The 143,601-nt window shown below is 34.9% G+C and overlaps 12 protein-coding genes and 5 long non-coding RNA genes across 20 annotated transcripts; 10 read left to right on the top strand and 7 right to left on the bottom strand.

Moving 5' to 3' along the window:
- Nucleotides 1-15,219: 15,219 nt before the first annotated feature.
- Nucleotides 15,220-19,298, top strand: LOC112710101 (ribulose-phosphate 3-epimerase, chloroplastic). Its single transcript, XM_025762201.2, has 9 exons — nucleotides 15,220-15,623; nucleotides 16,220-16,334; nucleotides 16,574-16,714; nucleotides 16,796-16,909; nucleotides 17,671-17,749; nucleotides 18,226-18,335; nucleotides 18,451-18,507; nucleotides 18,771-18,840; nucleotides 18,943-19,298. Exons 1-9 carry the CDS (start codon nucleotides 15,520-15,522, stop codon nucleotides 18,990-18,992), a joined length of 840 nt encoding a protein of 279 aa, XP_025617986.1. The 5' UTR covers nucleotides 15,220-15,519; the 3' UTR covers nucleotides 18,993-19,298.
- Nucleotides 19,299-19,387: 89 nt separating this feature from the next.
- On the bottom strand, nucleotides 19,388-22,646 carry LOC112710109 (NEP1-interacting protein-like 2). 2 transcript variants are annotated; one of them, XM_025762217.3, is made up of 6 exons: nucleotides 22,441-22,646; nucleotides 22,091-22,329; nucleotides 21,336-21,514; nucleotides 21,038-21,121; nucleotides 19,984-20,148; nucleotides 19,388-19,802 (listed from the first exon to the last, which is right to left on the bottom strand). In XM_025762217.3, exons 2-6 carry the CDS (start codon nucleotides 22,167-22,169, stop codon nucleotides 19,680-19,682), a joined length of 630 nt encoding a protein of 209 aa, XP_025618002.1. In that variant the 5' UTR covers nucleotides 22,170-22,329; nucleotides 22,441-22,646; the 3' UTR covers nucleotides 19,388-19,679. The 2 variants fall into 2 exon arrangements, with proteins under 2 accessions (XP_025618002.1, XP_025618007.1); XM_025762222.3 differs by having other exon boundaries at nucleotides 22,091-22,324; nucleotides 22,441-22,537.
- An 11,529-nt stretch (nucleotides 22,647-34,175) lies between these two features.
- On the bottom strand, nucleotides 34,176-35,435 carry LOC140184042 (uncharacterized). Its single transcript, XR_011880686.1, has 2 exons — nucleotides 35,122-35,435; nucleotides 34,176-34,472 (listed from the first exon to the last, which is right to left on the bottom strand). It is a non-coding gene; the product is annotated as an uncharacterized lncRNA (long non-coding RNA).
- A 3,448-nt stretch (nucleotides 35,436-38,883) lies between these two features.
- On the top strand, nucleotides 38,884-40,536 carry LOC112710093 (pentatricopeptide repeat-containing protein At5g66520). The gene has a single exon (XM_025762195.2). It carries the CDS (start codon nucleotides 38,884-38,886, stop codon nucleotides 40,534-40,536), a length of 1,653 nt encoding a protein of 550 aa, XP_025617980.1.
- Nucleotides 40,537-43,722: 3,186 nt separating this feature from the next.
- Nucleotides 43,723-46,969, top strand: LOC112710084 (protein NEN1). The gene is made up of 6 exons (XM_025762184.3): nucleotides 43,723-44,132; nucleotides 44,608-44,765; nucleotides 44,861-44,907; nucleotides 45,013-45,076; nucleotides 45,383-46,104; nucleotides 46,551-46,969. Exons 1-6 carry the CDS (start codon nucleotides 43,853-43,855, stop codon nucleotides 46,783-46,785), a joined length of 1,506 nt encoding a protein of 501 aa, XP_025617969.1. The 5' UTR covers nucleotides 43,723-43,852; the 3' UTR covers nucleotides 46,786-46,969.
- Nucleotides 46,970-56,860: 9,891 nt separating this feature from the next.
- On the top strand, nucleotides 56,861-62,063 carry LOC112710078 (two-component response regulator-like APRR1). Its single transcript, XM_025762177.3, has 7 exons — nucleotides 56,861-57,980; nucleotides 58,714-58,875; nucleotides 58,988-59,121; nucleotides 59,409-59,573; nucleotides 60,017-60,104; nucleotides 60,385-60,426; nucleotides 60,570-62,063. The coding sequence occupies exons 1-7, from the start codon at nucleotides 57,800-57,802 to the stop codon at nucleotides 61,523-61,525; spliced, it is 1,728 nt and encodes a 575-aa protein (XP_025617962.1). The 5' UTR covers nucleotides 56,861-57,799; the 3' UTR covers nucleotides 61,526-62,063.
- A 6,482-nt stretch (nucleotides 62,064-68,545) lies between these two features.
- On the bottom strand, nucleotides 68,546-69,821 carry LOC140184039 (uncharacterized). Its single transcript, XR_011880685.1, has 3 exons — nucleotides 69,487-69,821; nucleotides 69,029-69,139; nucleotides 68,546-68,953 (listed from the first exon to the last, which is right to left on the bottom strand). It is a non-coding gene; the product is annotated as an uncharacterized lncRNA (long non-coding RNA).
- A 659-nt stretch (nucleotides 69,822-70,480) lies between these two features.
- Nucleotides 70,481-73,959, bottom strand: LOC140178079 (uncharacterized). Its single transcript, XR_011870263.1, has 5 exons — nucleotides 73,429-73,959; nucleotides 72,040-72,269; nucleotides 70,951-71,234; nucleotides 70,715-70,786; nucleotides 70,481-70,603 (listed from the first exon to the last, which is right to left on the bottom strand). It is a non-coding gene; the product is annotated as an uncharacterized lncRNA (long non-coding RNA).
- A 100-nt stretch (nucleotides 73,960-74,059) lies between these two features.
- LOC112710067 (protein FRIGIDA-ESSENTIAL 1) lies at nucleotides 74,060-78,571 on the top strand. Its single transcript, XM_025762165.3, has 6 exons — nucleotides 74,060-74,686; nucleotides 75,799-76,609; nucleotides 76,684-76,889; nucleotides 76,973-77,004; nucleotides 77,090-78,220; nucleotides 78,365-78,571. Exons 1-6 carry the CDS (start codon nucleotides 74,296-74,298, stop codon nucleotides 78,392-78,394), a joined length of 2,601 nt encoding a protein of 866 aa, XP_025617950.1. The 5' UTR covers nucleotides 74,060-74,295; the 3' UTR covers nucleotides 78,395-78,571.
- A 4,137-nt stretch (nucleotides 78,572-82,708) lies between these two features.
- Nucleotides 82,709-84,291, bottom strand: LOC112710059 (uncharacterized). Its single transcript, XM_025762154.3, has one exon. The coding sequence runs from the start codon at nucleotides 83,420-83,422 to the stop codon at nucleotides 82,889-82,891; it is 534 nt and encodes a 177-aa protein (XP_025617939.1). The 5' UTR covers nucleotides 83,423-84,291; the 3' UTR covers nucleotides 82,709-82,888.
- An 8,246-nt stretch (nucleotides 84,292-92,537) lies between these two features.
- On the top strand, nucleotides 92,538-98,017 carry LOC112710030 (pentatricopeptide repeat-containing protein At5g61370, mitochondrial). 3 transcript variants are annotated; one of them, XM_025762133.3, is made up of 3 exons: nucleotides 92,538-93,016; nucleotides 94,707-95,173; nucleotides 95,821-98,017. In XM_025762133.3, the coding sequence occupies exon 3, from the start codon at nucleotides 96,292-96,294 to the stop codon at nucleotides 97,750-97,752; it is 1,461 nt and encodes a 486-aa protein (XP_025617918.1). In that variant the 5' UTR covers nucleotides 92,538-93,016; nucleotides 94,707-95,173; nucleotides 95,821-96,291; the 3' UTR covers nucleotides 97,753-98,017. The 3 variants fall into 3 exon arrangements, with proteins under 3 accessions (XP_025617918.1, XP_025617909.1, XP_025617928.1); XM_025762124.2 differs by having other exon boundaries at nucleotides 92,556-93,016; nucleotides 94,738-95,173; XM_025762143.2 differs by having other exon boundaries at nucleotides 92,556-93,016; nucleotides 94,621-95,173.
- Nucleotides 98,018-98,145: 128 nt separating this feature from the next.
- Nucleotides 98,146-104,049, top strand: LOC140175332 (uncharacterized). The gene is made up of 4 exons (XM_072203093.1): nucleotides 98,146-98,699; nucleotides 102,083-102,132; nucleotides 102,602-102,777; nucleotides 103,591-104,049. Exons 1-4 carry the CDS (start codon nucleotides 98,527-98,529, stop codon nucleotides 103,672-103,674), a joined length of 483 nt encoding a protein of 160 aa, XP_072059194.1. The 5' UTR covers nucleotides 98,146-98,526; the 3' UTR covers nucleotides 103,675-104,049.
- On the top strand, nucleotides 99,983-101,162 carry LOC140175333 (uncharacterized). Its single transcript, XR_011865890.1, has 3 exons — nucleotides 99,983-100,131; nucleotides 100,217-100,437; nucleotides 100,521-101,162. It is a non-coding gene; the product is annotated as an uncharacterized lncRNA (long non-coding RNA).
- Nucleotides 104,050-104,745: 696 nt separating the features above from the next.
- LOC112710023 (probable xyloglucan 6-xylosyltransferase 3) lies at nucleotides 104,746-106,969 on the top strand. The gene has a single exon (XM_025762092.3). It carries the CDS (start codon nucleotides 105,343-105,345, stop codon nucleotides 106,684-106,686), a length of 1,344 nt encoding a protein of 447 aa, XP_025617877.1. The 5' UTR covers nucleotides 104,746-105,342; the 3' UTR covers nucleotides 106,687-106,969.
- A 718-nt stretch (nucleotides 106,970-107,687) lies between these two features.
- On the bottom strand, nucleotides 107,688-110,018 carry LOC112710014 (uncharacterized). The gene is made up of 2 exons (XM_025762082.3): nucleotides 109,122-110,018; nucleotides 107,688-108,306 (listed from the first exon to the last, which is right to left on the bottom strand). The coding sequence occupies exons 1-2, from the start codon at nucleotides 109,644-109,646 to the stop codon at nucleotides 108,217-108,219; spliced, it is 615 nt and encodes a 204-aa protein (XP_025617867.1). The 5' UTR covers nucleotides 109,647-110,018; the 3' UTR covers nucleotides 107,688-108,216.
- Nucleotides 110,019-112,017: 1,999 nt separating this feature from the next.
- On the bottom strand, nucleotides 112,018-114,066 carry LOC112710009 (uncharacterized). The gene is made up of 2 exons (XR_003156612.3): nucleotides 113,746-114,066; nucleotides 112,018-112,197 (listed from the first exon to the last, which is right to left on the bottom strand). It is a non-coding gene; the product is annotated as an uncharacterized lncRNA (long non-coding RNA).
- A 2,830-nt stretch (nucleotides 114,067-116,896) lies between these two features.
- LOC112710006 (probable receptor-like protein kinase At5g61350) lies at nucleotides 116,897-119,440 on the top strand. The gene has a single exon (XM_025762062.2). The coding sequence runs from the start codon at nucleotides 117,020-117,022 to the stop codon at nucleotides 119,324-119,326; it is 2,307 nt and encodes a 768-aa protein (XP_025617847.2). The 5' UTR covers nucleotides 116,897-117,019; the 3' UTR covers nucleotides 119,327-119,440.
- Nucleotides 119,441-143,601: the final 24,161 nt, after the last annotated feature.

Here is a 143,601-nt window from a genome sequence, read left to right as displayed (position 1 = left end):
AATATATCCCGTGTGAAGTCGGTCTCACATATTGCATTCAGTTTTAGTAAGGTTATAATAAGCCAGATGTTAGGATACCTCTAAGGTACCTCTGTTGTTTGTAATGACCTTAGTTTTAGGCCTATGTATGGTGCATGTCTCATTAATCTTTAATTTATGTCGTTAGTGATTAATCACATGGTCTAAGCACCCTTATTAGTAGTACAAGGTATATATTAAAGCTAATTATGCAGTGGTATGTTAATGCATTTTTCCTACGACACATCTACTACAATATCATGTAATGTAATGCTTTGGTTGCTATGAACTAATATAGATTAATGTTGTTACATTTGCCTTAAATTCATTACTCAGCATTATCACTTAAAGTCACTCACTTTATACTTGAATCATAACATAAATATGGGTTAAAAAAATGAATGCTTTAGTCAATGTCATAGATTATTTGTTGAAGTCAATTTGAGGCAAAATGTAGCATAATAAAGGAAGCTTCATGTCATAGAATTTGCCACTCTTTGAAAAGGCTCATGGAAACTTGATTTCTCCTTATATGCCACTCACCATAAATTCTGAAACAAAATTAATTTAATGGGAGGTTTATTCAGAATATGGCTCTGTAATAAGTGGCAAAAATAGAATGCAAAGAAAATACTGAAACTATTAAACAAGACATGCCTGTAAAAAAATTATTAAATTAGTTTCAGATTTTGTGGTTGCTACAGTTTACTAGCAAACAATATATTATTTGTATATGAGCCCATGAATGACTACTTTTTCACCACATGCATAAATGGAGTTTACATTTTGGTTGGACTAATATTCCTTTAATTTTGATAACATGCTTTCATTAGTTTACTATTTATCCAGCTCCCTTTGTAAGAAAATAAAGTTAACAATATATAATTATACATGAATTGGTTTAAACTATGAAAGGTTTTAGTATTTATTCAAAGAATCTTCTCAATTTTTTTTATTAATGGACTACTGATTGGTTTAAGTATCAATGTGACAAAGAGTGAATTAACCATGTCTTTGGAAGTAGCTTACATGCATTCAGTATTAATTTACTTTGTTGCAATTACATTTTTTTGTTTGATTAATATGAGCAATTCTTGGTTTAATTAATATGAGATTGCAAAATAGTTTAAAAAAGAATTTGGTCTTAGTATATTGACCATGTTTTTTTTCTTTTGAATATGATTTTTCTCATGTATCTACATAAATGGATAAGTAATAGTTGTTGAAGTTCATATATATGAAGACATTTGTACAAACAAAAATATAAGCAATATATTTTTCACAAATAAGAACTAACCTAAAACAAAAATGCTAAAAATAAAGTAAATTAAGAAATGTCAAATTTTTTATTGTAAAATAAGATTAAGTCTTGACCACCATTGTTTAGGATTATATTTAAGTAAATATTTTTTTATATTGTCAACAAGATTATAAATTTTGTGAGACAATTTACTTACTGCTATGTGAGTGTCATATTATGACAATTCATATGTTATATTTTTTTAAGAATAAAAATTATTAATGTCATCTCTTATGATTGATATGCAACTCTTTTAATAAAAAGATTTAGTTTTTAATGTTGTTTTTAACTTATTGATAGTTGAATATGTGTTTAATATCATCGAATTTATAATTTAAAAAATCACCTAAATATATAAATTTAATTGAATAAATATATAAATTTTTTATACTATTAATACCTGAAAATTAAATTCTATTTTTTATTCTTCCATTGATTCGAAAAGTAAATTATTCAATTATATTTTTTGGTTAATTTATACTATTAAACCCTCTAATTATTTGGTATGATATAATAGCTTACATGTATTCAGTATTAGTTTTCATGCTACTAAAATTTTGTTGCATCCTCAGCTGATTTACAAAAAGGTTCCAAATATATCTACATATGAAGGCAAACATAAGTCATTCCAAACTAAGGTTACATTGAACTTTAAATCATAGTCCTTAAAAGAAAATTCTTTTGTCGCATGACTTAAGCATAATATAGAGGATAAGATTCAACTGCGAGCATAGTTAATTTCTAAAGTCTGTATATGGATAATCTAATTAAACATACAAAATGTTACACTCCAACTTGGACCTTTCATTTTTTACAGTGCAAAGTCATGTCATTTTAACCTTTCACTCAGTATCTATTAAATTATACATGCCAAGAGCTACACCAAAAGAATTGACTGTTTTTAGTCTCAGCATTGTACGTACTGAAAGACATATGCCACTGCTTCTCTGTAGCAGTGAAAAATGCAGCTTCGTGCCAATTAAGTACAGCTAGCATCATAAACCATTCATTTCCTATATTTCTCCCTAAGAAGCCACGCATGTAGCCTCCTCATCAAAGCAACCAAACTATGGGATCACGCCTGAACTTCATCTGAACCGCAATGGTGAAGATTCCAATTGCATTTTCATTCTTAAATGTAAAATAGCATAAATCTCACTAATTCTCAATAAACACCAAACATATCCTCAACTACTTCCGAACCATTTTTTTTCCTGAGCATTCAGACCTCGAGCATTGCAATACTTACATGAGCAAGATAGAGCAAAATCTTTCCAATGCTAAAAAAGCTAGGTGGAACGAATTCGAAAAGCTATCTGAAAAAAAGAAAGCTAATAGATTCCTACCACAAAGATGCTTCTAAAGTATATGTTTAGATTAGATGAAACAATTTTACTGTTGTTTATATGCTTTGTTCGTACATTACCAAGCTTTATCTCATATGTGATAACACGTTGTAGAAAATAATGAAGTAAGTAACACGGGACCTTCTGCAGTAGCAACATCTATCCACAATGCATCAATCTTGTGAGTGTGTAGCTCAACAATGCTAACATAGAACCCCCTGAAGCAGCTGTTGTTACCTTTACTACAAGGTATGTCATGTTCACGGTTTATATGTGCCGGAAAAATAATTAATGGAAAACAATAACTAATGTTGTCTTCAGCTACACTGTACACATATTTCAATTGCTTATTATTTTTTCAGATAAATCTTCTAATTATGTTGTAAAGTTAACTTTCTTGCTTTAACGATTAGGAACCCCAACTAATTAGAGAAGCCTATCATGTTGAATTGTCACAAAATGGCATCTTTGAGTTATGACCACTCCATTATATTATTCTTAATTATATTTGTTAGCTAATGAAGGTTACCCAAAACATGCATGTTTCAAACTTTAACTATAACCCGATTGATCCAATTTTTCTAAACCTATCAATTAGTGCCACCTTCAAAAATAAGCTGACATCATAATTGGCCACTTTAAGAATTTTGGACACCACTGACCAAACACTTAGTAGAGTTTTTGAACATCCCTGAAAACTTCTCGGGTTCAGATTCCTCCATCACAAGGAGAACACCTCAACGTTTGGAGACTTACAAATTTTATGCATGTTGTTAATGTTTAACAAAGAAGTCAATTGTAACTAAAATATATACACTATTTATTTTTAGGTGCAGAAAACACGATGCAATTAACTTCGTATCTAAGTCATCATTACTGCTATGCTCAAAAGCCTTCAAGAAGTGTGGGCACAGGCCGGCACATTCTAACTCCATCTTCACATGACCTCACCAATGCAAAATCATTCTTGCTACCAACAAATTCTCCTCTACTTACACGCAAAGGTACAAATCTCCTTCCATTCTTTTTCATAATTCTTCAAGATAGATTATCCCTGGTGACGTCAATGTATTTTTTGAATGGTATCAAAGAACAAAATGATGAAGCCACAATATTTCCTTTTTAGATCCAACAATGTTCCAGAAGATTTTTTCAAATGAAAGTCAAAGTGGTGTCATTTTTTTCAGGTCTTGCAAAGGTCTAGCATTGACATGCGAGGTGCTCAATGCATCATTAGATGGCAAAACCAACTTAGAACCAACCACCCTACATACCTCCATCTTATTTCAATGCAACCCAGCGAAGGTTACATTTAATTTTTTTTTTAAAGGCTGCTTCTTCATGTATACAAATATATAAAAGTTTCACTTGGCAAAGTATTTGAAACAATGATTAATAACAAATCAAAAGCATGTACAACTTTTTCGCATGAAGAACACAATTGTTTCTGTAGTGCATTTTTCCAATCCAGATGAAGCCAGTGGAGATGATGCACATGAATTTCATACTAGCACAGTTACCAGTTCCCGTTTAGGCAACCAACAAAATCCTGGAGAATTTCCTCCTAGTAACAAACTTAGAGCATCTATTCCGAATATTGAGATATGAGCCAACAAAATATTCATTCATTATAACATAATTGATTGAATCTTTTGAATTTAGCAGACTTGGAATACACAATGGCCACATACAGTCAAACCTAATACCGAATGAAACATTGCACATGAATACAGTTGACGTCTCCAATACAGGTTTGTGCTTTAGGAGTAAATTTTTGCCACGCCCACCTTTCGGTGATGAACCTATCTACCGTAAAAGATTTTAGAATCTAACTTTCAAGCTTTAACATGAAAAAATGTCTCAATATAACCATTTAACTTATGAAATTATCAATTTCATTCATTGACATATAAGATTAAAATAGGTAAAACTTGCTATTGAGTCCATTTACATGGTTCAATTCTCATATTCACCAGTTTATGAAAAGAAGTTATATTATCTTTATTTTACATTCCATTTATTTAACAACCACCCATCATTTACTTTAGGTTATAGAAACTAAAAATTAATTATCCATATAGTCAGGAACGGATTCAGAAATTTTTTGAAGAGGGGGCCGAAAATAAAATATCTATATAATTAAATATTGTATTATATAATTGATGATATTATTTTATTATTATTATTTTTAATAAAAATTATTAATAAGTACTATATTAAAATAGAAAGTTCTACTCAAAAATAATAATGTTATATTTGATATCATTTATAATAACTAAAATTCTAATTTTTATCTTTTATTATTATAAATAATATAATATGAATAATATAGACCAGTTATTCTGATATTTTTTATATATGCATTTAAAATAAATTAGGGAACAAAATATGTAAAATATTTATACTAATATATAATTTATTTAATATGTTATTATTTTAATATCATGAGAAGAAATAAATAATTGTTAAAATAATTTAATTTTTATGTATATACTTTTTTACTATTTAATTAGAATTTGTTATAAAAATTAAAGTATTTTTTATATGATAATAGATTTAAAAGTTAAGGAAATATTAAAAAGATAAAAGGAACAATAGAAAAAGAATTCATTAAAATAATTGGTTAATGAAAAAAATAAAGAATAGAAGGAACAATGAAAAAAGAATTATGGATCAAAAAGATTGTTCTAAAAAAATATAATACACTATTAATATTCAAAATGTAACAATTGGGATTTGAACCCAAGTCATGGGACAAAAATATTTTAATTAGCTACTAGATTAACAATTCAATTTTAAAGTTAAATGTATCATCATATAATATATAGAAGTTTTAAAATCATTGAAGGATGATCTTTGTTCCACCATCATCTAGTGAGCTATATTATTTAAGATTGTTGTTAAATATTGTAAAGAGACCAACAAGCTATGCAGACATTTAGACTTACAATGGTGTTATTTACTCATCATTTCGAGATACATGCTATGTACGCGGCTTGCTTTATGACGACAAAGAATACATTGATGCTATTGAGAAAGCAAGTCATTGGAGCTCGGGCCATTATTTGCGAAGGTTTTTTGCAACTCTATTGTGGTCTAACTCAATGGTATGCCTCAAAGCTGTTTGGGAAAAAACAGCCATGCTATTGAGCGATAAAATTTTGCATGATCATAGAGCCATGTTTGGCCTACATGGTAAGCAAACAATTGCAATAAATAACATTTTAATTAAATTTAAAATCTTTAAAATGTTGCTTACATATTTTTGTTGTCTTTGTTTTATCTACCATCAATTTTCGTGTACAATAGTAAATGATATTTTTACCTTCTCAACATTTCAGATCTAGCTTTGAGTGACGAAGAATTAAAGAATCTAACGTTGATTGAGATCGAGCAAATATTGAACAGTAATGGAAAAGGCTTGCAAGATTACCCAACCATGCCATTTTCATTGGGAGATACTGACCATCTCAGAACACAAAATAAAATGATCTTTGATGAGTTAAATTATGATCGTGTCATTAGAAAAGCAACACAACGAGTGCTTCTCCAAATTAATTATAGAGCAAAGAAGGGTTTATGATAAGATCATCAATGCTTCCAAAAGTCAACATGGAGTGTATTCTTTTTGTATGGCCACGGAGGTACATGAAAGACTTTCCTTTGGAAAACTTTAGTTTCGGTACTAAGATCAAAGAAAAAAATAGTCTTAACTATTGCATCTAGCGGCATTGCCTCTCTATTGCTACCTGGAGGTCGGACTGCACATTCTAGGTTTGCCATATCATTAACTCCAGATGGGTTCTCAACTTGCAACATCAAGCAAGAAAATCCATTAGCAGAATTAATTGTAACAGCTAAGATCATAATTTGGGACGAAACTCCTATGATGAGCAAATTTTGCTTCGAGGCATTGGATAAGACAATAAGAGATTTGATGAGGTTCAAAGATTATCAGAATAAAAAATTTTCTTCTGGGGGGAAAAACAATTACTTTCGGCAGAAATTTTAGACAAATCTTACCAGTGATCCCGAAAGGAACAAGACAAGACATCGTAAATGCGTCTTTAAACTCATCATATCTATGGTAACATTGTGAAATATTAAAACTCACTGTAAACATGCAACTGCAATGTATAACTACAGATACTTCGGCAGAAGATTTAAATCAATTTCTGAATGGATTCTTCAGATCGGCAACGAAACATCTGAAGGAACATGTGATGGATGCAACATGATTAACATACCTCCTGAATTGCTTATCACTAATTATAATGATCTTATACAGGCAATGATTAAAGCAATCTATTCTAATTATATTGCTGACATGGCTAACGAAAGCCACTTGAAAGGTCGAGCTATTTTAGCTTCTATAATTTATGTTGTAAATGAGGTAAATGATTACACGACTATAATGAACAACAATCAGTACAAGACCTATATTAGTTCCAATAAGTCTCTGTCCGAAGGAGGTAGCACTGAAATTGATGGCATCCACACACCATAATTTTTAGCAACACTTAAGTGCTCAGAGCTTCTAAATCATGATGATAGAAACAAGAGACTGAGAGAATAATATGAAAAGTGTATTATTGAGTTGTGATCAAAGGTACAATATATAAGAGGTATTTATAGGTGCTAAATGAATCAAAGTAATAAAGACATAGAATCCTACAATTAATGTACAGATATACTATATAAATATAGACGATACTAATTGATCTAAATTGATTCTAATAATTCAATAACATCCCCCCTCAAACTCAAGTGGGAGCTAAGGATACCAACTTGAGTTTGGATAATAAAGTCTGGAAACGAGTCGGGTGATGAGCCTTCGTGAAGATATCAGCAGTCTGATCTAGTGTTCCAACAGCAATGAGACGAATAGCATCAATAAGGATACGTTGCCGAACAAAGTGACAATCAATCTCAATGTGTTTGGTGCGTTCATGAAACACATCATTATGGGCAATCTGAATAGCACTGCGGTTATCACAAAAAACATCAGTAGGGGACGACTGAGGAGCACCCAAATCTTCGAGAAGCCAACGAACCGAGACAACTTCAGCAGTGGTGTCAGCGAGGGCACGGTACTCAGCTTCTGTGCTTGAGCGAGCAGTGAACGTTTGCTTCTTAGCACGCCAAGAAATGAGAGCATTGCCAAGAAATAAACAGTAACCAGTAGTAGAACGACGATCAGTGGGATCACCAGCCCAATCAGCATCGGAGTAAGCTTGAAGAGACAAAGAGAAATGGGCAGAAAAATAAAAGCCATGAAATAGAGTGCCTTTGATGTAGCGAAGAATGCGTAGAACTGCCGCATAGTGAGTAGTACGAGGAGCTGACAAGAACTGGCTAAGTACATGAACCGGATAGGCGATGTCTGGTCGGGTGACAGTCAAGTAGACGAGACCGCCAACTAACTGTCGATAGAGAGTCGGATTATCCAAAACAGTGCCATCCATAGGGGTAAATCGAACATTAGGCTCAAGAGGAGTAGACTCAGTGCGACTATCTGTAATCCCAGCGCGAGCAAGAAGATCTGAAGCATACTTAGCCTGAGAGAGATAGATGCCATCATCGGTGGAGATGACCTCGAGACCAAGAAAATAGCTGAGAGAACCAAGATCTTTCATCTCAAAGGTACGGTGAAGTGAGGCCTTGAGATCAGAAATACCATCAACATCATCTCCAGTAATGATCATGTCATCAACATACAAAAGTAGAAGAACAACTCCACGTTTGCTTTTACGAATGAAGAGCGCATTCTCATGAGGGCTAGAAGTAAAACCAAGACCGCATATGATAGTGCTGAACTTGTCAAACCATTCACGAGGAGCTTGCTTAAGTCCATAAAGTGCCTTGCGAAGGAGACAAACCTTATTAGAAGGACAAGGATATCCCGGAGGTGGTTTCATATAGACTTTCTTTTTCAAATCCCCATTAAGAAATGCATTCTTCACATCCATCTGACTGAGAGACCATTTTTTAACCGCGGCAATGGCAAGAAGAGCTCTAACAGACGTAAGACGAGCGACAGGGGCAAAAGTCTCTTCATAATCAATACCATACTCTTGCATACAACCTTGAGCAACCAAGCGGGCCTTATAATGGTCAATAGAGCCATCAGAGCGAGTCTTGATCTTGTATACCCATCTACTGCCCACAACATCCTGATCAGAAGGAGGATCAACCAGATCCCAAGTGTGTGCTTTTTCAAGTGCCTGTAATTCTTCTTGCATTGCTTGTTGCCAATTTGGGTTTGAGGAGGCTTCTCTGAATGTCTTAGGTTCATGTTGATGAAGAATAGTAGAAAAGCAATGGTAATCAAGAAGATGAGGAGGTGGATTCCTTACCCTAGAAGAACGAGCGGGAGGAGGAGGCATGACGGTAGGAGCAGGATCATCGTCCGGTCTGAAATCATCGGGAGATGGAGAAGGCGGAGGAACAGGAGGCTGTGGAGGGTCACTCGAGATAGAACCTGTAGAATCATCACTAGGAAAAAGATCAACATTGGGGTTAGTAAACAAAGGTGACTGAGTAGTAGGAATCGACTCAAAGGATGAGAATCGAGAAAACATGTGGTGCTCCCAGAAGACAACATGACGAGATTTACGAATATGTTTAGAGAGAGGATGCCAACAACGATAACCCTTGTGTTCAGTGCCATAACCAAGAAAACAACATATACGAGCCCGAGGTTCAAGTTTACTATGTTCATGAGGCTGAAGAAGGACAAAACATACACAACCGAAAACTCGAAAAGAACTATAATCTGGGGAGGTATGATAAAGACGCTCAAAGGGAGTAACATTACCAAGAACAGAAGAAGAGAGTCTATTGATAATATGAACAGTAGTAAGAACAGCTTCACCCCAAGTACGCTCAGGACACGAAGAAGAAAGAAGCATTGCACGGACGGAGTCAAGAATGTGACGGTGTTTGCGTTCAACTCTACCATTTTGTTGAGATGTACCAGGACAAGAAAACTCAAACAAAGTACCCTATTCTGCAAGAAAGGCTAAGAATTTGGAATCACGATATTCCATAGCATTATCACGTTGGAAAACCTTAATGACCTTGGAAAACTGAGTTTTAATCATAGTAGCAAAGTTGATATAGATCTGAGGTAACTCATGGAGATTAGTCATCAAATAAACCCAAGTAAAACGGGAATAATCATCAATGAAAATGACAAAGTATCGAGCTCCGCCCATAGAGGCAGTGGGAGCGGGGCCCCAAACATCAGAGTGGATGAGATCAAAAGGAGAGCAAGCAAGAGATGAATTATTGTGAAAAGATAAAGCAGGTTGTTTGGCAGTTTGACAAGAAATGCAATCAAAAGATTCATTTGAAACCTGACCTAAAACACCCTGAGAGACAAGAGGACACAGTTTTCCTAGGGAGGTGTGGGCAAGACGTTGATGCCATAAGTGGAGGGTAGAGGGAGAAGAAGCAGCACAGAGATTTAGTATAGGAGGAATATGAAGATTCTCGAGTTCAAACAACCTTCCGACCTTACGTCCAGTCCTGATGATTTGTCCCATCCGAGGATCCTGTACACGACAACCAGAAACAGAAAAAGTGACTTCAAAACCCAGATCAACAAGTTGACCAACAGAAATAAGATTGAAGTTTAATTTGGGAATATAATAAGTATCAGGAAGATTAAGAGTCGACTGGGATATAGAACCCTTGTGTGTTGCATGCAATAGGGAGCCATTTGCAGTATTGACAGACGGTCCATTTGTAGTGGTAGACATGGACGAGAAAATATTACGCAACGGAGACATGTGATTAAAACAACCTGAGTTAAAGTACCATTTAGAATTACCTGGAGAGGTGGAAAAAGCAGCAGGAGTATTACCAGAAACAGAGAGAAGACGCTGAAGAAGAGATGCAATATCAGAAAGAGAGACAGGAGACGAGTTGAGTGGACTAGGACATGGTGGGCGAGTAGGACAGGCAGCAATTAAATGTCCCGAGAGCTTGCAGTAACGGCAGAACAACTGTGAACAATGGTAGCTAAGATGACCTTTCTGGTGGCATGTGCGACATTCAACAGAAGGACAGTCGGGGAAGAGATGCCCAGAACGGTTACAGTTTCGACAGAATTTACCCTTTCTGTCGGTGGTAGCAAAAACATCTGACTTTTCCATGATAGCAGTCACAAAGATCAAAGAGAGGAGAGAAAACGGCAATTTCAGAGCAGAAAATGAGAAATCGGAGTGCAGAATTGGAAAGAGCTCACCAAAAAATCTTAGGGAGGGACCCACTTGTCCGCCACGTCAACAGTGACGTTAGTGCCACATTAGAGGAGTGAAGACACATGGCAGCACCGGAGAGGAGTAGGAGAGACACGCTGGCAGGAGCTGGACGCGGGTCAAAGTCGGGTCGGTCCAGGTTGCGCACGGTCGGGCCGGGACGCGCGGATCAAACAAGAAGCTTCGGGCGGCACGTGGCAGCGGGAGGAACGTCCGATCAGCGCTGAGATCTAACGGTTGCTGAAGCTTCTGGAGGAGGAACAATGGAGGTGGACAGCAAACTTCCAGCGGCGAGTGGCGGCGCGTCCGAGGGCTTCTGGCAGCGATCTTGGCGGCGTTGGAAAGCTGACGGAGAGAAGAACACGATGATGCCGGAGGTGACGAACCAAAACGTCGGAAACAGATAGAAATTTGCGAGCAAAGAGGCACGGGTGGAATCTGGAAGGAAGATCAACATGGTCGTGGCAGCGTCTTTCGGCGGCGCGTGGAGGCGCGTCTGGCGGCGGATGGTGGCGGTTTTCGTTGCGTTGGAATCACGGCGACAAGACGAATAAGATGGTTACGGGGGTGACGAACCAAAGCGTCGAAAAGAGAACGAAAAAAGACGCCAAAGAACATTGCCGAAAAAGGAAAAACAAAGGGGCTATGAACTAATATTCATTAAAAAAAAAAAAACCCAAACTCTTGATACCATGATAGAAACAAGAGACTGAGAGAATAATATGAAAAGTGTATTATTGAGTTGTGATCAAAGGTATAATATATAAGAGGTATTTATAGGTGCTAAATGAATAAAAGTAATAAAGACATAGAATCCTACAATTAATGTACAAATATACTATATAAATATAGACGATACTAATTGATCTAAATTGATTCTAATAATTCCCTAACACATGAATTGAAGCTAAAGGTCGGTTGTTCTGTTATGCTTATCAGAAACATTGATCACTCATAAGGGCTTTGCAATGGTACCAGGTTGATAATTACGAGACTTGGGGATAAAGTTATTGAGGCAAAGTTATTGAATTCTAGCCACTGTCTCAATAAAGTCCTCATTCTTAGAATGACACTCACATCGTCAAATGTAAGGATACCATTTAGATTTCAAAGGAGACAATTTCCTATTATGTTATCTTATACAATGACAATAAATAAAAGTCAAAGACAATCGTTAGACTATGTCGGATTGCTACTGAAAAAACTAGTGTTTACACAAGGCCAACTTTGTTGCCATCTCAAGAGTCACAAATAAAAAAAATTTAAAAAATTTAATTACTCATGATGAAAACACTAACAACACAGAAAATATTGTTTATCCCGAAGTCTTCAGAAATATATCATAATAGATTCAACTTGAGGTATCTTTTCTTTATCATCTCATTTGTATATACATCCATAGTCCCTTATACAAATCTATTCTTTTTCCTCATCTAATATTGCTCCAACTTTAATTTATTGTTGACCATGATAATACGTTTGATCAATATTTTTTTCTTTTCAGAATTTATATAATAACCTATAATTTTCTTATATTATTCTCAATCTTACTGATCCAGCAACAACATCCATATCTTGAATATTAAATACTATCAATCTTGCCATATAACATATCCTATCGTCACAAAGGATTAAGGCTTTCATGGTTTATTTTAGTTATGTCATTTTAACTACTTTTTTTGTACTTCTATTACATCAAACCTATATTTTTTTGTAGTTTTTACACCGTTAAAAATTTATTTTATTTCTTGTTATTATTTCTTTTGATAAACTCATTCTAAATGTTCATATTTAATACAAATAAAATCTTAATAAATCAAAATGATAAAAATATATACCAATTATTTTTACCTAATATTCAATTCATCATATCCTCAGTTACGACAAAAAACATCACATAAACTTCATTAGTTTTTCTTTTTCCTTTATGGAAACTCTTTCCATTTTTTTCAAAATTTAAATAAATTTGTTTACACCATACATAATCTCTTTTATTTTCTATACTAAATAAAATACAAAATATGAACATACATTCATGTCATTATAGTTTGCATCTATATTGTTTGCGCACAATGTGAATCTCTTGTTAGATTTTACTATAGAAAATATAGAGTTAACTAGTATTTGTTTAAATGTTAGACAAAAAAAAGTATTGGTAACTTAATAATTTTTTAAAAAATTAATATTTAAATTAGCCTTTAACTATTTTTAAATTAGATATTTCAGTTTTTAATAAATTTTTATTATTTTAAATTTTTTTTAAAGTTATTTTACTATTTTAAAAGAAATTAATATTTTTTAAAATTTAATTATCATATAGGATAATTTATTAAAATTTTATTTATTGAATACATATATTAAAAACTTTGTTAGAAAGTCACGAAATAACAAATCTATTAAAAATTAATTAGATATTTACTTTTTAAGAAAAAATTGACGATTAATATTCGGGCTTACAATACAATCAACCAATTCAACTTCACTGTCATAATTTTGGCAAATTGGATAGAAAATCTTCCGCTTAAAATAAATTTAAACGGCTGACATTACTCTTATTTATTTACCAAAAATATACTTAAAACCATAAGTTCCAACTTTATTAATCATAAGTTCTTATTTATTTGAATAAACAATATTACATGGTTAGTAAATATTATTATTTTGACTATTATTTGGCTAACTAGGAGCAGAGTTATATTAACTTTTAGAGAGAGAAAAAAAATTATCGTTAACAAAAAAAAAAAAAAATTGAAAGGGACTAAATTAAAATTTATAAAAAAAACTTGATAATTGAGAGAAGGCATTGCCCTTCTTGTCTTGTATAGGCTCTGCTTCTTCTGAAATCAGGAATAATTTATGCTCATAATTATAAAAATTTACATATAATTTATATTTATATTTACTAAAATTTACATACATAAATTAATATTATATTTATATTTATTAAAATTTATATGCATAAATTAATAAAATTTATTTATTAAAATAATTTAATATTTATACTGATAAAATATAAATAAAAATATTAAAAATTATTGGTCACCAAAAATGTCTGATTCTGAATATTTAGTGATGGAACAACAAAGAAACAAACAAGGTACAGGATTAAGGCATCGCAATCATTAAGAAGTAGTTCAAGGAACACGGTACACGGATGTCTGATACCAAAGTTGAACTCCAGGAGAAGAAAAAAAAGAAGCTCCATGCTAATAATAATATTCGGTAGCTAAATGTTATCGACAAAGAAGGTCCTCTTATTCGCAATCTTGTAAGTAAAATTTAATGAATAATTTATAACAATATCTGTAGTTTGTTGTTAATTTATGAGTTAACATGTAATAATTACAGTGTTGTTAATTTATATTCTAAAAAAACTCAAAATTTAGTTCATCTAGTTGTAAATTATTTTAATATAATATAAAAATTTAACGGTATGAAATATTTTTTAATTAGTCATTAAATAGAAATAATAATTAAATTAATATCTTATTTTCATCCCATAAACAAATTAATCTATCCAGAAAATGACTAAATTGATTAAGATACTTTTTGTACTAACTTGATTTATGCTTTAAAATTGAAAAATTAACTTGATTAATTTTTTAAAAACTTATTTAATTATCGTGTGTAAACCAGAAGATCGATTTATTTTTTTAAAGTTATCTCCCAAACTCTCACTAAAAGGATTAAAAAATTAAATAATAAAATTTTTAATTAATCGAGATTATTTTTCGTTTTTAAGTTTGATGATCTATCAATATAAAACAATTTTGTTTATCTTTTTAAATATATAACATTATTAACAAAAATAAATTTTTATATTATTCGTAAAAATAGTTAAGAACAAATATAGTTAAATAATTATATAAAATATTTTAACTATATTAGGTGTATATTAAAACCTGTCTCTAAAATAACTATTAATATAAAATATAAATATATATATATATAATATATATTTATACATAAATATATAGTGATAAATTTTAATAAAGAAAAGTAAAAACAAATAATAAAAATATCAAATAATATGAATAATAGATATATTAAATGTTCAATTCACTAGGTATACGAATAATTACTCTAATATTAAAATTTAGATGAATAATTAAATATAATGTATTTTTATTTTATTGAACTAATTTTAAAATTCATTATTCATGTTATTCACAAAAATATTATCTATCAAGCAAAATTTTTTTAATAATTAATTTTAATGTATAAATAATATTTGTAAAAATATTTATACTTCCAATACATTTCAAGATAAGAATTGGTGTAAAATAAGGTTGGAAAGAAGTCAATTAAAATAAAATAAACGACGGGTAGGCATGAAAAACCTAAAATGCCCCTTGTGTGTATGCTGCTAGTCTCTGTCCTCTCTTCCCTTCGTTTTGAGGTCAGGAACGACGCGATGGTATGTGAGGAGCAGAGCGCCAACCATTTCCGATAAGCAAATCCCCACCAACACACCACGTGTCATCCACACGATTTTCCCACTATATATATTCTTTTATTTTTTGGGGATATTTTTCATACCATACTTCACACACCAGAGACTGAAACATCCCAAGAGGTTCAAACTTCGAAGATGGCTGCTACCTCCTTGTGTTCATCAACCCTCCAATCCCAAATCAATGGAATCAATCTTTCTAACACCTCTCTTTCCCAACCACCTTCCCTCACTTTCTCTAGGTATATTCCTTCCTTTTTCTTCGCTTTTAAGCAAGATAAAGTCACGAGTTTTTATTTTATTTTATTTTATTATTTTCACTGAATTCTGTGTTCATTGGAAGCAAATCTATTGAAATCTGGAATTTTTTTTTTTTTTGAATTTTGCTGTGGAAATCTGAAAGTCTTTATTATGATTGAAATCAGTTCAATTCTGTAACACCTTTAGGGTGTCTATCGTGATACCTTGCTCTGGATGAGAATGTTACCATCATGCAAGTGTTGTCCCATTCTTATGCTGGTTTTTGTTAGATCTTATATGTAATCAACTCTAGGCATTTGAAAGGGAAGCAAGAACTAACAACCTTTTATGCTGTTTTAGAAGTCAGATAATTGATGATTCGTTAATTTGCAACCTTGCTATTAGATTTGACACTGGCCTATTGCCAATGCATGAGGTTTGATAGTCTTATTCACAATAACAGGATAAAGAAATTGCTACCTTCTGATGAAACTATTTCCCCTAAAGTCAATATATTTATGCAGTGTGTAGTGCTTCTTGAAGGGATAATGTGCTCTGCTTTAATCCTGATTTGTTAATTGCTGTCTTGTGAGTTCAGGAGGAGATTTTCAACCATAGTGAAGGCTTCATCTCGTGTGGACAAGTTTTCAAAGAGTGACATCATTGTTTCTCCGTCAATTCTTTCTGCCAACTTTTCGAAATTGGGAGAGCAGGTTCTATAATACGCGTTATATTCTGTATTCAATATCCAATATTTTGGTTTGGCTACTAAACAAGAAGATTATCAGTCAAAAGACAACAGTTTCTTACAATGTTTAATATATTAATCATAATCCATTTACCAAGTTTGCGAATATTAGTAGCTATGTCTTTTAGTTAGCAAGTCACTCTTACCATGTTTTCTGATTTTCAGCAGTTATGATTCTTGAAGTTTGTTCCTTAACATGTCTAGGTGAAAGCAGTGGAGTTAGCTGGTTGTGATTGGATTCATGTTGATGTAATGGATGGTCGTTTTGTTCCAAACATTACAATTGGACCTCTTGTGGTTGATGCATTACGCCCAGTGACTGATCTTCCTCTGGATGTGCACCTGGTACTCATCTTTATACATATTTTGCATTTAGATGACTTAACGTTGTATGTACTTTTTCTGACTATTGTTAAAGCACTGCAGATGATTGTAGAACCTGAACAGCGGGTGCCAGATTTTATCAAGGCAGGAGCTGACATAGTCAGTATCCACTGTGAGCAATCTTCCACCATTCATTTGCATCGGACAGTTAATCAAGTAAGGTTTCCTCTTGATCTGTATACTTCTTAACTAATATTGTTTCAACTGAAAGTTGATACAAAGGGGATTAACTTGATTAGAACTTAACCAATATAATTAACCTGTAGAGATAATGCCATGTCTACTTACATTAGTACATATATTTCTATTCTATTATATGGATGGAAAGAGTTCACAAAAGCCTCAAGGAAATTTGTGAAGGAGGATTAAACCTTAGAATGAGCTCAGCATTTCCTAAAACAAAAGTGGAGTAAATCCTAAAACTCAGCATTTCCTAAAATGTTTTAATATTTCAATGAACACCCAATGGTAAAATTACTTCACATCTCTCTTTTTTATCCATTTCTTTGTTTGTGTGGGTAAGTAATCAACTATTATTTAGGTTATGGTAAAATGCAGTAGAAGCCATTGGTCTCTTTTTGTATATGGCCAGACTTATATGAAGCTATCTACTTATTTCTGATGAGGTATGCTTAGCCTCTTAATATCAATTAAGTATCTAAATTAATTTTCGAGTTAAGCTGCCTTGTTTTTTCTCAGGATTGTTCCTTTTCCAGAAGCTATATATGCTCTGTAGCATGAAATTTGAGGCCTCACTGTTGAGTTTATGATTTTAAAGAGTATTGGTTTCTTGGTTTCAGGCTATGAACAACATATATGAGATGGGGAAAAATGTTTTTAAGACAGAACTAGAAAGTTTTCCACTCCCCTCTTAGCTTTTCAGTTCAAATATATATGATTACACTCTTTTGATATAGGTGAAAAGCCTGGGAGCTAAAGCTGGAGTTGTCCTAAACCCTGCTACCCCACTAAGTGCAATAGAATATGTTCTCGATGGTGAGCACTTGATTCCCCATGTTTCCCCCCTATATTTTAGCTACATAATAAGAACATTCATAATTATTAGTTCTCAGTATGCTATATGTGGCTTGTTAAAGCCTAGCCCACTGGCCAATACCAACCTTCATAATAGGCTTGGTATAGAACAAAATGTTGCTGAAGCTTATCAGTAAATTGGAGTTCTAATTGTAGTGAGCATATTATTCTGCTATATGTGTACTGTGTAGTTCTCTTGGCCAAAAGGGTACATTTTGAGCAGTTCTGTAGATATAACAGGAAACTCAGTTTATTTTCTTATTAATTTTAACTACTCATGAAAAATACATGGACATTTTGTTTCCTAATTAAAGGAAGTAACAAAAAGCGAAAAAAAAAAACTTCTTTCACAACATATTGAACTTCTGCATTCCATTTTTTAATTTGTTTTGGTAGTTAAAGATAGAAAAATTGATATTTTACTATCGTATTGGCAGTGGTTGATTTGGTCCTAATTATGTCCGTGAACCCTGGCTTTGGTGGCCAGAGTTTTATCGAGAGCCAAGTAAAGAAAATTGCTGATTTGAGAAGATTGTGTGTGGAGAAGGTACATGATGCAATCATTTCATCGTGTGTTTGTGTATTATTTTGTTCTTTCCTTTCAACTTTCTGTGTCTTACATAAACTCTAAATGCATTTTTTCTACCTCTCGTTCTTACCAGGGTGTAAATCCGTGGATTGAAGTGGATGGTGGTGTTGGTCCTGCAAATGCTTACAAGGTGCCTTATAAATAATATCTTCCATCCATCTATAATTTAGACTGATCTGTAACAAGTCTTGTTTATGGTGAATTGGGGAATTATTGCTTATTTCAAGTGTAATTAGTCATGAAAAACGCAACATTTCCATAGTGTATTTTACTATAAAGAAATGAGGGAAGCACATACTTGTTTATTCATCAAATTCAGATGCTCTACAGGGTATAGAAACCAGAGATCCTTTTAAATTGCAAGATCCAACTGAGTTTAATCTTGCTTGGCAGGTGATTGAAGCTGGAGCTAATGCTCTCGTTGCTGGTTCTGCTGTGTTTGGAGCTAAAGATTATGCTGAAGGTAAACAATTAAATAATAATTTCTGATATATGGTTTGGCTTATGTTGCTATGCTTGGAAAATGTGATTTTTGAATACTTTGCTTGATTGCAATCCCTTGCAGCTATAAGAGGTATCAAAACCAGCAAAAGACCTGAACCAGTTGCTGTGTGAAGTCTTCCATGGTGTCCTATTCATTTTATGCATCAATGCTGCTAGCTGTTTGCCCTGTATAGATCTCTTCAATTAAGTTTTGCCTTCGGTGGTTGAAGATCAAAATTTACTGCCAGCATAAGAAATAATCAAGTAAAATAGTGGCGGGCATTGTTTGGGAGATAGTTTCATTGTGAAAAATCATTGTATAATAATAATGTTACACACTTATACTCAGTGATTCAAATTACTGCTTGTATTTGACAGATACATATTCAACACAAGACTTATGGTCTGAGTGAAAAGATGTCGACCTTTATTACCACAGATTGATTTTTCTGAGTTTGTAGTTTTGTACTTTGCAGACAATGTTCATGATTATTTAATGTGGAACTTCTCCACATCCATGTTTAGTCTAGGTTCCAATATTTTCTTATTTACATTAAACTATATATTGAATTGCATTACACAATGATACATACAAACTGGGAGAGGGCAACTGTACAATAGCCCCTTTTCAAATAACAAAAACGGATTTGTATCTTCTCTGAATATGTTCACATGTCTATCATTTGATGGTGTATCATTTTAACCTTGTTTTTTCTAGAGCAATGGAATCAATGATAGAGATGAGCATATAAACAAGGTTATGTTCTGTTCAAATTCTCAAAAGATTTAACCCCTAAACGGCCAAGGAGCAAAGTATGACTACACAGTTCGTCTGCAAACAGGACAAGAGTGATTCTTGACTAGCCATCTGTCCACACATGTCAAGTGAAATGTATGACGACAACGTGGTAAGCTTCTTGCAGTTTCTCCTACAACAATGTCCTGTAAATTTCACCTCTCATTGTTAGGGTCACTACGCTACCAACATCATCTAAAGTTCATATGGAGATAATGAAGGACTGTAACATGTACTACTCCAATCAAATGCTTCTTTGTGGCTATACAAGAATTCATGAAGAAAAGGGATCAGGATATTTAAACATCGGCTCAGAAAGAACATCACCTGTAAACATATTGCACAGCAGGTATCCTCTGCTTTCATGTCCTTCAAGATGACATGTTGTGGTAACTTGTTCAATGAATCCTTTGTCATTCCTCTGGATGCTACTACATTATTAACATCGTGAATCTCATCGTAGCCTCTATTACCATGGGCAACCTGTTCAAACTATAGAAAATAACCATACATTAGAAACTAGCTATGCTCATACAGACTACTAATCAATGAAAGTTTGTAAGCAGTAAACATGTGGAAGTAGTATAGCATACAGAATCAACACACAGAATTTTGAAAGTTTATTGTACTCATGCGTAAGTAAATAAAAATATAAAATGATCAATATGAGTTCTACAGAATAATCATGATAAAAAACTACTGGTAGCATGGGAGACCAAGGATTGGTCTTGATGTCCAACAGTTTCATATTTTACTTCTAAAGTCTCAACTTCAATTGGGAATCATATGATTGGCCGAATCAACTGTGTTCAACTAATGAAAAATCATCCAATGAGAACAATATTATATTTGGATTGGAATGAACAAACTGAATATCCCAGGAAAAGTTGTTGAAAGTGAAATTTCTAGTCCAAAGTCTCCTACCACTTCTAAAATGTCTTATGTCAGATAAATGAAAGCAAAATCCTTGTATGGATAATTCGATTAACCAGGGTACCAGACCATGTTTGATTATGCCTCTTACAAATGTTTCCAATTGTCGAAACAAGCTTATCGGATGTCAAATTGTTTTGCTTCTGTCATACTATATGTTGTAACTGTCTGGATAAATAATCAAATATATCTTCACGTTCCATAAATTCAGATCTGCGTTGTTACTTTCTTACAAATTACATGGTGAAACTTTCTCTGTTTTGTTAGTTTTGGATTCATATATGATATGTGACGTGCTATTAGTTTAAAATGTGAAAATCCAATTGAAGGTTGTGCACATTCACATTAAAATAGCTAAGAGTCATCGCTTTTAGAACGCAAATATGAGGAGATGGACACAGATGACAGACAATGGGGAAGGAGGAGGAAACAGAAATAAAGAAATTACCTGCAAATTGTAAGCAGTTAAAATGTCAGGTGAAATTGATTCCTCTATAAGCCTAGCACGTACAAGTTCCTCTATGAAATCTGCCTGCATTTTTTAAGAAAATGAATTAAACAAAGCATACTATTATAAATATCAGATGCTACTTAACAGCCAAGCACAACCAAGCAAAAAAAGCATCTATATCCCATACAAAGACATTTGAAACTAAAAGGTAGCCATGTTTTCCCCCATAGTTTTGCCAAGTTACAAACATATATCACTTCAAACCAAGGAAAATTTGAGAGGAATGAGTACCAACCATAGATGACGTGCCCCGTGAGCCAGTTTGCTCCATGCACCAATATGCACGGGAAGCTTCCAAGATTTCCACCGAGAGTATAGCCCCAGCAACAGCGCCCAATGAAGCTCCCCGCAGCAAACCACTGTGAGTTGCCTTAGCAGCTAAAGCACCAGCTATAGCTCCGGTAAGGGCTCCAGCTGCAAGTCAGAAACACAAGACATGACACCAATATAGAAACAAACCTCACACCCAGATGAGAACACTTAAAAAGAGTGGCTACTTGCTATAAGGTAAAAACAGTAAAAACCCCTAGACGCTCAAATTCACAAACTTTACCATACAAAAGCATCTACACCAACAATCGTCAAACTAATCTGAATTCAGAAATTACACTGCCAATCTGCCATCAATTCATTAATTCATAAAATCCCCCAAAACAAATTGACTTTTGCACACAATTTATTCCTTTCCTATTCGAGCTTCCATAAGACAAAAGAGAGGTTGGGGGAAAAATTCTGATTCTTTTCCAAAATCAAAAGCAAATCCTATAAAAATCTCCTAATTTTTGGTCAAACAAAACCCGGAAAAAGGGTTTAACCTTAAACCCCCCCCCCCCTTTTTTTTCCTCTCTTTTTCTTCTTCTTTCAATTTTATTCAAGCCCCACCATGCAAAAACAAAACTTTTTGGGGCACGTAAACCAGCTTTAATCAATCATTTATCAGCAAATGAAATTAAGAAAAACAACCATGTATACATTGCTGTTGATCATTACCTACGGCAAAACACAGCGTGAGAGCTCCAGAAATGGCGCATAATAAGAATTTGGAGAGGGAGCAAAACACGAGACCCATGAGTTCGAGCGAGCGTGTGTGAGAATCGCCAAAACTAGAAGCTTTTTATTGATGTTAGGCCATAGCAATAGCAGCGAACCCCTCCACCTTCTTCTTCTTCTTCTATATCTGTGACGGAGGGGGATAAGGAAGGAGCCTTGAGTTTGGGGCAAAGGCTGCGCTGTCAGCAACAACAGATTGAGAAAAAGAGGGTTGGTGGGTCATTTCGGATGACAGAAAAGTTTTCAACTTTGCTGACTCGGTACACAAATTTAGGACACAAACCCCTTACCTTACGTGGGTTTCGAATTGGATAACCTTATTTTCTGTTACAAGCAACACCTCATCTCAGAATAACAAATTCATTTTCCAAAACCAGGCTTTAATCAAAGACAAAAGTAAAAATGGGATGTATTCTGGTTGAGAAAGTCAACCCGTTCATACGAAGATGACCAATTTGATTTAGGGTAAATAATTGAGGAATTATTAGATACTCTCAAAAGTCAAAACATCACTTGGACGTATATATTTACCCCGTTTAGACTTTTTTTTTTTTTTTTGGTAGAACTCTGTTTAGACTTTAGACCCCCTTAATATTGAGACCTACTATTTTTAAGTTGCTTAGGTTAATTTAAGTGGTGGACTTGATATTAAGTGTCAAATTTAAGTAGCATCTGTTTAGGTGGTGCTATAAAGCTATTCAATAATTAACATTTAATTAGTAGTTATGCATATAAAAGGTTTTATTTTACTTTATTTTTTAGGTGGTGGAGATTGGAGAGATCATAATTTATTAGTTTTTGTTTATTTGACGGTAATTAATTGAATACTGCAGTATATGATATTAGATATATAATTATTTTTATGAAGTTAAGTTTTTAAAAAAATAATTTTATTATATAATATCAAAATTCGTAAGAATTAAATTAATTTAAGTTTTTAAGAATCAAGCTAGACTAAGATACAACAAAACAACAGCGTGTCTGCATTGTCCATATTAATGATAAATTGAAAATGTCGTGTTCTATGTACAAGTAGTCTACAACTATTAATGAGAAGCGTTTAGAAAGAAGATAACAAATTAAGGCGCACACGGTTTTGCTGATTTTCCTTGTAAGGTTGTCCATTATTATTGGCTACGTGCTTCAAACCAAATGCTTGAGGACTTGAGGAGTATGTGACAAATGTACATACCAATGATACCATCAAGCCTAACAATGACAAACCTTTTTGGTTTTTTATTAGAAAAAATCTCTTGGCTTTTTTTTATTTTACGAGTGAACTATCATTTTTATCCATAAAAATTCATAATGCTGATAAATCTATTCACGAATAAATAAAATTATCATTTTTATCTATAAAAAATGGATTTTTGCTAACAAAACTACCTTAATTCTAAAAAATTATTTAAAATTTCTAAAATACCCTCTAATATAACTTAACTCTAATTTTTCTTTTAACTTCACACATCACTCACATCTAAATTCTTTCTCACCACCACTCTCATCCCCAACCACCATCATTATTATCTTCATCACCATCAAAACCATCCCTTTCTTCCTTTACGCTGCCCTATACAACAGCAAACTCAACGACACTTCTCGTCGTTCATCTTCATGCTGCGACTGCGCTGTTTGCCTCTTCGAATTCGAAGACAATGATTACGTTCGAACCTTGCCTCTTTGCTCACAAATCTTTCAGGTTGATTGCATCGATACTTGGTTTCGTTCTCACGCAAACTACCCTCTCTGCCACGCTGGGGTTCTCTTTGCTGCTTCGCTATTTACTCCTATGTTCGCCGCCAGGATCCGACCAAGTCTTGACGCCAACAAATATGGCTCGGAATCAGCAGGGAAAGTGTAAGGGATCGGACTCCCGCTGCAAGGAGAAGAATTCGATTTGATCGAAGGAGAGTGGAGTGCGGTAGATTTCGATGGATTTTCATAGGAATAGAAAACCTAGAATGAATGAGAAGAGAACTGTGAGGCTGAGGATGAGGCGCTTGAAGTTGAGTTTGGTTGTTCGCATGGTTTTATGGTTGGGAGTAGATCCTACATATGAGACTGTGAAATTTCTTCTTTTGCGCCATTGTTACACCAATTGAAGCTGTGAATTCTAACTCTGGTTTATGGGTTTTGCGAATTCAAATTCTGGCATGTGCTTAAGTTGGTTGAACTAGGTGTTTTGTGATGGGGTGAAGTTTTGAGCTAATAGATGAAGGTTAGGATCCAGTCCAAAAGTAATAGAAATAGTGATAGTGGTGGTGGTGATAGTGATGGTGGTAGTCAGGGATAAAAATAGTAATAGAGTTTGAAATTGGAGAAGTGGTGGTATGAAGTAAAAAGAAAAGTTAAAGTTAAGTTGTATTAGAAAGTATTTTGTGAATTTTAAATAATTTTTTAGAATTTAAATAATTTTATTAACAAATGTCTATCTTTTATAATTAGAAATGGTAATTTTACTTATTAGTAAATAAATTATTAGTTTTTTTTTCATAAACAAAGAGGCTCAACACAAAAGTGGAGTGAACTAGTTTGTAACCAAAGAGCAAAACAAACAAAAAAACAACACCTAATTTAAACACCTAAAACAAATATATCCCAATGTCATCTCCGGCATTGCCATCAACAACTAAAGAGATCATGGCTTCCCCACTCCTTGAAGTTGGCAATAGTCAAATTGATGATTTCCTCAACACTTTTAGCTGTGTTCTGGAACAACCTCCTATTCCTTTCCAACCAGATGTTCCAAATTACCGCAAGAAAAATGATGAACCACTTCTTACCCTCCTCCTTCCTAGAAGTTACACCTGTCCAGCTTAGAAAGTGTTCTTTCACTGTACCCGGAATAGACCATTATCTTCCAAAATCGGATACCCAAGCGCACCACACCTGCCAAGTAAAGTCGCACCCAAGAAACAAGTGGTGAACAGATTCAACATCCTTATTACACAAGAGACAGATATTGTCATTCAAACTTATAATTCCGAGGTGACCTAGTCTTTCCTTTGTATTCACCCTGTCTATCAAAATAAACCACGCAAACAGTTCAACTCTTGGAGGGACTAACCCTCGCCAAACAGTCTTAGTGAAGCTATAACTGGTTACATTATCTGGAATTGTTTCAGCCTGCAAAGCCTGCACAAAATTGTTAGTAGAAAAAAACACCTTGTTTGTCAAACTTTCAGACCACTTTATTCTCTCTGTCAAGAGCTAGTTTAACCGGCCTTAGAGTGTCATGTAGCTGGTTTACAAGTTCCAACTCCCATTGCAAAAGCTCACGCCTCCACTGGAAGTTCCAAATCCACTCTAACCCATCCCAAAATCCACACACCCCTATGGCTGATCCTTTTTTAATTGAAACCGAGAAAAGTCTTGAAAACCTATCCTTCAGAGAGCCACCACTTAACCAAATATCTTCCCAAAAGTGAGTCCTTCTTCCATCACCAACCTCCATGGACAAGCCAGTTATCATCTTGTCTCTTATATGTTGCTCCTTTATTTGTAGCTGACATATATCCTTCCACGGACTCCCTCTAGTAGGTAATGTCTGGGACGATAATAGTGCATTAGGAGAGAGATTGTTACAGGAGCACACCACCCTCTTCCACAACGGACACTCCTCCTTTGAAAACATCCACAACCACTTAAACAATAGTGCTGTGTTACGAACCATCGCATCTCCAACACTTAACCCGCCCATCTTTTTTGGGGCTTGGACCACTTCCCAGCTTACCAAAGCCATACCATTCCTGCCATCCTCCTTACTCCAAAAGAACTTTCTCTGTAATGAGATCAGCTTCTCCGCAACCGCTTTCGGCATCTTATATAAGCTTAGGTAATATACTAGCAAGCTGTTTATTACAGCCTTGATGAGCACCAACTTTTCAGCTTTGTTCAGCACCTTAGATTTTCACAGGCTGAGCTTCTCCTCTACTTTATCGATAATTGGCTTCCAAGTCTTAACCAACCTCGGGTTAACTCCTGAGGGACACCAAGGTATCTAACGGAAGAGAAGCTTCCTTGCATCCTAGCAAGCTGCACATACTTCGAACCCACTGCTGTTCACAGTTGATTAGGATCAAACTGGACTTGTCGAAATTGATACTTAAGCACGACATCAGCTCAAAACAATGTAGAAGCCTCTTGTAATTCTTAATGGTCTCCTCCTCCGGTGGGCAGAACAACACAGTGTCGTCAGCAAATTGAAGATGTGACAATTCAATGTTGTCTCTCCCAACAAGTAACGGGGTTATCCGGCCATTTCTCACTGTCTCTTCGATTATTCTATGTAAGACGTCAACGACAAGCACAAATAAGAATGGAGATAGAGGGTCACCTTGTCTCAGACCTCTTTCCATCTTGAACGGCTTGGTTGGTGAACCATTTATCAACACCGACATAGAGGTTGAGCTTACACACTCCATAACCCATTCCCTCCACCTTCGGCCAAAACCCATCTTCTGCAGAACAATGTCTATAAAACTCCACTTGACTCTATCATATGCCTTTTGAAAGCCAGTTTAATTATTGCCGCTTCCTTTTTCCTCATTTTGAGCCAATGTACAGTTTCACATGCAATAAGTGCCCCGTCATGTATCTTCCTGCCCTTGACGAACGCACTCTAAGTCTCACCAACTAGACCTGGCATAACTGATCTCATCCTCCTAACCAATACCTTGGAAATCACCTTATACACATAGCACACCATGCTAATTGGTCGAAGGTATTTAATCTCCTTGGCCTCAATGAATTTTGGTGTCAAAGCAACCCAGGTTATATTAGTATCGGCCGGTAACCTAGAAGTCTGAAAGAACCCCACCACAGCTGCTGTGAACTCAGTCCCAATCTCATCCCAGCATTTCTTGATAAAATTGAAGTTGTATCCATCACTTTCTGATGCTCTAGAAGATTCACAGTCCCACACTGCATCTCTAATCTCCTCAGCCGAAGGTAACATCTCTAAAGCTGCAGCATCCTCTTCAGATATCATACCCACCAGGCCGTCCCTAAAACCCACCATAGGAGACTCTTCCTGGTGATATAAATTCTTGTAGAACTCTCTGATAGCAATTTTTATCCTTGCTTGATTTCTTACCAACCTTCCATTGATTACCAGCGCATCAACCCTGTTATTCCTCCTTCTTGTTGAAGCTATGTTATGGAAATACCTGGCGTTTTTGTCCATGTCCTTTGCGAGCCGGGATCGCGACATCTATTTCCAGTAAACTTCTTTCCTCACATACCACTTCTCACAACAAGTCACTAGCGCCTTTCTTCTTGCCTCCACTATTCCATCATATACCCCACTGCTTACCATGTCATTTATCTTCTTGATCTCTTCCTCAAATTTCATAATCTTGTTATCCATGTTCCCAAAATTGTCTCTATGCCATCTCCCCAATGGAACCGTCAAGGCCTTTAATTTGTCTATGAACTGTACCTCCCCTAGCCCCCTCCATTCCTGTCTTACCATTCTCAGGAATCCTTTGTGTGTAAATCATGAGTCTAGGCTTCTGAACGGTCTAGGTCCATCTCTTAGCCTTGATTCTTCCACTATCATTGGGCAGTGATCTAACAAGCCCCTTGGTCCTCCTCTTAAGCGAATCTTTGGGAACTCTTCAACCCATTCCAGGCTAACCAGAACTCTATCAATCCGACTGCAGGATTGGCCTTTGAACCATGTAAACTTACAGTCATTAAGCGGTAAGTCCAACAAGTGCATATCTTGTATCCAATCCTTAAAGTCCTCAGCAGACGCTGTCAAGCTAGTAGTACCTTTTCTTTTCTCAACGTTTATAATCTCATTAAAATCTCCCATGAAGCAGCAAGGCACCTGGCACAACCCAGTATTATAGCTCAACTCTTCCCAAACCACAAGTTTCTCCTCTCTCGTATGAGCACCATAAACCAAGAACAAAGCACAGTTAAAATTATTCTTTGATATAATCCCTTCTACACACAGCCATCTCTCCCCTTTATAACAATTATTCATCTTAAAAGCATTTTCATCCCACATTAAAAGTAGCCCACTCAATGCACCATCAGCCTCTACATATGCCACCCAACACTATCATACCCCCACAAACTGATCACATCAAACTTCGTTACTATAGGTCTTTTAGTTTCAATCAGACCTAGCATGTTCAGCCTAAATTTTTTCTTTAAATCCGTTATCATTCTCACTTTACCATCCCCCCTCAACCCCCTGACATTCCAAGAACTAAATATCATCTTAAAAGATTGTTACACACCTTGTTTTTATTCTTAGGTCTACAGCGCCTTGATTTTGCCTTTTGTTTCGCAATTCTTTTTTTCTGAGCAATTTCCTCGCCTTGATATCATATTCTTCGTTGTATAGCATAGCACCAGATTCTACTGCTACCTTCCATGTTCTCCTGTTTTCCACCATCTACTCCTCCAATGTTGAGCTTTGATTATCACCAATATCCGCATCATTCTCAGTTCCATCCTCTCCCCTTTGGGTGGGCAACTTCAAAACCGTCCCTAGCCTGCACCAATACCTTCTGGCCTTCATTCGGCTCACAACGTCTATTCATATCATCAACTACAACTCCTGTGTTATTGGTCCGGATTCTATTTATAGTTTTCCTTTCATTTTTGTTCTCCCCATCTGTGCCAATTTCGTCATCAATATCCCCAAAATTTCCATCATCACTCACCTCCCCCATACCGCCATTTTTTCCTCGGCCAGCACCTTCATCACCCTTGTCTCTAGCCGCCTGCCCCTCTACGCTATCGTCCCCCTAGATAGGTCCAAATCTTCCAGCCTACAACGCCCCTGGTATTGGATCTTGTTGTTCATATCCGAGATCATCTTCATCGCCGTTTCGACCATTCCACATCTTCTTGGTCTCAGCCCCATCGTTCACCAGTACAAGATGGTTCTCACACAAAGGTCTTTGACGGTTACAGCGCCGACGAATTCCATCTCCTTGTGATCGTCCGATCTGAGTCCAGCCAGCACCGACAGACTTGGTTCTGATTCCCTCGACTAAGCCGTTATGTCTGTGTTGGCTTCCAGCAGCAGGGACGCATTGCAGCTGATCTGGATCCGTCACCGCCTGATCGGGCCCACCCGAATTGCTTGAGGTAGCGCCTAACCCATTTGGAGTAGCTGGAGCATTTGGGCTATACTCATTCCACAGCCCATGTTATTGCAGATCCTTTTTTTGGGCTTATTTTTGCATCTGTTATATTGTTTTATTGTCCCCCTTATGGCACTCCTTTGTGGTTGTCCACTATTCAAATTGCCAAAATTCCAGGATAGCATTTTGTCTGAGTCTTCTTTATTGTTCATAAGAGCATCCCCCACAAAATCAACACTCCTTTTAAAAGCCTCATTACTTGTACCGTATGTTACCAATTTAAGACGATCCTCTTTTGAATTTTCAAAATTTTCAAAATTCCACTCGTTTAAAATACTCGATAAATTCACTATTCTACCCTTGGCTTCTTCACCCTCCCCCATCACCGCCATAATCAGTTCAGCTGCCTGGTCTACCTCAACCGGTGGCTTTGTGCGCCTCACCTATTTGTCAGCCACATCTGTATAGTTACCTACAGTATTTTCCTTCTGTTCCTCACAACTTATGTCACAGACTGCAGCATTGTCCAGCTTACACCCTATACCATACTTCTCGCTTCCCAGCTCCTTTACCAATACATCAAATCCACTGATGCCTATTGTAATATGTACCCATTCGTTAATCACATCCATTACACAGGTATCGATTTGCACTCGTCCAACACTGAAGAATTTGCACGATTCCGTCAACGAGTTGCACCCAACTACATCACCCCACTGGCCTCCTATGGTTTTAAAAGTTTCCACTGACCAGGCATGCAGCGGAACTCCAAAGCATTCTAGCCATACTCTTCTAGTTTCACTTTGTTCCGACTCCTCCCAACGCCAAACACTATGAAATACTTGTAGAAGACTATTCATCTTAAAAGTGTATGCCTCTTCTGCGCTCAACACACTATTAGAGGTCAGTAAGGCTTTGTAGGCGCCCATTTCTCGTACTTCGGTGACTTGGGGAATGTTCTTTGCAGCCTGCTCTTTCAGCGAGTTGAAGTTAATGGCCGTTGCTGTTCCACCCACAAGGCTTCTTTGTAGCCATTCCAGGTTTTCTTTAGCCACAGTAACTTCCATTTTTTTTGTCCATCCATTTCCTTGTGAATCAATTAGTTTTGTTTCCTTACATGGTACTAATGTTTTCTTCTGGTCCTCGATCTGAATCACTTCGCGTTGCGGCTGGCAATGAATAAGGGTTTGATCATCTTCTCTTCTCTGAGTTCTCTTCGTGTCATTATTATCTGGTATTCTCCTGTACTTTGCTTCCCCTACAGAAACAATCTTACCTCTCAATCTCATTCGATTCATCTCCTTTATAGCCTTTAAGACTCCTCTTTTCGTGGGGTACCGTATAAACGCAAAGATGTATATATGATCACTTTTTTGTTTTCGTGATAAATATATATCGTTTATGCGTCCCGTCCAGTTGAATAGCTGAAATAACTCTCTCCTCGACATGTCTTCGGAAAGGTTGTCCACGAAGATTGAGAAAGACTCATCCTCAAGTCTTCGATACGCTTCTCGGTTCCAAACTCTTAGATCTTTGTCGTGTTCCCTATACTTAGTCCTCCCTGTGTTTCCCACCCACATTCTCTCTCATCTCTCTTTCTAACTATTTGTTCTTATTAGTATTTTAAATTTTTATAGATAGAGATAATAGTTTTTTTTTAATTATGTGACATAATATGATATGTTATGATATTGACATCAATTTAAACAAATTATTAGCTAGGTGTTTCGCGAGAAAAAAGTAAAACAAAGAGCTACACCTATTCACATCTTTTGACATCATAGTAATTATCATTGTGATTATTTCTCTATTAATGATCACTTTCATTATGGTATTTATTTATCAATTCAATAATTGAGACGTTGAGTAGATCATAGTATCGCTTTATTCGTACTTTTGGATAAAGATTTTATGATTATAATATTCATCCTAAATATGAGACACATTTACTTAATTTTCTTGTCATAAACACTAAATATGGTTGGAATAGCAACTCATCCATCAAGCTCAGCGTCCACGTTCTGTCCAAAGGTGAAGCAATAATTGTGGCTTTCCTTTCAAGTAATTTTGTTTAAATGCTTAAATTCTTGATTGTTAGTAGTTGGTGTGTATTGAACGATGATGTATCATCTTATTATATCGTTAGTAGTTCGAATGTTATTGAATGATGATGTATCACTTTGTTATACTGTAAAAATAACAATTTGTTGTTTTTTCGCTTTTATTGCCATATTGTGATTTTTTATTTTTATTTTGGGTGGAATTGAGCATTAAAAGCCACTTGTTTATGATTTCCTTTTTTCCCTCTTTCTTCTCTTTATTGTATTATTTTTATAATATGTGTTCCTCTTCTCAAGAACAGACGGAAATTTTTTCAGAATAAAATAAATTAATTTATTATTTCTCAAAACAAAATAATTTAATATTATATATAAAAATATGGGTTTTTCTTTCTTTCTTTTTTCCGTAGTAGCGGCAAAATTGATGGTACCTCACAAGAATATAATATAAATAAGAGGTGGATATTCCAATATCAATATTTAGTTTAATTATTTTATTGGTTTAATTTTGTTAAATTTTAATTAAATTTTTATATATTTTTTATTTGGTCTCTATATCATATCAGATTTTGTAATTAAGTTTTATTATGACAAAAATGCTAAAATTAACAGAATATTCTGTTAAATAAAACGAATATGCCTAACATTTGATTTAATATTTTGTATAATTTAACAGAATATTCTGTTAATTTTAATATTTTTGTCACGGTAAAAATTTAGTTACAAAATCTGATATAGTATAGTGACTTAATTAAAAAATATATATATAGGACCTAATTGAAAATTCAGTAAATTTATAAGAACCGATAAATTAATTAAACCTTAACATTTTTATGTGAATATATTTTTATAGAAATATCATGAAGATGTTATCATGAGAGTATCTCTCTAATAGAAAATACTCTATTTGATATAGATTCTTGTATTCATGACCTAAAATTAAAGTATCTAGTTCAATTTTAGTGTGGTTGTCTTAGTAAATACCATAATTCATCGTACTTTTCATACTTTCATATCATTTAACTTTTTACCATTTAACTAAAAATTATCAACCTTAATTCTAAAAAAAGTATTTTAGTTTTTGTTTAAATTAATCCTAAAAAGGTATTTCAATTCTTTCAAAATTAACAAAAAAAAAATGTTTCGATCATTCTATAAAGAAATTCAAATGCTTGACTTGTAATACAATTAAACCACCTTAATCCAGATATCACGTTTAAATGTAAGTTAAAAAGTATATTAGTCTTCTTAAAAATAAATTGAATTTAGTAATTAAACCCTAAAAGATTTTTAGTTGATCTAAAATTAATTATAAAAAGGTAGTCTATTCTTACAATTTCACTAAAAGGATATTTTATTTTTTTTAATCAAATATTTAACTGTATTAGAATCAAACAAAATAATTAAGCCTGTAGGCTTATTTTAGTATTTTTGCAACATTAACTAAAAGGGGAATTTTTACTGAAAATAAAATGGCTACTATAGCACTTCTACGAAATTAATTCAAAATTTGTATGTTCATCTTTAGCATTTTAAGTAAACCTGCCTAGTGTAAATTAGTGGTATATATGGTAACATATTTACAAAGAAAAAAAATTAAAGTAATACACTAAATTATTCTCTAAGAATTTCTTAATCATACATTTTAATTCTTAATAAATTTAAATCATCAAATAAGTTCTCGAACTTTTATTTTGTTAGGTTAGAAAAATCAGTCCTTATATCATATTATTTGTTTTATATGAAGATATTGATGTGAGAACTTTAAATATTTTAGAGACTCATATATTTTTATTAAATAATAATAGAAATTAATTTATCTAAAATTTAATGTAAAAATTAATGTGTGTAATGAAATAAAAGGTCAAAAATTAATTTAGTGATTAAATTTTATTAAGAATTAAATTGTATGCTAAAATTTTTTAGATTTTGATTTGACGTATTACTCAAAAACAAAAACTTTCATGAGACATTGTCATTGGCATATTAATAATGAGCATTGTAATATGACCAATAAAAAATCTCACTTTTTTTTGTTAACACTTGGTCAATATTCAATATTCTATATTTTAAGTATTAAATTTTAAGTAATTTGGATTAGTCTGGTAAGTTTATTAGTCTATTTATGTAAGCGTTAGAAGTTTAAATTTTTTTTATTTGTACATACAATAATTATTGACCAATAATAAATATTTAAATAAAATTTTGATCTACGATAAAATAATCTTTAAAGGACTGAGTGTTACTCTATGAAACAAAAACAAAAAAAAAAACAAAATACTAAATTATAAATCCTAAATACTATCCCTTAATAGGATCAGTATAAAAATATGTTTAATAAAAATCAGGTGTTTACTAATATTAATAAAAAATATTTTCCTAACGTGCATTGCTAGAATATTCTAGATAACTAGCTTTGGTTATGGCGCTGAATATTCCTAAAAGGATCAAAAAAGGGATGTTTAATGAACTCTGATCTTTGTTCAAGATACAACTTATAATCGGAAGACTATTGATCATTGTCCTAGGTTATATTCGAAGGCTTTAAGAATTTGGGAAGACTTGGATATAATCTGTTAGTTTTTCTTGGACAGTAGTTTGGATTTTATAATTGGACATTCAAGTAATTTAAGGATAATGAATTTCTTTTTACAGTTGGTGTTTGGTGGGTTTATCCTAGTAATTTCTTTTAATGAAATAACTTTATTCTAGGATGAGTTAGATACAATTGTTTAGGTTAGAGTTATCCACAAAAAAAGGTCTTTGAATTATTTTAGCGTTGACATAAATAACTCCTACTTTTGTTAATAACAAAAATACCCTTAATAATATTGAAAATGTGTCTAAAATACCTATCCGTAAAAAAAGACATATTTCGTTAATAGAATTAGTTGATGTGGCAAATGAAACTCAATTATAAACCTTAATTCTAATTGAATCCCAATTAAAAATCCTAATTCTCAAATCACTATTTTCTCAGCTTCCAATGCTCTACCATTGTGGCACCATAGCCACCATTATTACAAGGGCTTGTCTTTTTCTCGTTCCAACGCCATTATCATCTTCTTCTTCTCCTTCCAAATTTGCATCATCATCCTCTCCTTCTCTTGACGCCATTGTCCTCCTTTTCTCATCCCCATGCCAAAGTCAATGTCGCTGCCAAGACTACCAAAAATTAGAAACTACAATACAACAACCACAACAAATAACCATCCACAAAAAATTAAAAACACAGCAAGAATTAAAGAGAAAAAGAACTATCAGAATTAGAACGTGAGCATGATAGATCAAGAACATGATAGTCAAAAGAATAAAAAAACCATGACGTTCAGAACTAGAAGGCGAGCACGATGGCTGGAGGCGAGCACGAGGTGAAGATGATGACAATGAGAAAAGGAAGATGATAGGAGGGCGATGACAATGACAAAGCTTTAGTAGACTGTTGAATCATGGCTTCAAGCTCATGGAGAGGGAGAATGGCAGAATGAATGGTTGGAATAGGAAAATACCAGAGAAGACAAGGACAGCAGCTGGTTGAGAGAAGATGGGGATGGTGGCAGTGGAACTAGTAGAGCAGAGAATTAGGACATTAGGATTTCAAATTAGAAAAATTGAAAAAATTGAGAATTAAAAATTTTTTTTGTTGACGGGACATTCATAAAATGATGCCACATGAGCATTTTTGTTTTTCACCTCAAAAATTACAATACAACAACCATAACACATAAACCAACAACTACCACAACACAACAACAATCAACAAAAATCTAAAAACACAACATGAATCAAAGAAGAAAAGGATTACCAGAACTGGAATGTGAGCATGACGGATCTAGAACGCAATAATCAAAAGAATAAAAAACCAAAACGACTAGAACTGGAAAGTGAGCATGATAGCTGAAGACAAGCACAAGGTGAAGACAACGGCAACGAGAAAAGGAAGAAGATGGGAAGGCAACAACGACGACAAAGCTTTGATAGATTGGGTGAAATCATGGCTTCAAGCTCATGCAGAGGAAGAATGGCAGAATGGACAGTTGGAAGAGGGAAAATACCAGAGAAGACAAGGACAACAATTGGCTGAGAAAAGATGAGAATGGTGGTGGTAGAACTAGTAGAACAAAGATTTGGAAAATTAGGATTTCAAATTAGAAAAATTGTAAAAATTGAGAATTAAGATTTTTTTAACGGGACATTCATAAAAATGGATGTCAAAATTAGCATTTTTGTTTGCCACCTCAGAAACTACAATACAACAACCACAATATAGAAATAAGCAATTACCACAATGTAACAACAATCAACAAAAAGCTAAAAATACAACATGAATTAAAGAGAAAAAGGACTACTAAAACTGGAATGCGAGCACGATGAATCTCGAACGCGACAATTAAAGGAATAAAAAACCACAACGACCATAACTGGAAGGTAAGCACGACAGCTAAAGGCGAGCACTAGGTGAAGACGACGGCAACGAGAAAAGGAAGATGATAGAAAGGCAACAACGACGACAGAGTTTCGGTAGACTGGGTGAAATCATAGCTTCAAGCTCATGGAGAGGAAGAATGGCGAAATAGACAGTTGGGAGAGAAAAAAACCGAAAAAGACAAGGACAACAACTGGCTGAGAGAAGATGGGAATGGTGGCGGTGGAACTAGTAGAGTAGAGAGTTGGAAAATTAGGATTTCTTTAACGAGATTCATAAAATGAATGCCACATTAGCATTTTTGTTTGCCACCTCATCCAATTCCGTTAACAGAATACGTCTCTCTTTGTGGATGGATATTTTTGACATGTTTTTTATATTATTAAGGGTATTTTTGTCATTAATAAAAGTGGAAGTTATGTATGTCAGCGCCAAAATATTTTTGGGAGTAATTACCCAAATAAGCGCCTGAAGATTTCAAAAGCGGACATTTAAGTTTCCAAAAAAAATTAATACATACATCAATTTCCAATGTTTGTCTCCGTCAGCCAAATCAGTCCTTCACATGATTTCTCCGTTTGAGGCCGTTGAAAAATTCTGAGATAACATGTTTAGTATTCAACGTGTTTGGTAACGTGTACATATATCTCTGATAGGAAAATTGGTCCTCATCCTTGTCCACAACATGACGTTGTTTTGGGTATAGAGCAAAACGTAACGTTGAAGTGGGAGAGTAACAGTCATGTTTCTTCCACCCTCATGGAATTGGTCCTTTCCTTGAAGCCCTTCTTCTCCACTATCCTCCATTGCCGCCACACCTGCCTCCTTTGCATCTTCTCGTAGGACCCATCCATTGCTTCTTCCTTTCTCTTCAACCCAAAGAACCACGCATGGTGTCCTCTTCCACCAATGACCTGCAACCCTTAGCTTTGTGGTATTTACAACTTCATCATAGTCCCTCTCGGCCACCACCTCTACGTTGTCGGCGGATTCCTCTTTGACATGCCTCTTTCCCTATCAACCTCCCTTCCCCTTCTCCGCGACTTCATGTGGCGTCCACTCCCCCATGTTCTCTTCATTTGACAATTTCGTCTGCGTCGTGGTTCCGTGCTATGGATAGATTCTTATCGTCACGCTCTCTTGAAATTGCGAGGCACTGAAATGTATGTTATTTTGCGGTGTGTGTTTTGCAGTGCAGAGCACAATGCAATATTTATAGAGTCTCCGGTTTTGTATGTATGTTCCTTGGCAGTTACTAAAGATGCTGAATGAACATTCTTTCTGTTTGTTTTTTTTTAGGAAAATTGTCACAATAGAGTAATTTAGGGTTATATAATTGTATTTGTCTTGATTATAAGTATTTATTTTGAGACCACTACAACTAGATTTACTATGTCTTTAACCTTGGCGATTCGATAAAGAAGAGCTTTCTTTGCTTGTCACCATTGCAGCTGAACTAGAGTTTACAATAGAGTTTATGATAAATTAAAGTTTACAAACCTAGCTTCAGAGATAAAGAATTTGAACTATAATTGCAACATAACATTTGGGAGAGACACCAAATCGACAACATATTTCACTATTGTTTAGGGATTATTTTGTCATTCTTGTACATGTGGATACTTAACTGCCATGTATGTAAGTTAATGTGCTAACTCAATAGTTTTTGACTTTCGTTAGTGAGTCACGTCAGAAACTCGACTAATTTGGCTGATGGAAACAAACGGTAAAAATTGATGTATATATTAATTTTTCTTGAAAATTAAAGGACTGATTGGTTTTGATATTTTTATTTTTATTTTCATTTTTGATGAAAAAGAAAATAAGGTATGAAAATATGAATGAATAAATATTTTAAAAATATTTTCAACAAAAAACTTTTTCTAAAAAAATAGAACAAAGTAAAAACGCTATTTCCATGTTTTCAATATTTTTAGTTTTAATTTTTAAAAATATTTTCAACCCAAAACAGGGTATTTTTGGTTTTGGGATTAACGTTCAAATCTCTTTTATTGCTTTCTATACATTTTCGTCAGTGTATTTTGACTATTTTCACGCTAGTTCTTTTTTGCCCTTCTCTACTATCACAGAACGTCAACTCCTCCCTTCTTTATACGGTTCGTTATCAGCATCAGGGTATATTTATATATACATCTCTTGAAAAAGTTTTTTTAATTTTTTAAATTTTATTTGACCCTTTTTGATATTTTATTTTAAACTTAATTTTTGTATCGTTGGTCTATATAGACGAGATAATTAAGAAAAAAATGAAGCTCTAATTAAAATTAAATTTATATTTGTTGAGCTTTTTTATTTTATATAATAGGTATTCTCTCTCAATTAACATATATTTGTTAAATTTCTTTATTTTTAACATTCATTTTTTACAGAAACAAGACTATCTTGTTTAAAAAACAATTTGGTTATAAAAATAATTTTTTAAATCGATAATCAATTATAAAAATTTTGATAATAAAAATTAAAAAAATACAAATATTTATTTATTCATTATTTTATTAATAAATTATTTGTTAAAAATATGTTTACATCAATGAATTTTAATATTAATTAATTGATTCGTTTGGTATAAAACTAATTTTGGTTACGATTTTTTGTTTCAATTGATGTTTTTATTGTTATATAATGTCACAAAAAATATAAAATCCAACTCTATATATATACATGAGATATCAATTTTTTCTAAAATAACATAATAAGATAGTAATTTATTTTATATTAATACCGTATAAAAATTAATTGTTAATTTAATAAAAAAATAAAATAATTAAAATCATACATTTAATAAAAGTATAAAATTTCCGTAATTTGAAAAATATTAAAAATATATTTTAAAAATAAACCAACCAAATATATTTTTATTATTTTTAATACTTAAAAATAATTTTTTTTACAAATAAATCGCATTTTTTAAAATATAAAAAATTAAAAATAAAAATAATTTTTTAAAAATAGAAATAAAAAACAAAACAGAAAATACTTTCGTAAACCAATATATGAGTATGTAAAAGTAAAATATCCACTTTTAAAACCTATTTCATGTTCCCCTTTAATCTCAAAATAAAAATGGCACGCTAATACACGTCCTTGTTGGGGGGTAGAAAGCATGAGCGAATCAAAAGGATGGGTTCCCTTCCCGCCAGTGGAAGCAGCAGTAGAAGCTTTCAGCAGCGTGTGTTCTCCCTTTTGCAACGATGCAACAGCCTCAACATTCTCCTCCAAATCCACACCCAACTAATCCTCAACTCCCTCTCTTACAAGAACAACTTCATCTTCAAGCTCCTCTCTTTATACGTCTCCTACGGCCACCTCCACCATGCCCACACCCTCTTCTCCACTCTCCACAAACCCACCACCCCCCTCTGGAACCAGATCATCAGGGCCCATGCCCGAACCCCAGCAGCTCCTTTCAAATCTGTGGAGTGCTACAATCGCATGGTGGCTTCTGGGTCGGAGCCTGATGGGTTCACGTACTCGTTCCTTCTGAGCGCGTGCGCACGTGGTGGGTTGGTTTGGGAAGGGGAACAGGTGCATTGCAAGGTTTTGGTCAAAGGGTATTGCTACAATTTGTTTGTGGAGACAAGTTTGGTGAATTTCTATGCGGTGTGCGGTGGTGTTGGGAAAGCACGTTACGTGTTTGATGAAATGAATCAGAGAAGTGTTGCTAGCTGGAACTCTATGCTTGCTGGGTATGTTAGGTGTGGTGATTTTGATGGGGCCAGAAGGGTTTTCGATGAGATGCCTTGTAGGAATGTTGTGTCTTGGACCACCATGGTTGCCGGATGCGCTCGTGGCGGCAAGTGCAAGCAGGCTTTGTCGTTGTTTGGTGAGATGAGTAGGGCGGGTGTGGAATTGGACCAGGTGGCGCTGGTGGCTGCCTTGACAGCATGCGCTGAGTTGGGGGATCTAAAGTTGGGAAGATGGATACATTGGTATGTTGAACAGAGATTTGTTGTGAGGAACAATGAGCAGCCTTCATTGCGTTTGAGCAATGCACTCATTCATATGTATGCCAGTTGTGGAATCATTGATGATGCTTACAGAGTGTTTATGAATATGCCGCGGAAAAGCACTGTGTCTTGGACTAGCATCATCATGGCTTTTGCGAAACAAGGCCTTGGAAAGGAAGCGCTTGATCTTTTTAAGGCTATGCTTAGTGATAGTGTGGGTGTAAATGAAATAAGACCAGATGAAGTAACCTTCATTGGAGTGCTTTGTGCTTGCAGCCATGCTGGGTTTGTAGACGAAGGACGCCAGATTTTTGCATCTATGAAACATACTTGGGGAATCCACCCAAGGATTGAGCACTATGGATGCATGGTTGATCTCTTGAGCCGTGCTGGCTTCTTAGATGAAGCACAGGGACTTATCAAAATCATGCCTTTAAAACCAAATGATGTGCTATGGGGTGCCCTTCTTGGGGGTTGTCGAATACACAAGAACTCAGAACTAGCATCGGGAGTGGCAAACAAGGTAGTAGCCGAGCTCAACGTCAACCAAGCCGCAGGCTATCTTGTCCTCTTGTCAAACATATATGCTTTTGCCAAAAGGTGGCAGGATGTAGTTGCTGTGAGACAAAAAATGATTGAGATGGGTGTTAAAAAGCCTCCGGGCAGAAGTGTTGTGCAAATTAATGGAGTTCTGCATAACTTTATGGCTGGTGACGTGACGCATAAGCATTCGTATTATATCTATGAAACCCTCCATGGGATCACCAAACAAGCCAATTGGGAAGACTATGAACCAGACATAACAGAGGTCTTAGTTGATGCTTAGGGGAAAAACCGCAACTTTTGAGCTAGCTTTATAGTTCTCCTTGATCATGATATCTCTACAGAAGGAAGATGCTCATTTTCTGATTTTCAAAGTGGTTGGTAATTGTTGCTACTTGCTAGTTGCTAGTGATGGTACTACTTTCATACTGTGAGTCGATCCCATCGGTTTGATTAAACACACATTTTGAAGAAAATTTTGCAGGCATCACAGAAACATATACATTTCATGAAGATTGAACACCTGTAACATTCACTTTACTCTTAACGTGTAAACTGAAACAGTTATTGTAAATTTGTAATTGTTCCATTCTTAATAGGTTAGCCATTCTTTCAGCTCAACGTTATTTTCCTTTGTGAGTATGCTTGATGTTGGTTTTGGCGAAACAAAGCCTATATCAGTTCGAAGAGAGGCTTATTGGATTCTCTTTGAGCTCTATCTTCAGGTACTTTTACTTGTGATGTTGATCTTTTGCTGCTGATTTGGAGGTCCATAACTGAACTTCTAGGGACTGGGATAGAAAGTTCGGTTAGAAGGAAACATGATACGAGAAGCATTGTATAAGGTGGTTGGAAAATGATGACATGACAATGATTTGAGTTGTTGATTTATTAAATGGTCAACACTTATAAAAATATGAAATTATAACGTCTATGCAATGATGCCATTCAAATAATTCAAAAATACTATTTGTATACTAAAATTAACCACTAAAATCAGTTACTAATGTATTTGTGTATAAATATGTGATTTAGTTTATTTTTAATTTTATTTTTAATATACATTTATATTTCAACATATATTTTATACCAGTAGCTAATTTTAGTGTACACGTAACAAAATTACAAATTATTATATTATTCTGCAACAAATGCGTTTTGGCACCTGTTTACATATATTTTTCTTTTTAACTATTTTTTAAGAAAAATATTATGTAATCAATTATTACAGAAGTTAACATTTAATGATTATTTATGTTAAAATTTATTAAACGAGGCACCTTCTCCTGTTGGCACAGTACACTGAACTACTTCTCCCCACTGTCCTCCGATTGCTTTAAACGTTACCGGAGACCATACTTGTAGAGGGACTCCTTAACACTCCAGCCACACCCTTCGAGTCTGACATCTCTCCTCCTCCCACCTCCAGATCCTATGGAATAGGTGCAGCAAATTATTGAGGCCGAATGTAAACGCTTCATCAGCATGTTTCACAGTATCAAAAACTAGCAGCACTTTAGACCTCCCGATCTCTCAAACGTCGACAATGTGAGGCAGATTCTTCCTGACCGTATCCTTTAGCGAATGCAGGTCCAGTGGTTGCAAGGTTTTCCCAACTAAACTCCTCACCAACCAATCCATATTCTCTTCCACGATGGCCACATCGATCCTTTTCATACCTCCATTTCCCTGTTTGATTTCCGTTTGGTCAGTCACCGGATGTCCGTCTACGATTGTGTCAGTTCTCACATCTTTCCCCCGATGATAATCCTCTGCTCCACGGACATACTGACCTCTCCGATCCACTTGCACCGGTCTTTCCTTTGTCTGTAATTGCCTTCGAAACTTCGCTTCCCCGACGGTAATCACCTTCCCACGTAATCTCCATTGGTTCATCTCTGCGATAGTCTTTAGGGCGCCACCTTTTGTCGTTTACCGGACAAAGGCAAATAGATAAGTTCGTTCGCTCTTCCGTTTTCGTTATTTTAGTATTATTGTTTTTTAAACGAATTTTTTGTCTTCTTGATATGCAAAACGGATATGATATAATTCTGTCTATTTTTAGTATTATTTTGATTCTTTCTTATGTTTTTAGTGAGTCAATCCTCAATAACTAGTAATTTTAATTCGACAATAGATTACATTCTGACACCAAACCAAACGTACTGATGTGTGGCATACTCTAGTACCAATTTGGATACCTCTCTTTTCTCATTTATTTTTTGAAAAAATATTATGTAATCAATCATACAGAAATTAACATCCAATGATTAATTATATTGAGATTTGTTAATAATTCTAATATTTTATATCATATCTCTTTAGTAATTATGATGATTTATTCTTATATATGGATCAATAATTCTAATATTTTATTTTATATCCTTTTAAAAATTATCACAAATTTTCTTTTATATTTCTATGAATGTTATATATAGTATTTCATTTTATCATTCATGAACTTAAATTTTAGAGCCAAGTATGCTGACGTGGTGCATTTTAAGGTCAGTGTACATGTTGATACTATTTTCGAAAAGTATTATGTATTAAACAATTAGATTTACTAACATTTAATAATTACTTATGTGAGATTTATCAATAATTATAATATTTTATATAATATCTTTTTAATACTTATGCTGATTTTTTTAATATCTCTATGAATATTATATATTTTTTAAATAATTCTTAATTTTTTTATATAATATTTTGAATGTAATATATTTTTTATTTTTGTCTATTAAATTTATCTAAACAATTAAAGAATTATTAGTTAACATTTTTAATGATATATTATTATTTTTTACTACTCAAATCATCATCATCATCATCATCATCATCATCATCATCATTATTATAACATTTAGTAAATACATTTAAAATATGTTTTAAAATATTTTTGTTCATTTTTTCTTAAAGAGGATCAATGTTCTAGGGTTCTACTATTCAGAAAATAAGTGTTGAAACTTGAAAGGTTCTTATCCAAAAAGATTAACCTCACCACTAGTATATACTATATACACGTAAAAGATACCTTAAAAGAACAACAATGTATATCCTAATCCCAAACCATAAACCATAACTATTTAAAGTTTAAACACATTGGAAACCCACACGGCTTAAAGTTAGTTATTGGAAGCAATCAAAATTCAAAGGTTACAACTTACATGAAGCATATTCCAAACTCAGTAATCTCCATCAAGTTTTCCAGTTCATTCATTTCTTTTCATTCAGGTTAGCTAGCTAACTAGGCATTAGAGGCAAGATAAGAGAGTAAGAGACATTAAGCATATTCCAACATTGCACCCAGTCATACAATTTATACCCTCACGTGTGGGTTTCTACTTTCTCAATTACTTGCATGGGCCTCCAACTTTTTTCAAAAAAAAGCCCACTAAAGGAAACCTAACTCATGAAGCAATCTCAAAAAAATATAAATAAATACCACAAGACAAAACGGCAACACCCTCGTCGTTGGTTCACTATATAAACAATCACAATTGGCGCGTTTTGAATGTTCAAGTTTACATCAATCAACTCAATTAAAAATCCATTCTGTTCTTCTCAATTGGATACAGTGATTATCGTTTTCTGTTGAAATGGGTCCGAACGAAGACCGATCCGAAATAGTGTTCTTCGACGTCGAAACCACCGTTCCGACCCGACCCGGTCAGGGTTTTGCGATTCTTGAGTTCGGAGCCATTCTTGTGTGCCCGAGAACGTTGACGGAGCTCCGAAACTACTCCACACTGGTTCGACCCGCCGACCTCTCACTCATTTCGCCCTTGTCGGAGCGCTGCAACGGTATCACCGCTGACGCCGTCGCCGCCGCACCTACCTTCGCCGACATCGCCGACGCGGTTTACGACCTCCTCCATGGTTGGTTTCCTCTGACTCTTTTGCTCCGCTGTCACGAAAGCTCTGCTGCTGTGTTTTCGTTTTCAAATTCAATTTGAATTTTCCAGAAATGGTTTCTTTTTTGAAATTGAGCACCTTCGGTGACAACTCTTGTAGGTTTGAAGTTTTGAGTTATGGCACAGTAATTATATGAAGCCATTTCGTGTCCTTTTTGCATGTTATTAGCTCATTGAGCTTGAATTATGAATAATGCATAGTTCTACTGGTGAATTTGTTATAGATACTCTCATGCTTGCATGCTATTAGCTAGTTCAGCTTGAATTCTAAATAATGCATAATTTTACTGGTGAATTGGTTATAGATACTCTTATGATATGGCTTGAACCATCTCTTTTGAGAGCTTATGTAGTTAGGTTGAAGTGAATTCATGATTTAACCTAAATTTTGGTTTTGAATGATGGTTATGTATGTGTCGCTTGTGCTGAGTTGTGTGTAGGTCGGATTTGGGCGGGTCACAATATCTTAAGATTCGACTGTGCTCGGATCAGAGAGGCATTTGCCGCTATCAATCAGCAAGCACCAGAGCCAAAGGGTGCTATTGACTCTCTGGTTGTGTTAACACAAAAATTTGGAAGAAGGGCTGGTAATATGAAGGTATGATTTCATTAATTTGACATGTGTGGTTCTTTTTCAGTTTCACAATTTCATGTTTGGCCATCAGCTTATAAAAATTCGTTTATTTGCTGCAGATGGCTTCTCTTGCTACATATTTCGGGCTTGGACAGCAAACACATAGGTAGCTAATGAATGTACCTAACGCAAGGAGTTATTTGTCATTCATTCTCTATAGCATCATATAGACAGTTTCTTTTTGCTAATATTTTCTGCAACATATTACCAGGAGCTTAGATGATGTTCGGATGAATCTTGAAGTACTTAAATACTGCTCAACAGTTCTATTCTTGGTAAATTTCTTAATTTTGAAGCTTTTGTTATGATTTATTGCTGGAATTGGAACAACTCTGCAATTGATGTATCGCCTATTGTTATTATTGTTGTTGTTATTTTTTTTTTTTAATTATACATGACAAACCTTAACACTTGGGCTTCCTTTTAAATAATTAAACTGCAGTTTGTGGGAAGAATAATCCAACATTTCTTGCTGTTTCAACTCTATAGTTACATGCATGATTTCTAAACTTTCTCCCTTATTTTACAAATTAACTGAGAAATTTATCATAGAGATAACGATAATCTCTTTGTCTATACAGGAGTCTAGTCTCCCAGATATATTGACTGCAAACAGTTGGATTTCACCCAATGCTATTACCAGAAGTCGTAGTAACGGGAAATCTCCCTTAGATGGAAGCTCAACAAATATGAATAAGGATTTTGTAATGTCATCATCTGCCACTGAAACCAAAGAAGAAAATCATCCAATACTTTCTCTTACAAGGGGCAATGCAAACGGATCTGTCTTAGATACTGCACAGTCCAATATAGATAAACAAGACTCTTTCGACCTACGTACTCTTGGTGATGAAATACAAAAATCCATTCAATCTGATGTTGCCATGGATGAAAAACCCACACAAGAGTCAACTGAGATGTCTTCCTCATCTTTTGTGTCTCCAGCATCCAGCAGCTACGTTGTTCTAGAACCGGATGAAATATGTATTCCTTCTATTGATGCATCTCTTGTTCCATCTCTCTTTGGCAGTCAGAATATAGAATTACAGCACAGTGGTTTCCCCTTTCAGCTTCATTGCACTAGTCTGAAAGTTCGATTTGGAATAAGCACAAAGTTTTACGATAATGCTGGTCGGCCGCGGTTAAATTTTGTAGTTGACGCATCACCGAGTTTATGTAAAGTTCTTGATGCATGTGACAGTGTTGTACAAAAGTTATCCGTGGATTCTGGAAGCAGCTCTGATTGGAGGCCAGTTGTTATTAGAAAAGAAGGCTTCTTCAACTATCCGACTGCCAGATTGCAGTAAGTTCTTGGCCTATATCATAAGCATGCATATTCTTTTTTCTTTTTCTTTCTTTTTTAAGAAAAAGTTTGAACCCCCAGTATTTTAGCTTATCAAAGCCAAATCTGATTTGAGCTGAATTAGCAATGAAAATGATAGCCTTATTTCAGCATGCAAAGTTTTTCTGGAAACTGGCAATTAAATTTTACATGACCACCAAATATTTATTGGGATTTGAAGCAACTAAAGACGATTTTCCATTATTCCGAACTTGTTTCTAGTTATATTTAAATCATAAGAAATTACAGTATATCAATGTGCGCTTTCTATTGTTTGTGTGCTTAACATCATGAAGGTAGGGATGACTTAAAGAATATCATTAACTGAATTGAAGTGAATTCAATTTTTTTCTGCTATTGTGATCCTATTGAGAATTTCACTGATTTTTGCAACACTTACATTGCAGTATACCTACAGCAGTATGTGGAGACGTTGCCTTCTATGCCACTGAGATATATCAGAGAGAATCATCTGGCACTGTGCAAAGACTCCTCTTCAGCAAGTTTGACGCCGAAGAACTGGGTTCGTTGTTCACGCCTGGGACATTTGTGGACGCATTCTTCTCCCTAGATCCGTATGACTATCAGCAGAATGCAGGGATCAAACTAGTTGCCAAAAAGTTGATTATCGATTGCAAGTAAAAGGAATATCCGAAGATGGGATTTTACATTTAATTTTAGGTTAGGTGCTACATTATGGCACTGATTAAAATTTGTTATCAACAGAATTTGCTACAATCAGATTTGTTTATTAAGTATAGAGTACTGATGTTAATTTAGTTCAATTTCATGATTCATAGTTCAACTAATGTTCATACTTTCAAAATTCTTCTGTTTACTCATGGTCATGGGTTCGTCCTCAACTAGTCAACTCAACTCTATCTTCACCTTCTACAATAAACTTGTGGAAAAAAATGTAGATGAGAGATGAAAGTAGCATTATTAATTTCAAGGACCAATAAGAGTCAATATTAAAAGTGAAAAATCAACACTCACTCTTGCGACAGTAATGAAGTAAGTAACAATTGAGAAAGAACCGTGTTCTTTTAAAAAAGGTTAAATATATTTTTTCTCTATAAAATTTTTTAAAAACTTTTTAAAATAACTCAACATCTAATTTATTTTAATTTTGTCTTTAGTATTTTAAATATGTTTTAATTATATTCTTGAGGGATAACACTATTTTCGGAGATATTAATATAGTAATTGTATGCTGATGTGTCATTAACCGTTTAACATGTAGGGTTGTAGTATAATTAAAACATCATGATAAAATTGAAACTATACGATAAAGATAAAATTAAAATAAAGTATAAATGTTAAGGATAAAAATAGTATTTACTATTTTTGTATTTTTTTTTCTAAATAAAAATCATATCAATAACCCCCTTAACATATCACTTTTATTAAGACTCGGTTTAATATCATAATATTTTTTATTTAGAAATAAAAATTATGGTAAATGTGACACATACTTCTTAAAAGATTATCTAAAAATATTTTTTGAAATGTATCATTTTTATCATATAAAAATAATTTAGATACTTTTGAAAATATTTTTACCATAATTTGTTAAGTAGGAGAAGAGAATATAAGGTATTGATTAGTTGTGATGGTATATGGTGAATGAAATATTGAAATTGCTTATATAAAAGAACTTTTTTTAGACATAGCTGTCCCCATGCATCCATGTTAAATGTTTTCATATCTCGATTACAGATTACTACTATGCTTGAGATAATTGTATTTTGTACATTGAGCAGTCGAGATACATATTTTTTGTGAGTATTTCACATTCCCATTGTAATCGATCAGACCAAAATTTTTTCTTACACATCGCGGACCTAAGTAACCGACATGTGTGTATATTTTAATTACACGCATAATAATCAATATGTGATTCACTATTTAAATACGTAAATTGTTTTAGAATTACTCTATTTCTATAATAGTTTATGAAATTTATGTAATTATCTAAAATAGTCATCAGATACAAATCTTTTTATAGTAGTCTCTCCGATAAAACTCCGGATATCCTAATGATTTCTATATCATTTCAAATTTTAAGTTATCGAAGTGCTGATATGACCATTTTTTACCACGTAAGACAATTCTAACAGCTAAGTAAAGTAAATTCATTCTAATTTAAACTCAGTTTAGTTCCTCTCAATTTATAACTCTAATTTCATTGTACAGAACACTTCTTCCGAGTTCTTCTTCATCATCTCTATGATACCTGAATCCTTAACTCTCCTTTTCCTCGTGTGCCTAGCACAAATGGCTAGATATGCACAAGCCGCCAAGATAATGGCTGCTCCAACTGTTACAGCAATGATCAACGTTCTCTTTCTTGAACTTTTATGGTTGTTTACTGCCTTTTCTGATAACATTTAAAAAGTAGATTCATTAAGCAAGTTATAATAACATACGTCCTAGTTTCTAAGCAAGAACAAGAAGAAAACATACTTAGTTCTGAATGGGGGAGACGATGAAGAGATCAATTCCTTCGCTTAAAAATTGTTGCAAGTCAATCAAATATGTGATCCAATAAAAGCAGCCAAATCCAGCATCAAATGCATATGCTAAACAGGAGCAATTCTTCAAGCACTGAGGTCCACATTGTTCTTCCTCCACATCCAACCTCTATGCGAAATACGAAACCGTCATAGTTACAAGTTTCAAGAAACCATCATCTTCTTGGACTTGGCATGCTACTACTTCACTTCCATTCTTCCTCATTCTCTCACACTTGAGTGGTTCCTTCTTCACACAATCACTGGTCCAGTTTTGCCTCTTCCACTCCTCCAAATTTCTAGGCTCATATTTACTCAAACAACCGCAAATGGGTGAATTTTGTGTATACTTTATGTATTTTCATAAATTTTATATTTATTTAATTTAAATAAAAAAATCAATAATAAATATATGGTAAATTTTACTCTATTTTTTTTATAATAACATGTAAATTATTCTTTATGATATGTCATTTTTTAATTGATTGTTATATTAACTATAGTTAAACTATTTTAAAATTAAATTATATCCCAAAATAGGTAATTATATAATTTACTAAAATACTAAAATTGAATCTTTTCTTCTTCTTCCAAATCATGCTTCCAGTGGCTTTTCTCTTTTCTTTTTTCTTGGACCCTTTATCAGAATGCTTGTTGGCCCCAGCATCACTTGCCATGTCATTGGACTCATTCAACCTTCCTGAATTATACCTTTTGCTTCATTCGTTACTTGTAGATCATCAGACATCTTAGAGCCAAAAAACTCTGAAACACCTATTGCCTCCAACTCTTTCACCACACGATCACATATGTCCTATAGAAAGGAAAAAATGGCACCAGGAAACCAATGAGAAAAATAGCAGCAGATAATGATCTTTTATTCAACAGTAACTTTTTGTTACTTATATCAAACACCATACTTTCATAAAGCTGATGCGGGGTTGAGGTAGCTGCGGTGGTTGGTGTGGCTGCGGGGATGCAGGCTGCGAGCGGCAGGCTGGGTTAATGGATGGGTAAAGCTTGAGTTGATTTTTTCTTTCAATTTTAGAGAGGAATGGGAATTGATGTGCATTGGGTTTCAGAACAATAATAAAAAACATAAATTTACCTTTTAATATTTACAGAATTATATAATCATCCATTTTATAAAACTATTTAATTACAAAATAATCCTATTTTAATTAAAATATTAATTCTTAGTGGGTTAAATTAACTAAAACTAAAACTAAATATCCAATTAAAATGTGCCCGTCCAAACATATTTATATATCAAAAATTCAATATTAATTATGTTAGAATATATTAGGATATTTGTATATTAATTATGTTAATATTCTTTGATGTTATTTGATTTTTTTCCTCATCATACATAAATAAGTAGTACCTTATATTATATTTTACACATCTAATACACAAATTTGTTGATCATATCCAAATAAATAGTACCTTAGCTTATATTATTATATTTTATACATCATATATAAACTTGTTCATGTATTCGAAGATTTTATCATGTATAACATTGTCTCTCTTTTTTTTAATTAGAAGTTGAATTTTATATGGATCGAATCTTATATGTTAACATTAATATACACATAACACAAGTCAAATATAATTAAATTTAAATTATTGTTTATGTGTGTTTGGTTACTCATTGGGACATATGGTACATGGCTAGGTGTGAGCAACGGTGGGGTATTAAGAATTTGGACCTAACTGCGAGCTTGGCGAGGGAGAGAGAAGTCACGATCATCCGTAGGTTGGCGGGTGGGACCTCCTGTAAAAACACTAATGCTAAAGTAAGTGTCCGTATAAAGAAGCGGCTAATTATGGTGAAAAGATGATGTACTTTAGGGGAGGGGTAGGTCTTTCTCCTTTTATACCTTGTACTCGGGTGGACCTTTTCGCTGGGGCCCAATCGCCTGGAAACTTCAGCCAGCTGTCTAGGTCTTTCCTAGGAGGTGGTGTGACGCATGGGTCACTTTGGCTCGTATGGGTCGAGGACCCGTCGGGTTTGTAGTCTGCCGAATGGACCTCCGATCCTTATTGAGTTAGGGCAGAAGAGTGCCCCCAACGTGGCAAGCTGTGAGGATCGCGATTAGCGTGTTCATCTTACTCGTATCTCCTCATGCAGCTGTCTTTCCCTACTCGTGACTCTGTTTGCAGGATTCACGCCTCTAGTGCGCGTGAGCTGCCTCCAATGCGTTACTTGGGGGTGTTGTTTTGGTTTTCGTGTCCAGAGCATTTAATGCCTTTTATGAGTGATTTGAAAGCAAGCGGAAAAGTCCATTTTACCCCTGTCCTTTCGCGCTTCTTCCTCAACAGTTACCATCCTACCACTCATATCTCCCTTTCAATTTTCACTCCCCTTTCGCCATTTCTTCTTCCTCATGCACTACAATTTGCTGCGTTTGTCTCTATACTGTTCGGAATCTTGTGCTACTACAATTTTTTATTTTAACCTCTTTTACCTCAGATATTGGTAAGATAAGCATTCTTTTATGTTTATTTTTCCACTTTGATGCTTCTTTTTGCCTTTCTATTGTATCTTGCCATTGCTGCTACATTTTACTACTGCTTTTGCCTACATGAAACTAGTGCCTGTTATATAGCCCTTAGGAGTGTGTCATAGGTGTCTCTTTTTGGATTTAGGCCTGAAAATAGTGCAATATAGGATAGTGATAAGGTAAGAGAACTTAGTGTTAGTTTTGGCTTAACTCGAGCTTCTGACTTTTCGAGATTTTAACATAAGTGGTGCCCCACTGTAGATATGGTGCAGCAACCTCCTGTGAATCGTTACGTCTAGTGTACCATCGACGTCACGAGCACGTTCTCTGGGGTGACTGTGGAGGATTTACAAGAGCTTCGCAACTCGGGGGCGTTATGTCGGGGTGGTTCCGAGGAAGCCAACTATAATGTTTTCGTGCCAGGCCCCCAAAAACGTGTTTGTCAACTCAACCTCGAGGCTCTCCGGGTTCCCAACTAGATGTGGGTGTACAAAGCCATGTTCACAGTTCTGAGAGTTCGTCTTCCTTATTCTCCGTTTGTCATGGGCCTCTTAAACCAGTGTGACATTACTCCCTAGCAACTTCATCCGAACAGTTGAGCAGCCACCCAGTACTTCGAGATTGTTTACGATACCTAGATCCCCCGGCCTCCGTCGAAATTTTTCTCTTCTTATTCTTACTTACAAATCCCTCCCGAGAAGGTAAGCATAAAAAGGGGTACATTTCCTTTCGATTTGTGCAAAACCGGTAAATCTTCGATCTCTTCGAGGATTCGTTCCATGATTTTTTAAAGAAACTTTCTTCAAAGTAAGGCCAGCTTGAGATTGTCACGCTTTTTGGCTTACCCTTTGGTGCATACCGACTGATGAGCAGATAATTTATATGCTTTTTGGCGTTATTTTTAGGTTATTTTTAGTGTGTTTTAGTTACTTTTTAGTATATTTTTATTAGTTTTTATGCAAAAATCACATTTCTGGACTTTACTATGAGTTTGTGTGCTTTTCTGTGATTTTAGGTATTTTCTGGTCGAAATTGAGGGACCTGAGCAAAACTCTTATTCAAAGGCTGAGAAAGCACTGCAGATGCTGTTGGATTCTGACCTCCCTGCACTCGAAGTGGATTTTTTGGAGCTACAGAAGCCCAATTGGCTCGATCTCAATTGCGTTGGAAAGTAGACATCTTGGGCTTTCCAGTAATGTATAATAGTCTATGCTTTGCTCGAGATTTGATGGCCGAAACTGGCGTCTAAACGCCCACCAAAGATCATTTTCTGGCGTAAAATGCCGGAACTGGCACTAGAACTGGAATTAAATGCCTAAACTGGCATCCAAGCTGGCGTTTAACTCCAAGGACGGCCTACGTATGTGAAAGCTTCAAAGCTCAGCCCAAACACACACCAAGTGGGCCTCGGAAGTGGATTTCTGCACTATCTACTTATTTTCTGTAAACCTAGTTTACTAGCTTAGTATAAATAGCAATTTCTACTATTGTATTCGAAGTCTTTGGCCTTTCGGAGTTATTCGAACCCTTTTTGGAGGCTGGTCATTCGGCCATGCCTAGACTATTTTGTTCTTATGTATTTTCCAACAGCGGAGTTTCTACACCTCATAGATTAAGGTGAGGAGCTCTGCTGTTCCTCATGAATTAATGCAAGTACTATTGTTTTTCTTTCAATTCACGCCTACTTCTTCTCCAAGATATACTCTCGTACTTAATTCAGTTAAGTCAAAATGAATGGGGTGACCTGTGACAATCATCCACTATCTTCGTTACTCGCTTAACCAAGATCCGCGTGCCTGACAACCACAAAGCGGTCTACATGATGTTCAACGTAGTCATTGGACGACAGCTGGAGTATATTCTCTTGGGTCTCTGATCCACGGATTCGCATCGCCTCTTCTGACAACAGAGCATCCGAATTCGTGATTAGAACCTTCGTGGTATAGGCTAGAACCAATAGACAGCATTGTTGAGATCTGAAAAGTCTAAACCTTGTCTGTGGTATTCCGAGTAGGATCTGGAAAGGGATGACTGTGACAAGCTTCAAACTCACGACTGTTGGGTGCAATGACAGTGTGAAAAAGGATCAAGGGATCCTATTCCGACACAAGTGAGAACCGACAGATGATTAGCCCTGCGGTAGCTGTGCCTGGTATTTTTCATCCGAGACAAGAGATCCGACAGTTGATTAGCCGTACAGAAACCGTACCTGGACCATTTTCACTGAGAGGATGGACGGTAGCCATTGACAACGGTGATCAACCAACATACACCTTGCCATGGAAGGAAGCCATGCGTGTTTGGAGAAGAAGACAATATGAAAGCAGAGATTTTGAAGACAGAACATCTTTGAAACCTCAACCTGTTCTCCATTACTGAATAACAAGTATCATTCATTTCATGCTCTTTTACTTTTTACAAATGAAATCATTTTTATCACCAATTTCCTTACTAAGAGTTACAGGATAACCATAACTTGCTTCAAGCCGGCAATCTCCGTGGGATCGACCCTTACTCGCGTCAGGAATTATTACTTGGACGACCCAGTGCACTTGGTGGTTAGTTGTGCGGAGTTGCAAAGGTGTGATTGCAATTCCGTGCACCAAGTTTTTGGCGCCGTTGCCGGGGATTGTTCAAGTTTGAACAACTGACGGTTCATCTTGTTACTTAGATTAGGAAAAATTTATCTTTTGGTTTAGAGTAACTAAATTTGAGTCTTTTATTTTCTTTTCAAAAATCTTATTTTTCTTTATTAATCTTTAATTTTTCTTTGAGTTTTTTATTATTGTTTTTGTTAAAATTTTAAAATCCTTGCTTTCTTTTTCTAGATTTTTTTCGAAAATTCTTAATAAATAGATAAAAAACCAATAAACTAATAATTGAGTCTTCTGTTTGAGTTTAGTTTCATTTTTTAAGTTTGGTGTTAATTGTATGTTTTTATTTTCTTTCAATTTTTCGAATTGTATGCTCTTTTTATTCTTCATATTTTTGAGTTTTATGTTCCTTGTTCGTTCTTGATCTTCAAGTTATTCTTGTTTATTTTCCTTGTTTGATATTTAGTTTTTCTTATTTTGTGTCTTTCTTTGTTTTTCTTGTGCATTTTCGAATTATTAGTGTCCAAAGTATAAAAATTTTTAAGTTTGGTGTCCTTTGTGTTTTTTTTTCTTAAAGATTTCCAAAAATTAGTTCTTGGTGTTCATCTTGACATTCAAGGTGTTTTTGGTTGTTTTCTTTGTTTTGATCCAAAATTGTTAAGTCTTGTGTCTTTTTATTATTTTTCTCTTTCCTCATTAAATTCAAAAAAAATATATCTTTTTCTTTATTTACTCATCATTTTCGAATTCCTTAAATTGACTTATTAAAAAAAATTTAAAATTTGGTAGTTTCTTGTTAGTCAAGTCAAAATTTCAATTTCAAAAATTTATCTTTTTAAATTTTTTTTCAAAACAAATTCTTTTTCAATTTTCTTTTTATATTTTTCGAAAATCTTTTATAAAATTTTTCAAAATTTTTTTCTTTTTTTATATATAATTTTCGAATTACTAGTCCTATTTTATTATTTTGATTGAAAAATTTTAAGTTTGGTGTTTTCTTGTTAAGAAAGTTTCAATCTTTAAAATTTTAAAATCATATCTTTTTCAAATCTTTTCTTTTATCTATTTTCTTACAAGTATCTTTAATTTTAACTGTAACGACCCAATTCCCAATAAGTCATGATCATACCAGAAATCAAGTGTCACCAACTTGTTCACATGAAACTTTTACTATTTATTATTAAGCCTATAATCGGGTTAGCGTACTATCGAGTTTTTGGAAAGACTATTATAAGAAAACTTGCGAGGACAGCTAATTAAACATACACAAGCCGGCATTATATATAATCATAACACATAGCATAGACCATACATACGCATACAGGTATTGTCGTGTGTATATATATATATATATATATATATCCTGAGTTAGCATACAATCCTTCAGAAAATCGGGGACCGGAGTTATATTTTACGAGATGGACCCTCCCTATATATACGAGGATATTGTACAGCATATGTTTTATGTAGTAGCTGCGGAGATTAGGACTCGTATGTACATTCTGCGCGATCATCCCTTCCATCACCCGATTGACACTCCACAGTTTAACCCCGACATGCCCCATGAGTTTCTACTGCAGTGGCTCCACCCAGATGCTCCATTTCACCCGTTTTATGATGGACCAGTGCCTCACCAGCATCCCGATTAGCCTGCGGATCAGGCGGACCCTGAGCCTGAGCCCATGGAGGAGCATTTTCCAGAGCCTGTATCGGAGGAGGACATTCCAGTGGAGCAGATCTCAGTATCTTCATCTGAGCCATCTTCTGAGGAGCCGTTCACCGCCTCCCATTCGATGTCTTGAGTCGTTTGTTTGAGTGATTTAAAGTTTAAAAGGTAAGGATAAAAGATATACAAAAATGGAGAATTAATGAAGAAATAAAAATTAGAGGATTTTTAAGTTGTGCATACGCATCATTTACAATTCACGCGTACACATGGTAGATACGTACGCATGTCCCCGATCTCGTGTGTCACTTAAAATGACACGTAACTCGCGATTTCGAATCAATTTTGAATCTAATCTAACTCATTTTGTGAAACATTTGAAGCATGGATCATAAAAAGATCAACCAAGTTATAATGATATGAAACACTTATTAACTTAAATGCTAGAACATCTTTTACGAATCCACTTTCATCTATTCTTTTGCAAATTCACTCCTCGCCTATTTTTAGTTTGATTGTAGTTGAAATAATTGAAAAACTTGTGACAAATAACTTTTAAATTAAGTTATAACTTAGAGTATCACTTGCACTTCGACTATAAATTCTATAAGAAAAACTTCGAATAACGAACATATTTTCAATGAGCTAAACATCGAAAAAAATATTCAGATAAATGTTTTGACATTCAAATATTTGGTAACGCAAAATAAAAGTAACATTTAATATTGATAAAAAACATTAGTAGTGTTTAGTAAAATAATATTATATGATATATAAAATCAATTAATAATTAATTACCTAATAAGAATATAAATTTAGTGTTTATAAAAGTTTGTGATTATATTATTATAAAAAAGTTTAATTATTTTTATGACTAATTATCTTATTAAAAATATAAAATAAATATATATAATACATACAAATATATATTGATTAAATTCCTTTTAATGTTCATTGACGAGTAAAAACTTTTCATGAAACCTATTTTTAATAAATAAATTCGTATTAATTTGATTGATTCAATAATTGCTTTAATCTTTTTACCTTTACTTTATATGTACAAGTTAACGAAAACTCAGAAATTATTTTTAATATGGAAAGAGAGATAGTATTTTAGTTGAATATTGATATTTAAAGTATATTATAGTATTGTGTAAATTATTCAATATGCCCTCATATAAAAAATTGATACCTCATATTTTAGTTCAATATGCTCTTCACGTGGTGACCAATATGTTACTACGTGTCCAACATACTCCCCACGTATTGGTCAGTCATATGTCTAACACGCTCCTTACGTGTTGCAACACGCCCTCCATGTGTTGATTTCTCTTCTACAAAATCTACCCATATGTGATTATACTAAATAATCCTATTTCCTAAAAAAATACCAAAATTTTTTCCATAAAAAAAAATCAACCACAAAAACTAATCACTAACGAAAAACCCAATTTGTTTTATAAAAAATTGTGATGAGATACATGAATAGAAAAAAGAAAAAAGAAAGGCATTTGTCAAGTGGCAATAACATGTGTCAAAGCATGGCTTGGTAATTGGTTGGAACTGCACAAGGAAGGACTCTTGATTTTGATGGCCAAAAGTATTTTGGGTTTGAAAATAGAGCATCCTGCATCAATTTTGAGTGATAGACAGAGAGAGAGAGATTGGGATATTTTGGTGGTTTCAGAGAGAAAGATCTTTTAGGGGTGACGTGGCCATCTCTCTATCTCTACCAAACTATCCACACCCACTCATATCTTTCCCTTTTTCTCATTTTTCCTTTCACTTTTTCTCTCCCACTCTTTCCACGTCACCCACCTCCCTTTTCCCACTTATCATATGCCCCCGGCGCACTTTAGCCTACACCAGCGTCCTCTGACCCCATTGCAGTTTTTGGTTGTTTCTTTTCTTTTTCTTCCTCAACCTGAGATAGCAATCACACACAAACACAACAAAAGCGTCTTTTACGATTTAGGATTCTCATTTTTCCAATTTCATTTTTAATCCGACTTTTTAATCTTCAATAAAAACGTTGAAAGCCTTTGTTGGATAGTTCTGCTAACGTGCGCCCTGTTCTTCTGTCCATCCAATTTCCGTACCACGTCGGCTCGATCTCCACCGTCCGATCAGTGTCCGGTGTATTATAGAATTTCCCATCTGGTGAATAGGGGTTAACCTCGATAAACCTAAAGGAAAAAATGGATAAGATTTTGCTGTAGTATATGATGGATTTTGGTTTTGAATTTGATCCATTGATTGTGACTGTCATAATTTGGGTTTTCGGAAGAAGGGTTTCTGTGGAGGTTCTTTAGTGTTCAAATTTCTCAACTTTAGCATAAAGTTTTTCTCTTTTTCGTGTTTCTTTTTTCCCGTGAGATGGAGAGGGAGGAGCTGAATTTGAACAAAGAGAGTAATAACAACGGTGTTGGAGGTAATAACAGTAAGAGTGGCGGTGATGGCTTCATTGACAGAAGCAAAGTTAGGATTTTGTTGTGTGATAACGATTCCAAGAGTTCCGAAGAGGTTTTTACTCTTCTAATTCGATGCTCTTATCAAGGTACGAATTATGTGTTTTTCTCCCTTTTCTATGTATGGAGTGAATTGTTTGTATCTGCTTTGTGATTACTAGAACTTGGTTTGCTCATGTTATTGTTCTTAGATTCTATTTTATTTGCTAGAGAGGTGTTTTTGTGGATCCTTACATGCTTACAAACTTGAGTTTGATGGGGTTTAGATGAGAGATAATTAACCCTGGTTTTGTAGGTTGGCAACAACATGAGGGGACAATTTACAGTTGTTACTTTAGATGCAAACTTAGATTCTGATCTCATTGTTATTGAGTTACTTCTATGGTTCTGAGTAACAATATCTATTCAACTTAAAAAGTTGTCATGCTTTTGTTCTTATATTTGGGTTCCATTTGATGCCAAGAGGAGTTTCAGCTGCCATAAGATGCACATAATCAAACCTCTATGAGGGAGTTGCTTGTTGCAACTGTTACAAACATGACATACAGTGTAGATTTTCCTTGGGTGATTTTGGTTTTGACTTTTGAGGTCCAAATTTCTCTTTTAAGACTCAGATCTCAAATGTATTGAAGTGTGCAAGACTCTCCACTCCTAAGTTCACCCACCTTCTTCCTTGTTAACTTCTATAAGTGTGATGGTCTTGTTGCTTTTTTTTTTATTCTTGGTGTGGGGTTACAGTTTTGATTATATGATTTAAAGCTTTGGCAGTTCTTGACTTGCTATTTTGAGATATTTTAACACAAGAACTTTGGCGCTCCACAGTTGTTTCTGTAAAGTCAGCAAGGCAAGTAATTGACGCACTGAATGCAGAGCGACAATATATAGACATCATACTAGCTGAAGTCGACCTTCCAATAAAAAAGGGCATGAAGATGCTTAAGTACATAGCACGCGACAAAGAATTGCGCCGAATTCCTGTTATAAGTAAGTTTGGTTCTTCATTTTCCATTTTCCTAAGGAACCTGTAAAACTCTTTATTTTAGAAAAATTTTGTTCTGTTCCTCATTGTTGTGTTGGAATTTCTTTTTTGGTTAAGTGATGTCTGCACAAGATGAGGTATCCATTGTTGTTAAGTGCTTGAAACTTGGAGCAGCAGACTATCTAGTTAAGCCTTTACGCACTAATGAACTATTAAATTTGTGGACGCACATGTGGAGAAGGAGACGCATGGTATGTATCGCCCAACTTCATATTTATGAATGTTGGGGTAGCCTCTCCCTTTGATTTAACAGGAGATATTATATGCAAATACTTTACATATAATAACAATAAATTGATAGATATTGATAAGCTAGACATCTCCCCTTCAAATTAGCCTGATGTTTTGCTGTTCATGTGCATGAGCATCTCTATCTTGCATATGGCACTTTTCTCAAAATTTTCAATTCACAGCTAACAGCTTAGATCTTGTCGAAGTCACCTTGAAATCATTTTTTTTTTAATGTCTATGGTGGCAGCTTGGACTTGTAGAGAACAACATCTTGAATTATGACTTCGACCTGGTAGTGTCTGACCCGAGCGATGCAAATACAAACAGTACCACCTTATTTTCTGATGACACAGATGATAAGTCCAAAAGAAGCAGTAATCCAGAGGCAGGAATATCTATCCAACAACAAGAGGTAAATGTCAGAAAAGCAGTCATAAGTAATAAATGAGTAAAGGAAGTAGTGGGGGTTCACCATAGTGAAGGAGTTCAATCAACATTTAGCTTTCTTTGCAAACTATTCTACCCATCAAAGCATATAATCTGATATTTGAATGCATCTTATTATTCATATCGACTAGAAATGTTTTCAAACTACTTGTTAAAAACAAAGTTTCCCCTTAACTCCCCTCTCTTTTCTTATGCACCGCACTTTTATCAGTAAATATTAACCAAAATATTTTTCATTTGATGATATAGAGGAAGTTTCAATTTTTTTTCTTTCAATTATACTGTGTGCGCTCTTAACTGTTGTGCCAGCTAAAGGTGTTTGAAAATCAAGATATGAGTTTACCATATTTATGCTAGCAACTGCAGGTCAGAGGGTTATAATTTATGTCTATCATTTATACTTTTCAGGCTACTGTTGCCATGGATATTGTTGTTGAGGAGCATCCTAATTCTTTGGTGTCGCCTGATGTGCCTGGAATTAGTGATCGCCGAACAGGTATGCTTCTTTTTTCTTCAACTGCTATTTCCCTAGACTGTATCTGAATTTATATCCTAAATAATTTTGCATAGTATCAATAATGAGGTAATAAAATTACTCGATGGAATGAGGAAGTGGTTACTTCGTATAGGACAACTTGTTTGAATGCCATAATATGGCACAATTAGTCTATATTATCTTTCTTTCTCTTCTTTTTTTGGTCTATTTATGTTGTTCAATTTCAAGAAAATTGAGGAAGACAAATGGCAATACTTCATTATTACTTGTTATTGCACAGGTGCTCAGGGGCAGCATCAATCATACAACAATATTACTGAGGGTAGGTTATGCTCTCCACATTTTCTTTTCCATTACGAAAATGACGTCAGTCTAAAAGGAATGTTTGAGTTCCTGATGTTGCCTATGTGAGTACACTCGATTTCTTTTTTATTCTTTTCTATTTGCTCTACCAAAAATTTGTAGGTTATTTTTCATCTGCTCCAAAGAAGAGTGAACTAAGGATAGGAGAATCATCAGCCTTCTTCACTTATGTCAAAGCAGCAACAACAATAAGGAGCAACATTGAAGAGATTGTTCATCTTGACAAGAATGCTACTAAACAAGTGAGAATGGAAGACATGGATCAAGCATGTGCTCAAGAGAAGGGTAACCTTCAAAGACATGAGAATGGAGAGACACTTGAAAGCCATTCACAAGAGGACTTACCCAGCAGCAATAGTATACCTGATTCTTTTTCTATTGAGAGATCTTGCACTCCTCCTGCATCAATGGAAGTTTCACAGCAAAAGCATCACAAGGAAGAGCATCGTCAGGGTGTGGTGCATCCAAGAAATGGAAGCCATGGTTCCGAGCCTGATGCATCTAGCATGAATGCTCACCATGCTTATCCATATTATATGTCAGGAGTTGTTAATCATGTTATGATGCCATCATCAGCACAACTGTATCAAAAGAATATGCAGGAGCTACAGAATCATACTAGTTCGTCTATGATTGCACAATACAATCATCTTCCCCACTGCCCTCCTCATCCAAACGGGATGACGTCCTTTCCATATTATCCAATGGGTATATGCTTACAGCCTGGTCAGATTCCTGCGAATCATTCATGGCAACAATTAGGAGGTTCGAGTTCATCAGAGGTGAAATTAAGCAAAGTTGATAGAAGAGAAGCGGCGTTAATGAAGTTTAGACAGAAAAGGAAAGAACGTTGTTTTGATAAGAAAATTAGGTATGTCAATAGGAAACGACTGGCTGAAAGGCGGCCCCGTGTTAGGGGACAATTTGTCAGAAAGTTGAATGGTGTCAATGTGGATCTCAATGGACACCCTGCCTCCACTGATTATGATGACGAAGATGACGATGAGGAGGAAGAAGACAACCATGTAGCAAATGATTCCTCTCCTGAGGATGCATGAGAATGTTGAGAAGCTTCTTCGACCACAGGGTGAAGGGGCCACAATTCCATCTTGAGTTCAAATGGTCCGATTCGAGGACCAGCTGCTGTTCCTTGCTTTGGTGGTAAACTTATTGCATCAGCATTAATTTGGTGAGATGTGCTGTTGATACATCAGGGATGCTGATCCAATTATAATGCACAGTTGCACATCACATGCCCTTGCTCAGTTTTTCTCAGAATATCACTTCCTCGAATGATCAATCTTACTGAGCCCTTCTCAAAGGTATATTGGTGGTTCTGTTCAATGCAGTTAAAAGCATCGGTGGTGTAATTGAAACTGTTTGAAGCAGGTTGTGGTTGCTTATGTTTATGGAGAAAAATGTTGGACAGCTTAATGTTTGCGCACTCCATAATCCATAGTGTTGTATTGTCTAAAGATTCTACTGTCAAACCAAATTCAGGACCACTAAAAGCATTTATCCTCCCTAATTTTCTTATGTACACTATTGGGTCACACTTATTTGAACGAGGGATAATATTTATATAATTTTCTAACATATTGGTCTCTGTCTGAAGTTGAGTACACAAGAATAGAATTAGTTTTGGTGAGTACAAATGTGACTGTGGAAGCATCTTTTCACGATAACTAATATCTCATCTATTAATCACAAATTTGATGTAAAAAGTGGTCACTTGTCTAGTGTATGTAAAAAGATAAAGGAAATGGATTGAATAAGAGAGGTAAATAAATGGTATCCTCATATATATGAATATAAAGAAAGAAGGAAATCTGTCTGTATTTTCGTGAGATAAAATTTGTCGGAAATATCCGTTTGTAATAAGTATTTTTCTAGGAGTGTTTCTTACATCTTCAGTCCTATTGATAGGGATGGCAAAAACCCTCAGCAGGGAGGGTATCTGCGGGGATTTACCCGCCGAGGGGCGTATATGGGGAGAGTTTTCTACTCGCGGGGACGGGGGGCGGGGCCCCGTATAATAAATGGGGCGGGGGCGGGTGGAAACAATGAGGGGAGGTGGAAACCTAGTCATTGTTACCTTCAGTCCTTCACAATTCTCAAACCCTAAATCCCTCATCAGTTCTAAACTCTAAAGCCCCAAACCCCATCTTCTTGCAGACTCACCCTGTCCTCTTCCTCTTAGGGCGGGTGAACCACCCACGGACGGCCACCTCCCAGGCTCCCACCTCCTCAGTCCTTTACCGCTATCTCCCACTCTCTCATCCCCTTAGTCCGTCTTACTCACCGCTACCTCTCAGTCTCTCACACATTGTGGATCTCAATCATGTCGCTGCCACGTCACGCACACCGACACACTGCAACAGGGAGTCCGTCGTCTTTGCCGTCGTTGCTTCTTCCCACGAAGGCATGTTGTAACACCCTACTATACAGAGCTTTACACCTAGGATGTAAAATAGAGGTGGCGAGACGCTATGACCTCTAAAAATAAATTATAAATACATATACATATGATTGTAGAAAGAATGTAATATACGAGGAGCCTTGAAGAATTGGTAAAACAAAATCACAAAATTAAAAGCGCAACGCTCAAGAATAAGGATTACTTGCGTACGAAGAAAACTAAGGTTCACTAACATATATACATAGGAAAACAAGAGTAGAGGGTCAAGAGTACAGAATACCAAGCTCCTAACTCAGCCTGCGAAGCTAAGGCTGGCTGATATATTATATATAGACACACACACACACACACAAAACCAGAGCCCAAAATACACAAAAGAGGTCCTAGTTCTCCATACACCTCTAAGAAGTACAAAAGTAAAACAAGCTGCTAGGAGAGTTATATACATATTGTCATATATAAAAGTACACAAAACAGAGTCCCAAAGTGATCCCTTCGCTATAGAACTCCTGACGCCTAGCGAGGTGCCTCTCGACCTGCATCTGAAAAATAACAATATCGTATGGAATGAGAACCAGGGGTTCTCAGCATGGTAAAGGTGCTGCATACATAAGATATAAGGTCTCGGAAAAGCCAGAGGCAATTCTAGAACTTCGACATTCAAATTATAATGCTTAGAGAACTAAAATAGAAACCATAAAATCTGAGTGGTTCTCTAAGGTTCTTATACTTAGCCGAATTCTAACTAAAACCCTCAATTACTTCCCTTTCCTCCACCATCTTCCAAACACAATAGATCCACATAAACAACCAAAGAAAACAAAGCAAACACAAATAGAATACAGATACAGCAGGTAGCAAATATAGTAGGTAAGCAATGTAATCACATAGGCAAGCCCAATTAATACACCAACAAACAAAACACACATATGCATATGATGAATGTCTCACGTGTTAGTTACTTTGCCATAACCCAACACACCTGGTAGCTAACCCGGATATCATCTCTCTGACATACATCCACACTCTTGGGATATAGTGCCCATCACACTCATGGGATATAGTGCCCGTCACATTTTCAGGGACAAAGTGTTCCCACACTTTTGGGATATAATGCCCGCCACGCTCTCGGGATATAGTGCCCCTCACACTCATGGGATATAATACCCGACACACTTCCCAGGGTAAAGTGCTCCCACACTCTTGGGATATAGCGCCCACCACACTCTCGGGATATAGTGCCCGTCACACTCATGGGATATAGTACCCGACACACCTTACAACAAAGAGAAACTCATACATTCTCATCATCAACAAATATCAATCAGGCCTCAATTATCACATTCATTCATAATCATTCGTAATCATTTCACAACCATTTATCATAGCTATGGCATCACACATACTTCATGTATTCACATTTTTCATATATAAATCATCACTTTCCAATCTTACTTCACCCCCAAGATACCTCATTTCCCCTAACTTTATCTCATTACTACACCTATTACTAAGATCTAGGGTTGAAAGAGTGGAAATAGAGGTTTAGAGGCTTAAAATAATGTTTAAAACACTAAAATCCCATTTGCTGAAAACAGGGGTCACACGTACGCGTGGACCACGCGTACGCGTGGGAGTGCATTACTGAAATGTCACGCGTATACGTGGGCGTACATTTTTCCTTCCTCGGGTACGCGAGATGCCCAACCCGAATAGGTTGGTCATGTCAGGTACAGTGGTCGCGTACGCAAGCTATGCAGAATAGCAAAAATGTTGAATGTTGCAGAATTTTCAGTTTTGCACTCCGAACTTTCGACGCACATAATTTTTTTGTTTTAAAACATTTTTCATCCGTTCTTCAAACGGCATAAATTTCATGGACCCAATTTTTATATGAAATAAGTTTGAAACAATTTGGGGGTCTGGAAGCCGAGTTATAGCTCGTCAAAATTCGGCAAAAAATCATATTTTCACAAAATCTTCCAAACCTCTATTTTCACAAAACACAACTCATTGCTCACATGAATACAACTAAACCCTACACCAAAACATGCCAAGAAGAGCCACCACAACCCACATTCTACCACAACCGACCTCACCTCAATGTAAATTACTTCAATCCAAGATTTTCAATTATACCAATATAATTACCAATCATTCAACACTAATATATATCCTTAATCATCATTGCCATTTATCATCAACCAAAACATCATTCATCAATCCTTTTTCATCAACAAAACCCACATCCACAATCATGAATCATTAATCCCTTCAAACATCATCAAATATCCACTTAATGTCCATTAAAATTACTAAACATGTTCCAAAGTCATGATTCAACTTATCCATGGTCATCTAGTTTAAGTTTTCACAAAACATTATATATTAAATACAAGAAACCAAAACTATACCTTGGCCGATTTCTCTCCTAGGCCAAAAACACCCAAATTGACGAGGTCACAAGCCTCCAATACCAAAACCTTATCACCTAAGCCTCAAACAGGCTTCCAATCTCTTCAAATGAGTTCCAATATCACATATACACTACCTAACATATATTATCACATTTATATACCAAATATCAATACCCAACACATATACTCAAGGGATTTACTAGGTTTTGGGGGATTTCTTACCTTCACTGTGTCTCAAGCTAACAAAAACCCACTAATTTCTCAAGCTAATCGGATCTTATAACATCAAAATTCAAAGATCTCAATACCTCACAACATGAAAAATTTCAAAATTATGGGAGGTGAAATTGGAATTAAAAATGTGGTTTTCTTACCTAATGGAGTATTGGGCTTTGTAGAGCTCGACGTGGTGGACGTGTAGCCGCAAACAGTACAACGATCGGAGCTCCAGATTGGAAGATATAGCAATTTAAATGAGGAACAAGGGTTTGGAATCAATCTTCTTCTTCCCCTTTTCATGCTCAGCGTGTTTCTCTTTGAGTAGGAGGAGAATGAGCTGAAGCTCATGTGTTTTAATGAGTTAAGTTGGGCTTTGGTTCCAATACGGATCCGGTTTGCCCGGTTCGGTCCGTTCGGCCCAATTTTGGGCAAATTTTTTTGAAATTAGTGTTAAAATTCTTATTTTAATTAGCTTTACCTCATTAAACTATAAAATTTTATTTTCTAATTTCTTAGATTAATAATTAATTTATTGGCTAGTCATTTACTAATTTCTCAGATTTTACATGTGTTCATCTGCATCATTTGGTTGCATCCTCTCGTCGTTGTCCATGTCATCTGGTCGCGTCATCTGGATGCCTCTTCGTGTCTTCTCGTGGTCGCCGGCCGTCGCCTCTTCTCCGTTGGGTAAGTCACAAAACTCTGAAATCTTCATTGTTTGCTTTGATTTTAAAGGATTTATTATATTTTTTGTGAGTTAGGTTAAGTATAATTTATATTTTTGAAGGAGATGTTACACAATTCATAATATTGAAGGAGATGTTGATGTAAGTAAACTATTAAATTATATATAACACTATGTTTCGATATTGTTGACTTATTGAGTTATTATATGATTTTAACTTTAAATTGTTTCTTTTCGATGTAGGATTCAAGTAAGTTGGAATCTACCATCACTACCATTACGGGATTAAAGGAGGATTGAGAATTATGTTTTTACAATGTGATGAACTTTGTTTGGTTATTTATGTAATATTTGGTTGTTTATAGATATATTTGGATGTTTATGTTTGTTGTTATTGCTATTTAAGTGTTTAAAGACAATGAAAATTATGTTTGTAATGACAATTGAGGATTTTCTTTAGTTTTTTCTTTTTTTTCAATTTTTATTAGTTTTTATAAAAATCTGCGAATATCCACGGAGACCTAGGTCTCCGGCGGATACAGGGTCTCGTTACCCGTCGTGGAACGAGGCGGGAACGAGGACAGATATTGGGGCCGGAGGACATGTTCCCACCCCATGAGGACTTGTTGCCATCCCTACCTATTGATTGAATACTATTGAAATACTATTATTAATATTATTAAATACTATAATACAATGATAAAACTATTAGATAAAATATAAGTATGAATATTATTAATATTTTCATAATTAAAAAGGACATTTAATTTTATAATTTTAATCTTCATGAATCATAACAACATGTATTTTTAATAATATTATTACAACTAAAAGATATTTAAAGAAAATATAAATTATTGAAAAAAGGAAGTGATATATAGGTGACAAATATACTATATAACTTATTACACAAAAAAGTAGAAAAATTAATGAATACAATCACACAATGAACTACTACATATGTTTGGCAAATTTAAAAAATAAAAATAAAAACTATGCTCATCAACCAAATTTCAGTTGTGCAAAAAATTAGTAAGAATGAAGACGGAGGAGGAGGAAGAGAAAGTGATGCGTTTATATGAGGAGAAAGAAAATGTGTGAAGTAAATATTAATTTATATAATAAATATAAGAATGAGGGATGAATATGAAAGGAGAAGAGAAAAAATTAGATTTTAATCAAATTTATACCTATTAAAAAGAATTAACATTAACATTAAAAGCAATATATAACCTACATAAAAATAAAGTATAAGAGAATATGAAAAGTTAAGGTTAAAAAAAATTTTATAATAAGAATCCTATGATATAATATAAAGATAAATGATAGAAAATAGAAACTTAAGAGGCTAAGAATGAATCTTGAGCTACTTAAGCTAATATGACATCATGTTAGAAACCTAAAAAACTAATAATGAATCTTGAAAGCTAATTTTCATTTTTTTTAAGAAAAAAGAATAAAATACAATAAGACTACAAAAATAAAAATTAATTTATATACATATATTTATATTGTTCCTTGGTATTTGTGACCATTATAGTTGTCGTTGTAATATCTTATTACATAATATATAATTATATTATTTTTAATTATATTTAAAGTAAATTGATTATTCTAACTTTTGTCTGACATGACATCATGTTAGAAATCTAAGAAGTTATGAATGAATATGAAAGCTGCCTTTCATATTTTTTTAAAAAAAATAAGAATAAACACAATAAGACTACAAAAATAAAAAATATGTATTTAAATACACATATATTTATATTGTTATTTATTATTTGTGTCCATTATAGTTACCGTTGTAATTTCTTATTACATAATATATAATTATGTTATTTTTAATTATAGTTAGAATATGTTAATTATTCTTTTTTTTTTGTAAAATCTTAAAAGAATTGGTACATATAATTTTGATTTCTTGTAACATTTGATAATTTTAGTAAAATCTTAAGAATTGGTTTTTTTTTTATTGTAATATGACCTTAAGATCAATGTAGGATATGATAATTGTACATTGAATTTTTTAAGGTGTAACATTTCAAAAATTTAATGGGAGTTTAAGGTGAAATTATTACATTGATTTACATTGAATTTTATTTCTTGTAACGTTTTATAATTTTAATGGGAGGTTTCATGATGATTTTCATAGTTTCTTTTTGTTTTTTTTATTGTAGTTGAAGAAAAAAAAAAGTAAAAGTCTAAGAATGAATCTAGAGCCACCAAATCCTAAGCGGCATCATGATAGAAACTATGGAGGTTAAAAATGCATCTAGAGACTATATTATATTCTGTTTTAATATATTGTTAATAGATATTGAAGGATATTGGTGTTTAGATCATTTTAAAGATTGTGTTGCATCATTTACATCCATGCTGTCCAAATCAAGCAGAAATGCTTAAACAACGCAAGTAATTAAGCATGTCTATGCGACGTACAATAGAGAAAAAATGAGGAAGGTGGAATCAGACCTAGCGAAACTTACCAATAATTTATCGCAACAGTAAGGGGTCATCATGAATTAAGTTTTATTAAAAAAGATGTGAGAAATTATATCACGATAGAAGTGTAGCCTCTTCTTGAGATTTTTCTTGAATAGCTTGTGGTTCATCCTCTTGAGAAAGTGTAGCCTTCTCACGTGATTGAGTAAAGCCAAAGCTAAATGATGGTGTAGAAAAATCATTCTTCAATGCAACGTTGGCAATCACCATTATTGCATTAGTTACTATTTGAGGAAGAGAATGACTGCATGGTGACATATAAAATATCTTAAGATTACACAAAAAATATTAAAAAAGAATTTTAAGAAAAAGAACTTACACATTAGTAAGAACTACTTCTTCATGGGATTCTTATTGTGGTTGTTGAAGTTCTTCTTCAATTAATTCCTTTGTTGAAGGCTTTGCAGTAGCTTGTTAAGGTTGTGGGGAACTTCAGGATTACAGAAAAAAAATTAATTAATACAATTAAATTAAGTGCACTTCAATTCACATAAAATACACAGAAATACAAACCAAAATATACCAAAATTTAAAAAGATATGCAACTCAATAAAATAAGTATAAAATGACAGCAAAAGTATTACAACAAATTTTTATAGGCTAGTTACAACAAATGCATTAATAAGGTCCCTCAAATTGGACAAAATTAATATTATTTTGCTTAGTTACAACAAAAAGAAGACAACAATACCAAACACACCTCAAATAACAAGAAATACATTGAAATACAAACCAAATACACTGAAACTTTTAGAAAGGAATTTAAGTAATACTTACGCATTAATAATTTCTTCTTTTATATCTTCCTCTCCAGGTGATGTTGCAACAGTTTGTTGAGTTTAAAAAGGGCTTGAAGTAGGAGCAAATACTTGAAGTGGAACTCTAAGAAAAAGAAAAATAAAAAAGTTAATATGGCATAAACATTCCGGAGCAAATGGTTAATTCAATGAAATAGAATATTTAAAGTGAGTTGAACAACTCAAATGTCCAGTGGTTTTGATTGAGATAGAGTTTATTTTTGAATTACAATTATTTGTCTTTTAGGATTATCATTTATTATTCCTTCCTGAACATGAACTAGTTTATTTAATGATTCTTCTTGTTTCATGAACTGAAATACACCAAAATCACATCACAACTACACCACAAGCATTTAATAAAAACACAACTTCGGTTGTACGAGAATTTACATAGTTGTAGTTTTTTTTTTCTTGCATAAAATTTTAAAAGAATTTTTTTTCCTAAAAAAATATATGAAATCAGAAGCGGAATATGATAGCACAAGAATAAAAAAAACGATTTTGCTAAGTAGATAATGATTTTTATAAACAATGTGAACAATGGGTTCTAGAATTGACCCACTAAAGTAAAAAAAATACTCCACCCCCAAATTACCTCCTAAACCTTAACATTAGGATAACCATCCGCACACCTAGTGAATTAAACATCCAATCATTGTTAACTGTACATGAGTAAATCAAATCAAAAGAAATAACCATCTAATTAAAAGTAATCAACATAATCATCTGCATACCTATTGAATTGAACATCCGACATATTCATTGTTCATATTGTTTAGTATTCTCATTGTCTCTTTATACTTTTCCTAAAAGAAATGGTAAGAAAAAAGAATTACATTTTACCAATTGGTTGATTTACACTGCTTAAATTACTTGCCTGTGTTAAAAACACAACATCATTTTCACTTGCCAAATTTACATATGGCATTCTAAGGACAAAATAAACATTATTCAGTAAAATTAGAATAATTACATCAAGTTTAAGGAAAATTTAACAAAGAAATAACTTCAGACAATGAATCTTACGTTGGTGAAGGATCATAGTAAGCTTTTGTGGAGTGAAGTCAAGTTTCTAAAATACTAGTAGTTTTTTGCTGCATTTTGAAAAAGCAAATAATCATCAGGAAAAAACACACAGTAAAATTGTCAAAATACATCGAAAATTGACAAGCATAGCATTTACAATGATAGTTTCTGAATCTTACTCATTATCAGATTCAGTTTCTTTTTGTGACAATGAGTCCTCAACAACTTGTTTTCTTTTTCTAGATTCAGTTCTGGAAAAGCGAACAATCTTTAAGCAAATGAACACAATAAATTTTGCAAAATACACTGGCAAAAAAAAAACTTACTAAATTTGCAAAATAAATTGAAAAAAACACTTGCTAAATTTTGACAAAAAAATAAAGATAGAATTACAATGATAGTTTTAGAATCTTACTCATTTTCAGATTTGGAAATAGATTTTACCAGCTAAGTCAAGCCAAGAGCAACTGCTATATTTTCTTGGGTGGTGTTGATTATACCATACGGTGTGTCCAATCTATTATTGGACAGATCAAATAAATATGCCAATTGTTTTAATGGCTTATGTGGCACATTTATGGCAGGAATATGCATCAAACCACTAAATCCCAGTTCTCGAACAATTGCTTCCTTGTCCTCGTTCATGTTTTGGAATTTATCATGGAGTGATCTTGTGGAACATCTTAAATCATGATTTTTCTGTAAATAAATGAGAATCATGTAAATAAATTATACTTATACAAAATAGATTGAGTTGTTCAAATATATATATTCTTACATTATATTTTAGTGCTACATTTGGTGCCATTTTTTCTATAAGGAATAAAAAAAAAAGGTTAATACACCGAAAGGCAAACTAAATACATCAAAACACAAACCAAACACACTATTATTATTTTTTTATGATATCATACAATGTGAGATCAAAAAGACATGCAATTGAATCAAACATGCATAAAATGATACTAGAAGTACTAGAATAAAATTCTATGGTTTGTTATAAGAAATTGATGAACAAAATTCTTGATAATGGACAAAAATAGTTACAAATTACTCAAAGATGTACATAATAACATCAGAAGTACAAGAACACTATTTTGTTGTCTAGTTACAGTATAAAGAGTACAACAGTACTAAGTACACTTTAATTCTGATGTACATAGAAAGACAAGCTAAGTACACTTAAGGACAAACAAAATACACCAAAACACAAACATGAATATAATGATATTAGAAGCACTACAGACAAACTCATTTCGAAACATGCAAAACTCAAACATGTACCACATTTAAATCCCTCAAACACATGTAAATATAGGTTAAACTATACAACAAACACTACGTAACATTTTTACACCGACCTAACACAGTTATTACCAAATGAAGCGTATAATGAGAACAGTAATGCAATAACACAAAAAAAACTGCAATATAACTATGTAGCGTTTTGCAATCAGAATGAAAAAGAGAAAAGTAAGAAAATTGCAAGATTAGTGAATATTACCTTCAATAATCTTTCGTCTTTTTTTCAGTGTTTGTTGGTGAAGATTTCGATTTCAGCTTTGAAACTTCTTTGACTTTTCACAATGATTTTGAGAGATTTTGATCGTTGTTTGAATTTTGAGCTTTGGTCCAGGGAGAAGAACTATTTTTATAATGACGTCCGCACCAAGGTTGTCAAAATCGCAAGTCTAGGTAAGCTCGTGGAGCTTACCTAGACTCGTACGAGTTTACCTGTTATTAATTTTTTGTAAAAAATATATATATCGGGTATAATATATATTTACTCAATATATGCATTCAAACTTAACAATTTCAACATCAAAATACATAATAAATTAACATAATACTACAATTATAACAAGTACTCTAGAACAAACATTCAAATTCTTCACAAGTATGCATCTAGTTCAACATAAAACATACAGTCACACAATCAAAGCTTCATATAAGATAACAAAAAAAAAAAAACAACAAAGCAACAACTAAATATTCTAATAGACTAAAAGTCAAACTGAAATCCTCCAATATCTTCATCTTTCATGGCATCAATATCATCATCTTCACCATCTTCATCATAAACATAATTTCTTTCAAGTTCAGGTTTGACACGGCCAACAGAATCATCATGATTCACATGTCCCTGAACCAACATTCTCAAACATTTTATATATTTGTCCCTAAATCAACAAATTAATAAAGTACAAACTAAATAATTAAGCAAAATTATTCACTTATCCTTGTTAACAAAGTTAATAAATTCATATTTCAGACATTCAGACATTCAGATTCAATAACAATTAACTAATACTAACAAGTAAGAAGTAACAACTACACATTCAGATTTAAGATATAAAAACTACTTTACAAGTGAGCTGTAGTTATGAACTTATAAGTTAAAGTTGACAGAGTGCACAATATAAAGAAAATAAAAACTTTAATTGCATATCATTGTGCTGAGCAATAGAAAATGACAGAATGAAAATAACACCTAAACACCAAGACTAAAAACTACAAGATACCACAATGCATAATACACTCCTAGAAAATTAAAGCAGTAAATACTAGCACCTGACAATTTTTTCCCATGGCTAGAGAAGGTAAAGCTTAATTATTTGGCATCAAATAGAAGAACAAAGAAATACAAATAAGTAACAAGATCTGCTCTTGAATACAGGAAAGAAAGCTATAGAAGAAATTCAGATTCAATAACAACAAATTCATATGTCAGAATTTCAGACATTCAGATTCAATAACAGCTAACTAACACTAACAAATAAGACGTAACAACTACAAATTACAAAATGCAGCAATTCAAAACAGATTAAACTCACACTAACAAGTAACAACTACCAAATGCATCAATTTAGAAACTAATTTTTTTTAAACATACTTGAAGGCTGAATCTGAATGGCTGAATGGAGTAGGCTCAGCTGACACTGATGTTGCTGTGCTGTGCTGTGCAGACAAGCGACGGGCTGCCACCTGACAGAACGAACGGCTGAAGCGTGATGTCCAGCAAAGGACACGACGAGCGACGACAGCATGGCGGACGACAGAGGCTCCACGAGTCCATATTCTTCGATGCAGATTAGGGAGTGAGACAGTGTCGAGCCGAATGAGAGAGTGAGAGTGAGAGAATGGTGGTTTCGAGAATGGCGAACAATGGACGGCAGTGAGTGATGGACAACGAAATGCGAAGGCGAAGAGGGTTTAGAGAAGAGAGTGAATGTGAGCAAAGTGAGGGATTTAGCCGTTTAGGATTACGTTGCTGCCTTTCTTCCCTTTTTTTTGGCCTAAAACGGTGCCGTTTTGGCGAAAAAGGCTAACCAAAGCAAATTTGCTGACTCGTGAATAAATTTACGAGTTTGACCGAGTTTATTCGAATCTACCCAAAAACGAGTTTATGTCAAAATTAACTCGATTTTACTACCTAAATTCGTATGAGTTAACGACTTGCGAGTTTGACAATAATGATTTGGACTATTTGATAGTCTTAAAAGTGCGTATTTACACACATTTTAATTTGAGAATTATTTTTGTTGGACTTGAGCCAATTTATTTAGATTTTTTTGCCAAAAAAAAAGCTGATATACGTAGTAGGTCCGTGCTATAATGGCGTTTAAGAAGTAGTGTGTGCATCTTAATTCGTAACGACATTTGCATGCCATATCTTTTGTCGTTTCTAATTGTTGCTCTGATTCTGATTCTGATTACTTATCCAACTTCATCAAATAATTGACGCATCTTTTCCGTTCCAATGTCTCCCCCATCCGTCGATCAAGGTAACGCCGATCCAGAGGAAGAAGAAGAAGAAGAAGTAGAAGAAGAAGTAGAAGAGGAGGTAGAGGAGGAAGAAGAAGAAGAGGAAGATGTACAGGAAGAGGAAGAGGAAGAGGAGGAAGAAGAGGTAGAGGTAGAGGTAGAGGAAGAGGTAGAAGAAGAGGTAGAAGAAGGAGAAGAAGAGGAGGAGGTAGAGGAAGAAGAAGAGGAGCCAGAGGAGGTAGGGGAAGAAGAAGAAGAAGAAGAAGAAGAGGAGGAGGAGGAGGAGGAGGAGGAGGAGGAAGAGGAGGAAGAAGAAGAAGAAACCGACGGTGATGATAAAGGCTACGCCTCAGATTCTGTATCCGATGCCGACAACGATCGCATAGGTTTTTCCCAATTCAACATTAGTTCTCAATTTTATGCTGAATACTTTTGATGCAATGGTGCTGCTTTACATGATCATGCCCTATAATATTTCTGTTGATTTATGTCTGTTTCTATATCAAGTGTGATGTTGATTTTACTTGTTTTATTTGGTTTCTCTGTGTGTTTATGTGTTGGGGGAGGGGTTGTTCTGGATAAGATTTCTTGTGGATGCTCCTCAGGCTTGGTGGTTGTTTTGTTAGGCTAGGCTCAAGGTCTTATTATTCTGGTCCTTCAGAATAAGGTCCAGTCTCCATTCACCATGATCATTCTCCTTCATACTGTTGTATTGCAAAAATAAAATTAAAAAAGTTGTCTGGCTAAAAAGATTTTTCAATTCCAGTGATGAAAACCCAGCATATGATCACTGAACCTTGTTGTACACAACCCAGTGCAAACAGCCTGAAGCTGAATATGCCCTCCCCAGTCCAGGGAGGGTATCTTATATGGGCCTTTATGTGGTGGTGGTTTTGATCATTAATGCTGTGGCCTGCAAGGTTGATTGTGGCTGGCATTCCAATTGTAAGTGTATCTTTATTATGTTACTCCATTGGTTTGAACGAATCCTTTTGAGCTAGTTATTGGGCCGGATTGATTTCATTATAAGGAAATTTGTGTTTGATAATGGAGAGGAAAAGGAAACAATGGGTCCTAGAGGAAATTTACGCTAATTAGGGCTGAGAAGTATACCTTGCCGGTTTGAGCTGAAGCACATTTTTTCGAGGCGAATTCGTGCGCAGATAGAGTTGGATCCAAACCAATATTTTTGATTGGCTTGTGCAATATTCAATAAATATATGGAAGTATTAAACATAACATAATTCTGTGAAGGGTGCTGCTATTCTCTATGAGAATTCTGTGATGACACATCTTTGGCACAAATCTTCTTGTCGAATATCATTGTTGGTGCTTTTATCTGATAGCTGTTTTATACCTTAGTACAGACTTTCATAGTTTGTGTTGAGGCTGATAACATAATTTGGTCTATTGTCTGATGAAATATTTAATTTGGAGAAATGATTCTCCAGTTTTGAAAGAAATAATTTTTGGATTAAGTTTTTATTTTCTTTTGTAGATTCATGCCAACAAATGGAATCTGAAGTACAAGAGAGGAACTTGAGGCCAACTTATACTATGGCGGAAAACCCTATAGTAATGTCTTCTCCTAGTATGCCATCCAATGAAGAGAATCATGCCATTCTCAAAGCATCTAGTCCTTCATCTGAGGAACTAAGTTTTAAAAAGGAAGACGTTCACGCAACACGCGAAATTTCAAGTCATCCCAAATCAGTAAATGATTTTGCTTCCGCTAAAGATGGCAAAAGTCAAGTTTTAGACTCCAGCCAACAGATGAAATCTGAGGGACTAGGGGGGGACTTGAGGCCAGCTTCTACCGTGGCAGAAAACCCTGTAATAAAGCCTTCTCCTAGTCTGTGTTCCAAAGAAGAGAATTGTGTCATTCTCAAAGCATGTGTTGTTTCTGCTCCTTCATCTGACACGCTAGCTTTGAAAAAGGAACAAGTTTTCCCAACTCCAAAAATTTCAAATTCTTGTCATCCCAAATCAGTTAAAGACTTGGCCCCAGCAGATGATGGCAAAAGTCAAGTTTTAGATGTTGATGGTGCAAATACTGGAATTGTTCAACTAACATACAATGTTGGAGGGTGCAATGAACCAAGTAACGATAGCAAAGCTGATTTAGGTGGTGTTAAGGATATGGATTCTGGGGCCACCAAGTTGTCTAGTAACATTGGAAAAGACATCGCTATTGGCCTTCCTCAAACGGATGCCTTTGTTGGGAGTGCCAATGGCAGTCAGAATTCCTTGAAAAGAAATGTACCATTGGAAGTAGAATCAAAGGATGATGTAAAACAAATCAAATCAAGGTCTGTTAGCAATGCCTTTTAATTAGTAGAATTTTAACCATCAGGTTTTTCTAATTAACTGCTTTTGATGGTAGGACTATAGTTCCGTCTTCGAATACTGAGATGAAGGATGGAAACAAACACCAGGGAATTATATGTGCCTTTTTTGCTAAAGGGTGGTGCATCAGAGGTAATTCCTGTAGCTTTCTTCATATAAAAGATTCTGCAAAGGATACTGGCCAGGAGACTCAGGGGGACTTGGATAAAGCAAAGCAGAAGAGAGAACTGGAATTAGAAGAAGGTATGTGATATCACCTGTATATTCAAGTTGTTCATTAACTCTACATTCTAAACATATTTCAAATAGAAAATATTTTCTTGCAGGTACCAGGGACAATATCAAAAGAACCAGGACGGTTAGTACTCCAGTACCACTTACTGCTTCGCTGTAAGGTATATATTTGCATCTTCTGAATCCCTTTGAGTATAACGTGTATGCAGAATGACCAAGAAGAAATCTCAGACTGGCATCCTTGTCAAGAAAAAAATAAGTACCAGTTGAGGGACATCTTGTTTCCAGAGAGTAGATTTACAAGCAAATATTTCAACACAAATCTCTCATCCTGTTCAAATCATGCAGAGGGATTGAGTATAGCTCAAAACCATCATATGTACAATGGATATACTTCTGCAGTTTTGAGTCGTTCACCTAAGTTGAGCTTTGTTACTCAGAAACTTTTGAATAGTGACAAGGAATATAATGCCTCTAGATCTGCTTTCTCTGGCTCAGAGCGGGAGGAGTTGCCGTCGGTTGGTTCATCTAGGATTCCAATACACTCTGCCGCATATATATCAAAAATATGTTCTTATGATTGGGAACCTTCTGTGCCATTTCGACCATCATTTTTCATTACGTCAATGAATGTATCATCTCTGGGAGACCTGTATGACCCTCTTCGAGATAGCATTGAGATACCAAATATAGGAGATGGGTCTTTGAAAGCTTCCCTCTTAATTCATGGATCATCCATCCAGGCTTCATCACAGGTGCTGAAATATGGCGATTCAGCTGTAGTTGGGAAACATATGTCTGATTTTAATGATGAGAAAAGTTCTGTATCTTCTCATAATAGATTTGGTGAGAACCAACCAAACAAAAATTTGGTTCCTCATGAAAAAGATTGTCATGCAACTGAAATGGAAATAACATCAGGGACTTGTATGAACTACCCCAATGGTAAAATCGGCATGGGGAAAGATGTTACAAAATCAGAGAGAGAATGGACTGAACATGATGCCAAACATCATGGTGAAGGATCAGCGCACAAGAAGAGAGTAGATAGGGATAAGAAAATTAATGATACAGATGCCGATTTGCAGACTGACTGCAGTGTGCAGAAGGATTCCAAAGCAATGAGACACTTTCGTGCAGCTCTTGTTGACTTGGTGAAAGAGTTGTTAAAACCATCTTGGCACGAGGGCCGTCTTAGTAAGGATGCACATATCTTGATAGTTAAAAGATCAGTTGACAAGATACTCAGCACCTTAGAGCCTCAGCAAATTCCAACCACTATAGATGCTACTAAGCAATATGTTTCTTTGTATCGAGGAAAAATTGCAAAGATGGTCAATGTAAGTGTCCTTTTCTATGACATTGTTTATGATTCATCTTTGTTGTTGTTGTTGTTGTCGTTGTTGTTTATGATTCAACTTTGGAATTACTTTGACATTTTTTTGTGATGTCTTCCATTTGATAGAAGTATCTTTTATTTGCAGGGATATATCAACAAATTTGGCAAGTCTTGATATGCTAGGCCCAAACACCTTTGTTGTACAGTTTCTTATCAGTTTGGCTGATACTAATTCAAAACTTCTGCTTGAGGCTATCTGTTTCATAGTAAAGGTTGATTTGGAATGTTTTGAATTTTCTAAGATGTTTGTTTGAAATATATATCATGCTTTTCTTGCTTGTTGCATTCTGAAGTAGACTTGTTTGTTTCATATGTTAGAATTTCATGGTTTATAAGGATGCCTCATTTTCATTAGATGATATATTAAAACATTTTCGTACTTATTGTTAGAATCTGCAGATAATACAAAATCTGTTGGGAAATGATAGTTAATTGTGATATTTTGTAATTTTTTATGTTTGCTTCTTCTAGTCTATATAAATTAGACCTTGCTGTGTAGCTGAGTCACCCGGAATTCATAAAACATTTCTTTCCTCTTCTAGAGTCTAGAGAGAAATAGAATTTGGTCCGTGCAGTCAGGATGGACAGTTTGATTGCCAGATCATCTTCTGCTGCACTGTTTTGCTGCTGTAGTTTGACACCTCCTTGTGGTTGTATCCAGCAATTGAATGCAACGTCAACTCTTGTCAAGCATAGCACTACCCCACAGACCGCGACACCATGCACCACCTCATCTCCACATTTAGTTCATTGTTTGCCAAGCGTCTCCCCTTCTGCCAACATGTGTGGGTTTGTTTGCTGGTGTTTTCCACCATCGATTATGTCAGTGTCACCTTGGTGTTAGCATTTTGGATTTCGTTCTCTTTCCCCAGAAGATCATTTTTTATCAAACACATTTCTTGAATTTCCTTTTTTACCCCTATTTTATCTTTGTGTTCCTCCCAAATGTCTGTTGCAATCACCAAGACAGACTCCAAAGCTAATCCTACTGCCTCCATCAGTTAGCCATTGTCCCTTCTGCCATTGACAAGCTAGATGACAACAATTACAAAACTTGGTATGGGACATTAAACTTTGGCTCTCACTATGCTTAATGACATTGCTGAAATCAGGTATCGTTAGTGGGTTAAGGTTGATTCTCAGCTCTATAATATGATCAAAACCTCTATCAACACCCTTGAAAAAAAAATTTCCATGCATGTCACTTCTGAAGCCATTTGGACACAAGCTAAGGCTCTACCAATGACACCCAACACTTACATGAGGTTTTTTAGAACTTCATGAACATCATTGGTCGTTAACAACTCATTCCCATGTCTGCTTACTTGGGTAAGATTCATGGTGCTTTCCATGATTTCAACAAGTTACTACCTCCTGCTGTAACCCCAATAAAAAAGTTGGAGTAGTGGAGCACATTCTTTATGCTTCTGGATCTGTATGGTTTGCTTGTTGAGTATTTTTCGCCCATCATTTAATTTTGTGGTCCCCTACAGTTTTGTCATTTTTGCTTTGATTTCTGTCAAGCATCCTCGAGTTTGCTATTACACAATCCTCAAATTGATACTTCTGCTCATCTCATAGAGTTGTGGTTGGGGTTGTTCTTGCACTGTAATTTGGGACATGAATGACTAAAACGTGATTATTTCTGCTGTTTGCGCCGTACCATAGATAAGTATTACACTCTACATGGCTGCCACTCACTGCATTGCGCATTGTCATCTCCAGCTTTAGTTCATTTTGATATTTGGGTTTCTAGTGGTACTGCTTTACTTTGGGTTTCAAGTATTGTTACCTTTATTAATGATTATTCTCATTGTACTTGGTCATTTCTAATGAGAAGTCAGTGTGAGTTGTTTTCATTTTTTACAAATTATATATTCACCTTGTGTAGTGACAATGCAATAGAATAGTTGTCTTATCAATTTCAAAGTTTTATGGCCTCATATAGTGTCCTTCATCATACATCCTGCACTTATACACCTCAACAAAATCTTGCTCAGTGTAAAAATGACCACCTAATTAAAACAACTTGGACTTTCTTTGCTCCCATGTTTTATCTAGGTTTTGTTTTATGTTTGTTGTTGTGGTGGTGGTGGGAGAAGGGGGGGGGGGGGGTTATCCTTTCTGCGTATAATCTCATTCATCGCATGTCTTCATCAGTTTTAGGTAGCCAGTCACCTTACACAGTGTTGTTTTTCACATACACCCATGCGATCTCTCCATTGTATCCTTGGATCCACATGTTTTGTCCATAACCTTGCCCAATGTTTTGAGAAACTTTCTGTTTGGCTCCTCTGATGTGTCTTCCTTGGGAATGATAGGTTGCACAAGGGTTTATGGCTGTCCTCCTACTTAGTGTTTGTCTATGTTGATCATATTCTTTGACAGTGTTCCTTTCTTTGGGTTCTCTTACCCCCTTCCCCCAACACCTATCATTGAAGATTTGCCCCCACAGCCGGTGCCTAAGTCTCCTGCTCCCTACCCCACTTTCTCCCAGCTCAACACCCTACCTGACCCTACCTCCCCCTTCACTTTATCGTCGTTGTCCTAAGTCCTAGCCACTTCCCAAGCTAGCCACCCAACCACCTGTTAAGTTTGAGCCTAAACTGCCACCAAGTATGGAGCAACCTACGGACTCCCGTCTAGCGCTTAGTCCCTAGGTGGCTTTGGTTCTGCATCCTGAGTCTACCCTTCTTTATTTCTCTCCATAAAGGTATTATATCTGTAATGATTTTTCTCATTAAGTTGCTAGTGTCTGTCTCTTTCATTTTGCTTGTTTCTCTTTTATGTTTATTCCTAAATCTCCAGGAGAACCCTTGTCTCATCCCTAGTGGAGACAAACTATCCTTGATGAAATATGTGCACCTCAGTACAGAGGTGCATGGGAACTGCCACTAGGAAAAACCTGTGGTTGGTTGTCGGCAGATATATACTGTGAAAGTTGGTCTGACTGGCACTATTGTTTGCCACAAGAACTCGCTCAGTTTCCAGGGCTATACTACTTTCTCTCTTATGGTCAAGATGACATCTGTTCATCTCTGTCTTGCCATGGCTGCCATGTGGATTTTCATCAGCTATGCGAATCATTCTGTAGTCTTAAGCATCCCTTTGAGCTTGGTTTGGTTGATTCTCCATTGTGGTTCAATCGTTTGGCATGAGCCAGAGTGAATTAGATTAGATTACTCTATGTTTTACTGTCATACTCCTTGAAAATGCACATATCTGATTGTGTATGTTGATATTGTCATTACTGAACTAGCAGGTAATGATGATATAACTTGTCTTTAACAATCTATATCACCATTTCTAAAGCAAAGACCTTGACAGATTTCATTACTTCCTTGGCATAGAAGTGGCAAAATTTAAAGATAGCATTGTCCTTTTACAGAAAAAATACACTATGGACATCATATAAGAACTCGGCTAACATGGAGCCAAGGAGTGTGAATGTCCAAGGAAAATTAAAAGAGCCTATCTTGTAGGAAGTTGCATTTCGAAAACATGCATGGAGGTTCTGTCTGAATGCCATGTTGAGATCATGAGTCTTAGGTACCAAAAGGAAGAGCAAAGGGAACAAAAACTTTTAAAGTCTGAATGATATCAAGATACATTAACATGATATATTTTGATGTATATGGTGTAATACAAAATATGAAGCGCTATTCCTATTTACAGTAAGATTAGACTCCTAAACCCTAATTAATTAAAGAAACTTCCTATAAATAAAGGAACTATAAAATTCAATCTTAAGAGGCCATCTAAGTAATTTTTAATATGCAAAATATGATGCAAGGTATTTGATGATATTTTAAGAAAACGGAGATATCACTATTGTCTCTAGCAGGGTTCATGCTGTTAGGATTTCATGCATCTGAACATTTATGGAAAGTACCTTAGAATATGCAGCATGCTAAGCAGGTTTTCTCAATGGCTCAACTGGGGTTTTTGCGATATTTATTGTTGATGGTTGATTCACTATGTAAAACATGTAAAAAGCCGCAATTTGAAATCTCTATTTATCACAAATTCACAATAAAAGATGATGTCAAATCATGGTATTGTGTTTATCATAGTTTCAGTTGCATTCTTCAGTTTCCTAACTTTATGGATAATTGTGTTGCTCTTCGATGATGGACTGTGTAAATGAAAGGAGAAATTCAGAATTTTACTAAGGTACTGTTTCTCATTTCACTTAATGACCATCCAGCCTATACTCATGTAAGTGTCATTTTCTTTGAATATTTATTTCAGTATTTTTGTATAGTTCTCTCGTGGTCATTATTAAATCTTTGGCAAAAAAATACTAAATTATTAGCTGATTAAGCAAATAGAATATTAATAACTTTGTGCATCATGTTTCTTATCTTACCAAAAGAAAAAAAAATGTTATTAGCTTAATAGCTAAATAAAATTAAAAAAGGGTAGAAACTAGAAAATATCAGTAGTTTAATGTTAATTATTGTGATGACATTACTGCAGTAACTGATGTTAGATCAAATAGTGTCACATTTATTCTTCTGAGAAACTACATAGCTATGTAAGGCCAAATACTTGATGCCATTCTCTGTTCTTTGAAGAAAGAATTCCACAGGGAATAAACCTTGTATCATCAAATTTCTGGAATGGATTGTGCTTTAGCAACAGTTGGCTTAATGGCTTGCGAGTCTCGGCATGGTGAAAGAAAGCACTTCATTTTTTGGCCAAATCTTCTCCTTGTGGTGCTTTCGTTGGTTTTATGTCTGCTTGCTTTGCTATGTTGTTCCTGATGTTTCATTACGCTGCCTGTTTTCCCACTTGACATCTTACTACTGCTATGAGTTGCTAGTAATGAGCCTAAAGAACTAGATTGATTTCTGATCAAAGACTGACTTGAAAATGCTTGTGGTTGAAGTTGACCATTGGAAATAAGAAGATCAGCAGGTATGATCTTGATTGCGTCGACTGTGGAATTTAAGTCTGGTTTAGTGCTGCTAAATTCAAATTCTGGGTTTTGCTTGCTTTCCTGGTAGTATTTGGCATGGTTAGGAGAAGGGAGCATTGATTGCCCTTGGATAGAAACAAGGCCGCTAAAAGAGAGTGAATCCGGTGAAACACTATCTGCTGCGACGGGGGAGGTAAGCATGTTTCCTTGCCACACAGCCATTGGTTTATGTCTAATTGGTTATGAGTTGAAAACTTATATATGCAGATACTTTACTTGCTGGAAGTTGAAACCACCTTTTAAGTCCATTGGATTGTGTTTTGCCGACTTCAAGTTTGTTTGTTCTCAAGTTTCATCTTTTCCCCTACTTTAGTCCCCCTTTGTGAAGCAGAATTTAACCGTGTAAGCATATAGCATATTTAATTGAGGAGTGATGTGTACACATTGGAAAGTTCATTTACCATAATCATAGGATGTAGTGTAGGTCCCGCTCAAGGGTGAAGCCGCACTCTCTCCTTTGATGAACTGATAAGGTCCCAAATGAGTATGTCCAACATCAGTCAAAATCAATTCTTTATTATTTTTAGGAGTAATTCTTGACGAACCAAGCTTTAAGGAATAATTTGTAAGTAAATATTGGTGATTTTGTGCAATTAGCAAATTGATTCACTAATAACATAGATTATTCATGGTTCGTCATTTTTCTTTTGATGCCAAAATTTTATTTTGGCTTGTTGGGATTCAGTTTAGTAAATAATTGAACGTTGTGTATGAATTTTGTCATCTTTGAATGTGAGGTTGTCACATCCATCATTTGGCCAAGTACATCCATAGAAGACTGAAGAAATATGTGTGATATTACCAAGGTTGAGTGATATGTATAATACACCCATGTCATATTCAAGGTCGGTATCGAATCTTAAGCTTGTCTTTAAGGCCATGTGTGTGTCCCTTAGTGCTTGAATGGTATAGTGCCACCCGAATAGCATCTTGCTCAAGTGGCTGATCCTACGAGGATGTTGAGTTTTGCTGGCTGAAGAACGGACAAATATTCCTTTTTGTTTCTTCTTTTCCGATTTTTACATAATATCACCGATCAGCGACGGTTGTGGTCTCTACAAGCTCAAGGATTGATTTTCAGTTTCTTAGCAACTGTAAAGCGCAAGTGTGACCCTTTAAGGATTGAGAACTTGCCCCAATGTTAGGAATGTTAAATGGCGATTGCTATGGTATCTTACAAATGGTGTTTAATTGACAACAAAGGTAAATAATTAATATTTAATAAATTTTGATTAATTGATTTTTTTATTTTAAAAAACAAGTTACACTTAGACACTAAATAAAAGGTACTATAAAATTAGTCATGTTAAATAGTAATGTAATAATTTCGTAAGGCAATATATGGGACACTGTTAACTCGTGTGGTCTATCATTGAATTGGAATGGTTTGGTACTTGTTGGTTAGCATGGCTAATGATGATCTATTCTCTCTTCTTTTCTTTTTACACAAGTATCAAGAGAGGTTTATGTTTCGAGGCATACCTGAAATGGATTGTATGTGAATTGGGCTTGGAAAAGAGGTTGGAAATAAGGTGAGGTGACTTAGATGTGATTTTGCGTCAATTTCAAAAAATAGTGAGGGTATTTATAAAGAATTTCAATGCTTAACTTAGCAAGAGTTTAACAGATTTAAGAAATATTAGGATTGAAAATACCTAATGTTGATGAGGTATTTATAGAAAAAGTGATGATTTGATTTGTTACGGTGGGTAACCGGAGATTAATGGGTTGGACAAGCTTGGCTAGCCCAATCGTCTCAACAATGAAACGTCCAAGTGAGTTGGTGATCCAAGGCTCCCGTCCGACTTGTGTAAGGGAGAATGAGGGGTGGTAACTGCAAAGACACCCCGATGCCAAAGTCAGCAAAGGGGTAAAACAGGTCTAGAGAGTATTGGGCTTCTGAGATACCTGAGAGGTGTCAGTGTATTTATAGGGGTGAACTCATAACCACCGCTGAAGTAGTTCCACCTTTTAAGGTGGATAACCGTTCTTTTATCTTAGGGAGGTTGAGATATGGCTCCTGGAAGTGGGTAGAGAGATTTTAGGGGCAATTACTCATTTGAATGAGTGATTATCTGCCAGCTAATCTTCGTCCCCGACTTCTTTAGGGTTAGTCGTGGTAAGAACCGACTTCCTAGGGAGGAGGTCGGTACAAGGCGAAGCTCAACCCTTTTGGGCTGGGCCTTTTGTTGGGACCTGGGCCTTATCGTTGGGTCAGGGTATGAACAGTGCCCCTACTCGAGCCCAATTTCTTTTAAGATTTGGGTTCGAGTATTCTACTCGGGGCCGTAACCGACTTGTGAGGAACCGACGTGATTTATTTGCAACCGACGTGAATTTTCGTGACTTTTGATTTTCACAGTTACGTCTAATCAAACGTCGCATCCGTTAGGGGTGTGCGTAGGTATTAATTACCTTGGTAACGGTGCATTCATGACTGCTTTCATTTTTACCATTGTGCCCCTAACGTGCTTATAAGTGCTTCCCTCTTCTTTCGTTGTTTCGTTTCTTCGATTTTTCAAATTTTCACTTTCATCTGTTCGTGGAACGCTTTCGTATCTGTTCGTGGGACACTTTCGTTGAAGGCTTTCATCTTCCTCTACCCTTTTTCAGGCAAAGGTTGGTTCTTTCTTCCCTTTTATTAAGTGCTTCTGTTTGCATGCCTTTTATTTTCTTTGGAGAGGGAGAAGGTGACGCTGTAGGTTTCTGGTAGATTCCATGCCCCCTTAGGAACTCTCGTTTTTTATTCTTTTTTTCTTTTTCCTTTGTAAGTTTTCGTCGTACCCTAGGAAAAAATGTCTTCTGTAGAAGTTCTTGCTCAGTGGGTTGATGTTACGGTCTTGGGGGAGGAACCCTTGGTTGATGCCGAGTTTATCACCAACCTCTGCACTCATCACCATATTTGTACTTCTGAGAAGGATGAGCCAAAGTATGAATTGGTGGTCCCGGGTCTGGAAGACCGGGTTTGTTTCGGGAGGGATACTGAGGAGGTCCCTCATTTTTTTCTACATGTATGAAAGCATGATTACCCGTTTGGGTGTTTTTCTTCCATTTTCTGATTTTGAAATAGCTGTTTTGCGTCACTGCCGAGTTGCTCCTACCCAACTTCACCCCAATTCTTGGGGTTTTCTGAAAATTTACCAGTTTATCAGCCATGCCTTAGATTTTCCGACCTCTTTGAGGATTTTCTTCTATCTTTTCCACATGACCAAGCCCTTCAGTAGGCTAAATAACAAGCAGCAATTGGTGTCTTTCCGAGCCATACAGGGTCGGAGAGTTTTCACCCTTTTTGATGAATCCTTCCATGACTTTAAAAATTATTTTTTCAAAGTTCAAGGTGTAGAGCGTCACCACCCCTTTTTCCTGGATGAAAATTCTGTTCCTCACTTTCCTCTGTATTAGTTGGAAGCCTCCCCCTGCGAGAAATATAGTTTGGATGACTTGGATGAGGTGGAGGCAGCCATTGTAGGGTTCCTCCGAGAAGTGTGGGGGAGGGCCCCATATCTGGATACCAAAAAATTTCTCCAGGGGTCGCCGGCCTTTGTCCAGGCACAATTAGGTAGCTTTTGTCTTTATGCTTTGTTTTCGACTTGTCTAAGGTGGATGCTCCTGCATTTGTCCGGAAACACATCTATCCCCATACCCGTATAGGTATGGATGATGTTTCTGTCCGGAACCACCTCACTATTCTGGCTCAGGAGAGTGTCAGGGCGGCGGCGATGTGCACCAAGTTTCTTGATATTTTTTAGAAGACTCCTCTTAGCTTTCTGGGTTCAACCTCGAGGGTTGAAGAGTTGGAGGAAAGGCTTCTCATGTATCAGAAACATGAGAAGGAGTTGAAGGAGGAGGTCGCTAAATTGAAGGAGGAAAGGGATGGTCTTCGGGAAAAGGGGAGCAAGTTACAAGCCCAATGCAATATGGAGGAGGGCTTGAGGAAGAAAGCGCAGGAGAGTTATTTGAGCTTGTTCAAGGATCTCGTGGAGGTGAGGAAGGACTTGTTGAATTCTCGGACTGCTTACGCCGAGTTGGAGGACTCTATTGCTGAGGGAGCCGAGGAGGCTTGGAGGATTTTTAAGGAGCAGGTCGGAGTCCTTGCTCCCAATTTGGATCTCTCTCCTTTGGACCCTGACAAAATTGTCATTGATGGGGCCATTGTGTCTCCTCCCCGACCTGTATCTGAGTCCGAGTTGAAGACTTGGGGTCAGAGAATCATAGAGTCTCCTCCCCGACCAGACGATGCTCCGGGTTCTTCCAAGACTCCTGAGACTTCTCTTCCAACTCCTGTGGGTGCTCCTCTCCCTGGTCCTGGTGATGTTGCGGCCAATCTTTCTGATTCTCGTGGTGATCCGACTACTCCCGGTAGTGATGCTTAAAAATTTGTTGGCTATATGGGGGCCCGGCCTGTGGGTCCCCTCTTTTTTAAACTCTCTCTTTTTTTTATGTTGGTGGTGGCAGTTAACATTTTATTTGGCTTTTAAGGCCGTAAACAAAATATTTTAAAAATACCCTTTTTTTGATAAGGGTTTAAGTTATTTTTCGCGTGCATGCTTTTCTGTTTTGATACTTAGAAGATTTCTTTGACTTTTTCTTGAAAAACCTTTTCCTTTGGCCTGTCTGTCCTTCTGAGCTTTTTTCGCTTTGAAGACTCAGGATAGTCTTTTGGCTTTTTTAATAGGTTTTTCGATCTCTTTTTCACTATTCCTTATACTCAACTTTGCGGGTTTATTGAGTTTTTATGACTTAGGTTATTTTTGCGATGCGTTTTTCTTCTACTCGGTTTTTCATTTCGATTTATGGGTCGAAGTGTTTCCGAGCTTCTCTACTTGGGTTTTCATTTCGACTTATGAGTCGGAGTGTTTCCGAGTTTCTTACGATCAACTTATATAACCTCTTTACACCGACTTGTACCTCGTCGTTTTATCCTGACGACCATCTAGGTCGGTTCATGGAATTTTCACGTTTTGTCGAGCTTAAGTCGGCGCATTTCGTAGAAAGAAAATAAACGAGAAGGAATTTTTATAAGAGATATTTGAAACAGATCTTTATTTATTTGGAAAGGTATGTTTACTGCTACTAAGGGTTTTTAGCAACTTATTCCCCTTAGGCTCTACTATGATGCCTCGTTAAAAACCCTTCTTCAGAAAAAACCCTTTGTTTTTTGGGAAAAAATCGTGAAGTAGGGAAAAGAGTACATCAGGGAGTAGAGTTCGCTTTTAACTATAGTACCTTTTCATGTTGCAAGCATGCCACGACCTTGGTAACTCGGTGCCGTTTAGGTCGGTCACCTTATAATAACCTTTTCCTAAGACCTCACTAACTTTTTATGGTCCCTTCCAATTAGCAGCGAGTTTTTCTTCCCCCGATTTATTGACTCCAATGTCGTTTCTGATCAAGACCAAGTCGTTTGGGGTGAAGTTTCTTCGAATGACTTTTTTGTTGTACATGGTGGTCATCATCTTTGTGCCCCTGTATGTTCCCGACCTCATCATGGAGAATCACCCTTGGACTTTGTTCACTTATTTCTACTGGTATCATGGCTTCTACGCCGTAGACGAGTCGAAAGGGCGTTTCTCCAGTGGCAGATTGTGGCGTCGTTCGGTAAGCCAATAACACTTGTGAGAGCTCTTCAGCCCAGGCTCTCTTTGCATCTTGTAGTCTTTTCTTTAGTCCTGCCAGTATGACTTTGTTGGCTGCCTCAGCTTGTCCGTTCGCTTGCGGATGTTCCACCGAGGTGAACTGGTGTTTGATCTTCATACTGGCCACCAGACTTTTGAAGGTAGAGTCGGTGAACTGGGTTCTGTTGTTTGTAGTAGTGGAATAGGATATTTCGAACCTTGTGATGATATTTTTGTAGAGGAACCTCCGACTTCTCTGGGCTGTGATGGTGGCTAATGGTTCTGCTTCTATCCACTTTGTGAAGTAGTCTATTTCCACAATCAAGTATTTGACTTGTCCTGGGGCCTGGGGAAAAGGACCTAACAGATCCATCCCCCATTTTGCAAAGGGCCATGGAGAAGTTATGCTGATTAGCTCTTCGGGGGGAGCCACGTGGAAATTTGCGTTCATTTGGCACGGCAGGCACTTTTTTACAAATTCTATAGCATCTTTCTGCAAGGTCGGCCAGTAGAATCCAGCTCGGATTACTTTCTTGGCTAGTGACCTGGCTCCGAGATGGTTTCCGCAGATCCCATTATGAACCTCCTCTAATACCTCAGTGGTCCTTGAGGTCGGTACGCACTTCAACAATGGTGTTGATATTCCTCTTTTATAAAGGATATTTTTCACCAGAGTGTAATGTTGTGCTTCTCTCCGGATTTTCTTAATCTCTTTTTCCTCTTTGGGGAGGATGTCGAATTTTAGGTATTCGACCAATGGATTCATCCATCCGATGTTTAACCCAGTTACTTCTAGGACATCTCGTTTGTTCTCTTCTTTTACTACCGAGGGTTCTTGGAGAGTTTCCTGGATCAGGCTTCTGTTGTTCCCTCCCGGTTTGGTGCTTGCTAACTTGGAGAGGGCATCTGCTCTGCTATTGAGATCCCGAGTTATATGCTTAACTTCGGTTTCCGCAAAGTGCCCTAAGTGTTCCAAGGTTCTTTCCAAGTACCTTTTCATGTTCGGGTCTTTAGCCTGATACGCTCCATTTATCTGGGAGGTCACCACTTGAGAGTCGCTGTATATCACCACTTTCGTTGCACCGACCTCTTCTGCCAGTTTCAACCCTGCAATCAGGGCTTCATACTCTGCTTGATTATTTGAAGCTGGGAATTCAAATTTGAGGGATACCTCTATTTGGGTTCCCCTTTCGTCGGCCAGTATTATGCCTGCACCGCTTCCTGTCTTGTTTGAGGATCCATCTACGTAATGTTCTCATGTAGTTGCCTTCTCTTGATCTCCCGCATATTCTGCTATGAAGTCGGTGAGGCATTGGGCTTTGATCGCTGTCTGAGTTTCATACTTTAAGTCAAAATTGGAGAGCTATATTGCCCATTGAACCATTCTCCCTGCAACATCCGTCTTCTGGAGGATTTGCTTCATGGGCTGGTTCGTTCGGACTCTTATAGTATGTGCTTGGAAATAAGGCCGTAGCCTTCGTGAGGCTATTACTAAGGAGTAGGCAAACTTCTCTAGTTTGTGGTACCTTAGCTCGAGGCCTTGCAGGACTTTGCTGATGAAGTAAACTGGATGTTGTCCGACCTCGTCCTTCCTTATCAGGGCTGATGCGACAGCTTTATCTGCTACTGACAGATATAGGACGAGATCTTCCCCGACTAGAGGTCGGGTCAGGATTGGCGGTTGGCTCAGGAATCTTTTGAACTCTTGGAACGCTTCTTCGCATTCTGGAGTCCATTTGAACTGGCATCCCTTTCTTAGTAAAGAAAATAGTGGAAGGGATTTAAGTGCTGATCCTGCCAAGAACCTGGAGAAGGCTGCTAGTCCGCCATTCAATTGTTGGACCTCTCTTAGGCAAGTCGGCTTCTTCATTTCAAGGATGGCTTTACACTTATCGGGATTTGCTTCGATCCCTCTCTGTGTTAGTATGAACCCTAGAAATTTTCCAGCCTCCACCGCGAAGGTACACTTTGTGGGATTTAGCCTCATTCCGTGCAACCTTATGGTGTCGAAGACTTGCGAGAGGTCTGTCAAGAGATCAGCTTCTTCCTTAGTTTTCACTAGCATGTCGTCTACGTAGACTTCCATTAAGCTCCCGAGGTGGGGGGCGAACACCTTGTTCATCAGCCTTTGGTATGTGGCCCCTGCATTTTTTAGTCCAAATGGCATGACCATGTAGCAGAAATTTGCTCGGGGTGTGATGAACGATGTTTTCTCTTGGTCTGGCTCATACATAGGGATTTGGTTATATCCCGAGTAGGCATCCATGAACGACAAGTATTGATACCCCGAGCTAGAGTCTACTAGGGCGTCAATACTTGGAAGTGGATAAGGGTCCTTAGGACATGCTTTATTTAAGTCGGTATCGAGGTCTTCTTGAGAATAAAATTTCACTATAGAGAAATCATTTCCTGTATCAATCACATCTATGCTTCCCATCTTGCTCCACATAGCCTCCAATCTTCTAGTTAAAGCCATTAGAGATATCTTCCTCCCCAACAGCTTAATGATCAAGGTCTCCCACCAGGGATTTCTGAGTTTCTTCATGGCTGCCTCATTAATGGCAAAATTTACAATGCCTTCCACTTTTTCCACCCTAATCTCCGGTTTTTCTTTTTGCAGGTTCTCTTTCTCTTGTTCTTTTTGGCTCCTCCTGGCATCCTCCTCCTCCTCCATATGCTCTTCATCTTCTGAAGAGGAGGATATATCATCTTCTTCCATTTCCACAGGTAGCTTTCCTCCCCTAATGGTGTTGCTGAAGGATCTTTTAGGAGCGTCTATAATGGCAGTGGTTTTATTTTCCTTCCCTTCTCCTATCATCCAATCTTCAACTCTGGGGATAAAGGCTGATTCAGTTCTTCCAGTGAAGTGTCTTCCTTCGGACTCTGTCCTGATTTTTTTCCAATCTTTGTTCATCTTCTTGTCTTTTCCTATGGAATGTGTCTGGAGTATGAGATCTTGAATGCCCTCCCCTGACATAACCGCCCCTCATGACGTATCAAGGTGGAAAAATAAAAGGACGGTGGCTATGGCTACTTTCTACCGTTGGTATTTTAAATTCTCCGGGAACTTCTCGAAGTCACGATGGGTTTCTTCCCTTTAGTCTCTAATTCTGTTCTACCAAAGTTTTGTTCCATTTCCGATTTACTCCATCCCACTAGGACTCGGTGGCTTTCAATCCATAGTTGAAAAAACTAAACTGACTCAAATGGTCAAATCAAAAAGTCGACAATCCAACCTTTAGGCTGGTGCGAACAGTGTAATGGACTAGACAAAAAATAAAAACTGTTGGAATCAGTTTGATCCAGCTGGGTTTTAAAAAAAATTAGTGAACCTCCAGGTTTGGAAATTGGTTTTTTTCCTAAAATCCGTGCCTCCAAACGAGGTTGTTTGACGTCTTTAATATTAATAAAAAAGAACCCTAGTTCTGAAGCTACCCACCTCACCCCATCTCTCTCTCTCTCACAGCCAATGTTCTGAAAACTGGACCGGACCGACCAGTCAAATCGGTTCAACCGTAAACTGGCAACATTAACGATCCGGTCAAATATGTAAAACCGTCGTTTAAAAAATCGGTGAAAAACCGTTGAACCGACCGGTTGGACCGAACCGGAACCCGCCCGGTTTACACAAAAACGGGAGCTCCTCCGTTTCTTTCTCCCTTTCCCCCTTCCTTTCTTTCATTCAGAAAGAAATCAAATCACACAACCCCAGCCAAAATACCCTAGCACTGTAAGCCTACACCACCGCCGCAAGGAGTGGCATACTGCCGCGTCCGTCGCACTCAAAGTTCGCCATCCGTCCGTCTATCTAGCTTCCCTCGTGATCCAAGTCTTCAACCCCTGTTCGCTGTCACCGATCGCGGCTGCTTCCTCGAGCTCGGCGTCCGTCGTCTTTGTCTGCTCAGCCGCGCTTCCGTCGCCGTTTGTTTGCCGTTCACGTTCGCGTCTTCGTTCAGCTGTCGTCTTCGTTCGCGTTCTTCGCCGTTCACGTTCGCTCGGCGTTCACTGTTCGCGTTCGCTCGCCGTTCACCATTCGAGTTCGCATTCGTGTTCGTCTGGAAGCCACGTTGCTCTGCTTCAAACACTGCGACTAACCCGCGCGCTTCACCTAGCCGTCCAACTGCTCTCTTTTGTTGCCGCCGTGAGTTCCCTAAACCCGCCACCAGACAATACACTCACACAACACCAATACTCTGCTTCAAACTTTGCAACTTCTGATTTCTATTACAATAAGTAACTATTTGATTTGGTAGTGGTTTGGATTTTTTCATAGACTGAATTAAAGTTACAATAGTTATGTTCTCTTCTCTATCACATTGATATTAAGCTTTGAATTCTCTTATTTTGTTTTAATTTTACGGCGCTGAACATGTTTGATGAAATGCTTTAACCATATTTCTGGTTGGTTTTATAATTTCTAGCTTTTAGAAACTTAGTAAGTTGATTGCATGTGAAATTAGAATAATTGGATCTTAGTAATTAGGAAATTTTAGCTGCACAAATAGCACCTTTGCAGAAAACATATTAGCATGATGATTCCACTTGCATTAGTGTTCTTCTCGTAAACTTTAACTGTTATTGTGAATTTGTTAATTTGCTAATTGTTCTTGTGTTGTTGTTCTGTTGTTCTTCTGTTACTTTTATTTTTTTTTTTGTTTTTGTTGTGATTTTCTGTTCTTGATTTAAGCTGTGATTGAAGGTTCTTTGGTTTTGGTATTCTTCACTATCCTGTAAGCTTAGCTTTTAATTCTTTGAGCATACACGGATCAAATCATTGTTTTCAGCAATGGTGATTTTTAGATTTTTTTTTGGGTTGCTTTGTTTTAAATGTTCCTATTGTTGTTGTGTTTTTGCTGTGATTTAAATGTTCTTTTGATTTTTTTTTTCCGAATGCTCAGTCAGTACTTGGTTGATTGGTTTTGCTCACTGAATGTATTTGATGATAAATTTTAAATTGATAACTCTATTACTGCTTTACTGTCTGTTTCTATTTCTGTAGTTAAATTTTATTAAAGTTTCTTGAATTTGCACTGCCTATGTTATTGATTCACTGTTCCTTCGTTGCTTTATTTTTGTTGTTAATCATTGTGATGAGCTTTGTTAAAATTGGGTTGAAAACTACTAATCTTTCTTCATTTTTCACTGTTCTAACTTCTGTTCTTATTAAAAGATTTGCAATTGGTGATCTTTTGATTTATAATATGCATCATGTTTTCATTGTTCTATTCTTATGAAGAAAAAATTTGCAATTAGTGATTGTATGATTCATGTTTTGATTGTTTTGTTATATAAACAAAATTCTGTTTTCATTGTTTGGTTGCACTGTCCCTGTTCTTGATCTCCGCCGACTTGCTACCCGTCCTCCTTGTTGGATTCTTTTTGTTTAGGCTTTGTTGTGTTTTTGTTTCAGCCTCTGTTGTGTTGTGTGTTTGTTTCGGGCTCTGTTGTGTGTTTATTGTGCAACACTATCATTTTTTGTTTTACTTTTTGACTTAGCTACATTAAGACAATATTCTCTATCTTTAACTTGTGCATTGTAATTCAATCCAGCTATTTTTAATGGAAGTATAATTATGTTAATTGTCAACAAATTTGCAGCAAGTTATTGCATATTTTGATGATTAATTACATTTAGTTGGTGATATTTTACGTAGGGTTTTAAATTTGAAAGATATTTAGGATGTTTATTTATAATTTATTTATTATTTTATTATGGAATGGTTTTTCCGGTTGAACCACGGTTAGACCGGTTGAACCACGGTTAGACCGGTTGAACCAGTAAACCAATGGACCAGTGACTAAAACGGTTTGATGACTGGTCCGGTTTTCAGAACCTTGCTCACAGCTCACCTTGGTTCACAGTCACCACCGAACGTTCGCCGCGCTCTCGCCGGATCCTCCGCGACCTGTGCTCGCGTCTCGCCTCTCTCCACCGTCTGTGCTCGGCTGTTCGCGTCTCGCGGCACCTCCCTTTGCCAGTGAGTGCTCGAGCTGTGTGTTTTTTGCTGCTTGTCTTCCGTGGTTGTTCCTGCCTGCACTGCAGCACCTGTGGTTGTCTCTACTCGATTTTGCCTCTCAGTCTCACTCGAGTCTCGTCTCAGTCACACTGCCGGCGTCTCGTCGTTCGTCAGTCTTGTTGCCGTCTCAACGTCTCGCGGCCTTCCCTGGTATCCTTGTCGTCGGCAGCAGAAGCAACTAGTGGGGTTGTCGCTTTCTTCGTCGCCTTCCGTGGGATCGTCGTCGCTCATCGTTTTCTGGTTTGGGATCCTCGCCCTCTCCGAGTCGCCGTGGACCGTTGGTGAGTCCCTGCATCATCGCTTCCCCTGTTCTCTCTTCTCCAGATTTCCCTTCTCCCTGTATTTTTCCATGTTGCTAAATTGCTAATCAATTAATTTTCCTTGTTGCTGATCTAAATGTTGCTGTAAATCATGACTGAACTAGGATTTGTTGAATTTGTTGCTGATTATCATGACTGAAAGATGAATTCGTTGCTGTCATGCTGAAATAATCGCTTAGCCAAATTTTTTTGTTACTGTAGATCATCTTTGGAGTTAAACTTTTTGTTGCTGAAAATTATCTTAGTTGAATTTGTTGTTGAAAATTATCAGTGAGCTGAATTTGTTGCTGGAAGAATAGATTTGATTCTTACATAAGCAGTATTGTTTTGGTATAATTAGTTGAATTTAGTTTTTAATTAGTTTGTTTATCATTAACTTATTGATTTATTTTTTCTGTTTTTTGCCCCTAGAATTTTGATACTTGATTGTTATTAATGTGTTTGTAAAGACATGCTTTTGAATTTTTAATTTTAAGCTTATTTTTATAATTTTATATTTATATTTAATTGTGATTGGGTCAACCGGTTGAATCAATGACCCGGTTGTATTACCGGGTCGATTACCGGTTCGGTTCTAATAACTATGCCTCAACCCCCTCATTGGCCAGATCGAGTGGCGCTAGGATGACAAGCGTGTGAGGCATAGCATCTCCGCCCCACCCAACCATCCTTACTTCACGTTAACCACAACCCACCGACCACGAGTCCCAGCTGGAGTGGTACCGGAGGATTTCATGAACTCCGAGGACTACCTCAATGGCGAGGACAAATTAAACGGCACCAATAGGCTCCACTTTCTTCCCTCTTTGAGGTGGAAGTGGCTCGATTCCGCATTTCAGCGTGCTTGGATGGCAATTCCACTATTCTCTGCCTCAACCAATGAGGAAGCGTGAACGGAGACGAATAACTTTTCTTGAAGCTTAGAAACATCTGATTCCACGAATAACTTGGATGTGATGGATACCAAAGTAACAAGTCACATACTTTCGCGCTACCCTACCCTTGTGCTTGATATGAAGATTTCAAGTTACAACTGATGCTCATAATGTGTTTGAAGAATTGCTCAAATCAAATTCAGCATGAATGTCTTGCTCAACTCTGCTTGCAAACGCCCTTTGGGTCAAATTATGAGAGTTTCAATCTCACTTTATTCCACATTGCCCCCAATATCAACACCATTACCTCTCCAGTTGCAAGAGCTGTGCAATGTTGTTACAAGCACTGTTGGTGGGTTAGATGAATTGGAGTTTAGTCTGAATAAGTATAGAGATTCTTTGACTTCATCTCTTGTAACTCAGGCTATTGATTCTTGTAAGCATGAGGCACATACTAGGAGATTGCTCAGGTTCTTCTTATGGTCTAGTAAGAATTTGAGTTGTAAGTTAGAAAATAAAGATTATAACTACGCTCTTCGAGTTTTCACGGAAAAGAAAGACTACACAGCGATGGATATCTTGATTGGAGACCTGAAGAAGGAGGGTCGAGTTATGGATGCCGAGACTTTTGGTCTTGTAGCTGATACTTTGGTCAAATTGGGGAAAGAAGATGAGGCATTGGGTATTTTTAAGAATTTGGACAAGTACAAGTGCTCTATAGATGAATTCACAGTTACTGCAATCATTAATGCTCTTTGTTCTAGAGGGCATCCTAAGAGGGCTGAAGGGGTAGTTTGGCATCACAAAGACAAGATTGCAGGCTCAATGCTTTGCATATACAGAAGTCTCCTTTATGGGTGGTCTGTGCAGAGGAATGTGAAAGAAGCTAGGAGGATTATTCAAGAGATGAAATCAAATGGGGTTGCCCCAGATTTAATTTGTTACAACACATTCCTCAGGTGCCTTTGTGAGCGGAATCTTAGACGTAATCCTTCAGGGCTTGTGCCTGAAGCCTTAAATGTGATGATGGAGATGAAGTCTTACAAGGTTTTCCCAACCTCGATCAGTTACAACATCTTGCTCTCATGTTTAGGAAAGACCAGAAGGGTTAAAGAATCTTGTCAAATACTAAAAAAAATGAAACAATCTGGTTGTGCTCCAGATTGGGTCAGCTATTATCTTGTAGCAAAGGTGTTGTTTCTGACTGGCAGATTTGGCAAAGGAAAAGATATAGTGGATCAAATGATCGGAAATGGTTTGGTACCAAACCATAAGTTCTACTACAGTTTGATTGGTATTCTCTGTGGGGTTGAAAGGGTGAATCGCGCTCTTGAACTTTTTGAGAAAATGAAGAGAAGTTCATTGGGTGGTTATGGACCAGTGTATGATGTGCTCATTCCAAAGCTTTGTAGAGGAGGGGATTTTGAGAAGGGAAGAGAGCTATGGGATGAAGCCACAGGCATGGGGATCTCTCTTCAGTGCTCAAGGGATGTTTTGGATCCTTCAATAACAGAAGTTTTCAAACCTAAAAGGCCAGAAAAAATCAGCCTTGAAGACAGTACAATAACTAAGCCTCCAAATAAAGTAAAAAAACTTTCAAGTAAAATGAAGGTGATGAGAACAAAATCTGCTTCAATGAAGAAGAAAAAGAGAAGAAATAAATAAATAAATCTACAGCACCTTTAATGGCTTGATTATCTATATAGTTGTTCTCTGTTCCCTCTCTTCCATAGTATAAAGGCTTGCTTATCTTGGATTAGCATTCTACTCCTGCTGTCCTGCATGTTGTTCTAGTTAATTGTTAACTGTATGCTATCTCTAGCCTTGGGCATATTCTGCATTTTTTATACCAGATTCTGGGAAATTATGTAATTTCATTTCCTGACATGAATTACCTTGGCCAGTCAATGCATAGTTTACTTTGTATTAACTTCAAATTTTTCTTCAAATCACCTTAGAATATGTGCTTGGACCTTTGGGGGTGTCTGGTTGGGTGGTTGGGAGAATTATAGAGTATTCCGACGGATTTTAAAATGGGAATATCATATTTCCATATTTGGTTTAAGGTTTAAAAAATTATTCCCAGGTAAATTTTATTCTTAGGAATCAAAATACCATCATTTTAATTCCCATCTCTCCCTTGAGTATGTTTAATCTTCATGGAAATGAATTCTGAATAACAAAAGAAAAAGATTAAATTACCCTTCTAATCTAACCCCAACCCTCGCATTCACTTCTCTCCCTTTCTTATTTCACGTTCAAACAAAACCCTAGTAGAGACCTCTACACTGCCTCGCCGTTGAATTGAGTTTCCACCACCACTGCACACTTCATTCTAGAAGGAAGTTTTCTTTTTCGTTTGCGTTCGTGTTCCATCATCTCGGTTCTCATCACCACAGCTCCGCAGCATCCATCTCAGCTTCGCAAATCGCAGTCTCCATGGCAGCTTTGCGTCTCCACCTTAGATTAGTCGTCAGTCACCGCCATCCCATTGCAGTTCTGTCTGAGTTGCCCCACAACTCGTGCTTTGCTTCTCAGTTCTCACTTGCTCTCTCTCTCTCCCAGATTGGTTCCCTATTGCTGTCATCATCGCCTACGCTGTCTTCTTGCAGGTAACCTTTCTGTTTTTTTTTTGTTTTCTTTTTGTTTTTTAAAGAAAAGAAAAACTGAAATTGAAAAATTTATTATTATCTCTTAAAATATTTTAATGGTTGATTATAAAATTTCTTAATATTTTTATATATTCACTTCTCAATTTTTATCAAGATCTCCAAACTAGCATGAATTTGTAAATATGCAAGTATCACTTTACTGTTTTTTTTGTGTTCTTTGTAGTTATGTTGCATGCAAATGAAGTGTTTGATGATTTTTCTCAATAAAGACTAAAGAGATTAAGCTTAAGCTTCAGATTATTTATTTGTTTAATGTTACTTGATTAATGTTTCTCCTATATATATTAGTTTTATTTTAAGCTTATGTATATAAGTTTTGCTGAAATTATGGCTTGTATATTAACGCCTCTAATGGAATTGGAGCTGGTAACTTACTGTGCTACATATATGCAGCCTGTTTTAGAACTATCTAAACAAAATAAATAAAAGCAAGAATTATATATTTATATATGATCCCTGTCTACAAAAATTTTAAAAAGGGGAAGTATATTATATTTTATCATCATTGTAGTATCTTGTGTTCTCTTTTAAAATGGTCTATTTACAACTTGTATTTGTACATGGTCTTTTATTTTCCCTGGCATGGTCTAATGCATACATCTTATTCTTGTTTTTCCATTTTTATTTCATTCGAAAAGTGATTCCCTGAGGCATTCTGCCATGAACTAACAATGATATTTTTTATAGTTCATTTTTTCAATACAATTAATAGTTCTGTTCCTGTGGTTCTTTTGGCTATGAATTTCAGTTTTTTAAAGGATAGAAAAAAGTTTATATAGAATAAATAAACAATAAAATCTTCTAGTTAAATATTTTAATGTTTTCTTTCTCTTTTTTTGACAGAATGGATCCCAAATAGAAAATGAGAGTTATTGCTTGCTCAATTTTACATTTAGTATTAATGAATGACCTTATGGTTATGTTGTTTTTTTTTTTTTTTGATGATTTGCTATGTTTTGATTATATTGCAATTGAGAAAAAAGAAAAGAAAATGGGATGATAATTATAGTAGGCAAGAATTAAGGGATGTTAGTGTCAGATAGGATTATGTATTTTAGTGATCTAGCATGTATAGAAAACACAAGAATGGATAGGCGTGCCTTTCATGCATTGTGTAACATGCTTAGAGGGGTTGGAAGGATAGAACCAAGTAGGAATATGAGTGTAGAAGAAATGGTTGCCATGTTTTTACATATTATAGCACAAGGCGTCAAATTAGAGTAATAAAGAGACATTTTTGAGATCTGAAGAAACAATTAGTAGGAGGTTTAATGATGTATTGCTTGCTATTTTGAGATGTCATAATCTCTCACTGAAGAAACCTCAACCATTTAGCCAGGATAGAATGGATGACCGGTGGAAATGGTTCAAGGTAATTTATCTTGCTAATGTTGTTAAACCTAATATGCTTGGCGTGCTTTAGGATTGAGTCAATTGATCTTTTCTTTGGATTTTAGAATTGCCTAGGAGCCCTAGATGGCACCCATATCAAAGTCAATGTCCTTGAGGCTGGTAAGCCTAGATATCAACAGAAAAGGTGACATAACAACCAATGTGCTTGGAGTGGTTGTTCCCAATATGCAATTTATCTAATGCACTGGCGGGTTGGGAGGGTTCAGCGGTGGATTCTAAGGTATGTGAGATGCACTATCTCGCAATGGGTTTAGTGTTTCCCAAGGTATTTTATTGAGACCTTAGTATATTATCAAAGTAACCATTTGATATTTCATTAATTTTGTTCAACCTTTTATGTCACACTAGGTCATTACTACTTATGTGATGCTGGATACATGAATTGTGAAGGGTTTTTGGCATCTTATAGAGGACAAAAATATCATTTTGAGTGAGTTTAATCCACAGAATCAATCTAATACACCCCGGGAGCTTTTTAATATGAAACACTCACAAGTTAGGAATGTCATTGAAAGGGCATTTGGAGTATTGAAAGCAAGATGGAGAATTTTAAGGGGAAGCCCATTTATCCTATTTAAGAGTCAAGGAAGAGTTATAATTATTTGTTGCCTTTTGCATAATCACATTAGAAGAGTGATGATTGTGGATCTTATTGATGAGATAGAAAACCAAAATATGCTTGGATTAGATGGTGGGACGATCCACCATATTGAGACGAGCGATGCTTGGGGTAGATGGAGGGATCAACTTGCACAAGAAATGTGGAACCAATGGAGGAGAAGACATCATGCTCGATAATTGTGTTTGTTTTTCTATGTGTGAGGCCCAAGCAAACACTTTTTGGAGCATCTCTCTATATTCCCGTAGTGCATTAGTCTGATCAAGTAGAACTGAGTTCTCCTCTAGTAGAACTGCCAGAAAGTTTGTAAACAGCGGCTGTCTATTGCAACATTGATTTCATTTTATTGATGCGTTTCTGTTCTTGTACAAGAGTTGTGTATGTTTGCGTCTTTGTAGCTTTGATTTGGATAATAGTGAAGCTTTTACCTTCTGGTGGGTTTTTTTTATCTCTCTTATATTGAGAGGTTTTTTTCCCACATTAAAGTTTGGTGTTTTGTTTTTCTGCCTCCTCTTTAACATTTTGCTGCTATTAACTATTTATATAGTGTGCCTATAATAGCCTTCACAGGTCTATTCCCACTATTCACTGCCTACATACACTGTTTTATATGTGAGTTTAATTAATTCCTACTATTCACTGCCTGCATACACTGTACTTGGGTTGAATTTTCTTCTCTAAAGAAATAACCATCACCACATGGTTCTGTTAAGGTTTGGTTTCCTTGCTTTCTTGTTTTGTGATTTTCTTGTTGGTTGGTTAATTTCTAGGGTTTGTTTCATGTTAAACTGATTCATGAAATTTATGGTGTGTTGCTAAGATGATGGTGTCTGATACTCAAATCGTTGACCAATTGCATGGTTCTGGCCAGGCTTGTAGATTTCAATAGCTTGATGAAGAATCTTGATTAATGAGTCAACACTATATAATGAGCCATAATATAATAAGAAGAGTTGTGGTATTTTAGGTGTAAGTATGGTCTTTGTTATTTAGAATTGCTATGACAATTGACTATGTAATATAGAGAAAGGGGATTTTGTTGGTATTTGGTACTGTTGAAGCATGCCATTACGTGTTGAACCTATGATGGACTTTATATTTATTACTTGTTCCTTTTATGTTGAGCTAACAATAATCAAATGAATTGATACTGATCTGTTAATAGAAATTCAATTTGCTAGTAAATACTTCTGATAAAATGAATATTCAACCCCTGCATCTGTGCTCACTATAGAATTTCTTGGTATCTGATTTTATTTTATTTTTTTTGTTTCTATTATGTTCTTAGCAGGTTGATGATTCTTCTGTATAGTCACTGGTTTTTTATCTTTAAGCTTTTAGGTAAATACATTGCTACTCTTCTGTATAGGATTTAAGCTTTCAGGTAAGTTGATTGATTTTAGTTTTAGTAGTAATAACTACTGGTATGAGTTTGAATAAGTAGTGGCAATGAATAAGACTTTTAATTGTGTGATTTTATACTCGAGATCATTAGCTTTTTTAGTGCTAAACTCTGAATTATCCATACATTGAATCAAGGGTAAATGTTGCTGAAGAGACAATACTTTGTAATAATTGAGATGGTGAGCACGGCTCGGAGTAGATTTGATTGGAACGGCAAAGATAAAATGATTATAGTGTAGCAACAAATTTTCAATAAATAGAAAGAGTGTAAATTCTAAGCAACTTTCTCAATACAAGTTTATCTATCTTAGCTTTTTAATATTTATGGCTTAATTATATTTCTTTTAATTTCAGTCCCATTCTAAAGCTAGTGGCATTTATAATAAACCATTTTCACATTTTAAAGAGTTGGGAATAGCATCTGGTAGAGATAGGACTCAAGGAGGCAATGCAGAAAATATAGCTCAAGCAGTTGTTATTATAGAGGTTGAGCACGAAGCAAACTTGAGTGATTGGCAAATGAGTGAAAACACCCAAGTAAATTTGGAAGAAACGGAAATTGAATATGAAGTTGATTCTCAAGTATGTAAGCAATTGACTTAAACGTGTTTGATTATTTATACTATTAATTTTGTTTTCTGGTTAGTTGTTTATTTTCTGCAAGAACATAGTTACATAAAAAGGTTTTGGTGCGTCAGCAGTTTCTGCAATGTGAAACAATCACCAATGCATTCACAGCACTTCTTAAAACAGGGCACCCCACCCTCTAGAAAATTTTATCGAATTGAGTATAACATGTCATCTACCAATATCTGTCTTTTCTCACCTACTTACATATATACACAGGCTTGACCTTGGCAAAGGGTAACAATTACCTCTAACCAAGTTAATGAAGGGATCTCAAAATTCTCATACCTCCTAAGTTCTAACCCTTCATCAATTTGAACATGGATGTTATTAACAGAGTTCCCAGCTAAGAAAATTTTGAATTTTGTAAAATTTTGAACTCTATCGAGGTGTAAAATAAAAGAAATCTTACTGATTTTTTTATCATAGCCATCTTGACAGGGTTGTTCTTGATTATTTATGCTAATATAAATTCTGTTTTCTGGTTAGTTGTTTATTTTCTGCAAGAACATAGTTACATAAGGAAGAACCATAGCCCAAAATAGTAGCTGATTTGTGTGAAAATTTTCATTGCTGATGTATTTTAGATTGATCATTTTAAGGCTTACATTAAAAAAAATTATGTAGTAGAAAAAAGAGTAACTGCTGATCATATTGTGTGAAGTTGATTCTAGGTGGAAAAGACTGACTGTTTACACTAATTGTTTGGTTTATTATATGTTATGAGCCTCTAATTCCTAGTGCTTCTGGTGCTTCTGATGCTCCTAGTGCTGTAGCTGCAAGTTCTTCATCTACCAAAAAAAAAGAATAAAAGAAAAAGAGGGAGCAAAAGTGAGGAAGTGCTTGACATAATAGCAGAATCAATTAGAGATATGAAAGGTGCTTATCAAGAACGCACGGCCATTCTAGTTGATATGGTTTCTTGTTTTAAGCATGTGAAAGAGAGAGCTGAGCGTAAAATGAAGCTAATGACATTATTGAGGGATGCTCCTGGTTTGTGTGTTGAAGATAGAATGAAGGCCGCCCTTAGCATTGCAAGGAACAATAATCTAATTGACATTGTGTTCCAACTTCAACCTGAAGAACTATTATCACTTTTGAAAATATTGATTTAAATCTGGTTATTTTTGGATTTTTATGGATTATTAGGTTTTCAGTTTTTAATACATGTGTTTAGAATTGTTGGGATTTGTTTTATATAAGTTCAACTATGAATTATGAGACGAATTATGGGATTTTTGAAAATTTTAGATTAAGTATTTTGTGTTCATTTTAATTGTAATGATGTTAATTTTAATTAAAAATATTTGATATTAGGAGTATTTTAGTAAATTAAAAAAATCAATAATTTTAATTAAAGATACCTATTATTAAGAATATTTTAATAAATTTAAAAAACAGAATAGAAAATAATGTTTTATTATAGTTATATTTATTTGAAAAAGTTAGAGGAAAAAATTTATTAAAAATATTTGATATTAAAAATATTTTAAATAATATATAAAATAAAAATATATTATTTATATTATTTTATATTTATATACAGTTTATATATAAAATTTTAGTTATTAATATTTTAATTACAAATTTTAAGGATATTTTGGATAAAATATATGAAAATTTTAAAGACAATAAACTTAAACTAAACAAAAATCAACACATTTTTAGACATATTAATATTTCATAAATCTTGTTTTTACAAATTAAATATGATAATAATATATATTTGGAAATTCCATTTTAAGAAATCATATTGATAGCAACGATATTCCTAGGTGTATTATTCTAGTGTTTGCAGAAGAGGACAAGTTGGCAAATACAAAGTACAAGGTGCCCGAAGATGAGGATATTGTGGGACCGTTTTCCTTTGATGGGCACTTTCCGGTATAAACACATTCACAAGTCACAAAATGATGCATATGTGCATGGATCTTGTGATTTTGAACTGACTGAGGAACGCGTTACTATTTAGTGTACTTGGATCTTAACAGTTCAGACACACACCACCCAAGGGGGTCCATTGCCAGAACGATCGGAGCTGGATTATGTTATTTCTTAGTGGTTATATTCTTACATTTTTATAACCATGGATAATCAAAATATCTTTAGGGATAAAGTTAATAGATATTTATTTTTGAATCCAAATTTCGACAATAATAAAAATCTATGAAGATATTTTCTTAAAAGAAGGTATGCAATAAATTTATCGTATTTTCTTTATATATATGATTGTAAAATTAAATTAAAAGTAAGTTAACGAAGAAAAAAAAGGACACGTTTGAGCTTTGAAGCATATGAAGCAGTATCAGCTATCATTATCATTACCAACACTAATTGCGGGTGACCAAAGTGGAGAGTAGTTGTTGTGCAGAAAAACAAAAAACACGGCTTTGTTCCGTTCCTAATTCTTGTTGAATTCCGATTCCATATTTCCGTGTCGAAAGTTGTTTTCCCCTCCATTTCTATACAGTAACTGTAAGAGCGTACCATTACCATTAACATAATTGGTGAGTTTGTGAGATGGGCCAAGAGAACCTCTCAGCTCACAAGAGAAGCAGCGCCGCCAACGCTCTTCCAACCACCAACGGCCGAGCACGCTCCGCCCCCCGTGGCCGCCAGATCCAGAAGACCTTCAACAACATCAAGATCACCATCCTCTGCGGTTTCGTCACCATCCTTGTCCTTCGCGGCACCATCGGCGTCAACCTCTCCTCCTCCGACGCTGATGCCGTCAACCAGAGCCTCATCGAGGAGACCAACCGCATTCTCGCTGAGATCCGCTCCGACTCCGACCCCGACGACAACGACACCCCTTTCAGCCCCAACGACACCGCCGCCTTCTCCCTAGGCCCCAAGATCTCCGATTGGGATCAACAACGCCACCAATGGCTCCAGCAAAACCCTGAATACCCTAATTTCGTGAGAGGTAAAGCTCGAATCTTGCTCCTCACTGGTTCACCTCCAAAACCCTGTGACAACCCAATTGGTGATCATTACTTGTTGAAGTCGATTAAGAACAAAATTGATTACTGTAGATTGCACGGGATTGAGATTGTGTACAATTTGGCGCATTTGGATAAGGAACTTGCTGGGTATTGGGCCAAATTGCCAATGATTAGAAGGTTGATGTTCTCACACCCTGAGGTGGAGTGGATTTGGTGGATGGATAGTGATGCTTTCTTCACTGACATGGTTTTTGAGCTTCCTTTGTCTAAGTATGATGATTACAATTTGGTACTTCATGGTTACCCTGATTTGTTGTTTGAGCAGAAGTCTTGGATTGCTGTGAATACCGGCAGCTTCTTGTTTCGGAATTGCCAGTGGTCTTTAGATTTGCTTGATGATTGGGCTCCCATGGGCCCCAAGGGTCTAGTGAGGGAGGAGGCTGGTAAGGTCTTAACTGCAAATTTGAAGGGTCGCCCGGCATTTGAGGCCGATGATCAATCTGCATTGATATACCTTTTGTTGTCCAAAAAGGAGAAGTGGATGGATAAGGTTTTCCTTGAGAATTCTTACTACCTGCACGGTTACTGGGCTGGCTTGGTTGACCGGTATGAAGAGATGGTTGAGAAGTACCATCCCGGATTAGGAGATGAGAGGTGGCCTTTCGTGACACATTTTGTGGGATGTAAACCTTGTGGGAGCTATGGAGATTATCCTGTTGAGAGGTGCCTCAGTAGTATGGAGAGGGCTTTCAATTTTGCTGATAATCAGGTGCTCAAGCTCTATGGTTTCCGTCACCGTGGCTTGTTGAGCCCTAAGATCAAGAGAATAAGAAATGAGACAGTTACTCCTTTGGAGTATGTAGATCAGTTTGATATCAGAAGACATTCTACAGTGAGCAGTGAATCAAAAAGCCAGTGAGAAAAACCTGTTTTGATAATGGTATTTTTATAGGCAGCAATTAGAAGTGTTGTTGTTCTCTTTGGTGACACAATTCACATGTTAACTTGTGCTTGTTTTGACTTTGATACCTCTTCTGGGAATGATAGCATCTAATTCTTTCATAGTTTATTTATTTTTTTCCTTTCTGTTATGTTTGAGCAATCAGCAAACAGAATTTATTTGGTGATCTGATGTATACTTGACTTTGTATTTTTCACTTGTGGAGCATGAATCGAGAAGTTTAAGAGATATTTGCACTTCCTCTTGAATGCGTTGCATGAATCCCTTTTATTGATCACTACTTCAAAACGTTATTCATAATGCTAAAAGGAAGACCATATTTTGATATGCTCCTCATGGCTCTCTTTCGGTAAAATACTAAATGAATCCGGGAGTTATTTTTCATTAATGCTCATTCTTATCGTTTCACTTATGATTGTATAGCTGGAAAATGAGAAATTCAATCCAGCCATGATTCTATTCTAACTTCTGTTGTACCTAATTCAATCTTACATGTCCCATAAAGTATCTGTAAGGTAATAATTTTTCTGAAAAGAAGATTTATCAAGAATTAGTGGAAATTCACAGGCCAAAACAAACTTCGACTTTTCCTGTATCTATTTTAACCAGTTTTCAAATCAAATGATAACATGTATAGATTTGATTTTAAATATCTAGATTTAAAATCTTTTGCAAATATACTTGCATATTTGATGAGATGAGAACAAATGTCAAATAACTGAATAAGTCTCCATTAATTAACTGGATCTGATTTTTTTGAGTTGAATCACAGTAAAATATCTACGTCCGGCTACAATTCACAGAAGCTTTTGTGGTGAGGCTCTGAGGTTAGTGGACAACCCATGAGCCTCATAAACCAGATATCCAGGTTCAAGTCTCAGTTGAGACAATGGTGAAGAACCCTTTAGTAGAATATGTTTGGGTGTGTCATGTGTGTGAGTTGTTTGTCAAAAGAAAAAGAAAAAAGAATAATATTATACAGGGCTGTTAAAGGTACAAAGTGTTCGTTTGGGACTTTCCATAAGCTAAGCCAAGGATGCTGGAGTCATTAACATCAAGGGCTTGAAAACACAACTCACTAACCATGAGTATTTTACTACTGTTAAGAGTGTTTTATAGCTTTCCTGATAAATTCCGTGGTTCCCAACTGAGCTAGTCATTAACGAATCTGGCAGACTGCGGCATATTCATTGGGCTGGGCGGACCACCATGCATCACAGATATAACCCAAAATCCGGCAGTTCATTCAATGGGCTATTCTCTCTGATTAGGCTTGAGATGCCACTTCTGGGCATGGATGTTCAATCACTCTACTCTAGTAGGAATAAGAATCAGGAATTTCTGTCCTTAATTTACAGCTTGGCGTAAAGCCATGCAAAATCTACTAGTGGTATTTCAAAATGGAATTGGAAAAAAAAAAAAAAAAAAGATATCATCTTAATGATGAGACTCACACAAATTCAATAGCTACCATATCATAGGTCTTAATCATTCAGTCCCTTTTGCAGCCAAAGCTTTGTAACGAGCTATAAGTAATTCATTCATTTGTCCAATCTGGTCCAAGAGTTGGGAAATCCTCTGCAATGAAAGCACAAGTTAGCTAAGTTTACAAACAGCACAGAAACACAAAGCAGAAACAGAACAGGCATGACAATATCATCCTATCCAAATGAAATGAAACAAGTACCAATGCTTGTAAGGGGCATCTATGGTTGACAATTGACAGCTTAATGCATGAGAGTACTACACAGGAAGCTGATGGGACAATAGAATTCACAGTCTCGGACTAATAAAGGGTAAGCTATCTATGCGGCAGATATGCTAAAATCTCAGCCAACTATATAACCAAAAAACTTGCAACTCCAGATTGAAGCACTAGTATCCAAGTTCCATTCCCAATAACCTAAAAGACAGACTGGATCTTTCTATTCCTATGACTTGACCCAGAACCTCTATCTTTTAAGAGACTGAACCTATATTTGTAATATGATACTGTAATATATATATATATATATATATATATATATATATATATATATATATATATATATATATATATATATATATATATATATATATATCTTTTTAATTATGTAACGGAAGCACCAAAATTTCGCACGACAAGATAGAGTTTTTTCTTCCAACCAATGTATAATAATATACCAAATAATAAAAACATGTAATGAAGAATCACGGCAAGACTAAAAACATAACCAAATTCTTCTTCCAATGAAGTTTCCTCAAAAAAATAAAAACCCTAATCAAAATTCGTAATTTTCTCGGACACAGCTACACCAAGCAGCAGCAAAAACCAAAATAATAAAATAAAATAAAATAAAGACCAAGTGGACCAAGCATTGAAACGAACACATGGAATGCAAAACAACACGAACCTCATCTTTCTCCTGAATGATATCCAACAAACGATTCTCACTGTCCGAGAAGCTCCTCCTCCTTCTTTTCCTCCGGATGATTATCCACAGTGACACCAGCACCGCCGCAGCTGGCATCCAAATTGACCAAAACGCCCCTCGGGTGGAAGCAGCGGTTCTAAAAGAAGAGGTGAAGGTGAGAAGCTTGGAACGCAAGATGTCGATGCCGATGGAAACCAATCTAACGAAGTCGCTGCGCTTGCCGAGCTGGGAATCGATGGGACACGAAGAATTGAGATGCCACGGGTCAGAATCGTGGGAAGAAGAAGAAGAAGAAGAAGAAGAAGAAGAAGAAGAGGAGGAGGAGGAGGAGGAGGGAGATGAAGGCGGTGATTGAGGGAGGTTTTCATGGTTGATAGGTGGGAAGACGGAGCAGTCACCCGTGGCGTCGTAATCGAAGGCGTTTCGGATTACAACCATTGAGGGATTCGAAGGAACATGAACAGGTAAATGATGATGATGATGATGATGGTGATCTTCCACCATTGCTTCAATTGAATCTCCCAGTTGGAAGAGGATCCAAGGAATTGGGCTCCGCTTTTTTCACCGTGCCATTGTTCAATTTCGATTCAATAAACTAAATTCCCATTTTCTAGTCTCAACAAATATTCTATTAACCATTAAATCACTTAGTAAAATTGGTTTTATCTAAATAAAAAATATAAAATAATAAAAAATTAAATAAAATAATAATTAGGTGTTTAAAGTTTTTAACTTTAGATTAATTCGTCTTTAAAAAAATAAAGTATAAATTTGATTTTTTACGATAATAAACAATAAATACGTTATATTTTTCTATTAATTTATTATGTGAACTTTAATAATAGTACTTATATATTTCTATTCTCTATTAATTAATCTTAAATCGAAATTTTCGACCATCTACTACTTGGCTCAATACTTTTAAAAAATTAATTTAATAAATAAATATAAATATTAAAATATTTAATATTTATTTTAATAATCTTATAAATTCTAAAAAATTATAAATTAAAAAAGGTGAGTATAAAACTAAAATTAAATTAAATAAATATAAAATAATTTAATTGTGTATATAATATATGTAATAATTATCACATAAAATAGTAATGGTCCTTTGAAAAGTTTTAAAAATAATTTTTTTTAATTTTTGACTTATGAAAAATAGTAGTATTAATATCTGGTGTAATTTTTAAAATTAAATTATAACTTTTTAAGAAGTTATTTAAGAGTTTATAGAGAAGTTAAAAAATGACTTCTTCCATAATAAAATTTTTTTATCATATTTTTTTAAAATAAATATTTTTAAAATTAAAAATTCAAATACAAAATAACTTATTTATAAATTATTTTTAATATAAATATTTATTATTTAAACTATTATTTAAAAAAAACTTAATTAGATTATTTATCTTTGGGTCTTAAATGAACAAAGCAGCCTGGTGACATGCCTTGATGGAATGCAGCAAAAGGATATGAGTTCGAGCCTTTCTACATGGACAGGCCGATTTTGACTGGTTTGTGACTAACCGTCTAGTTTTTAGCAATTTAATTGTGCCTTCGATCCAAATTATTAACAGAACTTATTAAATCACCAGTTTACTAATTTTCGATCGAATATCCGATTCTTACAATTATGTATAAAATTATAAAACTTAATTTTTAAAAAATAATTTTTACAAAATAATAATATTTATAATTTTTTTTGATTGGGTAAGAGGCCAAAGGTCCATTATAATATTTATATTTAATAAATTAAATTAAAATAATTTTTAATAAATATAATCAATAATAAATATATTTAATAAAATAACTTTAAAAATATGAAAATATCATAACAGACATAAATATAAAATTATATTAAATTTTTTAATTTTGATAAATAAAAACTTTAAGAATGTGCAATAAATGATTAGAAATGGCTTTATCTATTTTTGGATATTTTTTTTTCAATTCAATCCAATTCTTACAACTATTTATAAAACAATAAAAATTAACTTTTAAAAAATAATTTTTACAAAATAATAATATTTATATTTTTTTAATTAAGTAAGGGGCCAAAGGTCCATTATAATATTATATTTAATAAATTAAATTAAAAATAATTTTTAATAAATATAATCAATAATAAATATATTTAATAAAATAATTTTAAAATTTTAAAAATATCATAATAGACATAAATATAAAAATTTAAATTTAAAAATTAATTAATATATAAAATCATATTAAATTTTTTAATTTTAATAAATAAAAACTTAAAAGAAAATCTACTTTAAATACCCTCATGCAATAAATTATTAAAAATGGTTTTATTTATTTGTGGACATTTTACCCTTTTTTTTTTGTCTAACATGGACACACTCTTTGGGATTTTGTTTTCTATTAATAAAATTTCACTATATCAATTAAAAAAAAATTAAATGTATTTCTTTTTTTTAAAGGTAGTAAGTATAAATACATAATTTTTTTTAATTTATCAAATATAAAATAAAAATTTTATACTTTTAAAAAATATAAATATTTATTTAAAAGATTTATCAAACTAAATTTATTATAGGTAACTTTTTTTTTCAAATACATTTTCTCACGTTAAATTCATACTTGGAACTTAAAAGATTGAATTATTGGAAACTACTATTGGCCATTCTTCTTTGAATGATAATAATTTAAGAAAACATCATAAAAGTTGATGAAAATTTTAAAAATAATTTTAAAATGGGTGGCAGTGGAGCGAGTAGGGGCGCGTTTTTGTCCTACCCGACTCCGTCCTGCCGTCCTTGCACTCCACTACTATCCGCCCCACCCCTACCTGCGGGTAGTAGGCTGCCCTACCCTAACCCACCCCCACGGGTATCCGCCCCGTCCCTACCCGCCCTTATAAAAATTTAAAATTCATAACTAAATTAAAATACAAACATAAGATTCATACAATGTCAAATAATTTGAAATTAAAAAAAGATTAATGTTTAATCACTACAAATTTAACAGCATAATAAAAAAATTGCATCAAAAGAGTCTTCAATCATTATTCTTGTTCTTCCACCATTTAACAAACCTACATTGAAAACACAGCATAAAAACTAGTTAAGTTAAGCATTATGATCAGTAAACACAAAGTTTTATCAAATAACTTGGCACCATTTTTGAAAAAAAGGTGAAATAATTTTCAGAAGTAACAGCAATACCATTGAGAAGAAAGCAACACCAAATTAAAATTCCAAAGCAAAGATAAACAAAAATAGAAGCAGCTAACACTTATTTTAGAATTGAACAATTTGCATAAGTATAGTTTCCATGGTCAACAAATAAAATAACTCTAATGATGATGCAATTAAAAATTACTATATAACTATGCAGAAATAGTTACTATAACTCTTACTTTGTAAAATAATAAATAAAAAAACCAATCTTAGTAATGCCTCATGCTAAGAAATAAGAATATATAAAAATTGAGTCCTATTAACCAATCTCACCACTCTTTACCTGTTAACCACAACTAATCAAGTGTTATCCCAGCAAAATTTTTTTAATTATATCAAAAGACTAAATGCAAACTCTACAAGCCTGGTTCCAAGTTCCAAGTTCCTAGTCAATCTTTTTAAAAGTAAAGCCAAAAACAAATTAGCAAATGCATCATATATCACACTGTAGTCTCTTCTCTAAAAACTTAAACCAGCTTGACAAGAACTAACTTTTTAAAAAATTTAAGTTTATTCAATGTTAATTCTAATAAAATTCATTGTATAAAATAAGAGTAACAAATTTACAGTCAACGGGTTAATAATTTAATAAGCAAATTTGATACAACAATGCTAAATGTAAGCTGTAACATCAGCAAGTGAATCACTCATTACCTAAATAAGTTTCATGTGTATACATAGCAAGCATGATGACTTGATAGTGTTAGATTGAAATCAATTATAACTAATCAAGCACAAATCACAAGATTGACTGACTTTGAGTCAGCTCCAAAAGAATACATGGCATTATGGATAATCAGCCTTCAATTTTATAACTACCACAAGTATCTTGATTGCTAGAAAATATTAATCAGGAAAGCCATAAACAATGCTTAAACAGAAAAGCCATATGATATATATTTAACATAAAAAATGAGAAGTAATAGATAATTTCAGTTTCCAAACATACTTTGATTTAAAAAAATAAAGATACATAAGGCCAACACACATAAATTAGGCCGATTCTTACTAGTAAGTAAGAAAACTTACAGTTATTACTCAAACAAATTGCAAAGCTCATGCTTTAAAGAAGTACATAAATCAACTCAGATTAGCAAATGTTAATTTCTTTAAAAAGGAGAGGACTTTGGCAGGGCCAACAAGTTCCTAAGGGCTGAGGACATCATTCTTTATATCGTCATTTAGGAATTTTTCAAGATCAATAATTATTGTACTCAAAGAAGTCCTCCGTCATTCATCAACAATTTACATAATATTAATGAAAAGGCAAGTTTAACTGTTCTAACATAAAAAAAATTAACTATAAAATCTACTCACAAAAAACAAATCTGGAAAAGGCAAGAAGTAAAGAGCAAGCCAGTAAGCTGTAAGTAGTGAGTAAAGGAGGAGTGCTTGCTGCTTACCAGTGAAACGACGACAGAGGAAGGAAGGACCGGAGACTGCAAATCAAAGAGACGAACGGCGAGGAGAGTGACGGCAACGAGAGAAGTGCGAGCGAAGTGAGTACGGTGAGGGAGAGCGGCGAGGTGAGCGACTGCGCGACGACGGCGGTGAGCGACTGAGTAAAGCAAGCAACAGCGGCGGTGAGCCACGGAGGCGGTGAGCAAGGTTGTTGCTGTGTGGGTTTCTGGAATCTGGGTAAGTGAGTGCTGTGTGTGTTTCTGAGATTTGGGTATGTGGGTAGGTGGGTTTGAGGGTATGAGGGAGGCAACCCTAATTGCTAAGAGAGAGATATATATGAGGGAGTATATGTACACTCCGGGGCGGGTAGGGACGGGTTTACCATGAACCCGACCCCACCCCGCCCCGATCAACACCCCGCCCCGTTCAGGACCCGCCCCGCTTCGGGTCGGGTTTAAACCCGCCCCGGTCGGGTTGTGGCGGGTCGGGTACCCGCGGGTTCGGGTACTCCTGCCACCCCTAGCCGTGTTAAAAAAATAGGTGCCGCTTGTTAGTAATTAGTGTAATAACTCTCTCTTATTTACCGCGTTGGGAGTTTGAGAAATAGATCTTTTTTATTTTTTATTTTTTGAGAAGTATGAGGAGCTAATGAAATATTTTTATAATATAAACAATAAAGATTTATGAAGTATTAGAGATATAATCATTAGTGTTACCTTTTTTCATCAGCTAAAACTTTTAGAATAAGTTGTATCATAATATGGTATTCGATCTTTGATAAACTCTAAAATCAGTTTAAACTTTTGGAAAGATATTTATTATCCCTAATATTCAGATGATTATTCTAGATAGTATGAGAGATGTTAATTTTGTAACTCAATAATCTATTATACACATTGTATAAATAATCCATTGTCTTCTTAGCAGGATCCTATATTTTAACACTTGAAAAAATAAAGTGTAATATCTCACCTTTAATTTTATAAGTGGGATCAAATATAAAAAAAAAAAAGAGAAAACAATGAATAGTGAGATTAAATATTGAACACCATCCAATTTTTTTTCTACTAGAGAGAATCCCCTCCCAAAAATTTGGGAATTTTGCAAGCCAAAAACTCTTCATGTAACGTAGACTTTAATACAGGTGAACCGAAATCCACAAAAAAATAGTTATTCAAAAAAATGGTTCAATGAATTAATCTAAGTTTTAAAAATGAATTGCATTTAACCCTATACAAAAAAAAAAAAAATTGCAAGGATAAGAAATTAGTCTGGACATTAACTTTGAGTAATAGCGGCCATGATTATTAGGCTTTCAGTCATTACCAGCGGTGATATCTTCGAGGCTGCATTCAGGAAAGAATCTCAGCAGCAATGTCAAGTCATTTTCGAAAAACCTTATCTCGCAATCGATTGACAACGGCAAATATCAACAGTTGACGATGATAGCGGAAAATACTGAAAGCGAAGGCACTCCAAGAGTGGTCTTCCTCGTAGCACAGCGAAAATACGTCGTCTTGGTTAAAATAATAAATTCCAAGAAAAAGAAAGAAAAGAAAAAAAAAGGTGTCGTCTTGCAGTTTTTGTCGAGTCAAGTTAGGATTGGAGTTTTTTGAGTTCGGACCTGCTTTGGGCCTAAACATTCCAACATCCACTATTAATTTTTTAATTACTTTTTATTACATACTTTGGGCCTGAACATTCCAACATCCACTATTAACTTTTTAATTATTTTCTATTACATACATAAAATATTTACCCAATCTTCATTAAAAATTGAAAAAAATTTTAGTGTCTATAAGTTTCGTGCTAAATTTTCCAAACTTGGCCTTTATGATAAGTTTTAAATATTTAAAAATTATTTATTTTTATATTTTTTAAATTAAATATTAACTTTTATCTTCTTTTAATAAATTAGATAAATATATATAGATATCATAGAGTGCATTTTAAAAATTTACTATCTTTAGCACCGTCAATATTACTAGTTTTATTTTTCTAAAACGGTCATAAATAAAAATCTTATTAAAAAGTCATCTTTAATCATCTTAACCACTAGTTTGCCTTGACCATCACAGACATCACTTTTATATATGAAAATAAAAATAAACTTAATCAATTTAAAGAACAAATTCTATAAACACTACAACTAATTAATTAAATTAGCACTATATATATTTATATAATAACTAATTAAAGCTGAACTTTTTGTATTCATGTGATATATGGTTATTAATTTAAATAGTACACATGACCTAATGTCCCATACATATATTTACACACAACAAATATTTTACATTCATATATATTTTAAAGAGTTTAATTAATATGTGTTTTAAAGATATATGATAAATTTATTATTAATAAAAAATTTAAATTTTTATTTAATAAATATAAAATAAATATATTAAAAATTTAATTTTTATATTTTTAATAAAAAAATTTCAATTTGTAAATGATAGATAAACCCTTATCGAAAGATTGAACCTTATACTCGGGTAAAACAAAGTGATAGGAACTATTGGTTTATAGAATACTAACAAACAGAATCATTTACTTCTTGAACAAAAATATGGTTTTGCATTTTAACTATACTCACCACGTCCGACTGTGATTCTGGGAAAGCCAATGAATGTTAACGCGTTTTGCAGTTTCATTTACATCCTTAGTTACATTAATCAACCATAAGAGTAACTATTTCTGTTCTATTCTATCTATGCATTAACACAAACAACCCCCAACATGCAAACCAACTTTAAACTCCTTTTTTCCTTTTATTACTATTCCCTCCCAACAAAGTGAACAAACTATATACACTCTCTTCAATAATTCCCTTTAGTTTCTCCAAATCCGGAACAATTCTATCTCTTTTACCATCCTGTATACACCATAGGCATATCTGCATGAATAGTTTAATACTACTATATCTTAAGCTTTTTTGAATTTCTGACTATTAATTCATTCATAAAATTAATTACTATTCATGTATTGTAGAGTATCGTATTCAATTCTCAGTATTGGAATTTACGAAACATAACAATGTCTTCACGTCCACTTCTCCACCACCTTTCTCTTCTGCTTCTTCTTCTCTTCTTGTTCCTCTTAAGCCACACAAATTGTTACACACCCTATGTTAACTACCTCATTGATTGTGGCGCTTACAACCACACACACCTCAACGATGGCAGAACCTTCAAATCCGATCGTCAAACCACGTCCCTCCTATCCACAACAGAAGACATCCAAGCTTCAAATCACTCACCAATCGCCATAACCATGCCTTCTTCTGTTCCTCCATCATCACTTCCATTGTTTCAAACCGCTAGAATCTTCGCAGACGAATCCACATACACCTTCTACATCTCCCGAACCGGCGGTCGAATCTGGATCCGTCTTTACTTCTACGCTCTCCCTCACCCTTCCTATGATCTCGCAACCGCTTCATTCTCCGTCCACACCAACCACTTTGTTCTGCTCCATGAATTCTCTCCCAGAAACAACGACAATCTTGTTTTCAAGGAGTATCTCGTTACCGTCTTTGAGAACAGATTCTCTCTCAAGTTCAAGCCCATAAAGAACTCATTCGCATTCATCAACGCAATAGAGGTTGTCTCCGCCCCTGACACGCTCATCTCCGACTCCGCCACCGCCGTTTCGCCTCACGGAGAATTCAAAGGACTACAGCAATCTGAGTTCCAAGTACTGTACCGCGTTAACGTCGGCGGCGCAATCATAGCCCCTAACAATGACACCTTAACAAGAACATGGGAGCCTGATGATACTTATAATGCGAATCCAAATGGCTCTGTAAACGTTGCTGTTCCTTACAAAGGAATCAAATACCCTGAATTCGGTGGAGCAGATTTGATTGCTCCTAGCTTGGTTTACGCAACGGCGGTGCAGATTAAAGATCATAAAGACATGCAGTTCCAAAGCAAGGTGAATCTAAGTTGGATGATGAACGTGGAGAATAGCTACTCTTATTTGATAAGGTTGCATTTCTGCGACATTGTAAGCAAGAGTCTCAACCAATTGGTCTTCAGTGTCTACATCAATGGTATGGTTGGTGTGCCTGATTTGGACCTTTCTTCTCAAACCAGAGAACTAGCCACAGCGTTTTACCAAGACTTTGTCCTTAACGCTTCCGCCGTCGAAAACGGTTTCATCTTCGTTCAGGTGGAACCCGAGGATCTCCAGCTCGGGACAAGCAACGCGATCTTGAACGGAATCGAGATCATGAAGATGATCAACTCGGCAAATAGCTTCGACGGTTTGTTCTCCGTGGATGGAGATTACAAAGAGCAGAGTTTTCCACCCAACGCGGAGATGAGGACGTTAGCTTTTGTTGGATTGATATTGGCATTAATAGGCCTAGTGTTGCTATTAATGACATGTGTTCAAATGAGTAAATCGACTAAAAGCTGGGAAGTGCAAGCAGGCTTCACTTGGTGGATGATCCATCCATTCTATTCAAGATCGTTTTCCAGAGTTCGCTCTCCAAGAAAAGGGCCTAAAAGGTTCTTTCATCTCAGCGAATTACAACGCGCCACCAACAACTTCGAGGAAAGTAGAGTGATTGGTGTTGGAGGCTACGGTAAGGTGTATCTTGGAAGATTGAAAGAAGACAACATGAATGTGGCTATTAAGCGAGCCAATGGCGGTTCAGGACAAGGCTTAAAGGAATTCAGGACCGAGCTAGACATGCTCTCTGAGCTGCGCCACCGCCACCTTGTGTCGCTAATAGGCTACTGCGATGAGAACTCGGAAATGATCCTTGTTTATGAGTACATGGCTAATGGCTCGTTTCGCTCTCACCTCTACGGTGCCAACCTCCGTCCCCTCTCTTGGAAACAGAGGCTCGAGATTTGCATCGGCGCCGCTCGCGGATTGTACTATCTCCACACCGGCGCAGCGCAGAGTATCATTCACCGCGATGTCAAGACTACAAACATCCTCTTAGATGAAAACTACGTCGCCAAGGTTTCGGATTTCGGATTGTCGAAAACCGTCCCTAACAAAGCTTATGTTAGCACTGCAGTGAAGGGGAGTTTTGGATATCTTGATCCTGAGTACTTCAGAAAGCTGAAATTGACACAGAAATCTGACGTGTATTCTTTTGGTGTGGTGCTTCTTGAGGCTCTGTGTGGAAGGCCGGTTATATGGACTTGTCCGAATTCGACGCAACAAGTTAGCTTGGTTGATTGGGTAATGGAACGTTGCAAGAGAGGCATGGTTCATGAGGTAGTTGATCCCTCCATTCTTGAGAGTATAAACCCTAAATCCCTAAAAATGTTTGTGGGAGCTGCTAAGAGGTGTTTGGAGGATCATGGTGCTGATAGGCCTAGCATTGGTGATGTGTTATGGCATTTGGAATGTGCTTTGCAATTACAAGAAGGTGCATCACATGTTGATGCACCAGAATATAATTTGAGCGGGAAGAATTTAATTTGTTCTCAACAAGGAGGGCAAAATGGAAATTGTGATGTGGTGGATAATGATATTGATAATGCAGATAATTTGGGTGATATCAAAGATGTTAATGCTGCTTTGTTTTCTCAGATAGCTAACCTTCAAGGGAGGTAACATAGGGATTTGCAAAGGTTTCAAGAGTATAATTTATACAAGTCATTTGGAGTAATATTTTGACATCAAATAGTGATGGAATAATAGAAAATGTTGAGTAACTAACTCTTGATTTTATAGAGAGATCCTATTAATCTCAGTGATATCAAATGTAATAGGCCAATGTAAAAATTATTTATGTTTATTGTTTAGTTTAGTCTATTTTGTAAACAAATTTAGGATGATACATCCTATTAGGTAAATATTTTATAATCAAGAATTATGATTAAAAAATAACAATCGCAAATATTTAGAAACGATTTGAAATCTAATACTTGAAATAAAACATATTTTTTTTTTACAAATACTAGTTTTTTATTTATTAAAATCTCTACTTTATCAATGATGAAGAAAAAGAAGGGTTTTCGGAATCAATAACCAACAAGGAAACAATAATATATTTACTTAATAAATTTAAATCAAACACTTTAAGAAATTCAAAGTGTTTTCGGTGCAAGGTATACTCTACAGAATTCTGAATTATTAAAAATTACAAAAGATAATAACTTGATAAAATGTAACTAAAATAACAAATTTGCATAAAAAAAAAATACAAAATTAAAAAGCAAAACATGTGGAAGAAAACCTACAAAGAGAATCAGTTTAGACAAGTCATAAAAAATTACTAGAATGTGTGAGAGAATAAGTATGTTTTTAAGTGAGTATTTTTAATCTTTTGATAGTTGCTTATCACTCTGTTTATAAACATTTTTAGCCAATCTTGTCATATATCGATTTTGGAGCAAAAAATAATTGTTCCCGCCAAATGTAGATCAGGTAACTGTCTTGCACACCAACTTTACCAATTTCCTTAACCAATTTCACCTTTGTAGAGACGATCACCATCAAAATTTTTTCGATCGAACGTTTCATTTTTGAGATAACTTTTTAGGCTAAAAAATTTTCCCTAGGATCATCATCATTGTCGAGGCTTTATTTCGAGGCAAGATGATCGATCCTTTGCCACAATTAATTTTATTTTAAATAAATTCATGATACTCCAAATATAAATAAATTTATTTTCCAAATAACTGCCATTATTATCATGACTCCATTAAATGTGTACACGTCCTTTCACGTCCCATCAATCTTTTTGTACCTCTTCCATTTCTCAAATTTCATCTTCAAGACATACAAATAAAACTCAAATGTTATTTTTCTTCTCTCCATTCCAAATTTCATCCTTCCAGAACCCTCTTCTTTCTTTGAAGTAACGCCTTTGTCATTGTTGACATTACTGTCATTGTCGTCCTCCAAGCTTCGAGCTTTCAGCATCTACATAGAATACTTCAATTTGGTATGCCTTTCACTATTTATAGCAACAACTTATGCTTTTTTTTTTCATTAGCTTTCTTTAACTTCTGCAACTGACAATCATGACTGTTCATCCAAAAAAATGACTTTTTAATTTTCTTTTTTTATCCTAACAAATTTCTTCATAGACTTCACCAAAAACAATCAAAGCTTTAGATTTGCTTAAGCATCTCATGACATTCCCATCAATACTCTTTTTATACAACTCATCTCCAAATATCACAAAATTCATCGACTACAGTTTTAATTTTCGATTAGCCTATGTATTGGTTTTCTCCAATTATCATCATCCCATTTGTTTATAACCATTACCTCTCTTTCTCTAATTGGTACAAGAATTTATTGTACCTTCGCCAATTTTTTCATAGTACAGAGAGAGATTCTATACTTTGAAATAATTTAAGCTACTCATTTGCTTCTTCATTTAACATCCTTGGAATATGGGTTAAGGATACTTGTCAAAATGGTATCAATGATTTCCATATCATCGAAAAATATTTTCCCACACTTCATTTGCACATTTAAACTCTTTCGACAACTATTTTAACACTAATAAAGAATCTCTTAAAATTTCAACATCTTGTGCTCCTTTATTAATTAAGATCTTTAAACTTAGTATTAACACTTCATATTCAACCAAATTATTAGGACAGGGATACTTTAGATCAAACAAAAACTTTGAAGGAATATCATCTGAAGATATAATTAAAATGCCAATACTAGCATCATCTTTGTGTTTTTGACCCATCGAAGAATAACTTCTATGACTTAACTTTGATATAATTTTTTTCTGGTCATTTAGATTGTGTAACACCTTCACCACCAAAATGTCACGCTTGCTACGCCACTCTGCTAGCGAGGATAATACGACTACTCATCTATATATAACTATAATAAGTAGAAGCATTTACCTGAAATTCTTAATGACTTTTCTCTGAAAAAAATCGGTATGTATTTTTTATACACTTTATTTTCTTCTAAAAACAAATCACACTACATTATAATTCATAACCACACTTCATATTTACAATAATTTATATAAATAATATATAAATATATATAATTACAACTCCTATCCCTCTTTCAAAAGATATAACAATAATAAAGGCGATGGAACATCTAAGAAAACAAATAAAGCACGCCTAATACTCTTCAAACTCTTTTGAAGGCTTCGTTCATCTGATTCTTGAAAAATATGAGATATAGAGGGGTGAGAACTAAACCATACGGTCCTCAATAGAAAGAGAGAATACCACAAATGTAATAGAAATAAATACACCTAGTCAACACATATCTCAAAAAAATTTATCTTTATAAAAGCTTGCATTCTTTATTCTTTTATTTTTAAATCATATATACAATTGTATATCTTAATATTTCTTAACCATGTTGGAAAAGCAAAATAAATCTTTAAATATTTTCTTCAGAGCTTAGAGACACACCTAAGAATTTTCTACCCAATAGACTACCATCTCTCTTTTCTATTCATTCAACATATAAACCAAAGTCTAAGGACAATATCGAGTTTAATCCGCCTCAACCTCCATTACCTCCATGCACCAGCAATCACAATCATGTCAAACAATCAAATCACACAAGCAAGCACATATATAAAGCACATAACACATCACATAATCAGATAAATCACATAAGCACAACACAACAATAAATTATACACCCAAATAATTCAATCAAATGCATATGATGTATGCCTGTCCTATTAGTCGTGAACTCACGTGTCGGTTAAATTGCCAGACCCATCACATTCGGTAGCTAACCTGGATATCGTCTTTCTGTCGTGCATTTCCAAAAGAAAAATATCTCATGCATATATAAACTGGTCTCGTAGAAAAAGTGCCATGTCACCTTCTCTTGGGGGCTAGCTAATCGAAGGATTTTGTGCCCGACCTCCCTTACGATAAAAAAGAATAAAGATAGGACAAAACCACCATTCTTACTAGATGCAGGTGTCCCATTAGTAACACAAGTAGGACAAAACCCACGTCCTTGCCTATCAGTGATCACATTTCAATCATAATCATACAAACGAGACAAAACCACATCCTTACTAAAACCATCATTAACCAAACCATTATCATAATCATAATCATTAGCAATTGTATCATCAATAATGCAATCATCATCATAAATCATAAGTTACTGCATATATCTCAACTTAACCAAAGTTCTTATCATAAGTCTCATATCGCTTTCACTTTATCGTAAGCCTCGCATCAAGTCTCATTTCTCATAATCAATCTCATAACAAATATAATTCTCATCAAAACTATCAACACAACTCTACTTTCTACTCTGCATGTTTTAATATCCACCGGTTAGACTTAAGCTGTTACATACATTTTATGGGTTTGAGGTGTCTAATAATACTACCCTAAACTCGAGGTTAAAGTTGCAAACTAACTCGGATAGAACATAATTATTTATAACCTACCTCAAACTAACTCAAATACATCATATTTTCCTCATTCAATCTAATTCAATCATTGCTCAATTATTCACGTTATGGGTAACAATCCAAACTCTCGTCATCCTCAAGTTCAATTTAGAATATAGCTAAAGGTCCTTAATATTTATCTTATAACACTTGAAAACTACAACTTCGTAATCATATTCTTTAAATAACTCTCTTTTCCTCAATTCTTATATTTAATTCATTTAAAACTCATCTCACACTTTCTATTTTCAACTCTTGAGTTGATAATTAATTAGTTTTTAAAATTTTTAATTAATTAAATCTCTATTCAAGTTAACTTTAATTACTTATTTATTCTTTTCGTTGTTAATCAAGTAAGTTAATTCATAAATCAATTTCACAGTTTAACACGATCATCAAACTCATTTTTTGTTTAACCTTAAATAATCAATTTTATTACTTTAAATTCGCTAAAACGCTCCAAAACATAATTCTTTTATTGAAATTACTTCATTAGCCTCCAAGACAAAATCTTATATTTTTATTTAGGCAACACAAATTTGTTTATCATTCTTTTCAATTTCATTTTCATTCTTACAAAAATTTTGACAAAACCTCCTCTAAAATTCATATTTTTTTCACCCTTCAAGAATTCTAACTAAATCAAACATCTCTCAAACCCTTCTCAATCTTTCCAATACCAAATAATTTCTCAATTATACAAATCAAATTTCTAATATCAATATATTTATCTTTTTTATCTTAATTTATTTTTAAATTATTAAATTTTCACACATTAGGAAAACAAAAAAAAAAATTGTCCAAATTCTAATTCATCCACCAAAAGGCTTTGAGCACTATTACTAACTAATTTTATTGTTGGAGCTATTAATTCCTTTTTAATCTGTTATCAATTTCATTCAATTACGAAAAACAATCATAAATTATTAAAATTTAATTAATCAAACTTTAATAGAGATAATCAAGCCATAAAATACTGATCAACTCAAATACACGTCTTTTCTAAACTTTCAAAGCATTCCGAATTTGTAAAATAAGCATCCCCTACCTCAATTAGCCGAAACTCAGAAATTAAAAATGCAGCAACCCCAACTACAACAGTGGCATCAACATTAACTTTCCATTGTAACAACAAAGACCACAGCACCAGGAAAAATGATGGGTTCGAATCGATTGGAAAGCAACAAGAATAGTGCTGGAAAGTCCAAGTAGAGGATCAACAAAATCAGAATAGAGGAACAAAAATAGCCGCGAGACATATTCGAGGGAAGAAGAAGCAGAACCATAATAGTGCCACGGTAGTGTCACCGATGGATCTGAGCAAGTCCAAGACAGTGGCAGAAACGGTCCCGTACCAGGACGCAGGTAATGCTTCTTCAATAGCAAGTTCCATCAATGGTGATAGCAAGAGCGGTAGTAGAAGAATGACTCCCCCTGCTTTGCATTTCTCTCTCTTTTTTCCCCTATTTTATGTTTATTCCCTCCACTGCTAGGTTTGGCGACGGCAAAGCTCCCCTTCCGATGGTGGCTCTTTCGACGGCACCAGTAGCGATGACGGAAACAACCTCTTCCTTCTCTTGCATAGCTCTCTCGTTCTCTCTCTTCTTTCTCTGCGACTTCCAGCTGCGACGGCGATGTCTCCCTCCGACGGCAGTTCCTTCGATGGTGACGACATCATAGAGGAGGACGGTGATCTCCAGCGACGGCGTGTAGTGCGGCGGTGACTTCTTCTCCTCTAGCCCGCGTTTTCATCCTCTCTCTCTCTCTCTCCCCCTGCTTGACGTCAACAGCGACGGTGGTTTCCAGCCCCCGCCGACGTTGTCCCTCTTCCCTTTCTCCTTCCTTTCTTTTTCTTCCCGATCCGTTCTTCTCTCCTTTCACTCCCCTCTGTCTCTTTCTTTCTCGTCAGTGTGGGTGTGTGTGAGGTGAGAGTGTATTTGATTTGGGAATTAGAGTTAGGGTTAAGATTGGAAAAGGAAATAAGAATAGAATATGTATTTTGATAAAATTAGAGGATAGAGTAATAATTTAAAACCAAATAAAATTCATAAAAATTTTACTTTAATAATACAATTTATTTGTCAATTTATTAATTAGTTTCAAATAGTTACTCTAATTTAAAAGTAGAGATATTCTAATTAATTTTTTTAGTTCATAAAATTAAATTAAAAATACCAATTGTTCAAATTAAATGATGAATTTTTTACTAATTTTAATTATCTAAATTTTAATTTCAATTAAGAAAAATATATAATTAAATAGAATAAAATTTTTAATAAATTTAAACCATTATCATAAAAATTAATTTACATACCATCAATAAAATAATTTCTATAATAAAAAGTTCAATTTAATAAAATAAAACATAACTTATTCATAATTAAAATTTTCAAAAATAAGAAGTGTTACAGATTGTCTGATCAATCAACTAAGAAATCTGCAATGACTTATCCTTTAACAGTTTTAGTAGGTATGGATTGCAAATCATATTTAGTCAAGGCAAGCATCAATTTACCAATTCATCCATGCAAAATTGGGTAAGATAACATATACTTGACAAGGTCATTCTTAAAAATCACTTTGATAGTTTTAGCCACCAACCATATGACATTTAAGTTTAGTACACGCATAATATAGTGACAAACACAATTTCTCGGCTAGGTATTTCGAGATTCGATACTCGTAAACATTCGGGCTCAAATAGTAAATGGCTTGTTCATTATCATTGTCATCATCTTGGGTTAGCACACAACCAATAGTGTTTTCATAAGTTTTTAAAGAAAAGAAATAACTCAACACGACATCTTCTTCATCAGACATTGTGCAAAATGTGTTGATCAAGCTCCTTTGTTGTTGACTTTATTTTGAACCAGTAGGAAAAAATCGAGCTTTGAGTGCCTGAGCTTTACACTGAGCCCTTTGTTGGTTATGAAACAACCTTCACAGTTGTAATTTTTAAACTCCTTCTCAACGTCATCAAGAGGCTTTTTCATTATAAATTTTGAAGTTGACATGCATCTACTTAACATAAAAGCTATCATCAGCATCGATGATTTCATTCTTACCTTCATCAGTCTAAAGGAGAAGATTTTGATGGACAGTCAAAGGTACAACTCCCACACCGTGAATCCAGTCGCTGCCAAGCAAAGCACTATAGCTGTCCCTTGAGGACAACACCAAAAACATAGTCCTCCTAGTTGACGACCCTATCTTGACAATAAAGGTGACCAAACATTTAGCATGTGATGAAACCCAAATATAATCTGTTACTACAATGTTAGTCGGCAGAAGATCGTCGACATATTTCCAACTTTAGTCAACATTCTTTTTGGAAGAAAACTAATAGCAGCACCACTGTCGACAAGTACTTTGTTCACTAGGATGGCATTTATAGTGGCTTTAATGTATATTGGTCGAAGATGTGCTTTTTGTTATTCAATTGGTTATAAAGTATCCCACAATATCACCATCATTGATGAAAACAAAAGCGTTTTCATTTTCAGATTAAGCTTCATGTCCCCAATGAGGCTATCTCCATCATAATGCACATACTCTGAAGGCAAACTGAAAATAGCGCCAACCATTTCGTCCTTTCCCTCCTCAAATTAATCTTTGTCGACATCAGGATCATTACCCTCTTTTACAATATTTTTGGCAAATGGAATTTCGATGGCCTTACCCTTTTCTTCAACCACCATAGGCTCTTTGTCTTTGCCAGATGGTTGTCCAGTTGATACATCTTTTGGAAAGACCACCCTATCCAAAACAGATGGTTTTGCCCCCTGGTCCCCAAATGTTGAAGGGATCGCGGTCTGTACTCGATGAAAACGATGATCACCTCGGTTACTCCCATTCCTTCCTCGACGATAACTCTGACGACCTCAACCTCGACGACCTCTTTCATCTTGTTGTTGTTGATACTCCTTTAATTCCCTGTCTTTGAACTCATGACAGTTCTCTATCCATCCAACCCCAATGGCTTGAGATCAACGGAATGCAGGAGAATAATTATCTTGAGGGTTTTTGATGATTGGCCCTTAGTTCATCGATTTGGATATCTTTGTCGAGCTTGCTCTTCCTTGTGAGCTAACTCCTTTTTTTTATCCTTTCTCTTTCAAAAATTACTGTAGCCTCACCATCAAACAAAACATTACATCTTGGACAGAGTGATATATCTTTTAGTTTCTGGTGCATTAGAAAATTCGATAGGCCCTCTCTGACACCCGGGTACACTTGTTGGATATTGGCCTCAAAATCTCCTAAGGATGTGTCAAATTTGAAGGAAGTGAAACCAGCCATGTTAATCCCCAAGAATCGGAGTTCAGAAAAGCTTGCATTCACATTGAAGGTGTAACACCCTTACAACCAGTATGTCATACTTCCGGCTGCACCACTTGATAGCGAGGACATTACTACCACTTTTATATGTAAATAATAATAAGTAGGAGCCTTTAACTAAAAGCTATATCGACTTTTCTTTGAAAACCCAGAAATACTTTTCTTTCTTTTTACAAATATACATACATACAAATTATCATAATACCATTACTTCCACAGTCAGAATAATTACCACGCAAAAAGAAACCAAGAACAAAGCAGCCGTACCTCCAGTGGCTGACTCCAGCGGTGTTAGCGTTGCTCCCAGCAACCAGAGGCGCGACAACAACCACAACAATGGATTGAAGGGCATCGGCCACGGTAGCAGAAACAAATGAGCCCCATCGCGTCTCTCTCTCGTGTGAGCCGACAAGGACGACGGTGACGACTTCCATCAACGGCAGCAACGACAACTAGCACGACGGGTTCCTCCTTCTCCACAATACTCTCTCCTCGGGCATCTCCTTTCTCCACAATGGTGATCATGGAACGGCGATGAAATCTCCTCTGACGGCGAGCTCACAGCAGGAGCAACGCCTCTCTCTCTCTCTCTCCTTGGCCCTTGCTCGATGACGCTCTCTCTCTCTCTCTCTCTCTCTCTCTCTCTCTCTCTCTCTCTCTCTCTCTCTCTCTCTCTCGGCCGTTGCTCAACGGCGCTCTCTCTCTCTCTCCTCAGCCCTTGATCCCTCGCGCGGTCCCTCTCTCCCCTCCATCTTCGACAGCAATGACAACGGCGGCTCCCAGCACCACCGGCATCGTCCTCCTCCTCTCCTCCCTTTTCTTTTTTTCGTGCGTGGTTGTGTTTTTGGAGAAGGGGTGGCAGTTGTGACAAGGAAAAGGGTGAATGAGTGTGTTTGTGTATAGTTAGGGTTAGGATTTTGATTTGGTAAAAAAGAGTGAGGGTAGGTTGGTAATTTTTAATAAAAATAGGGGTAATGTAGTAATTGAAAACCAATTTTAATACAGCAAAATTATCTTTAAAGAAAATACTATTTATTCTTCAATTTATAAATTATTTTCTAATAAATACTCTAATTTTAAATTTATAAGTAATAAAATATTTTTTTTAAATCATAAATAAATATCATAATATAATTCCTAAAAATCCGAGGTCTTATATTCTATTCCACTTATAAAAATTTTTGTCCTAAAAAATTAATACAAAATGAAAGAGATTTACATTAACTCCACTTTTGAACACATTAGGAAAAAGGCAAAAAGTCTCAGCATGCAAATATATATATATATATATATATATATATATATATATATATATATATAGTTTTAAATACCAGGATATTCTTATGGCATAAATATGAGGGGAAAAGAAATGTGATTTCTAAACAGAAGTTATAAGGTTGGCTTGATGTAAAAAATTGTATGGTGTAAACAGGCAATGGTAGCATAGTGTGACTAAAGGTTACAAAATAAGTTGGTGTTAAAACAATGTAATTAACGTTCACACACTGATCTTGTACTAACTTCAGAGCTTCAACTTTTCGAAATTCAACATAACTTGTTTTCACAACCTCTTGTGGCATCGCACGCTTACAAGCTTCATCTTCCGCACCCACCAAACGTGTCCTAAAGACTAACATATTGCTTGCTATATCTAAAGGTCGTACGTGACACTGAAACAAATCTCGATCTACTTAAAAAGATACAAAACTTAGGAAAGGAAAAACAAAAATCATAGATGGGGTTTACCGAAATTCAAGAGAATGTTAAGAACACAATCAAGTAGAGAACAAATCAAATCAAAGCTTTTTCAATAAAGATTCGAAACAAGAACTTCAAGAAGGTACCAAGGATACAGTCAGATAGAGATATACATAAGATGATATACATAAGATGCAAGACATGAAGTAAAAGAACTAGCATCACAAGAAAAGCAGATATCTCAAGGAATTTAAGCAGACATATGCAGTTAAGATCAACGAGAATACATACGAACAAAGAATAGGGTTGAAAAAGAATCAATTTACTTTCCAAGAAAGAAATCTCAAACAAGAACTTCAAGGTAAACCATGAAAGAACAAGATACGTAACCAAGTAACCTCGTGATGCAACTTCTAACGTTTCCCAAACCCTGTGATAAGCGTTACCTGTTATATCTATATCGTTTATGATAACCCGTTAGTATTCTCATATACATAAATTATTTGCATTAAGTTGGCCAAATTTAGTACCATTAAGTATGCAATAATAAACTAACAACATTAATTAGTAGATAGTTATGTGCATAAAGCTCTAACTCTTGTCATTCGAACAAGACCTACTACATGACAGATGCTCAGAGTATGCAATCAAAGCATAGTCAGTCCATTCCTCAAGCTCTACAGAAAAGACTACTCTAATACCATAATGTAACACCCTTACTGCCGGAATATCACGCTTTCGATTGCACCACTCTGATAGCGAGGACATTACGACCACTTTTATATGTAAATAATAATAAGTAGGAGCCTTTAACTAAAAACCGTATCGACTTTTCTTTGAAAAACTAAAAATACTTTTCTTTCTTTTTATACACATGCATACATATATACAAATTATCATAATACTATTACATCCATAGTCAGAATAATTATACAATATATATATATATATATATATATATATATATATATATATATATATATATATATATATATATATATATATATAGACACACACACAAAGCAATATCATAAAAATCACAAACTCATATCCCTCTTTATAAAAATATAATAATAACGGCGAAAAAAATAACTAAGTTAATACAACAATATCATAACCAAAACGCAGTAATCTCTTTATAAGCTTCTTCATCCGTTTTTCTGAAAAGATAAGGCTGTAGTATTGGAAATATATAGTATGACCACAATCCAACCAATCATGTGTCAAATAATTTGTTATTGTTATTATATTAAATAGTTAATATAATAAAGTCATTGATTAAATGTAGAGATTTATCATTATGATAGTGATTATAATAACGAGAGATAAATTTTTTATAATTTAATCTAAATTATTCTTGGTAATAGGATTATTAAAAGAATATTAATAATCCGAAAAGATCACAATATATATATATATATATATATATATATATATATATATATATATATATATATATATAAGGTCATTTGACCTACGACTGTCATAGTAATTAACAATGTATTTATTATACTTTGATTTTGGAAACCTAATACTCTAGGGTGCCAGTTGAATGGATATTGGGTATGATTTAAATACTTGTAGAATTAATGATTAGTCAGAAAGTAATTCGTCAACTCTCGATAAAGAGTTTGAACTCTATGATTATAATGACTGAGATAAATAAAACATTGGCCTAGGGGGTTGAATGAATAAAGAAATGAGTTTCTTAGGTCATTCACAATTCATTATAATAATGGTAGCAAGTTAGAATTTGACAATTAAACCATACTCTAAGGGTTAACCAAGATTTGGAAATATAGAAGGAATTATACTTTGTTATTCTTGGGTTCTTAATAAAAATATATTACTTCATACTATCGGATCGTTAAGGAATGTTGCTAGACACCAATCTTGATTAATAAATTTAGTACGAATAATTTGCTACCCACTTAGTGTTGAACCTATGAGGTCACATACTAACGAGTGTTCTAATTTTTACTAAAGAATATTTAATTATTATTTTGATTTGACAAAAAATATATTAATTCAAATGGAATATTATTATATTATTTGCTAACACCAAGATTATAATAATAATAATATGATAATTAAGAATATTAAATGATAATTGAGAATAATTAGTTATTCTATTTCTAAATTTGAATTCTAAGTTTGGATGAGAACCAAACTGATTCTGTTTCAAATTGAGTTATGATATGATTCATAAATTTGAAAGATTCAAATTTAAAATAAAAAGATATAATTTAAATTTAAATTGAGATTCAAATTTAAAATCAGTAACAAATCTCATACTATATATATGTATGTCAAGAGAGTAGAGGAATGATATGAATAACACACAAGTATTTTATTCCTTTACCTCTACACACATAAACTTATGTGAGCCTAATTCTTGGAGAAGAATTTTATGGTGTGCAAAGAGTTGCAAGAGGTTTCTCAATTTAGATCAGATGTCCATTGTTAAAGAGGTGATAGCAAAGGTTGGTCTTGGTATGGATACGCATAGCGTCTTCATACCATCAAAGGAGAAAGTGATTTTTACTAGCGTATCCAAGTATTTAAATTTGATCTATATATTATTTTTAGAATAAAATTTAAGCACAAAATAGATTTTTAGGATTATTTTCTTTTCTTCCGTTGCATATTATGAACACAAAGTAATCCTTCATGTAGAGGTGAGTACCTAACCACATAGTCTCACCAGAGGAGTTTCAGAATTGTCATAAGAAGATATATAAAAGAAAGTTGTTTTCAACCTTAGTGATCGTCGCTTGTCTTATGAATCTTTTCGAAAATTAACAATTACTTATCAAAAATCGAAATTTATATTTCAATTATAAAAATTCCGATCAAACACAATATTCCATAATATTTTACTACTTACCAAAGGACCGTACTAACCAAACTTACCACTGATTCATCCAATCACGGTCTCCGACCCAAAGCATAATCAAATCAATACTCAAACCACCATAATCCGAACTAATCAGTCACAATCACAAGTAATGAAATTCAAACACAATCAAGAGCAATTACAGCAAGTATAGCAATTAGCAGTTAATCAGAAATATTCACATAGGCAAAGCAAATACAATATGCTACCCAAACAATGTCACATAGATGCATATGATGCATGCCTGTTCTACTTGTCGTGAGCTTACATGTCGGTTAAACTACCAGAATTCGACACATTTGGTAGCTAAACTGAATATGAAACACCACAACACGGAGCAAGTGGGACTAAACCGCAACCCTTGCATCTTATCCGCTCAACCCGGAGCAAGTGAAACAAATCTCAACCCTTGCATCATACCCAAGCGGGTGTTTACAATATCAATCCAGAGCAAGTAGGACAAATCACAGCCCTTGCATCTTAACCAGGTATTTCAAATCTCAACTTGGAGCAAGTGGGACAAACATCAACCCCTTGCTTCTTACCCAAGTTTTACAATCTCAACCCGGAGCAAGTGGGACAAACTACAACCCTTACATCTTACCCAAGTGTTTCAAGTCTCAACCTAGAGCAAGTGGGACAAACCTTAACCCTTACATCTTACCCAGGTGATTAATCAATAATCATTAATCGATTTTCAATTAGAATAATTATAATCACAATCACACATAATCATACTTGCACTTTCTATTCCCAAATCTTTGAACTAATAATTAATTAAATTTTAAATTTTTTACTAAATAAATAAATCTCTTTTCATTTTTATTCAGAACTAAATAAGTAAATCATAAACCAATTTCTTAAATCAACTAAAATCATAAAACTCATTTTTTTTGTTTAAGCTTGAATAATCTAGTTCATTACTTTAAATTCATTAACATCCTCAAACCTCACTCTTTAATTTGAATATATTTATTAAAACTCATTTTCGTTCAATCAAGTACCCAAAACGTAATTCTCTTTATAATTAACCAAACCAAAATAAGTTAAATCTCTAATTCACTTATATTTCTTCAATTTTCTCTAAACCTCCTCAAAAACATAGTCTTTAAATCAAAATTAATCAAACAAAACTCATTTTCGTTCAATCAAGTATCCAAAATTGGTTTCAACTTTATTCTTTAGTTCAACACTTTCTCCCAAAAGAGACTAACAAATCATTTCATTTTACCAAATCAAATTTTAATTTTCTAAATTCACTTAAATACTTATAAAATTTCATCAGCATCTCCTCTAAAACTTGGGCTTTGTTACCCTTCAAAGGTTCCAACCAAACTAACATTCCTCAACCTTTTTCTCAACATACCAAAACAAGCTCAAAATCTCGATAATTATACCATCATAATTCAGTAAGGGCGGCGGCCATGGTAGCAGAAACAGAGGAGCTCCATTGCATCTCTCTCTCTCTCGCGAGCCGACAAGGACGATGGTGACACGGGCTCTGGCGACGGCGATGGCTTCCATCAACGGCAGCAACGACGACTAGCACGACGGGTTCCGCCTCCTCTGCGACACTCTCTCCTCGCGTATCTCCCTTCTTCGCGACGGCGATGGTGGAACGGCGACGACAGCCCCTCCGACGGCAAACTCGTAGCAGGTGCAATGCCTCTCTTTCTCTCTCCTCAGCCCTTTCTCGATGGCTCTCTCACTCTCTCACTCTCTCTGTCTCTCTCTCCCTCTCGGCCCTTGCTTTCTCATGCAGTCCCTTTCTTCCTTCCACCTTTAATAGCGACAGCGACGGTGGCTCCCAACCTCGCCGGTGCCATCCTCTTCCTCTCCTCCCTTATCTCTTGTCCATGCGTGGATGTGTTTTTGGAAAAGGGGGTGGCAGCTGTGATAAGGAAAAGGATAAAGGATTATGTTTTGGTATAATTAGGGTTAGGGTTTTGATTTCTGAAAAAAGGGTGAGGGTAGGTTGATAATTTCTAATAAAAATAGGGATAATGTAGTAATTGAAAATCAATTTTAATCCAACAAAATTATCTTTAAAAAAAATACTATTTATTCATCAATTTACATGTTATTTTTAAATAAATACTCTAATTTAAAAATTAGAGATAATCAAATAAATTTTCTTTAAAAATATAAATAAATATCATAATCTAATTTCTAAAAATCTGAGGTCTTACAGAAGGGATCAGTATCAACCTTCATCTCTTCTTTGCCTTCATCAAATTTTAACCTTCCTTCCATAATAGCTTCCCCAATGAGATCCCTAAAATGAACACAATTGTTAGTCGAATGGCTAGTTTCTTGATAAAATTTATAATAAGATTTTTCTTTAAGCTTATTAACAGAAGGTAAAGTTTTTCCTTCAGGTAAAATCAATTACTTATCTTGTAGCAGCAAATCAAATATTTGTTGTAGTTTTGTAATATCAAAACAATATTTTTTACCATTCTTATATTTCGAATCACTAGCTTTATCAACATTAGCAATTTTCTTTAGTGAAGGACAAATGTATGGTGGGCCTTTTTTCAATTTAGTTATATCTGTTGAGTTTGAAAAACTTAAATTAAAAATGATGAGTAAATATTATTAAATATGTTTAAGTGTTTAAATAATTTTCAATAGCTTGTTTGATGTTTTTGTTAGTGTGCAGAAAAGAAAAATTAATTTTCTAATGGGCCAGCAAATAGAAGCCCGTTTTTGGTTTCCAAACAAGTATAAGCTCATCACATGGTTAATTCAAGTGGCTGAATATTGAAAAAGAAAGAAACCCAAAGTGGCCCATATCACAAGCCCATGAATTAAAATTGGCTAAGAAAAAGAAAAGAAGGAAATGGCCCAAGTAATCAAGCAAGCTTCGGTTACCTACTCCTATGGACTAATGGACTTCAAATTTCAACTCAATTAAGTTCATGCCTTGGTAACTAAAAAGATAAAAATTCAACTGAGTTTAATTTCATTAAAAGCATGCTTCAGTTACTACACCCTTGGTAATTGAAACTTCAAATTCAATTCAATTTAATTTGCATTGATGGCTTCCAATGAAAGTTTCTCTCTTCTCTCTCCTCTCTCAATTGCTTCGGTCAAATCACATCATCTTCCAAGAAAGAAAGAAAGAAAATAGAATGCATGGATAGTGGGTTATGACCAAGGGCCACAAGCTTCATATGAAACTATTCTCTCTTCTCTCTCATCTCTCTTGTCTTTTGGTCACATCCATCAGAGAAGAAGATTGAAGAAGCTATCAGAGAAGCCTACAAAAGAAAAAGGCTATGAAGAAGAAAAGAAGATCTTTACTTTAGAAGGAAAGATTTTGAAATATAGCTTCAAGATTTTGATGCCAAGAAAAGAAACAATCTGCCTCGGTGAAGAAGCAAATCTGAGGTGAAAAAGTTTAGTTCCATTTTTGTTCATTAAACAAAGAAGATAGCCGTTGAGCTACACGTAGGAAGAAGCAAAACTGGAAGGCAAGAAGCTGTCCTGGGTCAGAAGATCATCAAGGGTCCGAATCCTTTCTTAGAGCCAAAGACAAAATCAAGGGGTTCAGATTGAAGGAGCTTGATGAAAAGGGTTGAGAGAGTTACATGCATGTTGGTTTTTGTTTTTCCCTTTCTCTTCTCTTTGACCAAAACGCTGCTATTTTTGGTTGGAGAAGAAGTTGTTTGGTTGAACCGGTTTCAACCTTGGAAGCTTCTCCTTCTATATTAAGGGTGAATGGCCAAGGGTTGAGATCAAAGAAAAAAAGTGAAAGCACAGAGTTCTCATAGCTACTCAAGCTTCTTGAGTGCTTCTCCTTCAAGATGTTCATTTTGTTTTCTTTTTCTTAGTATTGTCTATCTAAGTCTCATGGTAAAAGGTAAACATAGTGAGGGTTGTAAGAAAAAGCTAGTGAGAGAAAAAAGACAGTGATCAATATTAGAGAAAAAGCCATAGATGTCTCAGAGTTTCTTTGTACATTTGTATATTGTGTTTCATGATCTTGTGGGGATTCCCTCGCAAGTTGGGTTAGCACTTTGTAGTTGAAAGCTAGGTTTTGAGTCCTAGTCAAATTCAAATTGGGTGTAGAATCTGGATTTGTCCCATATAGAAATGGGTAGTTCTTAGGGAGAAATTGGTGTTTGTAATGTTGTGATAACATAGTGAAATTCCATCATTGTTGTGATGGAGATTGGATATAGGCCACATTGCACCTAGTGGCTGAATCAGGATATATCTGGTGTTAATTCTTCTTCCCTACTCCTTTCTCTATTTCTGGTTACTAGAAGACAAAAACAAGAATATCTCTCAACTCGGTACGAGACAAAACAAAAGTGTCTCTCAACTTGACACGAGACAAAAAGTAGAAATATCTCCTGAAGTTCCTTGAAAAATTATAAATTAATATTCAGCAAAAAGAGGCTAAGATTCAACACCCCTCTCTTAGCCACTGATTACCATCAATATCAACTTCAGTAAATCCATGTTCAGAATTTTCACTCATAACCTCTATCTCGACTGATGCGTGAGCATCTTTCCTCTCTTTTTCTAGTGAATTTGCATTTGAATTCGTTAAGTTTAATCAAGATTTAAATACTTTTTAGCCACTATGAATGCTACTTTGAGTTGTGTGCAATTTAGTTTATTTCAGGTAGCATTCGGATGGATTTGACAGGTTTTTGTAGCAGAAAAGAGAGAAAGTGAATGGTGTTGTCCACTCTGATCTTCTTGAACTCTAACACAAATAACTTGAGCTACATAGGTCCAAATGATGTGGTTTCAACAGCATTAGAAAGCTAACTTTCAGAGTTTTCCAACGATATATAACAATGTACACTTTTTCTCCATATTAAATGGCCTTGGTGGCGCCAAACTTAGGATTCTCCAAGTTTGGCGCCATGATCACTACAAGCCTCAAATCACACTGCCTTGGTAGCGCCAAACTTCCCAAGTTTGGCGCCATGATCACTAAAAAGCTCCCCTTTTGTGTTGCCTTGGTGGCGCCAAACTTGGAAAAATCCAAGTTTAGCGCCAGGTTGAAGAATTGCATGATGTGAGACACGGGTGGAGTGGCGCCAAACTTGGCCCAGCCCAAGTTTGGCACCAGGTTTAGCAACTTGAAGTGGTCCCCACGCCTCAACGAGCCAGCACGATATTTCTTAATTAATTTTTATTAAACTTTGTTTTATTTTAAAATAGGAAAAGATATTATTTAGTTTTAAAAAATATATTTTACATTAATTATGATTAGATATAAAAGGGAAAAGAATCAGCCCTTCAGGCTCTTCTCTTCTCTCCTACCTCATTCCGCAATTTTTACAGTTTTTGAAGAATCCTAGTTTTCTTTCTGAACCATGAGCAGCTAAATCTCCACTGTTAAGGTTAGGAGCTCTGTCTATTGTATGGATTGATACTATTATTTTTCTCTTTTAATTCATGTACTGATTTCTATTTCAAGAATTATTTTCGTTCTTTATTTTATGAATTTGGGTGGAACAGAAGTATGACCCTTGTTCTAATTGAGTTCTTGTATAACTTGGAAAAGCTCTTTACTTGAACAACAACTTGAAAATAATTTTTCCTAAATTTCTAATTATCTGAACTTAACGGGATACGTGACATATAATCCTCTTATATTTGGGTAATTAGGATTTTTGTAGCATATAAACTAGACTTCACCCTCTAATTGGAATTAAGTGACCAAGGAATTGGCGGTTGATGAAGGTTAGAGGAGACTAAAAAGGTCTAAGGAATTAGGGTTTAAATTAGTCACATATAGTTTGCCTTGAAGTGAATCTTGCATGATTAAAATAGTTAGTAAGAAAAGTCAATTCGAAAGATAGATATCTCTGAAGTCTTAACTGTTTTCTCCATATAGTTCACAAATTGTTTATTGCTTGCTTTCTGATATTCTGAATTTACTATTAATGCTTTTGAACCTTCAACCACCATTTTCTGTTTGTCTAACTAAGTAAATCACTTAAACATTGTTGCTTAGTCCATCAATCCTCGTGGGATCGACCCTCATTCACTTGAGTTACTACTTGGTACGACCCAGGCACTTGCCAGTTAGTTTGTGGTTATAAATTTCGCACCATCAACATACAAAATCTTTTCTTTTCGAGCAAAAGCTTTATAAAAGGTTTATAACTTTTGTACTTTTTTCTCTTTTTTTTCAACCTTTTTTTAAACAACTCGATTTGCCTAACTCTTTCAGCAAACTGGGCTAAATTAGGTATATGCAAATTCACTATCTTTCGACGGATATTAAACCCTAATCTCATACTATCCATTTTAACAATATCGCTATCTGGAATCGACACATAGCATCGATTGTGAGCATTTTTTAACCGAATCATATACTCATCTATCGATTCATCATCTTTTTGTTTTAAAGCAAAAAAAAATCTATCAAAGTAACATTTAACTTTTCTTTATAAAAATAGGTAGGAAAAGCATTTTTTAACTCTACCCATGTCAAAATCGAATTGGACCTCAAGTTTGAAAATCAAGTAAAAGGATTTTTCGTTGGAGAGGAAGGGAAAATTTTCATTTTCAAATATTCATTATTTGCTAAATTTCCTAGTTCGACCATGTATTGAGCAATATACTCGACAGTTGATTCATCAGCTTCCCCAGTAAACTTTGTCACAATTTTAGGGTTTTTAACACCGCTAGGCACTTCTGCCATTTGGACCGCATCAGTAAAACTGAGATGAAATAAGGTTGATTGATAAATCTCACATTTATCCATACTCTATTGAGTGCATTTTCAACGATCCTAATTATTTGTTATTGATCACTATATTGATGACTCCTAATTCTATTCAACACATCATCAGTATTTTGACCACGTCGAACTACATGAGGATGACCCTCTTCCTCAACAGGGTTATTAAATGGGATTTCTGCATTATTAACCACAGTGTCATAAGCTTCTCTAAATTTTGAGGATTGCCATTCCCTTCGACATAATCAACAATCTTGGCAATTCGCTCTACTTGTCTGGCCAACTGATCATATTTAGTATTAATGTCAGCCATAATAAAGTTTAAAATTGTAGTCATTTATTGAGTTAACAAATTAACTAAATCATGATGACTTTCATCCATATGCTGTCAAAAAGCAGCCATCGGCCCTGTATTATTCGACGAAGAACCAACCAGATTATTTTATATCAGGATATAGAAGAGGTGGTTGGTTGTTCATCGTAAATGGTGCATTCCCAAACTACATTGGGGAGCATAAATACCGGCCACTAATGGCATTGTAGCCATAGGTGCCATATAACCAATACGAAGATCAAATGGAGGACAACCTACAGTTATTTGTGGTTGAGTCTGTGTTTGTAAAATCCTGGAGTGGGGATTGCGCTCATTACCCCTAGAACTTGCACCATCATTTGCAACATTTTTCCCATAACTATTTTTAGGATTCTGGGTACAACCTTATGCATGTGATGATGAACTTATAGAAGTTTGTGCAGCGGGCATAGGTAAATTAGACTCTACATTATTACTCGAAACTTCTTATGACATATTAATCATTTTACAACTTTGCAATCGCTTGCACCATTAATAAATAAAAAACATGCATGAACGTTGTGATAAACACGTAAATTTGACACAACAATAAAATTGTCCCATTGGATGTGCTAATTTGTTATCAGATATTTTACAGTCGAGAATTGTGACAAAAGATAACCATTGTAAATATCCAAAAATGGTTCAAAGTCTAAATATCTGTGAGCGAAACCTACTCCTCTTTCAACTACCAGTTTTACGTGCATCAAAATCTCTACTTGGTTCAAAATCTAATATTTGGGAGCAAAACCTACTCCTCTTGCGAGTACCTGTTTTACATGCATCAAAATCTCTACTTTGTCAATAATAATGATGAAGAAGAATAAATTTACTTAATAAATCAATAACCAACAGTAACCAACAAAGAAACAAAAATAAATTTATTTAATAAATTTAAATCAAACAACACTTTACAAAATTCCAAAGTGTTTGCGAGTACAAGGTAATATTCCACAGAATTTTGGAGTAAAAGCTAAAAATTACAAAAGATAAGAACTTGATAAAAGGAAATTAAAATAACAAGTTTGCTAAAAGAAAGAATACAGAATAAAAAAAACATGAAGAATATGTGGAAGGAAACGTACACAGAGAATTAGTTTAGACAAGTCATAAAAAATTCTTAGGATGTGTGAGAGAATAAGTGTGTTTTTCAGTGAGAATTTTCAACCCTTTGTTCATCGCTGATAATTCTATTTATAAATATCTTCATCCAATTCTATGTTGCCATGTGTCGACTCTGGAGCAAACCAAAAATAAATGTTCCCACCAAATGCAGACATGGTAATCGTCTTATACACTACGTTCACCAATTCCCTTAACCAACCTCACCTTTGTCGAGATAATTACCATCGGACTCCTTCGATTGAACACTACATTATCGAGATCACTTTGTCGACCAACACATCTATAACAACAAAATGTGTATGAAAGATTGAAAAGTACTTTCGTTTTTGTAAGCTTTTTTTATTTTTTCCAAACTGAAGACGCCATTCATTTAAATTTAAACATGCTTCTTCTTACTACATAGGCACACCTAAGCGGGCAAGTTCTATTCCATTCTCTTACGAAAATGAATTCTGGAGAGATAATTAAAGGACACATATCCTTATCCATCTACATCAATTCATATTGATAGTTTTTTCGACCACATTACGATTATATCAAAAGTTAGCTCGCTATAGTATTTATGTTAAATACAAAATACACTATAAGAATGAGTTAAATACCCCATGCATTTATACATAAATATATTAGGGCTAATTTGATAATTAATTTTTGATGTGCACGTAACACTTTTAAATTTTTTATTTAGTAGTAAATTTGTTAAAGTTTTTTAATAGGATAAACTATCAAATAGCCTCTAATTTTTTATTATTATGCAAACAAAAATAACTATTTTTAAAAGGTAACAAAAATATACAAATTAGATATATATATATATATATATATTATTTTTTTATTTTAAAAATTAAATTTTGATGTGATCTTTTGTAAATATAACTAAAAAACGAGACACTTTTATTTTTAAAATTTGGTAATTTTATGCTTAATAGATTTTTTTTTAATTTTTCTGTCAATGACCAAGAATACTTTTAAAAAAAAATCTAATGATTGATATTTTATTCAGATTTTTATATACTTTTGAAATAATTATCTAAATATCCTTACAAAATTTGGTTCTAATACAGAAACAAATTTACCAAATATAAAAATTATTTGTCATTTATATTTTTTTATTTTTGTCATATTTTATAATATTTTAAAAATATTTTTATTTGCGTATTAAAAAAGTGGGGACAGTTATAATATTTTTTTATTTTAGTTAGATAAATTGAACCACTTCTAATTTTGTTTTTGCTTCAAGTGAAAATGAGACAATTTGTTTTGATTTTTTGGGTTACATACAGGGATCTTGTATCCCACAAGAGAAATCCAAGGAGGGAGGTGATTCTAATTATAATAGCCATAACTCAAATGGCATGTGTTTTCTATTTTCGATAAGATATTTTGAGTTTGAAGCTCACCTAATTTAATTTGACTAAAAAATTATAATATTGTGAATGTTCAATTCAAACTTCAAAGTCAAGACTTAATAAAGATGAAAGATTTATAAATCTTTCATTAAATTGTACCAAAATTCAAATTTTAAGAGTGAAATATAAAAGTATAAAATTCTTTTTAATATGGTTAAGTGTGGTGAATGTGTTTAGCGTAAGACAAAAAATTATAATGATAAAGTTAAAAAAATAATTCTCTCAAGTTTGAGAAAAAAAAAAAAGATACTTTTCTTTGGTTTGTTATATTTATAGCAAAAGTGACAATATAAAAAAGAATTTGATGATGGATAATATAAAGCACTATATTAATAATCTCATGAAATAAAGTGTTTATTATTAGTCACAAAAAAAAGTGTTTATTAATAGTATTAAATTAATTAAAATATTTATAGGTTCAATTTATTCAGAATAAATTTTCAATCAAGCTATTTTAAAAAAGGGTGTTAGCTTCTTTGTTGTTTTTCCTATGTTTTATTTCTCCCCTAACAAAAAGGGCTATTAAAATGTATACTCATATAGAATCAGTAGGGTAAAATATTCCTCCTCATATAATAATACTGCTGAAGATGCTTAATGAGAAATAAATGGTACATTTCCAGTGCCGTTACGCAGTGGTTTATTGTTAATCATTCAATCTTTTACTAAAATTGTTAACCTAAAGATACTAACACCACTTTAATAATGCCAAATTGTCCTAATCAAGTGGAAATTTCTCTCTGTGAAATTTGTAATGTAAAGAGAGAGATAGCTTATTTCTTTTGTTAGAGCTTCCCACTTTCTTACTTAACGTAATTGTTACATTTTTTTCAACAAAAAGATTTGCTGTAATATATATATATTCATTTTAACTACGATTTAGACATCAATGGGCGCATAAGCTGTGCTAATTTAACAAAAAGTTTTAATTCAAATATTGGTAAGCATAAAAGCTAGTTATTCTTTGTTAATGCCATAATAATACATAATTAAAATTTTGTTTAAAATTACATTAACAAGGTATAAAAATTGCAACCACCTTTTTGTTTGATCATCAAAGGTTTAGCTTAGTTTTTAAACAACTATTAACCGACACGTTTGTATATACAGTTTCGGCTTTTATTTTTTTTCTTAAATAATAATGCTCCCATGTTCGAAAACCCAGAGTGCCCATTCCCCAAACATCTTTTCATGTCTATAAATAAGTCTATTATTTGGTTTTCAAGTACCTAATTGCAATTGCAATTAAATTTCAGTTGCAATGTCAACAAATGTGTTGACATCTCAACAAGCTAAGTGAAGATAGTATAACCAAAGCTATAAACAATAATAAAAATACTTTAATCTTGTTTAGTTAGATACTATAATATAATACTCTCTCTGCATATTAAAAGAACCAAATCAATAAGTCACCAAACAAATAGATAATTAAGTCACCATAAAAAAACAAATCAATATATATATATATATATATATATATATATATATATATATATATATATATATATATAAAAGGACTTGTCAATAATATTATTAATACTAATAAACTCTCAAAGCTAAAAATAATTGGTTCAGTTCAACTACTGAATTATACTTGCATTATTGAATCAGCCTGAGTTGCATTGTCTTTCACTTCTTGGCCAAAAAATGGCCCCAATCAATTCAGTATATGTGATATTTATTAGGTGATCCTAAAACACTATATGTATTGTATTTATAATTAATAAGAATTTTTTTTACAGATAATTCCGCTAGAAAGATAATGGACTATTTGTACAATGTGTATAATGGGTTATTGAGTTACAAAATGAACATCCTCATATTATCTAGAATAATCATCCGAGTACTAAGATAATAAATATCTTCCCAAAAACTTAAATTGATTTTAGAGTTCACCAAAGATTAAACTCTTGACCTTTCGGATCTAGCGCTCA

This window comes from Arachis hypogaea, chromosome 1 (assembly GCF_003086295.3).
Source record: "Arachis hypogaea cultivar Tifrunner chromosome 1, arahy.Tifrunner.gnm2.J5K5, whole genome shotgun sequence".
Lineage (NCBI taxonomy): Eukaryota > Viridiplantae > Streptophyta > Magnoliopsida > Fabales > Fabaceae > Arachis > Arachis hypogaea.
This window is presented reverse-complemented; position numbering and strand designations above follow the sequence as displayed.

Excerpts from the sequence above, each read along its gene's own strand:
- LOC112710109 (XM_025762217.3), bottom strand. The coding sequence starts at position 22,169 with ATGGGTCTCGTGTTTTGCTCCCTCTCCAAATTCTTATTATGCGCCATT. Across the intron at positions 21,515-22,090 it reads CACGCTGTGTTTTGCCGTAG|CTGGAGCCCTTACCGGAGCT; the intron begins GTAATGATCAAC and ends TCTGACTTGCAG. Across the intron at positions 21,122-21,335 it reads CACGGGGCACGTCATCTATG|GCAGATTTCATAGAGGAACT; the intron begins GTTGGTACTCAT and ends TAAAAAATGCAG.
- LOC112710101 (XM_025762201.2), top strand. The coding sequence starts at position 15,520 with ATGGCTGCTACCTCCTTGTGTTCATCAACCCTCCAATCCCAAATCAAT. Across the intron at positions 17,750-18,225 it reads AATAGAATATGTTCTCGATG|TGGTTGATTTGGTCCTAATT; the intron begins GTGAGCACTTGA and ends TCGTATTGGCAG. Across the intron at positions 18,336-18,450 it reads GAAGATTGTGTGTGGAGAAG|GGTGTAAATCCGTGGATTGA; the intron begins GTACATGATGCA and ends CGTTCTTACCAG.
- LOC112710078 (XM_025762177.3), top strand. The coding sequence starts at position 57,800 with ATGGAGAGGGAGGAGCTGAATTTGAACAAAGAGAGTAATAACAACGGT. Across the intron at positions 58,876-58,987 it reads GCGCCGAATTCCTGTTATAA|TGATGTCTGCACAAGATGAG; the intron begins GTAAGTTTGGTT and ends TTTTTGGTTAAG. Across the intron at positions 60,105-60,384 it reads AATTAGTGATCGCCGAACAG|GTGCTCAGGGGCAGCATCAA; the intron begins GTATGCTTCTTT and ends GTTATTGCACAG.
- LOC112710023 (XM_025762092.3), top strand. The coding sequence starts at position 105,343 with ATGGGCCAAGAGAACCTCTCAGCTCACAAGAGAAGCAGCGCCGCCAAC.
- LOC112710067 (XM_025762165.3), top strand. The coding sequence starts at position 74,296 with ATGTCTCCCCCATCCGTCGATCAAGGTAACGCCGATCCAGAGGAAGAA. Across the intron at positions 74,687-75,798 it reads TGCCGACAACGATCGCATAG|ATTCATGCCAACAAATGGAA; the intron begins GTTTTTCCCAAT and ends TTTCTTTTGTAG. Across the intron at positions 78,221-78,364 it reads AAATTGCAAAGATGGTCAAT|GGATATATCAACAAATTTGG; the intron begins GTAAGTGTCCTT and ends TTTTATTTGCAG.
- LOC112710093 (XM_025762195.2), top strand. The coding sequence starts at position 38,884 with ATGGGTTCCCTTCCCGCCAGTGGAAGCAGCAGTAGAAGCTTTCAGCAG.
- LOC112710014 (XM_025762082.3), bottom strand. The coding sequence starts at position 109,646 with ATGGTGGAAGATCACCATCATCATCATCATCATCATTTACCTGTTCAT. Across the intron at positions 108,307-109,121 it reads TCATTCAGGAGAAAGATGAG|AGGATTTCCCAACTCTTGGA; the intron begins GTTCGTGTTGTT and ends CTTTCATTGCAG.
- LOC140175332 (XM_072203093.1), top strand. The coding sequence starts at position 98,527 with ATGGCAGCTTTGCGTCTCCACCTTAGATTAGTCGTCAGTCACCGCCAT. Across the intron at positions 98,700-102,082 it reads CCTACGCTGTCTTCTTGCAG|GTTGATGATTCTTCTGTATA; the intron begins GTAACCTTTCTG and ends TGTTCTTAGCAG. Across the intron at positions 102,778-103,590 it reads AATATGAAGTTGATTCTCAA|TGCTGTAGCTGCAAGTTCTT; the intron begins GTATGTAAGCAA and ends TGATGCTCCTAG.
- LOC112710084 (XM_025762184.3), top strand. The coding sequence starts at position 43,853 with ATGGGTCCGAACGAAGACCGATCCGAAATAGTGTTCTTCGACGTCGAA. Across the intron at positions 44,133-44,607 it reads GGTTTACGACCTCCTCCATG|GTCGGATTTGGGCGGGTCAC; the intron begins GTTGGTTTCCTC and ends AGTTGTGTGTAG. Across the intron at positions 46,105-46,550 it reads TATCCGACTGCCAGATTGCA|TATACCTACAGCAGTATGTG; the intron begins GTAAGTTCTTGG and ends CTTACATTGCAG.
- LOC112710030 (XM_025762133.3), top strand. The coding sequence starts at position 96,292 with ATGAATGTCTTGCTCAACTCTGCTTGCAAACGCCCTTTGGGTCAAATT.
- LOC112710059 (XM_025762154.3), bottom strand. The coding sequence starts at position 83,422 with ATGGCTGTGTGGCAAGGAAACATGCTTACCTCCCCCGTCGCAGCAGAT.
- LOC112710006 (XM_025762062.2), top strand. The coding sequence starts at position 117,020 with ATGCCTTCTTCTGTTCCTCCATCATCACTTCCATTGTTTCAAACCGCT.